Source organism: Vulpes lagopus, chromosome 7 (assembly GCF_018345385.1).
Source record: "Vulpes lagopus strain Blue_001 chromosome 7, ASM1834538v1, whole genome shotgun sequence".
Lineage (NCBI taxonomy): Eukaryota > Metazoa > Chordata > Mammalia > Carnivora > Canidae > Vulpes > Vulpes lagopus.
In genome coordinates, this window is record NC_054830.1 from 58,834,023 (window position 1) to 58,950,557 (window position 116,535).

Genomic DNA, 116,535 nt, shown 5'->3' on the forward strand with positions numbered 1-116,535 from the left:
GCGGCCAGACTCGGAGGCCTGCGGGACGCCAATCCCTGGGCCAGGAGGCCGGGCCTCGGTCCCAGACGGCTCCTCTGCCGACTGCCCGCGCCTTTCCCTCAGGCCCTTGAGCAAGCCTTACCTGCTTCCCAGCACCAGCATCCCCATCTAGTAATGAGGAGTGGGAGCCCTGCCCGGGGAGGTCTCCTCCACTTGTGGGCGTCCCGCCCCCGCCCCCCCCACGGCGGGTGTCTAACGCGTGCTGGCCACCTCGACCTCAGGTTTGCAGCCTGCAAAGCGGGAGAGTCCTAGTCCCCACCTCACTCCACGGGTACAGTGGCTTCGGGGATGGAGCACGCCACGTGGGCCTGGGGAAAGCTCGCGGCGCTCCCCACACCCACGCTGCCCTGAGGTCATCTCGGGCCGCATGGGCCCCCACGGGCCCCCAGCCGCGTGCACAGAGGACGCCGGGCGAGGGGTCAGGGCTCCAGAGCTGGACCTCCCGGGGTGGCGGCCGAGCTCTGCCAGGGGTGGTGCTGGCTCACGAGGGACGTGGAGCGACGACAGCTGGCGTGGAGGCCGGGCAGTGCCCGGCATGGGGCACTCGCTCTGCTGCGCCGGGGACCGCCTCGGACGCCCCAGCGTGAGGCAAGGGAGCAGGGTGGGGCCTGCGGGTCCCCGAGGCTTTGGGGGCGCAGACCCGGTGGGGTCCCGGTCCCTCCCCGCCGGGGAGGGGCACCACCTACCGCCCATGCTGCCCTCCGCAGATGCTTCCCTGAGTGGCCAGGTCTCATCTCCCTCCGATGCCCGGGAGGGGCCTGTCTCAGCGCCCAGCGACCGCGGGGACCCGGGGCTTGCTCTGTCCCAGCAAAGATGCCTGGAAGGTGCTGGACTCGCCGGCCTGCATGGCTCTGTGCAATCTCTCGTGTGGACAGCTTGAAGGACAGCTCACGGCGCCCCGGAAGCACCCCGCAAACCCGCACAGACGCACTGCACACCCGCAGCCCTCGGGCCGAGGCCGGGGCTCTGTCCGTCTGTCCTCCTGCTCGGGTACCGACTCCTACCATCACGCTACTCGGATCCTATCAAAGTTGTGACACGAGGTAGTGGCGAACCTGATTCTCATGAGAGACGGGACCAGGTCATCATCACCCGACGGGAGCGGGGTTCGCTGGTCACCTCCTCACACAGAGCCTGTGCACACACTGGAACCACGCGTTTGTCCTAAGTGTCACGTTTTGACCAGCGAGTGAATCCAAAGCCCAGATTAGGAAGTGACCCACTCCAGGCTCCCAGCCGGGGGAGCTCCCGGAAGGACAGGGAGGTCACGGGACCTTGCAGGGGGCCACCGCTGCCTTCCGGGGCCCCTCTCCCAGTGCACGTCAAGGTCACCTATTGATGGGTCTGGCCCACCTGCCAGCTCTGGACCAGGCCCTTCCTGAGGCCGGAGGCTGCGGGGCACATCTTCCTCTATGTCATGCCCTCCCCCTCAGGCGGCACCCGCTCCCCTAAAGGGTGCTCAGTGTTGAGATGTGGGGGGCGGTCGGGGAGCACATTTCAGAGGAGGGGCCCAGGGTCTGCAGCGCGCCTGCGGGGAGGCCGGGAGGCCGAGGATCGCCTGGGTCCCGTGCCGTCTCCTCCCGCTCTGGGCTCCAAGAGGGGCAGACACTTGCCTCCTCTCATTTCCCCAAGAAGCCACAGGTCAGGGTGTTTGTGGCCTGGCCGCTCACCAAGGCCACAGGCGCTTCCACGGCTCACAGTCCCACCCTGTCCAGTGTCCCTGTGGTGGTCGTTGACGATCCTGCCCTCTACTGTCATCTGAAAACTCCTCCGCGCCCCCAGACTCAGGCAACGAAACACAGACCCACCTAGCCGGTCACCTGGCCTCTTGGGCAAGGAACTTCACCATCGCGAGTCCGAAAAATCGTACCACAGGAATAACTAGTGAATCTGTGAAGAGCACTCCTTCTCGGGGAGCACCCGGAAAGTGCTTCCAGAACGAAAGCCTGTTCTGCCAAAGCACGCGGCGCTGCACTTTGAAAGCAGGTGGATTTCTCGAGCGGGAACGACCTGTGCCTCAGCAAAGTGGACCTAGAGGACTGTGGAAATCTCAGGTGACTTGCACCTCCTCCCTGTGGTTTTCCGGCTTTTCCGAGTCATCCTTAATCAGAAGGAAAAATGAGGACAGGGCAGCACGTGGAGAAGGATGAAGTACCGCAGGGCGGGTGACCTGAGGGGACCTGCCCGCTCCCATCGTGGGTGACCCCGCACACACCCGCAGCAGGTGGGGAGGCTCCTGCGCCGGCTCCCCGAGGTCTGGTGGCCCTTGGCCTCTCTGCGGGGCCTCTCCAGACCTCCCCCACTCACCAGTACTTTGGGGGTGGCCCTGCTGGCTCTGAGGGAGGAGTATGTGATGGTCTTGGGGTCGTGGGTCTGAGCCCCTCCTGGGCGTAGAGGTCACCAAGAACAAATAAGTGGAATTCCCAAATATTTTGAACACACAGAAAACAGAGGAAAGGGTTCAGGCCTGAGATGGAGGAGGATGGCAGGGAGCCACCACGGACGGCACCCAGCTCGGCCCAATCTTGGCGCGCTGCCGACTTTGCTTCAGATATTTTGAATTTCCTGGGAAACAGATCAGCACAGGCAGACTCCACGCCCCGCGTGACTCTTTCTGGCCTCATCCCTAACCGTCCTGCCTAGGGGGACCTGCTATCCTAAAGTAGGTGTCGGATTTCCTGCACATGCTCTAACACTTTTTGGTACCTGTGTCCCTAAGATATACTGATAGGACAGTGCCGAGAGCTCAAAACTTTTTTCACATCACACTGCACCTGTCCCGCAGCCTGAGGTTGGTTTTTGTTTTCCCAGGAAAGGTCTGCGGAGAGGCGGCTGCCTGGGTTTGCAGGCCTGGGCTGGCCGGCGGGGCTGCGCTTCCTGTCTGTCTTCGCCCTCTAGCTCTCCTCCTTGGCGCCCATCGACGTCTTTAACCTCTTTCCTTTTCTTTTGCAGCTGTTGGATTGTCTTCCTGTCGCTCGCTCGCCCCCGCTTTGAACCCACCCCTGCCGGCTCCCAAGCAAGCTCAGACGGGCGCACGCACAGCCCCGACCGCGGAGGCCCGGTGGCCTGGGGGCTGCGCACCTGCCGCCGCCCCCCGCCCCCCCTGCGCACCTGCCGCCGCCCCCCGCCCCCCCCCCCGCGCACCTGCCGCCGCCTCCCGCCCCCCCCCCGCGCACCTGCCGCCGCCCCCCGCCCCCCCGCGCACCTGCCGCCGCCCCCCGCCCCCCCCCGCGCACCTGCCGCCGCCCCCCGCCCCCCCCCCCGCGCACCTGCCGCCGCCCCCCCCCCGCGCACCTGCCGCCGCCTCCCGCCCCCCCCCCGCGCACCTGCCGCCGCCTCCCGCCCCCCCCCCCGCGCACCTGCCGCCGCCTCCCGCCCCCCCCCCCCCCGCGCACCTGCCGCCGCCCCCCGCCCCCCCCGCGCACCTGCCGCCGCCCCCCGCCCCGGCCTCCCCGGCCCCCGCCCACCCCGCTGCCTCCGCCCGGGGGCGCTCACCTCCGTGTCCAGGTGCCACCAGGTGCTGCCCCCCGCGCGGTCCGGCTCCCGGGCTGCCCCGTCCTGGCCGCTGCCCCTGCCCCTGCCCCTGCCCCTGCCCCTGCCGGTTCCGTCCTCACCCGCCGCCGGACTTTAGCCGCGTCTACGCAGCAGCCGGTGAGGCGGGCCGGCGCCGCGCGTCCCCGGGTCGGACGGAGATGCGCCCCCGAGGCCCGAGGCCCGAGGCCGGGGTCCTCCAGCTGCACAGCCCGTGGGCGCCCGGCTGGGGGCGGCGGCCGCGGGGCGGGGCGGGGCGGGGCGGGGGGCGGGCGCCGGCGGCGCGGGGGGCTGGGCCGGGCCGACCGCAGGCCTCGGGGTCCGCGGGGGGGGGGCGGTGACCGGGCCCCGCCCCGCGCCCCCAGGCTGCCCCCGCCGCCCGCTGCGCGCCGCCTCCCCGCGGCGCCCGGCTCTGCCCCCGTGTGCACCGCGCGGGGACCGGGGCGGGGGCGGGGCGGGGCGGGGCCTCCGCGTGCGTCCGCGGCGTGGGGGGCGGGGCGGGGCTGCGGGGCCGGGGCGCGGGGGGCGTGGGCGGGGCCGCGGGGCTGCGCGGGGGGCGGGGCGGGGCGGGGCCGCGGGGCTGCGCGGGGGGCGGGGCGGGGCGGGGGAGGGGGCGGGGCGGGGCGGGGCTGCGGGGCTGCGCGGGGGGCGGGGCGGGGCGCGGGGGGCGGGGCGGGGCTGCGGGGGAGGGGCCGCGGGGCTGCGCGGGGGGCGGGGCGGGGCGGGGGAGGGGGCGGGGCGGGGGAGGGGCCGCGGGGCTGCGCGGGGGGCGGGGCGGGGCGGGGCGGGGCTGCGGGGCCGGGGCGCGGGGGCGGCGCTGCGGGGCGGGCGGGCCGCGGGCTCCAATGGCTGGGCCGGCGCGGCCGCGGCCCCTTACATAAGCGGGACGTCAATAATTCGCGGGAAAACGCGAAAAAGATGGCGCCCCGCGCCCGGGGGGCCCCTTCCTGAGCGCCGGCCCCTCCCTCCCCGCCCGCCCCGCCCCGCGAGACCCCGACCCCGGCCCCGCGGGCGGACACTCGGCCGGGCCGCCTCCTGCGCCGGGGCGCCGGGTGGGCAGACTGCGGGAGGGACCGGCCGGCGCGCGGGCTCGCGGTAAGCGGGGCGCGCGGGGCCGTCGGCGGGGCCGGGGGGCCGGGGGGCCGGGGCCGGGGCCGGGGGGCGGCGGGGGCGGGCGGGGCGGCCGCAGGGCCGGTCGCTGCCCTGACCTCCCGCGGGCGCCCGGGGACGACCCAGGGCCGGGGCGTGGGGGCCGCGGGGGCCGGGGTCGGGGGTCCGGGGTCGCGGTCCCGCCCGCGCGGCCTCCCGCCCCGAGAGGCCCCGGCCTGAGTGAGCGCCGCGCCCCGCGGGCCGGGCCGGGCCGGGCCGAGCCGAGCCGAGCCGAGCCGACCGGACGCGGCGGCGAACCCGCAGGCAGGCGGCCCTCGCGGGCGGGTTTGAATCAGCCAATGAGCGCGGCGGCGGGCGGGGAGGGCGGGAGGGGGCGCCCGGAGGAAGTGTCGGGTCGGAGCCCGCGGCGGGCCGGGCGGAGGACGGGGGACCCGGCGGGGGGACCCGGCGGGGGACCCGGAGCCCCGCCCCCCGCCCCGCCCCGCCCCGCCCCGCCCCGCCCGCCGCGCACGTGCCCGGACCCGCGCCGTCCCCCGCGGGGCACACGGCAGCCTCCGGCGGGGGAGCCCGGGGCGGTGCAGGGAACAGCCGGGCCGCGCGGGCTCCTGCTCGGGCTCGGGCTCCGCGGAGCGCGCAGGGGCACCGAGCCAGGTGAGCCAGGTGAGCCAGGTGAGCCAGGTGAGCCAGGTGAGCCGGGAGGGGAGGCGGCCTTGGGGCGGCTCCCAAAGCCCGAGATGACACGGGAGCCTCCGAAGGTCTCCGGAGAAACGAGGGAACTGCTGGCGGGGGGAGCCTGCTGGGGAAGCGGGGAGGCGGGAGGCAGGGAGCGACCTGTCCCGGTGCGCTCTGTCCTTCCCCACCCAGGAGCCAGCCTGCGAGCACAAGCCCCCAACAGCGAGGGACTGAATGAAGGGCCCAAGCAAAAGGGAGGCCTCAGATCAGACCGGGCCGGGGACGCGGAAAAGAGGGGCCGGATGCCAGGGCCCACTGGGCTTGCAGGTGGCACACGGCGGCACCTGACTAGTGGGAGAAGTCCAGAGATGCTCGGGGGTCCTGGGACCACCAGTACCAGTGGTACCACTAGCAGGGAGAAGGGAGTGTCTCATAGGGTGGTGACAGAGACAGGTGCGGACGGACACCGTGGCTTGTGATGACTTACTGCCCGGAGCACACTCGCCCCTGAGTGGATTTAGATGTCCCAGAATTGGTTTCCAGGAAGTCACCGCGTAACTGAGAGCAGAAGGGGGGATCACAAAAGACACAAGCGGGCCGTCTGTACCTGGTCACTAGCCACCTGGGAGCTTTCCTTCCCAGATCTCGGGGCGGGGTGGGGGGAGCAAAGACTTCCCGCCGCTCCCCTCCCGGAGAAGGCCTAAGGGGTGAAACTTCAGGTTCCTGAGCCTGGGAGTTCAGGCCGCCTGCGCAGGAGGTGGGAAGAGGGGCAGGGGTGCGGACCAGCGCACCTCACTGAAGCCTTGCCTCTGCCTCCGCCCCACTGGCCACTTCCCTTGCCGGCCCTCAGTTCCTCTGCCTGTGGAATGGGAGTAATAACCTGCCCCCCGCAGGGTTGTCACTAGGATCCAGTGCAATAACAAGCGCCCAGCACACCGTCCCACAGGTTGCGTCCATGGTGGGCTCCTTCCTTCCCCGGATGGACTGTTGGGGCCAGGGAGTGAGGAGTAAAAACCCCGTTCTCTCTCTCTCTTCCAGTGTCAGGGGAAGCTGATGGAGAATCGCACTCTGGACCCAGGGACTCGGGACTCCTATGGTGCCACCAGCCACCTCCCCAACAAGGGGGCCCTGGCAAAAGCCAAGAACAACTTCAAAGACCTGATGTCCAAGCTGACGGAGGGCCAGTACGTGCTGTGCCGCTGGACAGATGGACTGTATTACCTCGGGAAGATCAAGAGGGTAAACTTTCCTCCCCGGCCCCAGTTCCCAGGCTCAGCATCTCTGCTCGTCCTCTGGCCTGGGCCTCCCTTCGTGCCCCTCATGCTCAAAAGATGAATGTGGAAGGAGCCGGAGCCTGCTTGGGCAGGTGCCATCCTCAGGGCTGACATCATGCAGCCAGGGCTTTAGAAAAGAGCTCTACGAGCCCAGAGAACAAAACAAAGTCAGGCTGGAGGGGACCGCAGGTGACCACCTGGCCTGCGCCGTCCTCGGCATTCCCACCAAGCCCTGGTCCCCTGGGCGGGACTGTGTGGCCCCAGGCACCGGGCACACTCTGCCTCTGGAACCACTGTCCTCCCCCTTCCAGCCTGGCTCTGCTTTCTGGAGCACAAGGAGTGGATGGGAGAGGACCTCCATGTCCCAGGGGCTTGTCCCCGGCCACTTTCTCACGTTGCCCCTCCCTCTCCGCGCCCAGGTCAGCAGTTCTAAGCAGAGCTGCCTTGTGACTTTTGAAGATAATTCCAAATACTGGGTCCTCTGGAAGGACATACAGCATGGTGAGTACCCCGAAGGGCCCGGGCTCCCCTGCCCCACCCTGGCCCACTCTCCTCCTCCACTCCCATCTGCCGCCTTCTCTCTGGTACTGCTTGCATCTGCCCTTGTCAGATGGGCCCCCCTGCCCCCCGGCCCACCTGAGGAGATCCGATGACGAGCCTGTTTACACAGAAAGGCACTCGGACGTCTGTCACGCCTGTGATCACTCCCACATCACGGGGGAGGCAGGCCGGTGGAGGAGATGGCTCCGGAAGGTGCTGGGAGAGCTGGGATGCCACTTCGTGCCCGGCTGCACAGGGCTCTGGGTCAGTCCGGGGCCAGGAACGGGGAGGGGCGCTCAGAACTGGCTCCTCTGCGTGTGAGCACAGTGCGCCCGATCCACGTGTGGGGGAAACGAGTGGAGGCAGCCCCAGCCGTGGCGGGAAGCCGAGAAGGCAGGGATGGACCAGGCAGGGCGACGATGGACATGTCTGGGTGGAGCTGGAGCAGCTCCGGGGCTGAGCGGGAGCTGGGTCGGGCACCATCCTGGCCCGCGGAGGGCTGACAGTCCCACCCGCGGCCCCATTCTCCCTTCCCACGGGCATCACAGACCCCACTCATCAGTCACAAGGCTCGTGTTTCCCGCTTGGAGCTCTAAGCTTGGGCTCCGTAGGCCTCGGGCCAAGTTTCAGCTCTGCCACTTGCTTGCTACATGTTCTTGAACAAGTGACACTTCTCTGAGCCTTGGTTTCTTCATCTGAAGAAAGGAGGTGATGACAGCTGTGGCCTCGCAGGGCAGTTGCATGAGACCCTTGGCCCAGGGCTCCTGAGTTGCTGGGAGGCCCTTCCTGAAGAATGTGTTACCGAAAGGAAGGATTTCAAGGCGCCTGCCAAGTGGAGGCCACAGAACCCAGCCAGTTCGCAGAGGCTCCATCCAAGATGTCGTGGCTGATGCGGAGGTGGAGACGCTTCTCCCAGCGCCCCTCGCCCTCAGTTTCTTCTCCCAAGATCCAAAGCACGGAGGAGCTCTTCTCTTGAGTTACCTTCTCACTGAAGGCAACGGAGCGGCCGGGGGAGACCCCCGCAGACATTGGGTGGAGGGCCCCCGGTGCGCCAGGACCCCCGCGGGTGCTGCAGCGTGTCTCCCCAGCCAGAGAACCGTGCGTCCCGGGCAGGACGGAGCCCCCGCTGGCATCGCCGGGAGGACAGCACGAGGCTGAGCAAGCCGCAGGCATGGAGCACTTGATTTCGCTTACTACTTTACTGGCTTACCTCCTTAGGAGTTGAGGGCTTGTCGTGACCCTCAGGGCCATATTGAGGAATAAGAGGCAAGAGACCGCGGAGTCAACAAACATGCCTTGAACACATGTTGTGTGCCACGCGCCGTATGAGGTCCTGGGCACATGGTGATGAGCAGATCACTCGCAGTCGGCTGGGGGAACAAGACAGAAATGCATCACAGCGTATGAATGTATCCGCCCAAGCCTTTCACAGATAGACACGCGTACTCTTCAACAGTAACCAAAAAAGAAATGAGAAAGAACTTGTAGATTAAAAGCAGTTGAACACACTTAAAACTGTTATGACATTTTTATTGAAGAGACAGTTGGAAATGTGAACACTAAGTTTGTTGGTGATATTAAGAAATTGTTTTTAATTTTTTAAGTGCAACAAAAGCACTGTCATTATGTTGTTTTTAAAGAAGAGCATCCTAATCTTTCAGAGTCACATACTGAAACATTTTCAGAAAATGATTAGGGATCTGGGAATTGGTTCAAAATAATATAAGACGGGGAAGTGGGTGGGAATACAGTCAGAAGATTGGCTACGAGTTCTTAATGATGGGAACATGGAGTTTCATTATGACATTGTTACTGGTAACATGAATAAGTGCTTAACAAACTAAATTAGGCAGAAGAGGCAGCGTGATAGGGTCAGAAAGAACAAGGGATTGGGTGTCAAGCAGCCATGGGTTCGAATCCCATTTCTTAGTTCTATTTAACTTTTGGGATTAACTGCTCCGAGCCTCAATTTCCTTGTCTTTAGAATGGGCTACTGATACTAGGCACCTCAGAGTGTTGGGGAGATGCAGCGAGCCGGCCCACAGGGCCTAGGGCCAGGCCCCACACTGAGGGGCGGCTCAGCACCTGGAAGGCGAATCCTGGAATTCCTGCGAGCCAGACCTGACCCTGGAGGGCCCCTGTCTCTCTCTCCCTTTCAGCTGGCGTTCCAGGGGAGGAGCCCAAGTGCAACATCTGTCTGGGGAAGACATCGGGGCCGCTGAATGAGATCCTCATCTGTGGGAAGTGTGGCCTGGGTGAGTGTGGTGAGCAGGGCACGGAGGAGCCCCCCGACGGGTTCCCCACCACTGACCCAGTGGGTGCGTCCCACTGGGGGCTCTCAGCTGGCTTCCCATTTCTGTTGGACCCCGGAGTGACAGGGGCCAGCCTCTGGAGCCCTGGGGAGAGCTGGGGTTCCTAAAAGTGATGTAACGTGCATGGGTCAGAGCTCCCCTCACCCCCTGGCAAGGATGAGTGGAGACGTGGGGCACAGAGGCCCAAGCCAGACTGTCGTGCCAACCCCACTGGGGCCCAGGCTGTCTCCATCGCCTGCCTGGATGCCAGCTCGGCTCGTTGCTGAGCATTGCAGCCAGCCCCTGGCTCCTCCGACTGGCGCTGCCCTCGCTAGCCCTGTGGCCTTAGGGCTGCCGGGCTGGGCCACTGCCTCCCCGCGGGCACTCAGCAGCGCCCCTCTGCCGCAGGTTACCACCAGCAGTGCCACATCCCCAGGGCGGGCAGTGCGGACCGTCCCCTGCTCACGCCGTGGTTCTGCCGCCGCTGCATCTTCGCGCTGGCTGTGCGGGTGAGCCCTCCGTCCTTGCAGCCCCTGCCTTCCCCCGCCTCAGGGGGAAGCCTGGACCCCCTGCACGCAGGCCGACGGCAGGTCCCAGAGCCTGGGCTTGGAGGCAGACGGCGCTGCTGCCACGATGGCAAGCGGGAAGTGGGTGGCCAGGTGCCTTAGCCTCCCCGAGCCTGCTTCCTCAGCAAATGATAAAGTGGATGTGGGTTTGGGGCCAGGGGTAGGGGCCCCCCAATAAATGGTGCTTTGCTATGGAAGGACGAAACCCACGTGAGCACCCACACTCAGTACATACTGGGCGTTGTGGTCACCTTCGTCGTTGGTGTTAGTGCTAATATGATTCCTAAGGGATCCTCCTGGGAGGCAGCGAGGATAGATGCGGGATCCCCGAGACAGGCTTCCTCCGGCCCCGACACTGGAACATCCACGGGGCCCCGCGTCAGCGTTTCCCTCGCCAGCGGCAGGGCGCTGACTCCTGTGGCCGCCCCGGCCCGCCCCGGGCACCCTCCCACCCCGACCCCCGCCACCGTCACCTCCCCCTCCCCGCAGAAGGGCGGCGCGCTGAAGAAGGGGGCCATCGCCAGGACGCTGCAGGCCGTGAAGATGGTGCTGTCCTACCAGCCCGAGGAGCTCGAGTGGGACTCGCCGCACCGCACCAACCAGCAGCAGTGCTACTGCTACTGCGGCGGGCCCGGAGAGTAAGGCCGCGGGGCGGGGCCTCTAGGGGGCGGGGCCTCGCGGGGCTGGGGGCGGGGCTACTGCGGCGGGCCCCGGAGTAAGGCCGCGGGGCGGGGCCTCGGCGGGGCGGGGCCTCGGCGGGGCTGGGGGCGGGGCTACTGCGGCGGGCCCGGGGAGTAAGGCCGCGGGGCGGGGCCTCGAGGGGGCGGGGCTACTGCGGCGGGCCCGGGGAGTAAGGCCGCGGGGCGGGGGGCGGGGCTACTGCGGCGGGCCCGGGGAGTAAGGCCGCGGGGCGGGGCTAGGGGCGGGGCCTCGGCGGGGCGGGGGGCGGGGCTACTGCGGCGGGCCCGGAGAGTAAGGCCGCGGGGCGGGGCTACTGCGGCGGGCCTGGAGAGTAAGGCCGCGGGGTGGGGTTATGGGCGGGGCCTCGGCGGGGGGCGGGGCTTGCTCGGGGCGGGTTAGGGGCGGGGCCTCGGCGGGGCGGGGCTACTGCTACTGCGGCAGGCCTAGAGAGTAAGGCCGCGGGGCGGGGCCTCGGCGGGGGGCGGGGCTTCTACGGGGCGGGGCGGGAGAGTAAGGCTCGGGGCGGGTTAGGGGCGGGGCCTAGGCGGGGCGGGGCTACTGCGGCGACCCGGGGAGTAAGGCCGCGGGGCGGGGCCTCGGCGGGGGCGGGACTACTGCCACTGCGGCGGGCCCGGAGAGTAAGGCCGCGGGGCGGGGCCGCGGCGGGGGCGGGGCTGGGGGCGGGGCTACTGCCACTGTGGCGGGCCCGGAGAGTAAGGCCGCGGGGCGGGGCTGGGGGCGGGGCCTCGGCGGGGCGGGGGGCGGGGCTACTGCGGCGGGCCCGGGGAGTAAGGCCGCGGGGCGGGGCCTCGAGGGGGCGGGGCTACTGCGGCGGGCCCGGAGAGTAAGGCCGCGGGGCGGGGCTGGGGGCGGGGCTACTGCGGCGGGCCCGGAGAGTAAGGCCGCGGGGCGGGGCTAGGGGCGGGGCCTCGGCGGGGCTGGGGGCGGGGCTACTGCGGCGGGCCCGGGGAGTACGGCCGCGGGGCGGGGCTGGGGGCGGGGCCTCGGCGGGGGCGGGGGGCGGGGCTACTGCGGCGGGCCCGGGGAGTAAGGCCGCGGGGCGGGGCCTCGAGGGGGCGGGGCTACTGCGGCGGGCCCGGAGAGTAAGGCCGCGGGGCGGGGCTACTGCGGCGGGCCTGGAGAGTAAGGCCGCGGGGTGGGGTTATGGGCGGGGCCTCGGCGGGGGGCGGGGCTTGCTCGGGGCGGGTTAGGGGCGGGGCCTCGGCGGGGCGGGGCTACTGCTACTGCGGCAGGCCTGGAGAGTAAGGCCGCGGGCGGGGTTATGGGCGGGGCCTAGGCGGGGGGCGGGGCTTCTACGGGGCGGGCCGTGAGAGTAAGGCTCGGGGCGGGTTAGGGGCGGGGCCTAGGCGGGGCGGGGCTACTGCGGCGGCCGGGGGAGTAAGGGCGCGGGCGGGGTTATGGGCGGGGCCTAGGCGGGGGGCGGGGCTTCTACGGGGCGGGCCGTGAGAGTAAGGCTCGGGGCGGGTTAGGGGCGGGGCCTAGGCGGGGCGGGGCTACTGCGGCGGCCCGGGGAGTAAGGCCGCGGGGCGGGGCCTCGGCGGGGGGCGGGGCTTCCACGGGGCGGTTGGCTGGCGGCCGGGATGCTGTGGAGGCGATTCCCGCCCCGACTGCAGGACGAGCCCGAGTGGCTCTTCCCGGGCTGGGTCTGCATGTAGCCTTGGGCGACTGAGCCTGCTCCGCTGGGCTGACCGCCCCAGGCACTGTGGCAGGGGCCACAGCAGTGACAGATGAGGTCTCTGCCCGCAGGACGCAGCCTGCAGGAGGCCCTGAGGCCGTGAGGTCCTGAACCTTAGCCCCACGCTCCTGACAAGTCCTCGGGTCTGGAGGCTGGGCTTACCTAGGCTAGCTGGGTAATTTGGGCAAATCCCGTGAAGTCCTTCGTCTCCTAGGTGGGATTGACAGTCCCGGCCTCCCCAACTTCCCTGAGCGTGCGAAGCTCTATGGGATGGCGGGGAGAAGTGCGTATAGCAGCGGGCCGGTGGCTGTCGGTGCCGGCTGGGCACAGTGGCCCCGGGGTGGTTGTTAGAAATGCCCCTCCCAGGGGCTCCCCCAGTGATTGAGCAGGTCTGGGGTGGACTAAGGAATCCATAGGTTAGCCTAGATCCCAGGTGATGGTGATGCACACAGTCCAGGGACCTCACCTGGCACGTTGTGAACAAAGCCTAGGTTGTCCTTAAGGAAGAACTACTTTGCCCTTCGTTCGTATTCAGTGAATAGTCGTTGACTGGCCCCGACGGGGTAGGCACAGCACTGGGTAAGGAAGACCAGGTGTGGTGCTGCCCATGGAGCATACGGGGCCATCGGTCTCCCACGAGGCCTCCCGGGCAAACCTGTCCACTTTGGTGGTGTTTGAGAAGCAGCGTGGGGGGCGCAGAGGTGGGGGCTTAGGCAGAGGTGAAGAGCGTAGGCTTTGAAGTGAGGAAGGCCGGGATTGAGCCACCACCCACCACTTGCCTCCTGAGTGACCTTGCACAAGCCGTTTAAGCTTAGGATCTCAGGCTCGTCTCTTGCCAGACGGGGAGATCAGACTAGCATGAGCCTGCTCCCTGGGCCTCCCCTGGCGCGGCCTCGGTGCTCGGTAACCGTGGGTTCTCTTCCTTTCCCCCGGTGGAGAGCAAGTTTGTGTTGGGAGAAGTGGCTGAGGCTGACGCCCGGCCTGGAGGGTGGGCCTGGCTGACCCTGGCTCCTCTGGCTCTCCAGGTGGTACCTGCGGATGCTGCAATGCTACCGGTGCAGACAGTGGTTCCACGAGGCCTGCACGCAGTGCCTCAATGAGCCCATGATGTTCGGGGACCGGTAGGTGCTCATCTGGCCCGGCACCCTCGGGAGTGGGAGGGCGGATGGGGGTGCATGCGCGGACGGCCGGGGGCAGCAGTGCTTCCCCACTGCCTGCCAGGCCCTCCGCAGGCGGGGTCTCTGAGCGTGGGCACCTGTGTAAGGGAGGCAGCTCGGGGTGAGGCCCTTCTCGGTAGAGGAACGTGCCAGGCCACGGCTCCAGCTGCCATGGCCTTGTGGGGGGACCTTTGGCAACGCCCCACCTTCCCTAAGCCCTTGGGAGGAGGATGACTGATCTGGCTGCTACTGGGCGGGGTGAAGCTGTCAAAGGCACACGAGTGTCGCACTGGATACCGTGTGTCCTGGTTGACGTGGTGCGTTTGTGACCGAGCGTAGCGCGTGTGAGCGGGCGTGGGGGGGAGGAGGGCGCCCAGCGCAGCCCAGTCCCCGCAGCCCCCGCAGCCCCCGCAGCCTCCGCCACTCGCCCCCAGCTCCTCGTGCTCCAGGATCCGGACATGGGGAGCAGCTTAGGTGGAGGGGAGGTGGGGTATGGGGCCTCCGTCCTGCCGCCACCCTGGGGACTGGGGTCGAGGACGGCCCAGGGGAAGGCAGGGGGGAGCACGGGTGGGCATCAGCCCTCCCAGCACAGCCCCGTCTCCACCCGCCCTTCCAGGTTCTACCTGTTTTTCTGCTCCGTGTGCAACCAGGGCCCCGAGTACATCGAGCGACTGCCCCTCCGATGGTGAGAGGCCGGGGCTTGGCCCGCCCGCCCCGTCCCCCCCCAGCCGCTCCGCTCCCACCTCCCTCCGGGAACCACTGCGTGTGCAGCCAGCAGGCCAGCCTCGCCCCTGCCCTTCAGCCCCGGGGCTGCCTCCTCACCCAGCCCCACCTACCTGCCCCCCTGCCCAGGGTGGATGTGGTGCACCTGGCCCTCTACAACCTGGGGGTGCAGAGCAAGAAGAAGTACTTCGACTTTGAGGAGATTCTGGCCTTTGTCAACCACCACTGGGAGCTCCTGCAGCTCGGCAAGGTACGCAGATCTGCGGGCTGAGAGTCGGGCGCCCGTCGGAGGCCCGCGGGCTGGGAGGACGACCCAGAGTCTCTCAGCTGCGCCCCCCCCCCCCAGTCCAGGCTCCGAGCCGCGCCCTGCAAGCAGCTTCCTGACCCGGCTCTGGCAGCGGGCAGGCTGGGGCCTCGCAGACCGGGCAGCAGGGGCTGGGGGTGGGTCTGAGCTGAGCAGGGCCCTGGGGGGGCGGGGAGCCAAGGGGCCTGCAGCCTGCTGGTGCCCCTCTCGGGCCTGGGAGACTGGGGGTGGCGGAGGTGGAGAGCCCCTGGCGGAGGCTGAGCCAGGACCCGACCTGCCTCTCCGGGCGGGGAGCCGCGCCCCGTTCCCCAACCACCACCTGAATCCTCTCCGCCAACCTGGGGCGAGGTGTCGGCTCTACTGACTGCCCCAAGTCCTTCCTTGATGAGACAGGAATTTACAAAAGAAAAACAGAAAAAGACTTTTAACGCTGTGCGTAAAGACCTATGACGAGAAAAACAGAAAAAGACCTATGACGCTTTTCGTGTAACGTCTTCCATTGTGGCGTTGATTATTTATAAGACATTTATGTTGTCGGGGCGCCTGGGCAGCCGACTCTTGGTTTTCGGCTCTGGTGGTGATCTCGGGGTCCTGGGACGGAGCCCCGTGTGTCGGGCTCTGTGCTCGGCGGGGAGTCGGCTTTAAATCTTTAAGAGAAAATCTTTAAAAGAAAAAGGCATATGTAGTGTAAAGCCTTAAAAGACAGGTAGAGCAGGTATTTTTACTAACATTTTTTTCTGATTTATAAAAAGAACATACTGTTCCTGGTAGGAAAATTGTTAAGTGCAACAAAGTACACTTTAAAAAAAAATCATCCAGGGGCGCCTCGGGGCTCAGTTGAGTGTCTGACTTGATCTCAGCTCAGGTCTCGATCTCGGGTCTTGAGTTCGGGCCCTGCGCTGGGCCCCATGCTGGGGGGGAGCCTACTAAGGACAAAATCATCCATACTCCCCGTCACACCGCGCAGAAACAGCTGCCAGGGATGTATTCCATCGTTTTTTCTATGTTTTTCCTGGGCTTCTGTTATACAGTATGTAAAATTTTAAATCACTTTTTTTCACTTTATATCATAAATACTTTTCCGTACTCTGAAAGAGCTTTCACCCGCATGTTTAAGGGCCCCACTGGTTTCCACCACGGTTGACTTACTGCTTTCCTTCCTTTGGGCAGGTTCCCTGCCTCTCACTGGGAACGACGCTGCACTTAAAGCTTTGCCTGTGTTGCGCGTTCCGTCCCCGTGATAGAGCCCATGCGGTGGCATTGCCGGGTCAAGGGCATGGGCCTTCTTCAACCTTTTTTTTTTTTAAGAGTTTATTAGAGAGCAAATGATGGCACAAGAGAGAGAACCAGTGGGGGTGGAGGAGTAGAGACAGGAGAAGCAAACTCCCCGCTGAGCAGGGACCCCCCCAAGCCCCCGACTCGGGGCCCATCCCAGGCCCCTGATCATGTCCTGAGCTGAAGGCAGACACTCCACTGACAGAGCCACCCCGGCGCCCCATCGAACCTCTTAATCCATTTAGGATGGGAGTTAACTCCCCCATTTCCCAGTGGAGACCTGAGCTCAGAGAGGAGGAAAGACCTAGGATCCCAGAAGTCTGGGTCCTCACTCGGAGATTGCAGGGAGGGAGGGGACGGGGCTCGTGGGCCTGGGTCTCACTCTCCTGCTGGCTGCTCCCCCTCAGCTCACCAGCACCCCCGTGACGGACCGAGGACCACATCTCCTCAATGCGCTGAACAGTTACAAAAGTCGGTGCGTGCAGGGAAGGGAGGGAGTGTGTGGGGCCCCACAGGTGGAACTGGGTACAAAGCACCTCCCTGCCTCGGGGCCTTTGCTCAAGCTGCGCTCCAGCCTGGGTCTCCCACCCCTGTCTCTGGCTCCATAAGTCCCACCCGTCCTTTCAGATTCGGGGAGCACCCCACCTCTTTTGTGATGTGCCCCCAACCGCTGCTGCAGCTTCATGCGTCAGTCCTGGGCTCTGCTTCCTGGGGGAGCACCCCTGCTCTCTGAGGGCCGCTCCTCTCTGACCGTCTGTGGTTCAGGGCCGGGCACTGGAAGGTCCATTCATCCCATCCCCGTGGTCATCCTCACCCGTCCCCAGCCCGTGTCTTCCCCCCCAGGCTCCTGAGTCCTCAGCACACGACAGCCACAGACCTGGCTGACACTGCCCACCTCCCATGACCCTGATCCTCTGCTTGATTTGTTCTGGGCATCGGCCGTCCTGAACCCGCTGCTCTCCGGCTCAGGGGGTCTGCTCAGCTCTCTGTGGACCGGAGCGCTCTTCCGTCCCCTTCAGTCCTTTGTCCCCCCGATGGCATTGCTTGAACTGCTGCCCCGTCAGCCCTTTGTAGGTCCTGAGCACGCAGCACTCGGACCACTGATCCGAGTAGGTCCCTGTGTAGGACCCTGAGTGGTCCCCCCTCGTGGGGTGGGGCCCGGACACAGTCCTGCTCTTGAGCAGTGGGGCTCCTGCCCTCGTGGTGGCTTCCCTGTGGACGGGTGCTGGGGGAGGACTGTCGGAGCCACCCCTCACCTGGCAGCTCACCTGGAAGGAGGAGGGACATGCCCGCAGGTGTTTGCAGTCTCCTGAGGAGACCAGAAAGCAGAATGGTGTGGAAGCGGTGTGTGGGCCCTGCAGTTCCCTGCGAACTAGAGGAGGCCTTCCTGTAGGAGGTGCCCTGGGGCTGCTTGAGCCGAGAAGAGGGGCAGGAGCTGCTAGAACCAAGGGGGGCAGGGAGGAGCCCCCAGCCGCATCCCCGCCCAGCCCGGGCCCCATTGCCTTGAGGAACCCGTGTCGTGTCTGCGGGACCCGGACCTCAGCTCTGGGCGCAGGGAGGCTGCACTCGCCTCCCGGGAGGAGGACCCACAGGCCCCAGAGCTTTCTCTCCCATCCCCCGCAGGTTCCTGTGTGGCAAGGAGATCAAGAAGAAGAAGTGCATCTTCCGTCTGCGCATCCGCGTGCCCCCCAACCCGCCTGGGAAGCTGCTGCCTGACAAGGGCCTGGTGCCCACAGACGGCGGCGCCGCCTCGGAGCTGCGCAAGAGAGGAAGGAGCAAGCCCGGGTCAGTGCCTGGGCGCCCAGCTCGGGGTCCCCACCCCCCAGCCGCAGCCCCAGGACGGCTGTGCCAGGCCGCAGAGTCCGGGAGGCCGTGGAGGCTGGGAGGCTGGGGGCCGGGGGCTGGAGGCCGTGGAGGCCGGGGGCTAGAGGCTGGAGGCCAGGAGGCCAGGGGCTAGAGGCTGGAGGCCGTGGAGGCCGGGGGCTAGGGGCTGGAGGCCGTGGAGGCCGGGGGCTGGAGGCCGCGGAGGCCACGGAGGCCGGGGGCTAGAGGCTGGAGGCCGGGGGCCAGAGGCCGCAGGGTCTGGAGGCTGGAGGCCGTGGAGGCCGGGGGCTAGGGGCTGGAGGCCATGGAGGCCGGGGGCTGGGGGCTGGAGGCCGCGGAGGCTGGGGGCTGGGGGCCGGAGGCCGCAGGGGCTAGAGGCCGGAGGCCGTGGAGGCCGGGGGCTAGAGGCTGGAGGCCAGGAGGCTGGGGGCTGGAGGCTGGAGGCCAGGGGCTAGAGGCTGGGGGCCAGGGGCTGGGGGCCCACGCGGCCTCGGCCACTGATCCGGCCTCTGTCCCGCGCCCGCCCTGTTGTGTGGCTTGGGGGGAAGCCAAGCCGTGGGGCGCAGTCGCTGGGCCAGGACGAGGCAGTGAGCGCCGGGGCTCAGCGCAGCCCCTCACCCTGGGCGTCGGTCGGAGCGTCCTGCGTCCTGCCCTGTCCGCGGCTCCGCCCGCCCGCCCCAGCGCCTGTGCCCCCCGCACCGCTGTGCCCCCGCCCCCTCCCTCCGGCCTTCAGGCTCTGACCCGTCCCCCCCTTCTGTCTCCACAGTCTGTTGCCTCACGAGTTCCAGCAGCAGAAAAGGCGAGTTTATAGAAGAAAAAGATCAAAGTTTTTGCTGGAAGATGCTATTCCCAGTGTTAGTTTCTTGTTTTCTTGCTCTCCACATCCACGCGCAGGGTCGGACCGTTGGGGGCTCCCGAGCAGGGCACGGCCCCCCAGGCCCTGGGGGCCTCCCGCACATCCCTTAAAGAGCAGACGCCGGCACGACCGCTGCCTTGGGTCCCCAAGCTGTCCAGGAGGCCGAGGGGCGGGGCGGCGGTGCCAGGGCCTCCTCGAGGGCGGGAGCATGCCGCGGCCGTGGGGGGCGCTAGCACCGGCCCAGCCGCCCCCTGTCCCCCGCCCGCGCCCCGGTCTGCGGGCTGTCCCCGGGCACCGTCAGCAGCTCAGGTGACAGGCCCTGGCGGGCCCGCTCCCGGGCGGCGGCGCTGCAGAGCCAGAGAGGAGGGTGCCCGGAGCCCCAGGCCTGGGACCGCGTGGCCCTCAGTGGGGGCGGGCGCCGAGCGGCCTGAGCTCACTGCCCCTGCTGTGTCCGCAGAGCGACTTTACCTCCGCCTGGAGCACCAACCACCACCTGGCCAGCATCTTTGACTTCTCGCTGGATGAAATTCAGAGCTTAAAAAGGTAACAGGAGGGCCCCTGGCGCTCGGGGGGCAGGCTCGCTCCAGCTCAAGGGGTCGCAGCGTCCCCAGCCTCGCCCGGACCCCCGGCCCCACCCCCCTGCAGCCCCTCCTGCTTCCCCCTTTGTGCCCCGTGCTCCTTCCTCCGGGGGCCTTCCCGACGCCCCCCGGTGTTCCCACCTCACCCCGCCCTTGGTACACGTCAGGGAGGGCCTTGCACCCTCCGCTGCTTCGTTCCCAAACGCCTGAAGGTCCTGCAGCGCTTCCCGGAGGAGGGGAGGGCTTGGGTCCCTCAGGCCCGGCTGCAGCGCCTCCGTAGCGGTCACTGACCGCGGCCTTAGCAGCGCCGTCGGGCACCCCGAGCCCCCTGGCCTGTGCGTGCCTGGCTGTGATGAGGCTGCAGCAGGTGCGGCGGAGGCAGGCCCTTCGGGTCTGTTTGGCAGCAGGTGTGGGGGGCCCGCTCGTCGGGGCGTCCCGGGGCTCCTGCTCGGGCGGCCGGCTGGGCACCGGGTGGGCCGGCCCAGGAGCAGCAGCGCCCGGAGGGGAGGCCCCGCGGCGGAGGCTCACCCTCTGCCCCCCGTCAGTGCCAGCTCAGGCCAGACCTTCTTCTCAGACGTGGACTCCACGGACGCCGCCAGCACCTCGGGCTCGGCTTCCACCAGCCTGTCCTATGACTCCAGGTGAGCCGGGGGCAGGAAGGCCTGTGGTCCCGGTCCCCCCACCGCCCCGCGGGCCTCGCCTGGGCCCTGGAGCCGCCGGCCTGTGCGCAATGGAACCGTCGGGCCCGAGCCACGGAGCCTGGTCTGTGCAGGGGACCCGCTCCCCGGCTGCCGCCCCGGGCTGTCCTGGGTCACCGAGGGAAGGAGCCATCGCTCTGGAGGCCTGGAGGGGGCAGGCACCGCGGGGTGCGCTGGGGCGGGCAGGGGCCCTGGGGACCAGCCGGTCCTCGGCGGCCCCGCATCCTGGCATCTGCCCGCATCCCTCCTCCCGCATCCTGGGCTCGCGAGCTCTGTGGGGCTCGGGTCCTGTTCCCAAGCGCCTCCTTCATGTGCGTCGTACCTGCACCACCCCTTTCCGTCCCCGTGTGTGCGTGGCACACGCGCCTCCCTGTCCGCAGCCCGGGCTCTGGCCATCAGGCTCCCGGCTCCTCGGGGCGGTGCAGGCAGGGCCCCTCGGGACGCTGGGGACCCCGATCGCTGCTCCGGGCTGGGCTCAGGGCCCCCTGCCTCGCCCCTGCAGGCGGACGGTGGGCAGCCGCAAGAGGAAGCTGGCGGCCAAGGCATACGTGCCGCTGCGGGCCAAGCGGCGGGCGGCCGAGCCGGGCGGACGCTGCCCCTCCGACAGCAGCGCAGAGGCGGCGTCGGGCCCCGAGCGGCCGGACGAGGGCATCGACAGCCACACGTTCGAGAGCATCAGCGAGGACGACTCGTCCCTGTCCCACCTCAAGTCCTCCATCACCAACTACTTCGGCGCGGCCGGGCGCCTGGCCTGCGGGGAGAAGTACCAGGTGCTGGCGCGGAGGGTCACGCCCGAGGGCAAGGTCCAGTACCTGGTGGAGTGGGAGGGCACCACCCCCTACTGAGCAGCCCCGGGGCGGCGGCTCCTCGGGCCCCCAGCCCCCAGACTGTTGACCCGTGACCCCGGCTCCACGACCCCCGCCCGAGGCCGTCCTCCTCCGTGTCCCGCCGTCCCCGCGCCTCTCTCCCGCGCGTGGGTGTGTTCACCACCTCCCCCGCAGGGCTGGCCTCCCCTGAGGTCCCCGGTGTCCCCGCACCTGACCCGGGGGTCACTCTGGGAGAGCAAGGACCTCTAAGCACGGCCTTCCTGCCTGGCCCAGCCCGGCCGTGAGGGCGCGTGATGCCCCTGTGACAGCCCACGCAGCAGGGACCCAGGGCCAGGGCCTCAGGCGTCAGGCTGGGTCTCTGCCTCAAAGGCGCCCACGCCGCAGCCCCATCAGAGGCCGTGAGGCCGGGCCCGCGGGTGCTCCTCTCCCCGGCCTCGCATCCGCCGTGGCACTGGGGGTGCCTTGGAGACCCGCGGGCCAGGGAGGGAAGCGGGAGGCAGGGAGGCCGGGCCCCGCAACCCCCCCCCAGCCCCCCGGCCCAGCCCCGCCACACACGGCCACACAGTACACACCCACAGACGCCGCCATCACACGTGTGCTCTCACCCTCCAGGACCACACCCCCCCACGCACACACAGACCATGCACATGCACCGTGCAGCATACGTGTACACACGCACACACCGCGCGGCATACGTGTACACACGGACCACACACCATGCAGCTTGCGTGTACACACACACACACACACACACACACACACCCCACACGAGCTCCCGCTCCCGCTCCCTCTGTGCCAGCCTGGTTCCTGCCCTCGGCTCTCCCTTGGCCTCTTCAGTGCTGCAACTAAATGTGAAAGTCCAGCCTCTGCCCCTTCTTTCAGCCCTGAACGGTGGAGGCCCCGCACAGAGTGGAGCTCAGAGGACTCGGGCCCCTTCCTATCCCCTGCTGTGCCCTGAGATTGACAATCACTTTTTGGGACAGGTTGGGATTTTTAACGGGCTTGCGTTACTCAGCGCTCTCCAAGGGAAGCCTCTGTCAGTGGGAGCATAAATAGAATTCTTAGAACTGACGTTACGACTCATCCCCATCTGGAGGAAAACCAAAAATGAGAAGAGGAGGGGACCCCTCATTTTTGCTGCTTCCAGAGCTATTAGAAGCTGACTCACATGACAGGAAAGTAGAAAGAAGTGCCTTCACGAGGGCAAGGGCGACCAGCCGGGGGCCAGCCCTGCCAGCCGCTGCTGTGGCCTCCTCGGCCGCGCGCCACAGGCTGCCAGCAGCAGGGCGAAGGTGGATGAACGAGGGGTGGCGGGCCCGGGGAGCTGGTTTTTCCTTTGCTGGGCTCAGCCCCTCCCGACCCGCGAGCACCCGGGGAGTCCGAGATTGTTCGGATGCCCCGGCCTCGGACCTCAGGCCTCCAGTGCCTTCCACACAGGACCTCACCTCCTGCACGTGGCCCGCCCCCTTCCCTCTGCTTCCCTGGCGCGACCCAGGCAGGGAACAGCTGGGGCGGGCCCCTTCCCTCCCTTCTCAGCCCCACAGCTGCCCCCAACTGTTCAGCTGCCCCCCCCAGCTGAAGCCCCCAACTGGGGCCGGATGGAAGGGGAGCTGAGAAGCCAGCCCCCAGCCCCGCAGGGGTGTGGGACCTCGGGATCCAATCTGTGGCTTCCTGCCTGGCTTCAGAGGGCACAGCCACCCCCCAGGCCGGCTTTCCAGGCTTCCGAGGAAGCGCAGGATGAGCGCGGCCCCGCGGCCACTGCACCTTCTCTCCTCAAGCCCCAGGGAGGCTCTGGGCTCGAAGGGGGGGCCGGGGCCTTCCTCACTTGGGATGTCAGCCTAAGGCCTAGCAGGGCCACCCTGACTCCACATCCCAGCATTTCATTCATACCAGTTAATAGCTGCATTACTGCCAACTGACCTTATAACCCTGTGCACCTTTGAAAAGATTTATGGTTTTGAATTGCTGCTTTTAATAACATTTGTTATATTAAAGTTATAATTAATGTGCCTGGTTTATAATTTAAAAGCTCCTTTTGATAAATTAACTACCTTCCCCCTGGTGAATCAACCATCAGCTCTGGTCTTGGTTTCCTGGAAACTGAGAAGGGATGACAGGACCCCACCTGGCCACGCGCCACTCCAATACCTGCCTCCCTCCTTCTCCCCAGTGCTCTCACCCTTACCACCGGCAGGACGTGGGACTTCTTTTCTGTGAATACCTGACCCACGAGGGCAAAAAGCATCAGCTGAGGGCCATGGAGAAGTAAAAGATGGGAAGCGACCTTAGGAACGGACCTCACTAAAACACTCCCGTGCAGCCACCGTACCTGCTCAAGGCGCACGGGCACCAGCCCTGGAAGCTGCAGTTAACTCCAGGCCGGTCTCTGCTAGTCCTAACTCCGAGCACCTGGGGCAGGTTCCCTTGTTTCCCGCACCCTTCCCCTGCCAGCAATAGTCCCTGAAGTCAGCTCCCAGGTGAGAGGAAACCCTTTCACATACGAATGTGATGGGTTATTACCTTAAACTTGTCTAAATTTGGGACAGTTTGAACAGAGAAATATCGACATGAAGGGACAGGGAAAAGCCCGTGATAGGGAGGGGCGGGTCACAGGTTCACGTAGATTCTGCCTCTCGGGTAAAGGGTGGCCTGTTCGTCCCCCTGAGTTTTAACGTCTGCACTCAGAATTCTTCACTAGCGGTGGCTCCCACTTTCTTCGCCCAAGCTTTCTGCTTTGGCCTTTTAACTGCCCGTAGAACAAAACCACAACTGGAGCCAGGGTGGGGTAAGGGGGTGGGATTATTCTTTGCGCTGAAATCACTGTAATGGCACGAAAAGTACATGGTCTGAGGTGTCAAGAGACCTGGGTTCTAGTCCAGGTTCCAAAGTGAACAGCTGTACAGACCTGAGATCAGTCGCCCTTCCCAGGCTGAAGAGTGCCTGGTCCTTTGGGGTCTAGATTAGTGATTACAGATTTACAACATTTACCTTTCAAGTTCAGGAGCAAGAAATCAGAATTCTCAGAAATTCCCTAAATCATTAAGTTTTTCTTAAAATACTTGAAACATTTTTCGTATTTTCCCCATTATCACAGTTAGCTGGAAAAACTGTAACAAATAGAAATATTAAGCTCAGGAGTATTTTCAAGGAACTGTAGCTTAGAGGGAATATTTAAACCCTGGAAATTGGGATCCCTGGGTGGTGCAGCGGTTTGGCGCCTGCCTTTGGCCCAGGGCGCGATCCTGGGGACTCGGGATCGAATCCCACGTCGGGCTCCCGGTGCATGGAGCCTGCTTCTCCCTCTGCCTGTGTCTCTGCCTCTCTCTCTCTCTCTCACTGTGTGCCTATCATAAAAATAAATAAAAAATAAATAAACCCTGGAAAAATCATGCAACGTTATTGGATAGTATTCAAGGAACGTAATGTTCAAATATCTTAGCAAGGTTAAGGATCCACAGAATCGTGTGTCAAAATTGCTAAATTAAAATTTATTTTGTTTCCAAAGCTTATCTCTTCAAACAAAGCTCACAGGACTTGTATAAAGTAAACTGTGTATATAAACTTATCTGCAAAAATAGCTCAGTTTGTAGCAGACGATGCTAGATGCACACCTGGGGCACGGCAGCAGCCGCAAGCAAGGCTGAGTCTACGGCAGTCCTCTCCCTCCTGCACGCTCCGGCCGGTTCCTTCACCCTCAACTCCGCGTGGTGGGGTTTCTCGCTCTTGTTTTCTCTCATAAAGATGGATTCCCTCAAACCAGTTAACATCTGTACCCTCCTAAGCTTTAGTATTCACAGAGAATTTATTATTTTTCTCATTTCCTCAAGCAATTTATCTGGGGATTATGGATTCAAAAGACAGACCTTTCCTGAGAAACGCTGGGAAGCCATGCCTGCGTGGAGCCGCTAGTCCAGGCCCTAGCCCAGCCCCACAGCACCACTCGTGGGGACAGGGCCTAGGGGAGGTAGGCTGGGAGTCATGCACACGTGCAAAATCTAGGCAACTCCTCTACATCTGTTCCCTCGTGTGCAGGAGGAGGATCCTGTCACCAGCCCCCAGAACTGCAGGGTAACTACAACCCTTCTCCTAGAGTTGGCTACAGCAGGCTCCCTGGGCATCTGGTCTGTGAAGGGACATGTCCCACTTCTCCGAAGGAGGCAGTAAGAGCATCAGCTCTAGAATCGGACACGGGAGTTCACAGCCTCCTGCCACCTAAGTGTCACGTGCTCTGATCTCAGGAGTTAGCTGCCAGTCGAGGAGAACATGGAGTTAGAAGGATAAAATACAGCCGCAGCCCGGGGGCTCAGCAGTTGAGCGACCCCCGGGTCCTGGGATCGAGTCCCGCATCAGGCCCCCTGCAAGGAGCCTGCTTCTCCCTCTGCCTGTGTCTCTGCCTCTCTCTCTCTCTGTGTCCCTCATGAATAAATAAATAGAATTAAAAAAAAAAAAAAGGATAAAATATCGTGGAGACCTGAGGAGAGCAGAGGCAGGGAGCCGGTGTCTGTCTTCTCCTGTCCATGTCCTGCAGCCAGCTGTGCCCAAGGCAGCCAGAGTCCCCCAGGAAACAGCCTTCCGTGCGCAGGCAGCACAGGTGCCCCGATGAAGGCCAGAGATGGGGAGAAGACCTCCTTTGGAACTAGTCCCACTTTAAGAAAGTTAAAAAAAAAAAAGAAAGTTCAAAGGAGGGGATCCCTGGGTGGCGCAGCAGTTTGGCGCCTGCCTTTGGCCCAGGGCGCGATCCTGGAGACCCGGGATCGAATCCCACGTCGGGCTCCCGGTGCATGGAGCCTGCTTCTCCCTCTGCCTGTGTCTCTGCCTCTCTCTCTCTCTCTGACTATCATAAATAAGTAAAAATTAAAAAAAAAAATTAAAAAAAGAAAGAAAGTTCAAAGGAAAAAGGCTGGATTTCGCCAATTCCATAAATTAGTAACCGTGGGCTACAGAAAAAGCTTTATTCAAATCCTTGAAACCTCAACTTGGGAAATAGTCGCCAACCCTATGCAAGAGATCAAACAGGTTCAGACACGGCCTTGACCTCAGGCAGCTCAAGGTCTAAAATAGGAGGCTGCCCGGGACACAGGGATAGCGGGGACCCCGAGGCCGGAGAGCTTCCTCCCTGCCGGGGGAGCCGGCCTCCGAAGGAGCGGCCAGACTTCAAGGGCTCGCGCAGCAGGGTGCTCTAGGCTGACGGGGCGCCCCGACAGCAACACTTCACCCCGCACCCTGGGGCCATCTCCCTGGCACGGTGGGCAAGGAGAGGCGGAAGGTGAAGATGGAAAAGTGAGGTCAGGCAAGGCTCTGAAGGGCCTTGAAGGCCAGGCCAAGGAACCGGGCTCTAACCTGAGAGCAACAGGGGCCGTCCCTCTCGGGTCCCCAAAGCATGGCTTTGGGATTCAGCAGGATGGCTTCATACACAATTTCCCGGTCTATCAGAAACTTGTAAAAAAAAAAAAAAGGGACATTGCCATTTCCATCCTCTGTCCCTCTGCTGAGGCAGCCCCCCAGAGTCCCCCTGGCTACTACAGAAGGCTCTCCTGGACCTCTGAAGCGCCTCGGCCTTAAGTCCCCAGCAGGGCTCACACCAGGGCCCGGGAGAGCCTCCCTCGTATCTCTGGAGGAACCAAGGGTTAAGGACAGTCCGTGTCGGATGGAACCAGAGCCTGGAAGCCCCCCCACGTACTATACCCTTCCCTCTAGGGAGACCCAGGAATCCAGAGGTCTGTGGGCCCCCACCCGAGCCGCCCACGGGTCTCCCCAGAGCGGGGTTACCTTGAGACGGTTCATGGAGGGGGCCCAGCTCCAGGCCTCTCACCCCCAAGGGCTCTGCTTCGCTGCCCTCCTCCGCCTGAGACCCGGGGAGCAGGTGCAGGAGCAGCACGCACGGGGCGAGCAGGCTTGGCTTTACCATCCCTGACACGCCACCCCTGGCTGGGCCTCACTGCAGCTGTCTCCTTCGGTCATCTAGAAAATGGACAGCAGCTTCGACTACTGGTTTACTAGCTTTTGTTATGACAAAGAAAACTTACGGAAAACAAAACCCCTCAAAACCCAAATCTTACAAGGAAGCTTAATAAATAATAATAAAAGGCAGTTATACTGGCTGAGGTACGGGTGGGGGCCTCACACCCTGAGCCCCACCCAGGAAGCACCCAGGGTGCCTTCTGTCAACCTCTAAGGCCCAGGAGAACAAGTGTGGAAATACTGGCCTGGCAGTTCCCTAGGGGCCTTTCTACTTAAGGATGCTCAGCGTCAAAGCTCAGGTGACAAGGTTAGAGCACGGGCTCAGGGCCTAGGTCTCCAATGAGCAGGGCCCCTGAGCCTCCCGATACCTGTCGCGGCCAGGCTAGGGGAGCGTCTGGACCTACTTCCCAGCCACGAGGCTGCGTCTACTACCTACTATGTCCCCGGACCTACCCACATTCACGAAGCCCACTCCCACCTCCTCAGACTCAGGAAAAACAAGTACCATCCTTAGTTTCAAGGAATAACCCTGCTCGTCCCTGAAACTCTATCATTAGCAATCCATCCTCTTGGACAGAGTGCTTGCCAGCCCCCTAGAAGGCGACCCTCGTCCTACGCCTCGGGTGGAGCTCACCATTCCATTCCTCCTCCCGAGAAGCAGGGGAGTAGATCCTGGGCCCTGCAGGTGCAGTGACTGAAGGAGCCGAGGACAAAGTCACCCTCACTGCCACCTCCCCGTGGCCTCCCCACATAACCGTCCTCGCCTTCCCACCCCCTGGCCACCCTGAGGCATGAAGAAGAGACAAGTTCCACCGGGTTCTTGCTCGGCGACCAACCCGCCTCCTCTTCCAGCCTCAGGGCTCAGACCTTCGGCCTCTCAAGTTCCTTAGCGCTTCCACGCTGACAAAGACACAGAATCCAGAGGTGCCTGGAAGCAGAGAGAGGCTCCCCGTCCCCAGAGTGCAGCGCTGCAGGCGGTGGCAGCCGTCAGGAGACACGAAAGCCCCCCCTCAGTCCTCCTCCATGCCCTCCTCCAGCCACTTGAAATAGCGGACATCTCCTTGGTCCACGGGAAGACTGAAGACCTCTGGGATTTCAAAGGGATGCACCAACCTTTGGAAAGAAAGCAGAGCCCGTGAGTGACTATGATTACAATCAGCCTATGCAACTAGGCCCGACTGGAAAGCCTCACGCGACGTGCCCTGCAGCCGCCATCCAGCGCCGACGCCCACCGCCCCGGAGCCTATTTGCCATCTGTCAACAAGGGATGAGTTGGGCCAGATGGCTTCAGAGTCTCACGGTCCTGGGTCCCAATTCTCAGCCTGCCCCTTACAGCTATGGAACTATGGACAGATCACCCAGATCACCTAATTTCTCCAAAGACTCTACAAAGAGAGGATAAAAATTGTCCCTCTGTGACTAGATCGCCAAGGATTAAGTTGAACGGGGCACAGGAAGCACTCTCCTGGTATACTGACCGGCGCTGGGCTCCGGTCTTGCGCCTTCCCCAAACAAGCCACCATCCCCAATACCTCCAGATTCTCTTCACCTAGAAAGTTCTCTGTGGATCACTTAAAAGCCTACCTATCCCTCAAGGCCCAACTCAACCACTGACCTTCTTCAACGGCTCTTCCTTGACCATCCAAACCCACAGGGATCTCTCCTTTCTCTCCGCTTCTTTCACCTGGCCCTCAGCACACAATGCAAGTTTTCTTTACTTCTCAGACCAAATATATACGAGGCCTTGGGCCTCAGTCTCCCATCTGTCAAATGGGGGTGATAATTCCGCTTCCTTTCCAGTTAAAAAGTCACTGTCAAGTTCTCATGAGACAGCATGCTTAGTGAATCACCACACACACACACGTGCTTAAACATTTGGAGTTGGAATAATTTTATCCAGTGACTGAGGATAATGAATTTTCTTATTTTAGGGACACACATTAGTGTACATGTTTGTTTATTCTGGGGTAGGTGTGCAGAGGAAGAGGGAGGGAGAGAATCTCCATGCCCAGTGCAGAGCCTGATGAGGGGCTCAATCCCAGGACCCTGAGATCATGGGTCATGTGCTGAAATCAAGAACTGGATGCTTAACCAAAGGGAGCTACCCAGGCACCCCTACTGTTGTTACTTTAAAAGAACTAAAAACTTTTAACTTCTCAGTTTTAATTTCTAATACAATAAACTTAAATATAACCCACATAAACAAAGCTCCTCTGGGTCCTTGATAATATTTAAACGTGTAAAAGGATCCTGAGTCCAAAATTTGGAGAACCACTATCTCCACTAACCCATGCCACCCTCTCATTGCACAAACGGAGAATCTGAGGGCCAGGTACATGCCTGGGGTCATGTGGGAGGCTGGTGACTAGGCTCCAGGTCTCTTGCCTTTGAAGCTCATTCACTTAGTTCCCAGTGCCTCCCCTGGCTGAGAAGAGAGGCCAGCATTACCTGATATAGCCGGACAGCATGTGGACCTTGGAAGTCTTTGTCTTTATTAGCTGTGAAAGAAAAAAAGTCCCGCTTTAAGAAAGACCTCAGCCCCAGTGCTGCAGCTACTCGTCCACCTGGCCACTCAGGAATAGCACTCCTCCAGGTGACAGGGCACCGGTGCATTCGCAAATTAGCCTAGGGCATCTGTTTTGGGGCAAGAACCTCAGTTGACTGATCTTTGCTCAATTTTAATTGGAACCTGGGAAAAGGCCTTGGTCTCACTCTTCCCATATCAAGGCCCCAACCCCCATTCTCACTCACCAACAGGATCTCAGTGGCTTCTTCGATTTCTCCATTCCAGAAGTATCTGGAAAAGGGAACAAAACCATATTATTATGCTTACAAGATGAGCTCGCTGAGATGACAAACCTGGCCCAATCAAGTGACTTACCAAGGTGGAAACTTTACAATCTTTCCAAGCCCACACAAACATGTCTACATTGGCCAGGTCCCCAAAGGTCATCTAGTCCAACCACTCTAATGCATGCTTCTAGCAGCTGCCCGAACGTTCCTGGGGGTGAGAGGCTCACCGTCTCTTAAAGAAGTCCATCAATCTACCTGCACAGCTAGTCCCGGGATGCTGACGTATTTTGATGAGGGAAATGGAATAGACCAGAATTAACTATAGTGAGGGTGTCAATGAAATGAAAGGGAGAAAACACAGAGACAGCTTGTCACATCAGCCAACGCCTCAAAGTTTTCCAGAGAATTCAAAAGCAGTGGGAATTATTTTCTTTGATATCCCTAGGAGGCTTACTCAGGGATGGAATGCCCAGTCGGACTTTTTTGCTAATAGCAAGCCGACTAATTTAAACAAAGACTGTGCAGACAAGATTCACTATTTCTAAACTACAGCTTTTTCCTCGCTTCTCCATACACAGCCTACTTTTGCTTTTGTTGGTTGATATAAATCCCCTAGTTGACTTCCTCTGAATATAAATTAACAGTGAACTGTTCATTAAGCAAATGCCTTTGAGTTGCTCTTTGACAATCTCCCATTAGTTCAGTGCTCTTCCTACCAGCCGGGGCCTGACCCAGCAGTCCACACACCCTTCCACAGGCGATAGCAAAACTCACAGCGAGGATGCCTTGGGCAGGATGTTCACAGAGGCAGCCAGCTTCTTATCCAAGACAGCCCTACAACAGAACGAGGGACCGTCACTGGGGTAAGTACCCAACATCTTAAGGAACAAGGGACGGGACTTCCTGGGAATTACCCAGGAAACCATAGTCTACGCAGATAACCATTTAGAGCGCCTCTCCCTCCTCAAACCAACTCATCGCATAACCACCATGCACAGACACCTAAAGACAGCGCTGCTCATTAGTCCTTCTGGGTGGGGAGAAAAGGAAGGAAGCGGCTACGGCAAGATGGTTTTAAGGACAGGCCCAGTCTGCTTGGAGAAGGGGAACTGATTAACACTGGACACAGGACACAGACCTGGATTCCACTCCCGACCCTGCAGTGCATGGCTGTGTGACCCTAACCATGTTCTTTCTTTCATCCCAAGAATAAGTATTTGAGCACATATCGGAGACAGGCCTGCCCCCTCACTCAAGCTGACTGTCCTGCTGCACAGTAACGGGCCGGTTCAGTCAGCGGTTTCCAACCTTTCACCATCATTCCTTCCTACCACCGTCTTCTGCTTTTGTCTCCCAGGTATGTATCAGGCTGACACCCCCTACTTCTGATCTACAGATAGCCACGTGACCACACAGAACAGCTAACGCCAAGGAGAGGCAAAAAACCCCACATCATATCTTGTGTTTGGCAAATATAGGCTCTTTTCATCTCTTTTCATGGAAAGGTTTCTACCATGGTCCTAAGAGCACAGTCACCACTCTGCAGACCTCTAGGATATCTCTGAACAGACCACAGGTTGGAATTCCTGGTGTGATGTTCCGATTCCTGTGCAGAGCCCCAGCAAAAACAGTCAAACGTGCCTGAATTAGTGCAGGTGTCACGGAAACAGGAGCACCACCAAATCACCCACACAAAGGACATTCCCAAGCATCAAAACTGGAAGCCCTCGGAAGCAGGCAGGCCCTGACAAACCTTTCTCAGGTCTCTGTTCTCTGAAATGCTTGGACTCAGCCAGATAAACCTCATCTGAGCCCTGCTCACCCATCCCGCCTGTCCTCAGCTGCTGCCAAGAGAACTGACCTACTTTCTCTTCCATGAGTTCCAGGCTCAACAGTGCTCTATTTAAGGCCCCACCTTAATGTGGCATTCCCCTGGAAAGTTCCAGAGCTAAAGAAATCCCTGACTGTAAGGAGAGGCACATGGCACAAATCTGTTTAAGCAACTGTGGCAAGTCTTACTCAATTGTCCACTGAGAAATTACACTTTATTGCTCCTGAAGGTGGTGAGGAAACACAAGGAGGGAGTTAAACCTTTAAAAAGAATAATCCCATTGTCTCAAAGACCCAGAATGTGGAGTCCCTGGTGCAATCACAGCAGCCTGTCCACAGGTCAAAGACTAGAAATATGGAGGACTGTGTTATTCAAAAAGACCCTATGACCAAAGAAACCAAACAAAAACAAAAACAAAAAACCAGAGAGCGTGAGGGCAGAAGAGAGCACATCAGCTGAGAGCACGCGCACGCGCACACAGACACAGATGGGAGCCGGAGCCCTCACGCTCAGCAGAGGAGAGCACAGGATGGAGACGTGCAGAGCTTCTAGGGCCTCGAGAAACCGCACGGTTCAGACTAGTAAATCACAGGCCACTTAACATGGTTATGCTCTCTACAACGTTTTTAAAAAGTCTTTATTTTGTTACTAATATTTATTATCAGGATATTTCACACTCAAAAAATACAGATTATCTAGCTTCTCACTAGAAAATGAGTCTTGTGACATGAGAACCACAGTCCTCCAAGGTCACATTTAACTAGAGCGGAGCAGTGGCCGCTCCCCTGAGGCGTGACACCCGCGTCTCAGGTCCACACAGTTCCCACTGCCCTCCTCCATTCCAACACACAGGAAGACCCAGGGCTGCTATCCACCATCACCCGCCCTCATGACACCCCAGCCCACCTGGCTCACTGAGGGGCCTGCCTGTAGGTTTACGTGTTTATACCCACTGTGATCCACTTCCCTCGACATACAGGAGATCGAAGCCCAGAGAAGGTCACGGGTGGAGTTGCCACCAGAGAGGACACTAGAATCCAGGTCTCCTGACTCCACATTCAGGATTTTCACCCTGGCCCCAATAAGAGATTATTTCTAGTTAATTCTTTAAGAATGCATCTGTCAACAAAGAGATGTAAGAACCTGCCAGGAACCAGAACTGAACTGACCCAGGACTCGGAGCCAGCAGACTAACTCTAGAGCACCCGGAGAAGACAGGCTGGTCCGGAGTGAAGAGCCCGGCCTCAGTGCTGGTTCTGTAGCTAGGCTGGGCTTCCCGCCCGCTCCTGTTGAGGGGGCCTCCCCACTACGTACCGCTTACTCTCCTTCTATAAATCCTGGAAACTAAACCTGTCTGCCTCTTTTCTATCAAAGCCATTAATAAAAAAAAAAATACTAGACAAAACAGGTTGAGTGAGAGCTCACCAGCCATATCCCTAACGGCTCCACTTCAGACTTGCAGCTCAGGCAGGTGGGCCACACAGACACTGCAGCCTCACCTAGAGACCACAGCAAATACTCTCGACTCAGCCGTGCCCACCCACACTAAGAACACACTATGCACTAGCGACGACAAGGAAGCCCCAAGGAAGAAAAGGGCACCCTGAGGCACAAAGGGCAGTGTGCAGGGGACCTGCCACAGGACCTGAGAGCAACAGACCCTGTCTGGAGACGGCGGGAGCCACAGCAGGCAGCAACCTGGAGGCAACCGTCAAGGTGAGTAGGGGCAATGCTGCAGCAGGAGGCGGGCCCCCGAAATCTCCCAGCGCCCAGGCAGCACTCACGGGGTGTCTGTCACCATGCAGGAGCGCTAAGTGTGCCAGGAGGGCAGTTTCTAGGGGTCCCCAGCCCTCACCCACACTGAAAACAGTGCTGCATGATGCCAGTTCCTGGTAGCAGCTGTGCACCTCCCAAGCATGACTACAAAGAGAGAGGTCACGATCACAAAGTAACTGGGGCAGGTCAATAACCAAGAGAGACAAAAAACGGAGCAAATAGTAGAATTTACACAAGAAAAGCAGTTCATGAAGCATTCAAAACCAAGACTTCAAAATAAGTATGAGTACTTAAAGTGGCTGGGAGCAAATCTTCCGAGTTTTCACCACACACACGCGCGCGCACGCACACACACACGGTAAGTACAGGAGGTCACGGACGGCTACCTAACTTTACTGTGGTCGCCATTAGGCAGCACCTAAGCCCCTTCACCATACCTGGCAATCTCTCTGGCAATCTGCTCGTTGGGACAGTTCACAAAGACGACGGAATAAGTGCCGGAGACATAGCTGCCGGTGACAGCTGAGTGGAGCTGCAGGCTAAGGGTCCTGAGCATGGGGTATGACACGAAAGAAGCTGTCAGGATCTACATGGCAGGGAAAGAAAAGCACAGGTAAGCAGCGACATGGCCAATTCACAATCTGCCCACTCAAGCAAATTGGAACCAGGGCTAAGCATCACTTTTTCAGCCCCATTCCCCATCCACAAAATAATTCCTGGTATCTCTATTGAGCTTTAGCACTTAAATAAAATTTTTGTGCCCAAATATTTTCCTCTACATTTTGCAGGTGATAAAAAAAAAATGGAGAAATCAAGATCACATAGCTTGTAATTGGCAAAGGCACGATTAGGAACCAAGTCTGGATGAGCAGAAATCCATTCTTATTGGACAAAACCGCTGTTGGAGGTAATGCCAACTGAAATCCACTGAACTGCTGTCATCCTATGGGGATTATTAGGAATGATAGGCTCTTACGTCTATTGACATTGTAGGGAGCTAATTTGCCCTCCACTCACGTGTGTCTGTGCAGGCCCCGTGGGTAGTCCAGGCGTAACGGGAGCCTAATTCGAGGTAACATAACCTGTGCTGCTATAACTGAGAGGTGGTGGGACCTACAGGAAGGCTGTACCTGAGGGAGCAGAAAAGGCTTCAGAGAAGAGGTACCATCTAAGTTGGATTTGAAATAATACGTAGGTTTACAAGAGGAGAGAGGGAGGTACTCCTAGTAAACGGTAACGTGTACTAGCTCAAGGTGCTTAAGGACGGATGAGCTATGGAGCCTAACCCGCAGGAATAATACCAGGGGTGAATGAGCCGGGCTAGCCTTATACAGAAAAGGGGCAGAGAGAGGAGCCAGAGGTTTGTATCATGAGACAGGCTGCTTTCAGAGGCTTTCTAAGGAGGGGACTATTAAACACGGTCAGGCTGAGCAGAGAGCAGAGTAACGGGACAGACAGAGGAGTGACCAGAAGGCAGCCGAGGGAGATTTGGGCAACAGACCTTAAGATCTCGAGCAAAGAAGATGGCAGCGATAACGTGAGAGCAAAAGACGCTCGAGATAACAATTGTTCTTACTATTTTAATGATAAACATTTAAAATAAGAGGAACTAGACACAACTGGAGAACAGCTTCCATTCCAGGGCTCTCTACTGGCGGGAGGCCGCGGAGCCAGTAGCAGGATAGAGACAACTTTCGAGGAGGCCCACGGTGACTCAGGCCAGGCTGAACAGAAGGGCGCTTCCCCGCGCCCCCCCCCCCCCCCCGGCTCCAGCCTCACTCAAATAAGCCTCTGTCCTCCCACTCCTCCCACGTTACTGCCTGGGGCCTGGCTCCTACTTCTTGGCAGGGCCTGAGCAGCGTTTTTATGTTTGGAGCCTCAGTCTGACTAGAGGCCTGTCTGGGCAGGGTTGCTCATTCCCTCCTACTACCTCCACCAACACCTCCAAGTCAAAATACCAGTCCTCGGAACTACACCGGTGACCGTGCAAGAACAAAAGAACCACACTTTTCAGGGAAGCTTTTATTGCACGTGTTTTTTAATGACTACTTAATTGACTGTAAGGAAAAAAATAAAAGCACTAGAGAGCAGGATTTAGATCCTAGTGCGGGCACTGCTAACTGCCTGTGGCCTCTGACAAGGTTAGGGGATTTCCTCTCCCTTCTGTAACTGCCATCTAGAGAATGCGGATTCTGATGCTTCTGCTGCCTACCTCAGAGTTGCCCTGGGTTCAAACCAGGTAGGAGAAAGACTCTGTAATCACTAATCCAATACAGAAAGGACCGTGCTGTGCTCATCACTGCATCCTCAGAGCAGTTCATGGCACACAGCAGGTTCACCATAAATACTTGTAGACCGGTGAATTAATCCACCAGCAAGGTGTGGTTATTAAGACTAAACAGTGAAGGAGTCACCCACTGCTGGCTTCGAGCAGAGAACTGAACGTGCTGGAACACTGTAAGTCTCCAACAACTCTAATGTGGCGTCTGGCACAGACTCCAGACAAAAGGGGCAGTGGCCTGTCCCCCAACCAAAAAGCCGTTCCTAAGGAGGACCTCGGACATTTCGGCCAGTAGGAATCAGTGGAAAACGGAGCTTACAGGACCAACTACCAACTCACCTAAGATGTACTGAAACTCTCAGAGTCAAAATGCTAAGAGGTGAATGGGCCCTCAGGTATCTAGATGACCCCGTACTTCACAAACAAGGTTAACTGAGACAGAACATACAGAAACTCTGGACAGAACCAAGACTTGATTGCAAGGCTCCTGCATCCCGTTCTGGATTCTCTGAACTGCAGTGAGCATGACCAGGAATGGGTTTAGGGGAATCACTCAGCTTCACATACTCCAGTGGTCGCCCCTGGGGGACATCTGACAACGCCTGGAGACAATTCTGACTGTCGCACTGGGAGGAGATACTCCTGGCATCTAGCAGGTAGAGGCCAGGGCTGCTGCTCACGCCCTTCCGTTGTGCCGCTGATCACGGTGAAGCAGAGAGAGCTGTTTACACGTTCCCCCATCAGGCATGAGCTCTTCAGCCTCAGTCATTTCCACGTACCCAGGACTTTCCCACCCTTGACAGGGAGTGTACAGGTTCCAGAGATGTTTGTGGACCTAGCAACAATGTACCAGAAGCACGAGAGGCCGGTCTGGAGCCAAGGGTGCACTACAATATATTCTAGGACATATTCTGTGACATTCTATGAGCACAAAATTGATGGAAAATATACACATCATGATATTCCCCAAAAGAAACATTATAACAGAAAAATATTTAGTATAATTTTTGAAGTTTTTATAACATTTTCATACTTACCTTTCACTATACACTTTTTCTAATTTTACATTCTTTTAAAATATTGAATGTATCCTTTTGGTTCATATCTCATTGTCTTTTCTTTGGTGCTGCAATATTTACATAGCTTTTAAGAGATTACGATGGACTTTATGATCTGTGTTAAGGTAGAAGGGGCCTCAGAGGGATCCCTGGGTGGCACAGCGGTTTAGCACCTGCCTTTGGCCCAGGGTGCGATCCTGGAGACCGGGGATCGAATCCCACGTCGGGCTCCGGGTGCATGGAGCCTGCTTCTCCCTCTGCCTGTGTCTCTGCCTCTCTCTCCGTGTGACTATCATAAATAAATAAAAATTTAAAAAAATCTTTTAAAAAAAAAGGGGGGGCCTCAGAAACCACCCAGTGGTTCTAACCTTGTAATTGACCTAATTTTAAGGAACCTGTGATACTCTGGAATTGAGTGCTACGCTGTGTTTATACATTTTCCTTGGGTACAAATCCAGAACTTTCACACACTCAGACACACACACAAATAGATTATACAGTTCCAAAAAGGTTAAGAGCCACTGATTTGTGCCAACTTTTCAGATGAGGAAGGTAAGGGCCACAGAGAAGAAATCACCCAAAAGTGGGCAGCAAGACTTCTGACCGTCTCCTCTGGTTCTTTCCACCTCCCGCTCGACCCCCACCACCGCTGCCTCCACCACCACTGGCGGGACTACTGTGGCCACTTCCAATTTTAACATTTTAAGATATTTCAGAGATGAGAAAACAAAAGTCTTCCCCAAATGCAGGAAACTGAGATGGTGACTGCAAGAGAAAGAGAAGACTCTACCCTGCGACCCTTAGATGAGAACTCGCCAGCAGGCACCCTTCAGCCCCCGGACCATCCAGGCAATGAGAGGCTGCCCCTCACTCCTCCTCACAGGCTGGGCAGGGAAGGGTTGCTGCTCATCCTCAGAAGCACACTATGCTCTCCAGGACACAGGTGTCTCCAGGGATGGCCCCTGCCACCGCCTCCCTGCCTGCTCCCAGCTCAAAATCCCAGAAGTAAAAAAAAGAAATGCACCTTCTTCCCTCAATATCCAGGTTAGAGGTTTAGGGGAGAGAGGGTTCCGAGTCAGCAGGGGCACTCACCAGGAGGCACGTAAGGACGGAGGGCCGCAGGCTGCCTGGCAGAGGGCACCGTGAGCCCAGCCTGTCCATGGCGTCGCCGGGACTTAGTAGCACAACCTAGCAAACTCGGGCTGGGCTGCAGGCTGATGGGCGGGCACCGGGGCCTCCACGGCCCTCTCCCCTCACCACCTGCTGCCTGCCCCACTGCCCAGCCAGGCCCCAGCCAGGCTGGCCCGGGAGGGTGGGGGGAGCGCAGGGAAGGAGGGAGTAATTCTCACTAGGCGGTTCTCTTCCTAGAAACAAAAACCCAAACACCACAGGCGGACCTACAACCCCTGCAAAAATACTAATTTTCCCTTCCCGTTGTAACAACAAAAAAAGGTAAGATCCCCACAAGTGCAGATAAAAAGATCTACGTTTCTTAGATACGTAAAACTTCCAGAAACCATGGCACACAAATGCTAATACACATACACAAAACTCTTCCACTTCATAGGGGCCCATCCTGCCAACAGAAACAAGTGAAGCACACATGCACACACGCATGCGCACCCCCACACCTACACACACAGCTGCCTTCCTATCCCCCCAGCACCTCCTCCTCCCAGGATCTCCCATCTAATTCTCCTTGGCTTAAAATACTCTTGTTCCCACCTGCTCTCCCGATGAACTCATTCATCTTTCTAGGCCAGCTGCTCTGAGCAGCTTTCTGCAGGGTTAATCCCACAGTCCTCTATTTCCCCTAAGGCACTTGGTACACACTTGTTGCCGCACTCAACATGAGCAACTATGGAGAGCTGCAAACAAACAAGAAAAGCAGCAAGCTAATGACTGGCTGTTGCCCTTCGGGAATGCAGAGACCACTGTTGCCAGGGTGTGCAATTTTTTAATCCAGCTTTTTTATGTAAAATATCTTAATTTTTAAATATTTCTGGGGCAGGGTAAGGGACTGAGTACACAAGGACACAAGTGAACTTTTTTAACTTAAGGAAAATGTTCTATATCTTGATGGTGGTAGTGGTTACACAAGTGTTTAAAAAAAACTGAACAAACTATACACTTAACATTGGTGAACTGTACGTACACAGAACCTTAACGAGCCGGGGAAATGTTGTGTGCTGGGGAGACGAAACAAAACACATCTGTTAGCCAAATCTGGCTTGCAGGCTGCCAGTTCACAGCCTTTGTGTTTATTTTAATTGTCTGTTTACTGTCTGTCTCATTCCTTGGGACTCTAAACTTCTTAAAGGCCCACCCTTCCAGCAGCGTCTGACAAAGCAGTAATCAGCTGCAGCCCTCGTCTTATCATTTACATGGTTAGCAGTGAAGACTCGGGCCAATTCCCTAACCTCTCTGAGCTCTGGCGGGCGAGGGCTGGTAAAGGAAGGGCTAGTATCACCTCCACGGGTCTAAAGTATCTAGTATCTAGTATCTAAAGTATCACCTCCACGGGTCTAAAAACAAAATTCACATAAGAGCGTCAGCTTTTCAAAAGCACGCAGTTTCAGGACTCCTGGCTGGCTAAGTGGCAGTGCATGCGATTCTTGATCTCAGGGTTTTGAGTTCAAGTCCCATGTTAGGTGTAGAGATTACTTGAAAACAAAGCCTTCTAAAAGACAAGCCAACAAAAAATAAATGCAAGTAATCTCAAACTACCATGGTCAACCCAGAAAAATCTCCATTTGTGATTGAAGAACTCGGTGTCTGTGGAAAAACTGGGTTAGAGAAAATGAGGCTGTGGTCCTAAGAAAACCTTTCTATCCAAAGTCCAGGAAAATCAAGACTGTAATCTTTTATACCTATTACATTAGTAAGACATGCAGCCACTGTTAATGACCATTTACCTTAGATCCTGAGATGATTTCCTGAGATGATGTCCCCAAGTTTAGCACAGGACCCCACACAGCATATGCTCAATAAATGTCTGTTGAATGACTAAATGATACGGATGTGTGGCTGGTGATGGTAAGGATGGTCATGATGAAGGTGGATGTTGGGGCAACAAGGGAAGAATGGCAAGACATGAGCTATCATTTGGAGGGAACTGCCTCTGGATTCTCTTCTTCCTTTAACTCAGGCACTTCTACTCTCTCCAGATTCAATTCCAGGGTTAGATTCCAAAAGTCCAACTCTGCATTTATGACTTTGGCAGATTCTTCAGATATAGTAAGAGTCTCCGTGCCACTGCCAGAGGGTCCAGGATCTTCTTCTGGAGGCTTCTTATCCCCCCTCTTTCCCTCTACCTTCTCCTCGTTATGGGATTCAGATTCAGAGTTAGGCTCAGATTCAGATTCAGACTCCCCTTCAGACTCTGATTCTGTATCCATCTCCTTCGTCCACATTTCCTCCTCTTTGCTCGGGTCATCATTTTCTTTCTTCAACCCCTTTGCTTTATTTTGTAGGTTCTTTTGCACCTCTTTATAAGTATATAACAATTTATTGAAGTCTTTTTTAAAGGCCAAACTTCTGTCCAGGAAAGGATCCATATCAATTGCAGCATCAATGAGGTCTGAGGCCTGGCGTAAGACAGCATTCAATTTCCTCAGATTCATCTTTACCTCCGGTTCCGGGGACTTGTCTTCTTCTGTGTTTACTGACGCAGACTCTCTCTCAGTTATGGCCAAAGCCTGAAACTTGAGCAGCTCGTTAATCTCACCCTCTTGGATGTCAAGGAATTTAAAGTCCATCCTTTTTGCAGACTCTATGATTTTTGCAACTTCTTCATTAGCTCTGGGGAAACACGCATAATCGTTCACAACATCATCCCAAAGTTTCCACCAGGCTTTATTAAGAGCAGCCGGTTTTATGTCATCCATTGCCTCTTTTATCACGACCAAAGCATCAGCAATGTTGTACTGTTGCCACGTTTCTTTCAAAGTAAGACAAGGGTTTTTTTCAATACAGTCGGCAAAGTGGTCGAACATATGCTTGGTGTAGTACCTCCTGAATGCTTCAATTATACCCTGATCCAGCGGCTGAAGGTAGCTAGTGCCTTCCAGAGGGAGAAACACAATATCAACATTAGGGTGAGCAAAGAATAAGGAGTCTGGGTGATTGGGACCCCTGTCCAAAATCAGCAACACCCTGAACTCGAGATTTTTTTCTATCAAATAACTCCGGGCCTGGTGGATGAAACAGTTATGAAACCAGTCCAAAAAGAGGGCCGCGGTTAACGACACTTTGGGGTGCGACCGCCAGAACACAGGAAGGCGCTTCTTGTCTTTTTCCAGAAGACAGGCGGGATTGGGGTCTTTATAAAGCAGCAAGGGCTTGATCATCTTGTCGCCGGCGGCATTGGCACAGAAAATGAGGGAGATCCTGTCCTTGGCCTCCTCCAAGCTCTCGGGGTTCTTGTCCTTTTCCCGGAAGGTACGCGAGGGCATGCACTTCCAGAACAGGCTCGTCTCCTCGGCGTTGAAGACCTGCTGCGGCACGAAGCCCCTGGCCCTGATCAGTCTCTGGACCTGCTTGGAGTACCTGGGCGCCGACTGGGCATCCAGCGGCTCTCCCTCCCCCATCAGCCTCGAGTTCCGCAGGCTGTAGCGGCGCCTGAACTTCTCAAACCACCCCTTGCTCGCATGGAACTTGTCGGGGTTGCCCTTGCCCGTGGTCTCCACCAGCTGCTTGTAAATGCGCCTGGCCTGGCTGCAGATGGCCTTGAGCGTCAGGGGCCGCCCCCCGATGGTCTGGTCCTCCACCCAGAAGGTCAGCGCGGTCTCCATCTTCTCGATGTTGGCGTCGCGGGGGACGCACAGCACCTTGGCGCAGACGGGCGACACGCTCTCCATGCTCGCCCTGATGGCCGCCTCGTTCCTCTTGATGGCGCGCACCGTGGACTCGTGGACGCCGAACAGGCGCCCCACGTCCGTGCTGCTCGCGCCCTCCTCCAGCTTCTCCAGGATCTTCATCTTGTCCTCCAGGGCCATGACCCGCCGCCGCCGCTTCACCCGCGTCTGGCCCGGGAGCAGGAGGCCCACGGCGTCGGCGCCGCCCGGCGAGGCCTCGGCCGCCGCCCAGGCCGCCGCCGCCTCCACCACCGCCGCCCTCGCGGCCGCCGACAGCCTGGCCTTGGGCGCCGGGGGCCGCCCGCGACGCCGCTTGGGCCCGCGGGGGTCCTCATCGTCCCCGCGGCGCTTGCCGGGCATCTGGCGCGCCTCGGCCCGCCGCGGGAGACGCGCACGCCGACCGCACAGCCGGCCCGCGCCCCCCGCCCCCGGTGACGCCCCCGATGACGCCCGGCCGCGACCCCGCTCGGCCCCGGTCTCGCGAGGCTTGGCGGCCCCCGAGCGCGCGCGGCCCGCCGGCCCCACATCGCTATTGGCGCGGCCGGGCGCGGCCGGCGGGCCCGGCCGGAACCCGGGGGGCGGGGCTGCGCCCTGGCGGATCTCGCGAGGCTTGGCGGCCGCGGGGGCAGCCGGCGGGCCCGGCCGGAACGCGGGGGGCGGGGCTGCGCCCTGGCGGGCCTCGCGAGGCTCGGCGGCCCCACGTCGCTATTGGCGCGGCCGGAACGCGGGGGGCGGGGCTGCGCCCTGGCGGATCTCGCGAGAGCGGGAGCGGGAGCCGCAGCCGGAGCCGGACCCCCGCGGGAGGGCGCCATGGCGGCCCAGGCGCTGGCGCTGCTGCGGGAGCTGTCGCGGCTGGAGGCGCCGCTGGAGGAGCTGCGCGCGCTGCACTCGGTGCTGCAGACCGTGCCGCTGGGCGAGCTGCGGGCGCCGGCGGCGGAGCTGCGCCTCGGCCCGCTCTTCTCCCTGCTCCACGAGGACCATCGGTGAGCCGCCCCCGGCGCGCGGCGGAGCGGCCCGGCTGTGCCCCGTGGGGGAGGCCGCGGGAGTCGGCGAGCCGGCGGGAGGGCCCCGGGCCGGAGCCCCGGAGGCGGGACGTGCAGCGGGGCGGGCTGCCCGCCTGGGGGGCGCCCGGGCTCGGCGGCGGAGCGGCTGCCCGCGGCCCGGCCGTGGCCCCGCGACCCCGCGACCCCGTGACCCCGTGACCCCGGCCGCGTCGGGCCCCGCAGGGCGCCGGTGCCCCTCCGCCTGGCTCTCGGGAACAGACAGACAGACAGACAGACGACGTCTCTTAAAAGCCGGGGGGGGGGGGCGATCTTCTTGCAACCTGGCAAGATCCCGTCCACGTTATGAATGTTCGTTCTCTCCGGCCTCTAGACCTCGAAGCAGCAGGTCGGCTCGCCCCCAAAATGTGCCGTTTAGGGAGGGAAACGCGCAACAGGGGCAGCGGGAAAACTGGAAACAACCGAGATACCCATTACCAGGGGCTGGAGGCCCACGATTTCCGGCCCTGTGCGGCTCTGAGAAAAATCGCGGTAGATCTCTATGCGCGGACACGGAAAAATCTCTTAGTGCGTGTTGTTGGAGAAGAAGGAACGTTGCAGCAGTTTATGATCCCGAAATGGGGCGTATTTTTTTTTTTTTTTTAATATTTCAGGCCCCCTCGCCCCATCCCCCTACACAGGCTGGAGTAACACTGACCATGTGGGAGGAGCCGCAGATATAGAGGTCGGGCTTGGCCTGGCGACTTTTCATTCTATGCACATCTGTACTGTTTGATTAAAAAGCTCCTTTTTTTTTTAATTTATTCATGAGAGAGAGGCAGAGACACAGGCAGAGGGAGAAGCAGGCTCCATGCAGGGACCTGATGCAGGACTTGATCCCAGGACCCCAGGGTCACGCCCTGAGCTAAAGGCTGATGCTCAATTACTGAGCCACCCAGGTGCCCCCTTTTCTGTGTCCTTTATTTCAGGCCCTCGTTTTCTCCCTCTTGCTAGGTCTCTTGCATTAGTCTGACTCATTACCTTGAAGCTTCCTTGTCCAGCATGTTTTTCCCACACAGCAACCACAGTTAACTTCTTAGGTCATTTGTCTCAAATATTTTCCATGGTTTCCCATTGTCTGCAGTGTAAAATCATGACTACTTTTCCTGGCATTTGGGCCCTTACAGTATATTTCCATCCTACTTTTCCAGCCTCTCTTTTCCCTCCATCCTCTACAAATATTTCATCTGCTTCAGCTACCGTGTGGCACCATTTACTTTCCCTTGTGCATGACTTGGCACTTTTCCTAACTTTGTGCATGCCAATCCTTCTAACTGAAACGCCCTCCCTCTCCAAATTCCTTCATTCTTTAAAGCTCAGGTAAAGTGCTGTCACCTCCAAAAAGTCTCATTTGGCCACTCTAGTTTCAAGTGACTGGTCCTCAGATCTCCTGAGAGACATTGTCACATTATCATTATTTCTGCTAATGATGCTTGACCCTGTTGCATTATGTTATGATTCTTTCCATGTTTGCTTCTAGTTGGATAATTCTTTGAAGGCAGGGGATATTTCTTTGTTCATCTCTGCATCCCTCCTATAGTGCTGCACATTTTCCATTTGGGAAGATGAAAATGTTCTAGAGGTGGTTGATGGTGATGCTTGCCCAACAATGTGAATAAACTTTGATACACAGAGCTGTATAATTAAAAAATGGTTTAAAAAAATGGTTAAAATAGTAAAGAAGCCCATATCCATGAACAGACGCTCCTCCCCCTTCCTCCTCTCTGCCCCTCCCCCAGCCCCTAACAACCAGGAATCTGTTCTCTGTCTCTGTGGATTTGTCTGTTCTGGACATTCATATAAGTGTAATCATCATCAAAAAGCTTTTTATGGGGGATCCCTGGGTGGCGCAGCGGTTTAGCGCCTGCCTTTGGCCCAGGGCGCGATCCTGGAGACCCGGGATCGAGTCCCACATCGGGCTCCCGGTGCATGGAGCCTGCTTCTCCCTCTGCCTGTGTCTCTGCCTCTCTCTCTCTCTCACTGTGTGCCTATCATAAATAAATAAAATAAAAATTAAAAAAAAAAAAAGCTTTTTATGTCCCGCTTCTTTTAGAGTAATATTTCCATACTTCATCCGTGTTGTATAATATCCCATTGTATGATTAAACTAGGTTATGTTCATCCACTCATTAATTGCTGGACATTTGGGTTCTTTCTATTGCTATGAATATCCACATACGAATTCTTGTGTAGATATATGGTTTCAGTTATCTTGGGTATAAACACTGTTAATTACTTCCTTAGGTTCCTTAGTTATACAAAGTGGAATCCCAAAGTTAAAAAAGTTATGTCCATTTTTAAGGTTTTTTACATCTATTGCTTAATCAACTTTTATATTTTTAAAGATTTTATTTATTCCTGAGAGACACACAGAGGCAGAGACACAAGGAGAGGGAGAAGCAGCCTCCCTGCGGGGAGCCCAATGTGGGGCTCGGTCCCAGGATCCCGGGTTCACACCCTGAGCCAAGGGCAGACACTCAACCGCTGAGTCATCCAGGTGCCCCTTAATCAACTTTTAGAAAAGTCAAATCACTTTAATTGTATATTCCTGTTAATAGTATATGAGTGCCTGAGCTATTTACATGTACTGCCCATTAGGAGAAAAGAAAGTGATTCTTGAAATACCTTCTATATCCACAACTGGTAGTCAGCAAGTTCTGATTAATTCATATCTTTAATTCCTCATGAATCTTTTCCCGCCTCTCCATCTCTTCTTACTACACTGTTTCACTCCCTCACCACCTGCCTTCTAACGGAAAAATTATTTCTCTAACTAATACAGAATAATTTCCTCAAGGCAGATCTCATCAGTTACTTTCTGTTTAAAACTACTTCGTGGCTTGCCATTGCTTTCTGGAAAAAGTCTGAATTCTGTAGATGATAAAAAAAGACCCCATCAGAGTCTGGCTTCTGTGCATCTTTCCTGTTTCATTTCTCCCTGTTCATACCTCCCCTTTTACCTTACCCCACTTCTCTCCCATTCTTTTTTTTTTTCTTCTCTCCCATTCTTACCCCAGTTATATGGAGCTCCCTGTACTTCTTGAATGTATAACACTACCTCATTCCTCTACCCCTTCATCTCCTTCTACCTGGAACACCTTTGTCTTTCTAGATAATTCCCACTTTTTCTTAAAATTTAGTTCAGCTATTACCCCTCTGGGAGGGCTCCTTGATCCCTGTGTTCTTTTTTGAGCTCCCAGAATTTCCAACCCTAACCTATAATATTTACCCACCTGAATTATAGTTGCCTTTCTGTTTTTCTGTATTTTCCATTAGACTGAGCTCGTTGAGGCTAGAGAATATATATTATCCTTCTTTGTAGTACCAGTACAGGTATGGCACATAATAGGTACTTAATAAATGTTTAATAAATTAGTAGAAGTTAGTATTTTAAAGGAAGTCTGGTGTGGAAGAGACCTTCATTGAGCCAGGCTTCAGGTTGTTACTTCGTACCTGGCAGGACACAAACTAATGAGACCTATGACATTTCCTTTAGGGAACAGACCACTTTGTGTGTATCCATTCTGGAGAGATTGCTCCAAGCTATGGAGCCGGTTCACATAGCCCGGAACCTCGGAGCTGACCTTCAGAAGGGACTGACTCACCCCGATGATTCCGTAAAAATTCTGACTCTATCCCAGGTATGAAATTTTACTAGCACATAATAAGGACACTAACATTTAGTGACCGCCTGCTCTGGACCAGGCTCTGTGTTGGGTGCCAAAGACAGAGAGACAAAACATGATCTCTCTGTATCCCTAGGAGGTGTCTCGTCTATTCTAGTGTGCATAGCTAACTATAAGCAGGAGCATCCAGGCTAAAGTAAGGGGTTCTAGTAAGTATTGTCTGAAATACTCAGTCATCAAATGCTGACTGAATTCCTTGTACATGCCAGGCATTGTATCATATACTGTTAGAGCTAGCAAGATAAATAGAGCCTCTTTCCTCCCCTCAGGGAGCTCCTAATCTAGAGGAAGTAATTGCCAAATTAGCTCTTATTATAGGGGCATAAAAAAGGTGCTATTGTAAAGGTCACCAAACCAAGAAATTGAGGCAGTAACTCTTATAACCCTAGTAACCAAAATACTATTTGGGTGAAGAGTTGCTGCTAAGGATTATATTGTTGAGATGTTAGGACCCAAGCAGTTAGTTATCTAGGAGGCATCAAGTACTATTTTTCTTTTTCTCACCTGAAGGCATTATTTCAACAAAAAAGGAGAAAGTGTTGATTGATTCTCTGACCATTTATGTGCTAGACGCCATACTAGGTACTTTTCCTATTTAGTTTCCTTCCATCGTCATAACTACCCTGCAGTTAAGTATTATGATCACATTTTACAGATAGAAACCTGTAAAGAATTAACTAAAGAAGTTAGTTAATTTGCTCAGGGTCTGTAGCTAAAAATTGATAGAACTAGAATTTGTGTTGTCTTCTTTCACTGGAGTGTCTCTATTTTTTACCTACTGTTAACTTTTGTCTTTCTTTTCAGTATTGTGCCTATATCATGTGTGTCTTCAGCTTTAATGAATTTGGGTCATTTGGAATTTTTTTTTTTCCATTTGGAATTTTTAATGGCTTGTCTTAGAGCTGAATCAGTGACTCCTAAGATAAATGCACACTAAGGGAATTTCTGATTGCATTTTTATTTCAGGTCGGAAGAATTGTTGAGAATTCTGATGCTGTTACTGAGATTCTAAATAATGGCGAATTACTAAAACAGATCGTTTATTGTATTGGTGGAGACAATCTGTCTGTAGCTAAAGCGGTGAGTCACCTAGAACCATCAGCCTAAGCACACAGAGTATCCTAAAAAACAAAGGAAGGCCTTCTGGATTGAGGGGTGGAAGTTTAGGATGGATGATTTGTATAGTTGAATTTGCAACCTCATATAGATGGTATCAGATAAGTAAATGGTGTCATATAAATACCAGTAAACCCCTTTTGTTTTCTAAAATATACATATCTAAATTATCCATCATGGAACTTATATTAGGTTGCTTGATAAGAAAATTTACGTCATCTGTTTTTGTTTTTGTTTTTTTAAGATTTTATTTATTCATGAGAGACATGGAGAGATAGGCAAAGACACAGGCAGAGGGAGAAGCAGGCTCCATGCAGGGAGCCTGACATGGGACTCAGTCCCAGGTCTCCAGGATCACGACCTGAGCTGAAGACCCCGCTAAACCACTGAGCCACCCAGGCTGCCCACATCATGCATTTTCTATAGGGAATACTATGTATCTTTTTCAGTTTAAAATAATGATAACTAAAACATAGTGCTCATTGAGCAAGATGCATTCCACACACTAATTTTACATCCATCTCATGAAGTAGGTATTAAGTATTCTGCATCTTTATGACTTAAGAGGTATTTTCTTTCCTTATAAGGCCATTAAATCCCTGTCAAAGATATCACTAACCCAAGCTGGACTGGAGGCTTTATTTGAAAGCAATCTGCTGGATGATCTGAAAAGGGTAATGAAAACAAACGACATCGTTCGATACAGAGTATATGAGGTAAGACTAAAGCAGGCAGTTTTGTTTTGTTTTGTTTTGTTTTGTTTTGTTTTGTTTTTGAGAGAGAGCGCGTGAGTGCAGGGGGAGGGGCAGAGAGATAGAGAATCGCAAGCAGCCTCCAAGCTCAGCATAGAGCCCAGCGCAGGGCTTGATCTCACGACCCTGAAATCATGACCTGAGCCAAAATCAAGAGTTGGACACTCCACCGACTGAGCCCCCCAGGCACCCCTTCTCATGCCTACTATTCAGAATGCAATAGAGCTACCACTGAAAGGCAAGATGTCTTGTTAACATCCCATCTATTGAGCATCTAGTCTTTGTAAGGCCCTATATTCAATAGCTGGGTACGTGGAGGTGAACCCTCAGCCTAATGTGTCAGGCAGTCATCTAAAAAATTATTATGGCAGACTACATAAAGTACTATATAATAGGAGATAATGTGAAAACTGGACTTTGAAATAGTACTAAGATGAAGAAATGACTCATTTGCACCCACTCTGTACTTAGCATTGTGCTGAATCTCCACTTATATTGTCCATTTTTATGGTAAACCCTACACATGATTATCACTAACTTCACTATTGATACAGTAGCTGACCCAAGCCATATAGTTAAGAGGCTGCATGTTCAAAATGGAACCCTTGACAGTCTAATTCCCTATTTAAAACACTTTCTTACTGGGCATATCTTAATACCATGCTATCCTGGTTTCCCTTCTGCCTCTCTAGCTGTTTCTTCTCTGTCTCCTGGTTCATTATCCTCTGTTGAACTTTTAATTTTGGAATTCATGAAGGTAAATTCCCAAACCCTCTTCTCATTATACATTCATTTCTAGGCAATTTTATTCATTCTATGATTTCAGTTCCCATCTACATGGGATGACTTCATAGACCTCCAACCCAGACCTCTCTTCTGAGCTCAGACCTTCATGTCCAACTGCCTACTGACTGTTCCCCCTTTGGACCTATGTATTCTAGGTCCCTCACACTCATACTCAAACCAAACTCCTCAGCTTCTTTTTTTTTTTTTTTTTAAAGATTTTATTTATTTATTCATGAGAGAGACAGAGAGAGAGGCAGAGACACAGGCAGAGGGAGAAACAGGCTCCCTGCGGGGGAGCCCGATGCAGGACTCAATCCCAGGACTCCAGGATCACACCCTGAGCCAAAGGCAGACACTCAACCACTGAGCCGCCCAGGCGTCCCTAAACTCCTAAGCTTCTTTACCCAGCCCATGCTCTAATAAAAAATAGCAACAGACTAGCTCTGTATGAGGCCTTGCTCTCCCTACCACATATCCATTAGGTCATCATACTGTCAGTTTTACTTATTAAACCATGCACTTAAAAAATAAAAATAAAAAATAAACCATGCATTTCTCTTCCTTGATATAGCTACCACCGCTTTAGTTTAAACTACCAGTTGCTGGGCAGCCCGGGTGGCCAGGGGTTTAGCGCCGCCTTCGGCCCAGGGCCTGATCCTGGAGACCTGGGATCGAGTCCATATCGGGCTCCCTGCAGGGAACCTGCTTCTCCCTCTGCCTGTTTCTCTGACTTACTCTCTGTGTGTCTCACGAATAAATAAAATCTTAAAAAAAAAAACAAACTACCAGTTTCTCTCACCTGGACTACTATATTTGCATCCAGACTGGTAGTCTCTTCTCATGTTGATACCACTTGTCTATTTTCAGATGCAGTCAGGATGATCTTTTAAAAACTCAAATCTAGGGATCCCTGGGTGGCGCAGTGGTTTGGCGCTTGCCTTTAGCCCAGGGCGCGATCCTGGAGACCCGGGATCGAATCCCACATCAGGCTCCCGGTGCATGGAGCCTGTTTCTCCCTCTGCCTATGTCTCTGCCTCTCTCTCTCTCTCTCTGTGACTATCATAAATAAATAAAAATAAAAACTCAAATCTGATTCTATCATTCCTCTGCTTAAAATCTTTCAGTGTCCTGTATCTCTCAGAAAGCCCTCAGTCTTGTGGAATGAGTGAATGACTAAGAGAATGTATGAATGAATGATTTTTAACAATCATTTTGCTAATTCAGGCTTTTGTATTCTGATTAATGAATTGGAGATTTCTTAAAAAAGAAAAAACACAGATACAATCAGATATAATAGAGTATTTCTGTGCCGAAGTAATTCTTATGGGTTCAATGAAGTTTTTCTACTTATGGAGACAAAAAATTGATTTTTTTAAAAACTCAATTATACAAAAGTGCCTAGTCCTGTGTTTAATTTAAAATGAACTCTAACAGATTTGCGGCTGTTAAGACCTTTTTGCTTTTTCTGTTTTTGTTCTTGTTTTTTTCTTCTTTCAGTTAATTGTAGAGATTTCTTCTGTGTCACCAGAATCTTTAACCTACTGTACCACCAGTGGGTTGGTAACCCAGCTCCTCAGAGAGTTGACTGGGGAGGATGTGCTGGTCAGGTATGTTGGCTGAGAGAGCTCTAAAACCAAATGTCTTTTTTTGGAGATCTGGAAAACAGCCTTAGGGCTTCAAGTGATCTTCCCTAGTAGGGCCTGGGCCTGGGTAGCACTCTCTTGACCACTGTCCTGAAGAAGGGGCCTTTAGGGCAGCCCTGGTGGCTCAGCGGTTTAGCACCGTCTTCGGCCTGGGGTGTAATCCTGGAGACCCGGGATTGAATCCTGCATTGGGCTCCCTGCATGGAGCCTGCTTCTCCCTCTGCCTGTGTCTGCCTCTGTGTCTCTTGTGTCTGTCATGAATAAATAAATAAAATCGGAAGAAGGGGCCTTTAGAAATTACTCAAGTTAAAAAAAAAAGAAAAGAAAAGAAAAAAGAAAAGAAATTATTCAAGTCACATTGTCACAGTATGCTGGAACTTAGCAGAGCCCCATGACAATTCAGCTACTTTAGATTAACCATATTCCTTGTCCTTAGGCAGGTGTGCTTTTGCGATCACCGGGTAACTGTTATTTTGTATTACTTAATAGGTTATTCTACACATTTTTTTGGCGTTGTTAAATAATAGCACTATGGCATGATGGAAGAAACAGTGGCCTTTGAAAATGGGCAAGACTTGAGCTTCCATGCTTCTCTGCTACTTATTAGCTATTTGACCTTGAACAATGTATTATAACCTTTTGCACTTTAGTTTCCTTATGTCTCAAATGGAACAGTAGCAACTCTGTAAAGAAGACATGAGGATTAAATGAATTGGCCATAGAGACCGATACATTGACTTGCATAGGTCCTCCAAGCTATGTTGATTCTTTCTCTTCACTCCCTGCCCTCTACTTCCTGAGTCACCTTTAATATCTTCCAAATGTTACCTTGTTGATATTCCACAGTTTACTAATATATCCTTACTGTTGAACACTTGACTTTGCTTCAAATAATTTGCTGTTAGATTAGCACTACAGTTAATCACCTTCATGCACACACCGATTTTTGTTTTCCTTAAGTGATTTTCTGATTGTCATGTTTTTTAAATGTGACTAAATTTCTTGAACTCATTTGCACATAAGTCAGTCACCAGTTACACTGTTTCAAAGCATTTGAGTTATTGTTTCAAAACATTGCTAATAACAAAATTAGTTTTTTAAACTAATTTTTTAGCCTTTAATTTTTTTAGCTTTATACAAATTATATAATATACAGGAGAAGAACCTGCAAATAGTCTGTTAAAATACCTTGGGGACAACTATAAAAATACTTTAAAAAAATTATTTGGGGAAATCTGACCATGGGTAGGCATTAGGTAATACTAAGAATGTTTTTTTTTTAAGATTTATTTATTTTAGAGAGAGAGCTAGAGCGGGGGTTGGGGCAGAGGGAAAGAATCCTGAAGCCGACTCCCCACTGAGTGCAGAGCCTGACTGTGGAGCCTGATCCCAGAACCCTGAGATCATGACCTGAGTTGGAATCAAGAGTTGGCTGCTTAACAGACTAGAACACCCAGTCGCCCTGATACCAAGAATTTTTGTCAATTTTTAAAATATGTGGAAGTGGCATTGTAATTGTCTGATGTTTTTTAGAGATGCATACTGAAGTATTCAGGGATAAATGGCTGGATACCTAGAATTTGCTTTAAAATAATTCAGCAAAAATGGAGGAAAAAAAGATGAAAAGCAAAATCTTGTCCAAAATCTCATACAAGGCAAAATCTTGATAACTATGTGGGTACAGGGAGGCTTACTGTACTGATCTCTTTACTTTTATATGTGTGAGACATTTCAAAATTAAAATTGTTTAGGAAGCAGCTCTAATCAGTTAAAATTTAAGTCTAAACTCTACCTTGTAATAACTTTGTGATTCAGAACAAATCACTGCAATCTTCTCATCCTTGTCTCTTCATCTGAAAAGTAGAGCCAGGTGATGCCTGGGTGGCTCAGCGATTGGGCATCTGCCTTCAGCTCAGGTCGAAATCTTGGGGTCCTAGGATCGAGTCCCACATTGGGCTCCCTGCACGGAGCCTGCTTCTCCCTCTGCCTGTGTGTCTGCCTCTCTCTGTTTCCCTCATGAATAAGTAAATCTGTAAAAAAAGAAAAGTAGAGCCAGGATCACTGACCTTTCTGATTAAAAGGATTAAGTAAGATAGCCTATGAAAGCATTTATAAATTCTGCTAATCACATGCAAAATCTTGACATTTCAGAGCCACCTGTATAGAAATGGTGACATCACTGGCATATACTCATCATGGACGACAGTACCTTGCTCAAGAAGGAGTAATTGATCAGATTTCTAATATAATTGTTGGGGCAGATTCAGACCCTTTTTCTAGCTTCTATTTGCCAGGTAAGAAATGTTGATTTCTTTGAAAATGATGGTGCATGTTTTTTCTGAGTTATCACTGATAAGAGAGGCCAGGGATAATTTCCTTTCCTTTAGAGCAGATTCCCTTTAGATGATACCCTTTGCCCCATAGGTGGAATCTATTGCCCTGGGAGCTATATATTATTGGTTCTGATTTTCTAGAAATACCATTGCTCTTCAGAGCATTAGGATAGTTTCCCTTGAACCTTAGTCAGAAGCAACATAAATTAAAAAAACTACTGATATTTATACTATGTTTCATAGATTGAGCAAATCTCTGTTGGAATATTTATCTAATATAGGATCCACTCCAGCCATGCTGTTCCAGGACATGGATAATTAGTTTGTCTTGAGCACTTGCAGAAATCGGAAATGTATTCCTTCCTTAGGTAGCCTAGTTTACTTCATCAATGAGCATCTCTGTTTAAAAATTTCTTTTTCTTGGGTTGCCTGGCTGACTCAATCGGTAGAGCATGCAACTCTTGATCTCGAGGTCTTGAGTTCAAGCCCCACATCAGGCATAGAGCTTACTTAAAAAAATTTCTTCCTAACAATCTCTCCAAACTTGGTTTCCTGTAATTCATATCCAGTGGTCCTTGTTCTTTGCTCTTCCTCTTGCATATTCAATATTTGAATCCAGCTCTGTTGACACCCTCACATCACAGGTCCTTCGGTGCCTCCTATGGGCTGTGTGATTGCCAGGCAGTGGAGTACAGTACTGTAACCCTTCTCCCCTTCCTGGCCTGTAGTTCATTACCATCTCTGTGAAGACATACAGCCCACAATTTGTGGGGTCTTCCTCTTCTATTAACATACGTTTTTGTAAATATCTTTAGGATTTGTGAAGTTTTTTGGAAACCTGGCTATCATGGATAGTCCTCAACAGATTTGTGAGCGTTATCCTGTCTTTGTGGAAAAAGTCTTTGAAATGACAGAAAGTCAGGACCCCACCATGATTGGTGTAGCAGTAGACACAGTTGGAATCCTGGGATCCAACGTTGAAGGAAAACAAGTTTTACAAAAAACAGGTTGGTATGACTTAGCGTTCCTTGGCCTTCTTTAGGGGTATCTTCATTTTTGACGAGGATTCAATATATAAGCTCACTTGCTGGTGCATTAACTACATTGTAGAAACTACTTTACAGATGCCAGTCTTTTTACTGTGATCTTGGACTCTTTCCTAGAAAGCCTCATAATTATTACTGAATTTTTTGTTTATTTTTTACTGGCTAGACCAAACACTGTGTCCCCTCTACACCTTCGTTGGTAGTATTCATGGTCCAGAGACTGTGGGCTGGAGTCAGAAAGACTGGATTCATGTCCTGGTTCCAACACTGACTTGGCTTTTTGATCATATCCTCACTTAATTACTTTAGGCTTGTTTTCTTTATTCATAAAAAGGGTAAACTATTGCTTCTCAGGATTGTGAATATTTATTTATTTTTTTAAAGATTTTGTTTATTTATTCATGACAGATATATAGAGAGAGGCAGAGACACAGGCAGAAGGAGAAGCAGGCTCCCTGTAGGGAGCCTGATGTGGGACTCAATCCCGGGACTCCAGGATCGCGCCCTGGGCTGAAGGCTGGCGCTAAACCGCTGAGCCACCCAGGGATCCCCAGGATTGTGAATATTTAATTGAAAATATACATTTGTTTTATATTTGTAATATCCTAGAAGAAAAAACCAAAAATTTGTTCCAAATTTTATGTTCAGAATGATGCTTCTATGGCACATCCATGAGTGTCTTAAAGGACTCTGAATTCTTTACAGAAAATAATATGGGCACCATTAAAACCCTTATGAAGTTAATCTTGAATTGAAAATTAGTATACTATTGTGTATCACAACTGGTATCCATGTTATATATACTTTTCCAAGTGCTTTTACCTATGATATAATCCTTTTCAGTCCTGCAAAGAAAATACTGCGGCATTCTCATTTTATAGATAAGGTAGCTGAAATTCAAAGAAGTCAAGAAGATTTTTTAAGATACAGACTGTGGGGCATCTCATACTCAAATCTAGGTCCTTTAATTTCAAATCCTCTGCAGCTTATCCTAAATACATGCTGTTTTGCATATGAACATGTTTTAGGCTTGTCACTTGGTCTCTGACTACATGTTTAATTTTTTTTGTGCAGGTTACTAGAGGTCAGTAATATAAAAGCGTACTTTTTTTTTTAATATTTTATTCATTTATTCATGAGAGACACAGAGAGAGAAGCAGACACAGGCAGAGGGAGAAACAGGTTCCCTGCAGGGAGCCCGATGTGGGACTCGATCCCCAGACCCGGGATCACTACCTGAGCCGAAGGCAGATGCTCACCCAGGCGTCCCTGAAAGCATACATTTAAAAAATCTCATTGTTCACTTCATACATTTGGATGGCTATTCTGACAAAAAAAGAGAGAGAACAAAAACAGAAAACAACAAGCACTAACAAAGGATGTAGAGAAACTAGGACCCTGGTACATATTTTGTGGGCCTGTAAAGCGGTATAGCCGCTGTGGAAGACATTATGGTGGTTCCTCAAAAAATTATACATTGAATTACCATGTGATCCAACAAGTAGACTTCTAGATATACACCCAAAAGAATTGACAGAAGGAACTCAAAAGATATTTGTGCACTTGTATTCACAACATTATTCATAATAGCCAAAAAGAGAAAAAAATCCAAATTTTGTTGATGGACAAGTGGATAAACAAAATGTGGCATATACATATGAGATATCCAGTCATACATTGGGATGAGGAGCGCCTGGCTGGCTCAGTTGGTTAAGTGTCCAACTCTTGATCTCAGTTCATGTCTTGATCTCAGGATCATGAGTTCAAGCCCCACATTAGGCTCCACACTGGACATGGACCAATGTGACCAAAAAAAAAAAAGGAATGAAAGTCTCTTACATGCTGTAACACGCAGGGACCTTGAAGACATTGTGCTAAGTGCAATAAGCCAGACTCAAAGGACAAATATCCATTTACATGAGGTACTTAGACTAGTTAAATACACAGAGACAGAAAGTAAAATACTGGTTATCAGGGGATGGGGATGGGGGAAATGGGGAGTTACTGCTTAAGGAATACAGAGTTTTGGTTTGAGATGATGAAAAAATTTCTGGAGACAGTGATGACAGTTGCACATCAAAAGGTACTTAATACCACTGAACAGTATGCTTAAAAGTGGTTAAAATGATAAATTTTATGTGTGTGTTACTCCAATAAAAATATTTTGTTATCCTTCAAAGGAACTCGCTTTGAACGCTTGCTCATGAAAATAGGCTATCAAGCAAAGAATGCCTCAACAGAGCTCAAAATTAGGTGTTTGGATGCAATTTCCTCTATTTTTTATATACCGGTGAGTAGATTGGGAAATTAAGGAAGGACGGTGGGATATGTTTGGGAGAATAAATATACATAAGTCTACGTAACACTGGTTAACTTAATGTAAATGTTACTCAACTTTTAGTAAAGAAGATCCTCACTATATTACTAGTGATATTTTTTAAGTTAACGTGGAGTCATCCAGGATTAGACCTGGAGAGAGAAGATCCTAGAGTTTGTCTAATCAACCCCATCAGGAAACAGCAGCCGGGGAGGTCTGAGCTGGGTTTGGGAATGGATGCCCCAGACTTAAAGATCACGTAGCTGACTAAGGACGGCGTGCCGTCAAACCCAGGCTTCCTGACTTCCTGACTTCTGAAGGCTTGAGATTTTTTCCTTTCTGTCCTGTAGCCTGAGCAGCAGACTGAGGACCTCCTGCGGATGACGGAATCCTGGTTTTCTGCTTTATCTCGGGATCCTCTGGAGCTCTTCCGTGGTATCAGTAACCAACCCTTCCCTGAACTGCACTGCGCTGCCTTAAAAGTGTTCACGGTAGGCATCCTCTTCTTTTTCACGGGTCCTTTTGGGACGAGGCTAGTTCAGCATGTGAATCCTGGGCATGTACAGTGTATGCAGTCTCTGCCCTGTGCTATTAGTGTAGGCCAGTGAGGGAGACCGATGTGCGGATTGTTTCAGTCAATGGTGTTAGGTATTGTGGCAGAGGTTTGGACAGGATTCTGTGGATCACAGAACTTATTCCAGATTCCTTACCTGTCATCAAGCAAGCTCCTTACTGCCCTAGTCTCCTTCCTGAGCCTTATTGCCTGCCAGTCCCCTTCTGGCCCTTAATGGACTAGCGATACCAAACTGCTTCATATCTCTGGACCTTTATGTGCCCTCTGCATACAACACTGTTCCCCAACTTTGCTTGGTAACCTCTTACTCACCTTGAGGGACTAACTCAGGTATCTCTCCAAACCCACGAGGTTGAGTTAAGCAGTGTCAGCTCTCATAAAAGTTGCTGATTATTTTAAACTTTGGAAAACATTGTGAAGTAAAAAAAAAAAATTTTTTTTTCTTAAGACGTTTTTTTGTATTCATGAGAGACCCAGAGAGGCAGAGACACAGGCAGAGGGAGAAGCAGGCTCCATGCAGGGAGCCCGATGAAGGACTCGATCCCAGGACCCCGGGGTCACGCCCTGAGCCAAAGGCAGATGCTCAACCACTGAGCCACCCGGGTTCCCCAAAGTTGAAATTTTTGAAATTACTTAAAGTCAGACCTGTTTTGTGTATTTCCTTTTAGTGTTAGTGTTTACTTAGTTTTTTGGGAAAATTTTTTTTTTAAGATTTTACTTATTTGAGAGAATGCATGCACACAAGCAGGGGGGAGGGGGAGGAGAAAGAAGAAGCAGACTCCCCACTGAGCAGGGAACCTGACTCTGGTCTGGGCTTTGTCAAACCCAGGACCCTGGGGCACCTGGGGGGCTCAGCAGTTTAGCATCTACTTTGGCTCAGGTCGTGACCCCGGGTCTTGGGATCCAGTCCCCCATCAGGCTCCGTGCAGGAGCCTGCTTCTCACTCTGCCTGTGTCTCTGAATAAATAAATAAAATTCTAAAAAAACAAAAAATTAGGCAGCTCAGGTAGCTCAGTGGTTTAGCACCGCCTTCAGCCCAGGGCGTGATCCTGGAGACCCAGGATCGAGTCCTGCATCAGGCTCCCTGCATGGAGCCTGCTTCTCCCTCTGCCTGCGTCTCTGCCTCTGTCTCTGTCTCTCATGAATAAATAAATAAATAAAATCTTTAAAAGTAATAAAGTCATTATTTCATTGTAGAGCTATAGTGAATCATTCTCCTATCAGTGCAGATTTCACTAGTTCTCTGTTACAAATGGTATTACATTGGACATTCTCAAAAATATCTTGTGTACATGTATAAGAGTTTTTTCAGGGTAGTGTTTTCTAGTTTTTGTTTTTATTTTTCCACTGTTATAATTAGCCATGTCTATAATCTGGATCCACTTTTTCATATCCATAGGTTTACATTCTTTATAAATACTATTCTTAATGTTTATTTAAATTTTTCTTACTATATACCATAATTTACTTACTGATCCCCCCCAGAATTAGACATTTATATTATAACTTTCACACTATGATGAACATCTTTGTATAGCTTTTTAATATCTAGATTTTTTTTTTTTTTTTGAGAGAGAGAAAGAGCACAAGCTGGGGGAGGAGCAGAGGGAGAGAGAGAAGCAGACTCTACACTGAGCACAGAGACCAACATGGGGCTCAATCCCATGACCCTGAGACCATGACCTGAACAGAAATCAAAAGTCGGACATTTAACTGACTGAGCCACCCAGGCGCCCCTAGATTATTTTTTCTTAAGTTAGCTTTTCAGGAGGAAATTGATTTAGACAAAAGTAACATTTTTTAAAAAGATATATTTTTATTTATTTTAGAAAGTGTGAGCTGGGGGAGGGGCAGAGGGAGAGGGAGAAGAGAGTCTCAAGCGGACGGCCTCCCTCCCTCTTGCAGCTCAGCTGAAATCAAGAGTCAGACTCTTAATGGACTGAGCCACCCACATGGCCCCAAAAGTAACATTTTTAAGGTTCATGTTTCTAAGGATTGTGCTATCCAAGTAACACATTGAACTTCTGAAGGCTCAGAGGAGTTTTATTCTTTCTGTTTTCCATTTCAGGCCATTGCAAATCAACCGTGGGCTCAGAAACTTATGTTTAATAGTCCAGGGTTTGTGGAATATGTGATGGATCGGTCTGTGGAGCATGACAAGGCTTCCAAGGATGCCAAGTATGAACTGGTGAAAGCACTTGCCAATTCAAAGACAGTTGCAGAAATCTTTGGGAATCCAAATTATTTGAGGCTCAGAACTTACCTGAGTGAGGGTCCATACTATGTGAAACCTATTTCCACAACAGCCGTGGAAGGAGCTGAATGATTTCTTCTAGAGTCTAGACCATTTTTGACCAAAACATCTCCCAAGGTCTCTGACTTCATCTGTAAGCTACAGAGGCTTTTCTTCCCCCATAATTATCATGGAGTGTAACGTAATTACATTACCTACGTTTGTGGTGTTTCTACGTTGAAATACAGTGTGGAACCAGGAAAGCAGGCACCTTGGTCATAATTGCACCAGGTGTTTTTCAGATTCCCTTGACTGCCTTAATCTTTCCAAGAAGATGGATGTTTTGTTCGCTTAGGAAATGTTCATGGACTTACTGTTTTATTTAAAATTCTGCTTCAAATAGAATGGAACCAAGTTGTTCAGAATTCTCTTTACCACCTATTTTTTTTCTTTTGGGTCCTTTTGCCTTTCTGATTCCACTCTCAAAGTCTTGGATATAAATATTCTTTCAAACAATGTGGAACCTTGAAATTATGTTCTCCACACTAAGAATAAATACTTTTAATGAGGTGTCTTTGGATTTTTTTTTGTTACTATTATTTATTTGGAAAATGGACAATAAATAAGTCTTTTAAAAATGTTCTGGCGTTCTTTACTTTTTTTGTTTTTTATCATTGAATTTTACTCTGTCGTGGTTTGGGAGAAGGAGGAGTGCCAACATGCTAAAGCAGAAAGATTCCCCAAACTCTTTACTTATCGGTGGATCATCATTGTTGAGGGTTTTGCTTTTAATTTTTCAGATCCATCAAGTCAATATTGAATTGATCAGAGACAGAGAGAGACAGTGACTCCTAATAACCAGAGTCAGATGGCAGGTCACTGTATGTAAAAACCAGGGTGCCATCACATCAAGTAACAAAGGATGCAGTTTCTTTTACTTGACCAAAAAAAAAAAAGCCTTTCCACGTGTTTCCAGTGCTCTGCTTTCTGACCGGAAAAGCACGCTGCACACCAATCACCCGTCAGAGGTTTCTGCAGGAGTGTGCCATCAGGGTAGGACGGTTCAGAATCCAGGGATAGGTTTCTTTTAAACCATGATGTTGATGTTGAAAAACCACCCCTGCTCTGTAACGTGGTGGTTCTCAGGCTCCTGGAGTTCCTGTCCCAGATGGATGACCTCGTTCCTACCATCCCTGAATCCTTCTGTGCGAGGTTTTGTTGGTTTCATGCTGATGATTTCTCTGCAACTAGTACCACTAACTAGGCCACAGCCAAGTCTTCCTTCCATTGTCCCAAGTGCTAAGTTCACCTCGTTTATGTTTTTACATCTGTATTTCACTGATGAAGAAACCCAGGCTCAGAGAAATTAGGTAACCTTCTCTCAAAATCAGGTAGCAAGTGACTAATAGTAGAGGGAAAGAGAAACACATTTCTATTAGAAATAGAACATTAGTGTATAGTCAGTACAACAGCAGGAAAAACAGGAAACACCTACCCTAGATCTGAAAGAAGGTTTCCAGAGAAGGAAACCCCTGAATCTTGGAGAACCAGTAGGAGAGTAATGGCAAGTAGCAGGGCAAGCAGAGCCACAGACATGAAAACAAGAAACATCCAGGGGAACTGCAAGGCAATAATGACCAAACCCTAGAACTTAAAAGGGGAAAGTCACAAAATTCTTCATCATTATTACTAATAGTAGCTACTACTTCTTAACAGATTGCATGCTCCAGAGCCAGAATGTTAACCTGGCTTCCTGGTGGCTGGTCACATGTGTTACTTGATTATTATATTTTGAAAATAATAGCAAACAAATGTTTGTTAAACATTGTTCTAAAAGCTTTTCAGGGGCACTTGGGTGGCTCGGTCGGGTAAGCATCCCACTCTTGATTTCGGCTACGTCATGATCTCAGGGTTGGGAGGTCAAGCTCTGGGGCAGGCTCCCTGCTCCATGCTCTGGGGAGTCGGCTTGTCTCTCTCCCTCTGCTCCTCACCTACCCCAATAAATAATGAATGAATGAATGAATAAATAAATAAATAAATACTTTTCATCTATTAATTCATGTTGCTATTTTCCCTCTCCCAGGAATAAAATACTGTTACTACCCTGATTACCCATGAGGCTGAGGCACAGCAAAATTAGGAACTTGCCCAAGATCGCACAGCAAATAAATGGAGCCCAGATTTGAACCTAAGCTGTTTAACTCAGAACATACTTTTTTAAATGCCGCCTCTTCCTCTTATTGGACATTTGCTGTGGGCCAAATCCAGTGCTACGTGTCTGACGTGTCTCGTTTAGTCCACAAGTCCTATAGGGTTTATTTTGTACATAAACTGAGGCTCAGTATATTTTAGTGATATCTCAAAAAATATGACCTGATAAGTGTCATGGCAGGGATTTTCATAGTGTATTACTTGGGGACACCTACAATCCCAAGAACCCCGGGATGGGATCTATTGGTCTAGCGCCTAGTCTTTATACGAGAGAAATCAGAACAGGGGGCATCTGGGGGGCTCGGCGGGTGAGCATCTGCCTTTAGCTCAGGGCGTGAGCACAGGGTCCTGGGATCCAGTCCCGCAGGAAGCCTGCTTCTCCTGCCTGTGTCTCTCACGAGTAAATAAATAAAATCACACACACACAAAAAAAATCAGAACATATGTCGTAAGTTGAATTGTGTCCCCCAAAAAGATAATGTTGAAATCCTAACCCCTGGCTCCTAATGCCACCTTATTTTGAAATAGTTTCTGCTGATGTAACCAAGTTAGGATGGGGTCATATGGGTGCTAATCTAATGACTGGTGTCCTTAGGGAAATTTGGACACAGCACAGAAGGAAGACTACGTGAAGTCACAGACACACAGGAGACGGCCGTGCGTGAAGTGGAGGCAGAGGTTAAAGAGGTCTGGCGGGAAGCCAAAGATGCTAAGGACGCCGGCCACCACCAGAAGCTGGAGGAGACAAGGACTGTCCTTCATAGGCTCTAGAGGGCAGGGTCCTGCCAACACCTGGATTTTTTGTTTTTTAAGATTTTATTTATTCATGAGACCCAGAGAGAGAGGTGGACACAGGCCGAGGGACAGGCAGGCTCCCTGCGGGGAGCCCGACGGGGGACTTGATCCCGGGACCCTGGGGTCACGACCCGGACCAAAGGCGGACGCTCCGCCGCTGAGCCCCCAGGGATCCCCGTGGCTAAGGGTTTTAAATGGAGGGTCCTTCTGCCCCCGAGTTGCTACCACGTTTCCCGCTTACGTCCAAGATGAAGCCTTCGCTCAAAGCTTCCTCGGCCCTCTCCTCCTTGGGCGCTGCGCGGTCCCCGAGGGCAGCCTGCGGGCTCCGGCTCAGGCCGTCCAGGCACGTCCAGGCACCGGGAGGCGCTTCTGGCCATAATGAAACTCGCCGTTCTCTCGCTTCTGGGCAAAGCGTCTGTTGCTTTTTAAAACTGATTATTTAATTCGGAGAGAGAGAGCCAGAGCGGGGGACGGCTCCTCCCGGCGCCCCGAGGCCCCGCCTGGCCCGACCCCCTGCGGCCCCATACACCAGGCTCCGCCACCGCCCGGAGAAAGCAGGCACACGCGGGGCGGAGGGGCGTGCGGACGAAGCCCGGTCACGTGGAAAGAGCAGCTTTAGAAGAAAAAGCAAAAACGGAAACCAACAACCAAACCGCAAGACGCAAGACACCGCTGTGCTCGTCCTCGGCCCCGAGGCGCGGCCGCGTGGGGCTCCGGCTCTGTCCGCAGCCCGCAGGGAACCAGCCGCAGCGGGCTTCGGGCCAGGCGCGGCCCTTCCACGCAGGGCGGCCCGGCACCTAGTCTCGGAGGACGTGAACACGGGCTCACGGCAACACCTGCTCCATGGATGTGCCTTTTCCCGGACAGCCTTGAAGTGTGGATGGGAGCGAGGCCAGTGGACCCGGCGCAAACCCCACAAGCGCGTCGGCAGGAGCCCGACGGCCACTTCTTCATGCCACGTCCTGGGACACGGCGAGGCCCGGCCGCCGCAGTAATCGGGAGGTACTTTTTGGGGTACTTGCTAAGAGGGCCAAGTGCCCGGCTATTAGGGTCTCTGCTGGGCCACCCTGGTGGCCGACCCTTCCCCCACGCTGGCCTCGGTGCTCCTTCAGACTGAGCAGACAGTCCACCGCGCGTGGCGGCTGACGCCGTCGCCTGTCGGCCCGAGGATGCCCGGGCCGCCGGGGCACAAGGTCACGGCCCCCAGCACCGCGCCCTGGCCTTCGGGTCTGGGTCCCACCCACCCCGTCCAAGGAGGTCCCCTCCAGCACGTCACTGTCCTCCCGGGGCTCTGGCCCTCTCGCGCGTGGTGGTCACCGGGCGGCGCTCCCAGAGCAGAGAGCGGGGGCACGTGCTGTCCTTGGCCGCGGTCTTGTGGCCCAGGCCCCCTGAGGGCCCGCCTCGGCCCGGGCCAGGCCCTGAGGTCACAGACACTAGGACACATTCTCCCCTTCCGCGCCCGCCACTGGCCCCGGGTGTACCGCTCAGAAGGATGAGGGGTCCCCGGGCCGCTTCCTTCCTTGTCCTTTACTCCCAGGGCGTCCCTGTGTGCATAAGGCAGAGCGCGGAACGTCTTGCTCCAGGGCCCGGGAGCAAGGCGCCAAGTGGCTGAGCTTTGAGAGCACGAAGCTGCCGGGGAGGTGGGGCTGCAGCCTGGGCCCGATCCAGGGGAAGCGCGGCCCGCACACTGCGCCCCGCCTGGCCTCACGCCGCAGAGGCCGTGAGCCCCGTGCAGCTCCGGGAGCCCTCGAGGCGCGTGCAGTGGCCCCGGGAGATGCAGGACGGCCCGCGGGGTCCGCACCGTCAGGGAGGACGCAGACCGCAGTCCGGAGGGCGTGCACCGTCCTGGGGCTGACGGGGCGGGGGCCCGTGGGGGAGGCCGGTTGCTACCGGTGCCCGGGTGCCCCGGCGGCGAAGCCCCCAGTCACCGTCACCCCTCACTGAGCACCTGCCGCGCGCCAGGCACCGTGCGGCCTCAGTCCATCTGGCCCTTGCAGGAGCCCTTTCCGTAGGTCAGCCCCGACGTGACGGCAGCACCCAGGCATTCCTAACCTGCCCGCCCAGGCGGTCAGTACACGCAGCACGGCCGTCATTTGGATTCAGGTCTGCGACATTCCTAAAGCTCACCCCTAAGCACGGGGGATCCTGACTCTCCTCTTCCCTCTCGAGGTCCACTGAGCTGGAAAAGAACATCAAAACGAACCCCTGCAATCATGCTCTGGTCCCCTTCCGTCGACTCAAGGCCAATGACCGGCACGTGGAAGAGACCTGAGCTCTCCCAACGCCTATTTTCCCAGATCTCAGATGCTTCCAAGATGCAAGAGACTTGCCTGCATGTCGCCTGTGAGCAACCTCGGGGCTCTGGGAATCCTGGAGTCCAGCTGCCAGGTGATGCCCGCAGGACGCTCAGCGTCATCCCAGTCTAACAGCAACTGAAGTGACGTACTTGGTGCCTGGGACGTTAAGGGTTCGGTGTCCTCCTCGTCAACCTGAGCCTTTGCCCGGGAATGCCTGCTGGCTCCACTGCAGGCCGAGTGCCCATCCGGTACAGCCACGGTGAGCCCGGAACAAGGTCGAGAACACGAGCCTGCCGAACCGCTTCCCAGCTTGGGCACCTTCTGCAACGGACCCCTGGCCTTTATGCTCAACTCCCGGTGAAGTACGTGGGGGGTGTGACGGGCAGTTCACCGACGTCACGGCTCCCCGCAGCGCCCGGGGGAAACGCGACACGGTCTGGAGTGTGCTCGAGAAACCGGACACCTGGGACCGTGCACGTGCAAGACGTGTGCTCAACATCAGGGAATACGTGTCACCCCCCGGCGGGTGCATTTCTTTCTCCCCAGAGAAACACCATACGGTGACGTTTGGCTTATGTCTCCCTGGGAAGGGTTTCGAATTCCTACCGTGGGCTATGCAAGAACCTTACAGAGTCAGCATATGTCACCCGAACTACCTCCCCACGCATTTTAATCTCAAAATGGCAAACACCACGTAGTCCATGTTAGCCGGAATTAAAGAAACTAAGCATTTGATGTTTGCCATTTCCCGAGGGCATGAGTGTGTGGGAATTATTCCGAACCCTGCTTCTACCAGCAAGTTTGAGAAAACAAACCACATTCAACACATTTCCATGTTCTTGTCACATAAGCACTTGTCACATAAGCACTTGTCCCGAGCTTTCCGTTTTCAGGCTGCGCTGTTTCATCTTTGTCTTTTCATATCTTGATCTTTCTGCTGCCACTCACAGCACTTTTTGGTGATCCTTTGCCTTGGGGAGTCTCATTGCACTTGGCGCCGTCTTCTCCACCACTGTCATGCAACCTGGGAAAGCTTTGCAGTGCGGGAAAATCTAGCCTACAAAAATTCAAGTGAAAGGAAAAATTTTAATGCATTCTCAGTTTAATAATTAAATAGGTCTTGTATTTAATTAAATACAAATCCTATTTTGCAATTTTCATTTCTCAGCACTATAAAGTTTGTTCCCAGATCTCCTCTTGGCTTCCACTTAGACGGTTTGGTTTCTTTGTCCAAGAGAAGGTCAAACAACATGTCTCCAGGCAGCTCCATCTGGGATTTTCAGTTTAATTCATCAAACTCCCACCACACCGGGGTTAAGACACACAGGGTGCTTGGTTTTCTTAATCACCTTCGTACTGCCTTCTCTTTCGCCGAGGTTATCTGGTCTGCGTGCTCACGGCTTCCTAAACTTTTTATAATGTCGTCAGTTGCTCTGGCTGCCGAGGCTGCCTATCGCCGACCAAACCAGATTTGCTCTCGAGACCCCACTTCCAAGGCATCATGCTTGGGTTCTCCGTCACATTGTCAGATTTTTATTTTCCATGTTTCAAGCATACTCGATACGGACTCAGGACGCCTGGAGGCCTGGCCATTCTCTACCGCCAGCCGTGCATGTGAACACATACGTGTCAGTTTGCTTATCCGACAGACACACAACGAGCAAGGGGAGCAGCAGGCTCTCGCTGAGCGGGGAGCCGGAGGTGCGGCTCGGTCCCAGGACCCCGGGGTCACCACCGGAGCCTGAGGCAGACGCTTAACCTGCTACGCCAGCCGGGCGCCCCGTGTGACGGTCTTGTCTGTATCATGAGCTGTACCTCTTGGACCCGTGTGCTCAATAGGGTAGCCAGCAGCCACATGTGGGTATTTAAATTTAAATTCATGAAAATTGTATTTCCTTGGTCATAGTAGGCATCTGCAAAGTGTTCAATAGTCACCAAGGCTGGTGGCTGCCTTCTTAGACAACACCAATGGACAAACTAGAGAAGGTCACTGCTCAAAGTCCTACTGGACGGTGCTGGTGGGAGATACGTGTATGTATGGGGTTCGTGAGCCTTTATAGAGACAAAGAGAATTTATGCTCTGAAGGGGCCTCCGTTGAAATGCTATGAGAGCCAGTGACTAGGACTTTAGGCAAGATGCTTAAACCGTTTTTTTTTTCTAAAGATTTTATTTGTTCATGAGATAGAGAGAGAGGCAGAGACACAGGCAGAGGGAAAGCAGGCTCCATGCAGGGAGCCTGATGTGGGACTCGATCCCAGGACCCCGGGGTCACACCCTGAGCCCAAGGCAGATGCTCAACCACTGAGCCCCCCAGGCGTCCCCTTAAACTTCTTTTGGCTTCAGTGTCCCCATCTCTACAAATGAAGATCATCATACTGACAACTGTGTAGGGCTGCTCTGGGAGCTCAGCACCGTGACGTAGAGAAAGTGATTAGGAGGCCACCGGGGCTCAGGGTGTGACCCCGGGGGCTTGGGATTGAGTCCCACGTCAGGCTCCCTGCATGGAGCCTGCTTCTCCCTCTGCCTGGGTCTCTGCCTCTCTCTGTGTCTGAAGGAAGGAAGGGAGGGAGGAAGGAGGGAGGGAGGGAGGAGGGAGGAAGGAGGGAGGGAGGGAGGAGGGAGGTGAGGAAGGAGGGAGGGAGGGAGGAGGGAGGTGAGGAAGGAGGGAGGTGAGGAGGGAGGGAGGGAGGAAGAAGGGAGGGAGGAGGGATGGAGGGAGGTGAGGAGGGAGGGAGGAGGGAGGGAGGTGAGGAGGGAGGGGAGGAGGGATGGAGGGAGGTGAGGAGGGAGGGAGGAGGGAGGGGAGGAGGGATGGAGGGAGGTGAGGAGGGAGGGAGGAGGAAGGACGGAGGGAGGGAGGAGGGATGGAGGAGAGGAAGGAGGGAGGGACTGAGGGACAGAGGGAGGGAGGAGGGAGGGGAGGAGGGAGGGAGGAGGGAGGAAGGACGGAGGGAGGGAGGAGGGAGGGGAGGAGGGAGGAGGGAGGGGAGGAGGGAGGGAGGAGGGAGGAGGGAGGGGAGGAGGGAGGGAGGAGGGAGGGGAGGAGGGAGGGGAGGAGGGAGGGAGGAGGGAGGGGAGGAGGAGGAGGGAGGGGAGGAGGGAGGAGGGAGGGGAGGAGGGAGGGGAGGAGGGAGGGAGGAGGGAGGGGAGGAGGGAGGAGGGAGGGGAGGAGGGAGGAGGGAGGGGAGGAGGGAGGGGAGGAGGGAGGGGAGGAGGGAGGGAGGAAGGAGGGAGGAAGGGAGGGGAGGAAGGAGGGAGGGGAGGAGGGACGGAGGAGGGAGGGAGCAGGGAGGGGAGGGCGGGCCGAGGCCGGTGCCCGCACACAGGCCCAGCAGGGTCACGGGGCAGGTACCGAGGCTCCCGCGCGCAGAGGGAAGCAGCCCAGGGCGGGAGAGGCCGCCCCTCCCCCCCGCCTTCCCCCCGTCCCCCCCGCGCGGAGGCGTGTGCGCGCCCGGCTGCCCCGCGAGGACCGACGCCCTGGCGCCCGGCCCCCCCGCGACCGCGGCCCCGAACGGCATCCGGGCGATGGCGGGGGCGCAGCGGGGGCACCCACGTCCCCGCGTCCCCTCCGCGGGCAGGTCGGGCGGAGCAGGCGGCCCGCGCCGCCGCCGCCGGTCCCCGCCGCACTGCGCATGCTCCATGCTCCCCCCCGCCCCCCCCGCCGGAAGTGCGGCCGCGTCCGCCGGGCGCCCGGGCGGAGGGACGCGCGGAGATGACGCAGGCGGCGCCGGAAGCCGCTCCCCCGTGAGGCTGCAGACCCGAGCGGCGGCCGCTGGTCCAGGTCCGTGTGCGAGGCGGGGCCGGGCCGGGCCGCGGAGGGCTGTCGGGCGCCCGCGCCGCCGCTGACCCGCCGCGCCGCCGGCCGTTGTCTGTCTCTCCCTGCAGGCGCCATGGCTGCGGAGCGGACCCGGCCGCTGCGAGGCTCCGGCGGCCCGAGCGCGCGTCGTCGCTGTGAGCCCGGCGCGAGGTCCCGGGCCCCGGGGCGCTCGCTCAGGTCAGTGCTGCGCGGCCCGCGACTGCGCGGGGCCCGGGGCGGGCGGGCGGGCGGCTCCTACCCGACGAGCTGCAGGCGCCGCGCGGGGGCTGCGGGCGGCCCGAGAACGAGCCGTGCGCTCCCGGGCCTCGGGCGCACCGGGGGCCGCCGCCGCCGCCGCCGCCTCGCGAACGCGCGGGAGACACGGGCGCCCGCGTGCCCCGACGCCGACCCGAGGGGCTCCCGCCCGGCGCCCCTGCGTACCCGGGCCGGGCCGCGGAGCCGAGGGACACGCGCGCGCCACCTTCCCCCGGGCGCCCGCGTCTGACGAGCGGGGGGGGGGGGTCCTGCTCGGGGCCGCGGCCGCGCCTGCGGGTCCCGGGGCGCTCGCTCCGCCTCCCGCCGCAGGCTCCCGCTCTGTTGACTCGGGCCCGGCCGCCGGTGAGGTCCTGTCTGTGCGGCGCTGCAGGCCCGGAGCCCCCGGCGGTGGGTGTCGGGACCGGGCCTCTCCCCGCCCCCTTCGGAGCCTCGCGGAGGCCGATCCCGGCGGAGGACGTTCGGGCCCCACGTCCGTCACTGCCCTCACTCGTGAAATCAAACCCCAGTGAGCGTGGGCCCTTCGGTTCTTCTTCCACGTGTTTTAAGCCGTTTTAAGGGAAGCTCCACGGTAAGGATCGTAGGGCTGGACGGGACGTCGGTGGTCCCGCCTGCCCCGGCCGTAGGGTGGCCCCAGCCCCCCAGGCAGGCCGCCTAGCGATGAAACGCAGAGATGCCGCTGGAGTTGCCGTAGACGAGGATGTCCTCGAATTGCCGATTTCCACGACTCTCAAAGTGAGGGGTCGCTTCCATTTCACACACGGAACTGAGGTTCACAAGCCGGTCCCGGGGACGCCCGCTCAGTGGCGAGCCCCGGGGCTCGGAGGTGGAGCGGCTGCCTCCGGGGCCCGTCCCGGGATGGAGTCCCACGTCGGGCTCCCTGCGTGGAGCCTGCTTCTCCCTGTGTCTCTCTGTCGCTCATGAATGAATAAATTAAAAGTCTTAACTAAAAAAAAAAAAAAAAGGAAATTGGTCAGAGATGCCCAGGATCCCACAGAAAGTGGCTGAATCTGTTAAAAGATTCGACTGACTCCGGAGCATGTTCATTTACCTCACTTCTGCCTGTGCCCTCGACTGTCCCAGCCCTGGGAATCTCACTCCATTCTGGGCGCAGCTCTTACACCACTGGAAAGCTCCGGTGGAATTGAAATCCCTGGGGCTGCCAGAACTCGACAAAGGGGTCACTTTAGACCTGTGACCTTAAGAAAGTTCCCTCCAAAGTCCCTTGATTTTTTTTTTTTTTTTAAGAAAAGTAAAAACTGGTGTTTTTTAATAGCACAGAGTGGGGGGAAAGTTACCAGGGGTTAAGAGAATATATGAACCTCAGACACGGCTGCGAGGTGCTCTGCCATTTTAAAGGTGCTCATTGGAAAGTGTGTCCCATCATCTTCCCGGTGTCACAAGTACATCAATTTGACAATCTGTAGGATATTTCTTAGTTTTTGTCAGTGGCGGGAACCTGATAATGTTTTCATGGATATTATAAATTTGCCCTGTAGTAATTCAAATAGTAATTTAGCCTACAGAGCATTCGGTGGTGGATGTGTGGGTACTTGTGTGTGTGTAGGTTGTGAGAGAGGAGGGCTCCCCTCCTCCATGGTTTTTCAATGCAAAAAGCATTGATTCTTGGGCAGATGTTTGGGTGTATGTTTTTAATTGGCCAGTATTAATTAGCCATTGAGACATTTTGTGAATGTCCACAGAAAAGGATTGCTTTGCCTTTTGCTGTGCATGATTTTTTTAAAGTAAAAAATTTCCAGAAATGTTACAGATAGAGTGTCACTTGGATTCAGAAGGAGGAGGCTTGTTAGCTCATGTTGTTGATAAAACTTTTGGTGAACTGATTATTTTTTGGCTGCCGTGTAAATCCTTAAGCTAATAAATGCTGCCTAGCCCAAGCCCTGAGGATTCCAGAGGATTATTTTAAAGTCCATTCGCTGTTCCAGAACCAAAACTATCAGATGATATAATTGGAAGATTTGGTTGCTTTTACTGTTTTATATCTGATGACATTCCTGCCAAATTTGATATTGGGAAATTAATGAAAATGATTTTAACTGATCTTACATGAACAAAGTTGGAAAATGAGATCTGGCTTTTGTTGTAGACCTGGTCTAGGTGACATATATGGGAAGGAATTTATTTTCCTCTTCCACATTAAGTTGGATTTTTTTTTTTTCAATTAGTATGAGAGTCTGTGGGAAATTAAGTGGTTAGAAGGAAAGTTTTTTTAATTATGGAAATGTTTAAACATATAATAAAGAGAATAAAAAAAATCCCCCGTGTACTGATCATCTAGCACTAACATCTATCAACATATAACCAACCTTGGGAAAGATGTTTTTTACTGATTTGGGGTTTTGTTTTGTTTTGTTTTGTTTTGTTTTCATTAGTCCCTCCTGTTAAAAGTGGGTTGACACCTTGACAACGTATGTAATGCTGTATATTTGTAAGGTTTTTTTGTTGTTGTTCCATTTGGTCCGGGAGCAATTTGTCATTCTCCTAAAGGAGAAGATGGTATAATCAGGTAGTCACAGTGCCTTCAGATTTTTATGCCCAGGCTGTGATTCTCCTGGTTATGGCTCTCATTAGAGAGACAGGTTGGTGCGGTTGGAAGAGTACTAAGGGTGAGAGCACTGACCTCCTGACCTCCAGGCCCTTCGGGTGCTACTTTAATCGCTCTGTTGACTAGAGGCAAATCACTTACCTGCTCTTTTAACATCCTCCTCTGCAAAAGTGCAGATGATGCTACCTGGTTTTTTTGGAAGCATCAGGATTACTAAATTGACTTATTTGCGCAGGCTTCCTTGGCCCTTACTGCTCTCTATGGCACATGGCTAAGAGTTGTCACCAGCTCACATGAAGCTTATAAAAACTATGTAAGGCCACGTAAGGCGTTTGGTGATTCATGTTCTAACAGGCAGTGCCATAAAAGAAGTAGAAGAACCAGAATACCTGAGCCATATAACTTATTACATCTGGTTATTTTTCTTCCCCAAACCGTTTTTGCCTGAACATCTATTGAAAAGCCTGTAGCCGGTTTTGTGATTTTGGTAACAGGTCAGGCTGTGCCTGGCATGATAACTAATGTTTCCAGTTAACTGCTCAGGAGACTTGCCTTCTGGTTGTTCCCTGCTGGTGCTTATTTTTGTGATTTTAGTACCCAAATAGAATGTATTAAGGAAATAGTGTTATGATGGTTTTGATGGGGTGGGGTGGGGAGAAGTATATTATGTGTAATAAAGTATTTTATAATGAATGGATATTTTGTGAATCTTTTACTGTGAAGATGCATGTTAGCATGTGCTAGACTTCAAAAGGAGCAAGTCACATACCCCTACATAAGTCTCACTGGCTTGTTTCAGAGGTCATGATTTATTAAAGTATGTTTTCTCAAATGTATATTCCTTTGTGTGCATGGAAGATTTTCAAATGCAGTGTATTAACTGTAAAGTTGTAATACCGAGTTTTTTACACTAATTTTCATTTGTTAGCAGTCTTGCTTGAACAGTCTTTTTGAGCAGAACTAATACAATATTTTGATGTGCCACAGGTAAATTTTTCCATAACCTTATGGAGAGAAAGGACTTTGAGACATGGCTTGATAACATTTCTGTTACATTTCTTTCTCTGACGGACTTGCAGAAAAATGAAACTCTGGATCACCTGATTAGTCTGAGTGGGGCAGTCCAGCTCAGGCATCTCTCCAATAACCTGGAGACTCTCCTCAAGCGGGACTTCCTCAAACTCCTTCCCCTGGAGCTCAGTTTTTATTTGTTAAAATGGCTCGATCCTCAGACTTTACTCACTTGCTGCCTCGTCTCTAAACAGTGGAATAAGGTGATAAGTGCCTGTACAGAGGTGTGGCAGACTGCGTGTAAAAATTTGGGCTGGCAGATAGATGATTCTGTTCAGGACGCTTTGCACTGGAAGAAGGTTTATTTGAAGGCTATTTTGAGAATGAAGCAACTGGAGGACCATGAAGCCTTTGAGACCTCATCATTAATTGGACACAGTGCCAGAGTGTATGCACTTTACTATAAAGATGGACTTCTCTGTACAGGTAAGAGACCCTGGAACTGTTCTGTTGTTTTGCATTTCATAGGGTATAACCTTAGAAATAGGACAAACCACTCCTTAGGCTTGAGGAGTATTAATTATATGAGATATCTATAGGGGCATTCCGCCCCCCCACACCCACCCCCCGCCCATTCCTGGGTGGTTTTACCTCTCTTTATTCTCTTTCCCTCTAGAAAATAAATCATTTTTATAAAACTTTATGAGAAGAAAGCTCCAGGTATTCTTCTAAATGTGATGTAAATCAGAAAGCTGTGACTATTTTTTTCAGTGTTTTTCCCCCTCAATGTACAGTTCTTCATGTTGGTTAAAATTTTTTTCTTCAGTAGTGTTTTTTGAGAAAAACCAGTGGAAAAATTGGTGTCTAGACCTAGCAAGTAGTTAGATCATCTTGGAAAAATTACTTAACCTTTCTGTGTTTGTTTCCTTGTCTATAAAATATGGGAAGAGAAGTATTTTTCTCTTGCTGTAAATTCCTGTGGTTCTAAGAGGAATTAGTAGACATTGGGGATAGAAACAAAGACATATCTTAACCCTAAGCAATTAAGTAGCTATATAACAAACATAATAATCGTATCTTCTAATTATAATAGGTATATGTTTCTGCATTTAATTAGTGCACATTTTGGGCAATACATTTTGAAAGGCATTGTAAGTACTTCTTAGGCAACATCTAGAATGGTTCCAGGCAGTTCTAATCAATGATCCCAATGCCTATTCACTTTCACTCTGTATAATATTTAGGGATACTTGGTGTTCTTTCTTCAAGATAATTTCTTTTTTTTTTTTTTTTTAATATTTATTTATGAGAGAGGAGAAGCACAAGCGAGAGGGGTTAAGGGAGAGGGAGAATCTGAAGCAGAGTCTATGCTGAGCGTGGAGCCTGACACAGGATTTGATCTCACAACCCTGAGACCACAACCTAAGCCGAAAACCAAGAGTCAGATGCTTAACCAGCCGTGCCATCAGATGCCCCCAAGAAAATTTCTTTTCTTTTTTTTTTTTTTTTAATTTTTATTTATTTATGTTAGTCACACAGAGAGAGAGAGAGGCAGAGACACAGGCGGAGGAAGAAGCAGGCTCCATGCACCGGGAGCCTGATGTGGGATTCGATCCTGGGTCTCCAGGATCGCGCCCTGGGCCAAAGGCAGGCGCCAAACTGCTGCGCTACCCAGGGATCCCCCAAGAAATTTCTAATAAACGTTTGAGTATTACCTAAAATACATAGTTGCCTTTTTTAATAGCGTATATTATTTCTTTGTATAAATATATCATTATTTACCCAATTCAATATTAATGCATATTCAGTTTTTTTGTTTTGATGAATATTTTGGTTCGCATTTTTTCTCCTAATTTATTTACTTAGAAGCCTCAAAGTAGAATCACAAATCCAGAAATATGAATGATTTTAAAGCACCTCTTACTGTCCTTTTCAGAGAGATTGATTTGGTGCCGTGGCCACAGCAAGTTTTAAATAACCTGCTTCTCCTTCAGAGCTCTGACAGACTCAATTTTAATATTTTTGAGAAGAATGATTTCTCAAGGATATGTATTTTTTCTCATGTGGTCATACAGTCTCTGAAATACCAGACACGTTGCCAATTTTATGAAATAAACATTAAATTTAAGCCATTTCATGGTTTTGTTTGTCATCCTAAAGTTACTCTATGCTTACATTAGTCCCTGTCCTATAGGCCAGATTATTAGAACAGCGTCATCATCCTTTTATAGTTTAATGTACTTTCCCAGTTGGGGCGATGGCTTTTCTGTGTCCTTTTTGTCTTAGGATCAATGGCAGGTAATTTTTAAAGACTAAGATAAAGTATTACCTTTGAGATTTGTGCTCATTTGCACTTAGGTAAATACTGGCAGTTGACTTATTTTCAGAACCACATTGAGCTTTTTTAAAAAAAAACTCTCATTAAACTTAGTTTTTTTTTTTTTTTTTTTAAGATTTTATTTATTTATTCATGAGACACAGAGAGAGAGAGGCAGAGATGTAGACAGAGGGAGAAGCAGGCTCCACTCAGGGAGCCCGATGCGGGACTCGACCCCGGGACCCCGGGGTCATGCCCTGGGCCGAAGGCAGGCTCTAAACCGCCGAGCCACCCAGGGATTCCCCCTAAACTTGACTTTTGAAATGCTGTACAACTTCAGTTACTTGGAGTAGAAGTGAATGGGACACATACACTGAATTCTTTAACTGCGTGGAAAGTTAATATCTGCAATAACTGCGAACCCAACTCTGCATTTTAAGGTTATTCTCTACGTGGGTCTATATTTTGTATGTTTTGTTCTGATTAAATTCATCAGGTTTGCATATTGAAAACTATGCTCTATCTACTGAAAATAATCCAAAGCATTAGTTTAATTTTCCTAGTAGCACATCCCTGTGACTGTAACCAATGAGAGAAGTATTTGCTACAAAAGTATTCATGTATTTGTTTCTTGCTCTTACTGAAGAGCTTGTGTTTTCTCTGTGGTTGAATTACGAAATTCTGAATTTGGCAATAAGCTTACAGTGACATCTTTAGGCCCTTGAACAAGCAATAAAATAATATTACCAAAAAGATTGATGCCTGATGCTAAAAATTAACATAGTATAGTGAATTAGGTAGTTATCCTTCTTAATTCTGACATGGTAAGAGAAGAACTTGTTCTGCTCTGTGCCATTCAGTAGGTGTTTATAAAATGACTTGTGTGAAAGACAATGTGAGTGCATACACGGATAAATTAGAACAGTTCTCTGCTCAGAGAACGTACACATTGGTATCAGGAAGGTAACCTGATTCAGTAAAAGTCTCCATGTAGTCAACACTTGCCCAGAACACCTGCCTTTCTGGAGAGTATAGCTGCTACTCCACTGTAGTGAATTATTGTCATGTGGGATTTAAGCTCAGAGTGGTCAGATCTTATGTTAAGAGAAGTCCCAAATCTAGATTTTTTTGCAATATTCTGATTTCTTATTTTTATTTTTTCAGTGTGCTGATTTTTAAGTATTATTTGCATTTTTAAAATATTGTGGTTGGGTCATATTCAGTCTGCAAGGTATCATATTGTGACCTTGGCTTATAGTTGAGTAAGAAAATAATATCTATAAAAGAGGTGCCTCCATTAGCAAAAATTGAGCAGTGTTTATGGTTGAATCTTGGAGAATGGGTAGATTTTCGAGAGATGAGAATAAGCGCTTTCCAGTAGGAAGGTCATCATTAGCAAAGGTGTGGAAAAAAGGGCTAAACGTGGAGCACATAGGAAAGTAAAGAAAATTCAATTTAGCTGAACTCAGGATATAAGTAGAGACCCTATTAGAAGAGAGTCTTAGAATCTTCTTTTTTTTTTTTTTTTTTTTTAAGATTTTATTTATTTATTCATGAGAGATACAGAGGGAGTCAGAGATACAGGCAGAGGGAGAAGCAGGCTCCCCATGGGGAGCCTGATGCAGGATCACACCCTGAGCCAAAGGCAGATGCTCAACCAGAGCCACCCAGGTGTCCCAAGAAATTCTTAGAATATAAGCTGAAGAATTGGCTTGAGGTGTATTATAAAAACCTTACATATTGGGAGTGTGAGTTTGGACAGTTTTCTGTAAGCAGTAAGAAAAAAACGATTAACTGAGCCTTAATAGAGAAAACTACCGTAAAACAAAACAAAACAAAACAAAACAAAACAAAACAAAACAAAAGAAAAAAACAATGGAAGGGCAGCAAAAGGGCTAGGATCAGGTTCCAAGTAGACCAGTGTTTCTTATTTCTGTCAAACTCAGGTCCTCTTTTTATTACATATTTTACAATATTCTCTTACTGTGAAGTAAAATCCATAGAAATAACTTACCTGCATATACAAATATTTCAGAAAATCAATATAATACCTAAACTCTGATCAGAGGAGAAATAAAAAGATAGTAACTTGGGGATCCCTGGGTGGCGCAGCGGTTTGGCGCCTGCCTTTGGCCCAGGGCGCGATCCTGGAGACCCGGGATCGAATCCCACGTCAGGCTCCTGGTGCATGGAGCCTGCTTCTCCCTCCGCCTGTGTCTCTGCCTCTCTCTCTCTCTCTCTCTCTGTGACTATCATAAATAAATAAAAAATTAAAAAAAAAAACATTAAAAAAAAATGTTTAGAACATTTAAAAAAAAAAAAGATAGTAACTTAAAATACTACACATTGAACATGTACTCAAGCACAGCGGAGCCAGAAGACAGAAGTGTAATCAGATGTTGGCACCTGTGTGTGTACTGTTGTCACGAACACATCACACACAAATGCCAGATGTTGTACCATCAGTGATGGAACCTCAAGTGGTGAAAAACTCTTAGCAGAGTCCCCAACAGAGCAAAGTACATTTTCCCTCAATCTACCTGGTACACTCAGGAAATTTAGAATAAACTCCATGCTTTGTAAAATAGGCCCGAGGCTCAGACAACTAAGCATAAGCTCTTCACTGGGGATATAGAGCAGACTCTTTAAGAGGCCGTGCAGGATACGAGACCGTTCTTTCTGTGCACTACCCCGAGCATTGCAGGATGTCTGGTGTTTCTAGCCTTGCCCAGTAGAGGCTAGTAATGCCCTCTTGTCCCCATATTATTGTGACAATTGAAATCACCCCTACAAATTTCTAAAGTGTTCCTTCAGGAGATGATACTAATTCTATTTGAGACCCTCTGACATACACAAATCCAGAGTTTCTAAAAGTATTAAGCTGTTACAGTTTAGGTAAAAGTAAATAGATCAAGATTTAGGACAGCAAGGGCAGAGATTTTTTTAAAGGAGCAGTTAAATGGAAGAGGAGCTATTGAAATGGAATTGACAGGATTCAGCAATGGATTGAGTATGTGGCAAGGAAAGGATCGATTTCAAAAATGACTGAGATTTCTAGCTATATATACACCTGAGAAGTTAGTCGTACTAGCAACAAGAATAGGAAATGAAGGAATGAATTTTATAGGGTAGAGGGAGTTCAATTTGGGATGAACTTAATGCAGTTGGATATGAGTGGAGGTTAGCACAGGTGTCTGGAAGTGTAACATCTGAGCTTTGGGGAGTAGCAGAGAGCTAGAGCAAAAGGTTAAGGGGTTAGTCACACCACAGCTATGGCTGGAACAGTGAAGTTTTACAAGGAGATGGAAAGGAAGAAGAATAGAGCTTAGGATGGGTACTTGAAGAGCGTACTTAGAGGGTAAGAGGTAAAGACGCAGAGTGATGAAGACTTTGAAGAAAGACATTGAAAATTGCCTGTATCAAAGAGGGAGCGGCAAATGTTCGTTTGGTCGTCAGAGTCAGATAGATGCCTGCGAGAGGCAGCTGAGACCTGAGATCTGATTCTACCAGTTAAATTATTTAAACTTCGCTTGATTCTATACTTTACTTCATTTAAGTTGTAACTCTATTTTCTGCTTACCTTTTTGTTATATACCCATCCTTGTCAATACTTATATCAAAGTATTGTTTTCATCCTCTTTCCTGAATTGAGAGGTCTTGTTTTTTCTTTCATAAAGTGAAAAATAGTCTCCATTTATTTAGTCCCCTTTCATCTCTGGGCTGCATCATTAATGACCTGCTGCTAGTCAGCGCAGCAAACGGGAGTCCACGGGGAAAGTTGAAATAAAGCTAAACAGGAGTGGAGACTAATGGCCCCTGGAGGCTGGCAGTGAAGAGTAGACTAGCACCACTATAGAATGGAACTGAAATCAACCTAATTGTTTTCTGATGTTTCTTTAGGGTGTAAACCTGAATCTTTTTTTTTTTTTTTTTTTTTTTTTTTTACTATTTTTAACAATATTTTCCTATATAAACCACTTTAATTAGGATCATTTCCCTTTATTTTGTTTTTATCAAATTGTGGTAAAGTACACACAAGATTGAAGAGCCAATTGTGTCACTTCCTAGAACACCTAAATAATTACTTTTAAGTGTGTAGTTCAGATTATCTAGACATACCATCCAGTATAGTAGCCATAGGCAACATAAGGCTTTTGAACTCTTTGAGATGTGACTAGTCCAAACTGAGATGTGAAATGGGAAATACTCAATGGATTTTAAAGACTTAGAATATAAAATAATTCATTAATATTTTTTTATATTAATGACATGTTGAAATTATAATATTTTTGATATATTGAGCTAATGAGATTAGAATAATTTTTTTTACTTTTTAAAGTAAATAGTAAATTATATTTTCGATTTTCAGTTATATATGTAATTACTTCTGTAGTTTGTATTATGTTTCTATTGGGCAGAGCTGTTTCCAAAGATTTAATTTTAAATAATCTCTACACCTAACATAGGGCTTGAACTCACAACCCCAAGATCAAGAGTCACATGCTTTACCAAGCCAGCCCAGTGCCATTCCCCAGATGATTCTGATGTCTCATATGACCATTGAGAATCACCAACCAAGTCCCGTCCCTTGTTTTATCAAGAAGAAACTGAGTCTCTAAATAGAGTGACAACAAACACAGTCTTCATTTGTGTGTTCTAGTGTTGGTCCAGGTTGAACTTAATCTTCTGCCCTTTTCGTAAGTGGTAGTTAATTTGTCTGAAACAATGGCTTTTCACCAGCTCTGAAAGGTAGAATTGTGGCCGGCTTCATATAGTCATTTCATCTTTTCCCAAACTGGTCATTTGGTGCTTTCCTGCATACTGTGTCTTTGTCATAGTGACTTATTTTTTGTATTCTCTATACATCTGTATCAATTCTTATTATACTTTATTATAAAGGTAAGTTGCATGACTGATTTAATCTTTAGATTTTTAAACATGATTAAAGCTAATCCTGAATTATCAGCACAATCAGTATAATATTTTTGTCAGACACAGAAATAAAACCCACGTTTTCTGCAGAATCTTTTTTTTTTTTTTTTTTTAAATTTATGATAGTCACAGAGAGAGAGAGAGCCAGAGACACAGGCAGAGGGAGAAGCAGGCTCCATGCACTGGGAGCCGGACGCGGGATACGATCCCGGGTCTCCAGGATCTTGCCCTGGGCCAAAGGCAGGCGCCAAACCGCTGCGCCACCCAGGGATCCCTTTCTGCAGAATCTTAAGCGGCTTCACAAACTCATTGTTGAGTGTTGTCAATATCTGGGAGTAATTTATCCATGGTTTTCTTAGAGGTTCACATTTTGGAACGGCTCAAGGAATTAGCAATTAGCCTTTGGAGAAGTTAATCCAAGACCTGAGGCTTATCTTTGACTTACCTTAGTGTAGAATACATTCCAGCAGACAGTTTTACTATTCAGCATTCTTTATTTGCTCAAGATTGGTGGGTCATGGATAGGCAGGTAAATGTACACGTGCAGTCAAAGGTAAATACCCATCATTTCAAGCTCAAATCAGAAAGCTCATGATAATCAAAGATTATGAAATTTTACAAGTGGAAGCACCAAGGGATGTTTTAGTCTAGTACTCTTCTATAGCCTGCAAAGTTCAGGGAAAGGGACTAAACCAGAAAGGTTGCATTCAGTCCCTGTGCTGTTAACACCATTTGGTGACCCTGAATAGGTTGTGTTAACCTGTCCATGCTTTGTTTTTCTCAGCTATGAAGTGGGAATGAGGGGACCATGAAGTTCTCCTTGAAGAATACCATGGTTCAGGGATTGACTTTCCTTCTTTAGTGTTTGTTTTCTTACTAACCTCCCTGTTTTTCTCTTGAAGGGTCAGATGACTTGTCTGCAAAACTGTGGGATGTGAGCACAGGGCAGTGCGTGTATGGCATCCAGACCCACACTTGTGCAGCAGTGAAATTTGATGAGCAGAAGCTTGTGACAGGCTCCTTTGACAACACTGTGGCCTGCTGGGAATGGAGTTCCGGAGCCAGGACCCAGCACTTCCGGGGGCACACAGGGGCGGGTGGGTTGCCCTTCTTCAAGGGTTTCTGCATTTATTTTAATCGCATTCTTTAAAACCAGGAGCCAAGAATGTGACTCCTTTTTTGTATTCTTGTTTTTTAACTTAACCTGCCTTTCCCTCTTTTTTCTTTTCTTTTTCTTTTTTAAATAAATATTTTACTTATTCTTGAGAGACACAGAGAGAGAGAGAGAGAGGCAGAGACACAGGCAGAGGGAGAGGCAGGCTCCATGCAGGGAGCCTGATGAGGGACTCCATCCCAGGTCCCCGGGATCACGCCCTGGGCCGAAGGCGGCACTAAACTGCTGAGCCACCTGGGCTGCCCTCCCTCTTTTTTCTTAGTCACAGCAGTTCATCCCTTTATTTAAGGTACTCCTATTTGGAATTTTTTCCTGAATTTCACTTTCCCTTGGAGCATTTCAAAACTCTTCTGTACACCCTTATGCTGGGAGGGGGCAGTTCTCCTTACCTGTTTCATTTATGCCCTGTTGAAGAGTCAGTCCATTTTGCTTTTGTCAGATTCCATACCTCCAAATTCAGCAAGTCCTTCACTTGTAAACGCAGTCTACTTTGTAGAATCAGGGCTGAAAATCCTTTGGAGTGACAGGAGTGCTCAGATTGTGTGATCTACACATATTACATTGAATTGGAGCTTGGTTGACAATTGATTAAACCAGTGCTTAGATAATTTTCTGCTATGCAGAATATTTGAATATAGCCTTGTGACCTGAGCTGCTACCTCTGCTGCATTATATTTTGGTGCCTTGTACAGAAATCACATTGAGCCTCTTGTGCAGCAGGTCCCTTCTTCCTTTTCCCTATTTACTCACTGCCTCAGCCCCAGAGGGTCACAGTCTGTGATCTTAAGCATCACGTTTTATGAGCCATCTTGGATTCCCCTCTACTATAGGTTTCCCGATAACCTGTATTTTGTCATAACACTCATTGTACAAATAAATGTGATAACCACACTGGCTGTATGCATGCCAGGAGGACAGGGATCCTGCCTGTCTTGTTCACCCTTAGGTCCTGAGTTCCTTGTATTGTGTCTGGTCCTCAGTAATACTGTGAAGTGAACCTAGATGTTTTACTGCTGAAAACCATTTTTCCCCCATTTTGTTTGTCATCTTACACATTTTTCCTCAGTATATTTGTTACCACTTATTTGTTATAGACATTAATATTGGAAAGTATATGATTTAGCATGGTACTTACATATCGAGTGTACTGTTCCATGTCAAGATGTACATGGACTTCTAGGTGATTTTATACCTGACCAACTTCAAGAGCTCTGCTCTAAAAAGTTTTCCTCCTGCTGTTCCCTGGACATTGCTATGGCTTTTCCTAATTCCGTGCCTTTGCTGTTCCCTCTACCTGCAATATGCTCTTTCTTTTCTTGATAAACTCTACTCATCCTTCAGGGCCCATCTCCAATATCGCATCTTCCCTGAAGTCCTCCCTGATACCCCTGGGCAGAGTTAGTCATTCTCCTTGGTGTTTCCCTAGCAAGAGGTAAACATTTAATTTTTTTGGACTCCTCCTTCTCCCTTCACTTAGACTGAGTTCCTTAAGGAAAAGCCCAGTGTCTTCATCCCTGGGTCCCCAGTGTTCCTTTAGAGTTTGGCAACATCTAAAAACAAATGTTTGAGCACTTGCTGTGCTCAGGTACTGTTAAGTGCCAGAGGTACACCCATGAAGACATTCAGATAGTTGGAGAGAATGGCTTAGTCTGACCTTTGAGATACTTGTGTGAGTTCTGTTTTTCTCTTACCCTGGCTTTTCTTGATTATGGGTAGTATTCTTGACATTTTGTCTCATTGTGATAAAACAGTGCAAATCTGAGTAGGGCCACCCATGTTATGTTTTCCCTGCATGAGCTGGATTAGTTTTGTGTAGTGTCAGGCAGGCAGGCCTGAGTGGAAATGCCATGATCTCCAGCACTAGTTTTACCTCTCACTCTGAAGCTAGCACAAGTACAAGAGATGATATTATTCTAGGGATGTTCCATACTTATAATAATAACAAGAATTTTGAAATGGATATATATTTTTTATCATAAAATTTTTAGCTGAGTAGCACCACTCTTACAGTATACCTTTGAGAAATTATACAGTTGGTCAGTTAGGGAGAATGCACGTGATTGAACTCTATTATACAAGACCCTCACAGGAGCGTGTTTTAACTTTGTGTATGTTGTATACACTAGTGTTTAGCGTTGACTACAATGATGAACTGGATATCTTGGTGAGTGGCTCTGCAGACTTCACTGTGAAAGTATGGGCTTTATCTGCTGGGACGTGCCTGAACACACTCACCGGGCACACGGAATGGGTCACCAAGGTAGGAAGACCTCCAGAAGAAATCTTGACATCAGGCTTTGTAGGGGTGAGGGAACTGGGGGTTGGGTGGACGATGCTAGGTGCTGCCTTGTAAGTAGTAGGGGAGCCGTAAGATGCAACAGGTGTACCCACAGTGCCTGATGGCCTAAAAGACACTTGGTAAAGAGTTAACAATGAATGACTTACGGATGTGGAAAGATGCCCACAATATATTCGGTGGGTAGAGGGAGCAAATAAAGCAAGTCATAGACAAAAAACTGCATTGTGGAGTATAATAGCAGTTTCTGAATAAATGTGTTTATGTACCAAAATGGTAAAGTTGGTTATTACTTATGAAATTGTAGGTGCATTTTCCCCTTTAGAATAAGCATATTTCTTTTTTTAATCAGGAAAGCAATTTTTATCTTGAAAAAATGATAATTGCAAGAAATGAGACAAAGGAAAACGTATGGGATCTGTAAAAGAATATTATGGTGTTTTGTCATTTTTCAACAAAAAGTGGCTCTGAGACCTGAATGTGATAGTACTTACGGGAGTGTCCGGCAGAAACCCTTTTCCTCTCTGTGCGTGCGGGGTGGAAGATACAGCCGTGAGCAGAACAGACCCAGGCTTGACCCAGATGTTAGCTCTGTGGGAGAAATAGATATTAAACAGTAATTTCACAAGTAAACGTACAAGTACAAATGGTGGTAGGTGCTCTGAAGGCAAAGTGCAGTGTTCTGTGAGAAAGTCTAGACGGTGTCTGATTCTTTCAGGGAGAGCTGCTTGAGAAGAGACAGAACAGGAAGAAGAAACTGGAGCTAGCTGGGTAAAGAGCAGTGGAGTGTTTCAGAGTGCGCAGTATGTGCCCAGGCCCTAGGGCGGGAGAGATCCTAGGACATTTGATGGCCTCGAGGCCAGTGGAGCTGCGCTGTGGTTGGCAGTGTGAGGCAGGTGGCCATATGTAGCCCTTCCTTGGCCGTGTTAAGGATTTTGGAGGTCGTATGTGTAGTGGGAAGCAGTTGAGTGTTCTGAGCAAGGAGCTGTGTGATTTATATTTTTAAAAAACGGCTGGAAAATGGATTGGAGCTGGGCACAAATGGACCTAGGGAGGCCAGGTAGGCTTTTGCAGTAATCTAAGCAAAAGATACCTGTGGCTTGGACCCAGGTGGCAGTGAGGAAAGAGCAGAGCATGCCTGAAGGATATCTCTTTAAGGGAAAGCCACCTGAAGTTACCGACTCCTGGGGAACAAAGGAGGAGGAATCAGGTTTTAGGTCAGGTAGGTGAATATGCTTTTCTGGAATAGGCAGACCTACAAGGACAGCAGTTTGTGAGAAGAACAAGAACACTGAACTGTACGCTTGAAAGGGTTGAATAGTGCATTTTATGTCAGGTATGTTTTACCACAGCTCTGTAGGGGTCACATTTGAATATTTAAATGGAAAAGTTACATAAGAAAATCTGACGTGTTAAAAACATTGGACTTGTGGCCAGGACACCGACTGTGATGTCTTAGACGAGTCCTCTCTTCAGGGCCTGAGTTGGATCTGTTAAATGTTCCTGTGAATTCTGAATGAGATGATGGGACAGGAGCCAGCGGCGTACCTACGTGTCGTAGGTCTGTCAGTTTCAGTTGAATCTGCAACCCAGACTAAGAAGAAGTGAGCCTGGCCTCCCTCTCACTTTGTGCAGACTTACTACAAAAATAACTAGTCCCTAAATGTTTATAGACTATCCCAAGTGCTTTTATTTATTACATCATCATCATCATAAGGTTGCAGAGTCAATATTTGGCAGATTCTTGTCCCAAGTCCAGTGTTTTTTCCTTTATAATGAACATGCTCAGGAAAGCAGATCGTTGTATCTGCGTCTGGGTCTACGGGCTGTTTTCTTTCCTGTCCCTCACATTTTCTATAAAGTCATGTTTTACAGTTTTTAAAATCATTCCTAATGTTTGCTTTGAAACAAAAGTGGAAATTAAATGCTACCAACATGAGACAGATCCTGCTGACAATATAGAGACTCTGGTTGTACTACCTAGAGGCTAATGTCATAGAGTTACAGCTTAAGTCTTCTAGCATACCATCTCACTTCAGGCTCTTCTTCATATTTTAATTTAAAAAAGCAATATAGAAATAGCTTTTTTTTTTTAAGGCTTTATTCATTTATTTATGAGAGACACAGAGAGGCAGAGACACAGGCAAAGGGAGAAGCAGACTTCCTGTAGGCAACCCAATGCAGGACTCGATCCCAGGACCCTGGGGTCATGACATGAGCCAAAGACAGATGCCCCACCACTGAGCTCCCCAGGTGCCCTAGAAATAGTTTCAAAAGGATCTTTCTATAACATGGATTTTAACATGGATTGCTTATATTTCTAGGTGGTTTTGCAAAAGTGTAAAGTCAAGTCCCTTTTGCACAGCCCTGGAGACTACATACTCTTAAGTGCAGACAAATATGAGATCAAGGTGAGGTTTTCTTCTCCATTACTTTGCCTCATCAAAGAAAAACTGGCAAATACAAGAAAATTAAAATGGTGTTACACAGGGGGAATATTTCAAGGGAAGCAAGAATGCCCATAGTATAAGCCATCTTAAACTCCTTGGGAAGAGAATTATTCGTTATTTCTACATACGAGTCAGTTTCTAGCCCTGATTTGTAAATGAAAGAAAGATCCACAAAAATGTATCTTAAGACCTGTGTCTCATACCCTATCTATCTATTTAGATTTTATTTATCTATTCATGAGAGATACAGAGAGAGAGAAAAACAGAGACACGGGCAGAGGGAGAAGCAGGCTTCACACCGGGAGCCCGATGTAGGACTTGATCCCGGGACCCCAGGATCACGCCCTGGGCCGAAGGCAGGTGCCAAACCGCTGAGCCACCCAGGGATCCCCTCATACCCTCTTTGGTTCTTAGATCTAAACTATGAAAACATATTTACTTGTATAATAAGCCAATTTGCAAAAACTTTACAGAGCACTCATATACTTTCCGATTGCATTTTTTAAACCATTCCATGTAGCCATCTTCATTGTGGGAACTGAGGTTCAGAGAGGTTACATATTTTACCCGAGATCATGTAGTGTTAGAGCTTGAACCCATGCCTGTCAACTATAAAACCTGTGGTCTTTCTGATTTACTTCACTTTATATTTGGCTCTGACAAACATAAGCCACATTGTTTAAGGACCAGCTTTTCTATGGTGATAAGATTTGTCATCATCTCTGATTTTCTTTTATCTGTAGATTTGGCCAATTGGGAGAGAAATCAACTGCAAGTGTTTAAAGACATTGTCAGTCTCTGAGGATAGGAGTATCTGCCTGCAGCCAAGGCTTCATTTTGATGGCAAGTACATCGTCTGTAGTTCGGCACTGGGTCTCTACCAGTGGGACTTTGCCAGTTATGATATTCTCAGGTAATGTTTCCTTGAGCCTTCGCCTTTCACAGTTTGTTCCCGTTTATTTCTTTATTGCAGTTTAGTAGTAAAAGCAAGACTAAATATTTGGATAAACGAGTCAGTAGGTTATATCTAGGAAATATTTACTACATCAGTTATAAACAGTTAAAAGCTGAAAATCACACACAAAAATATTTGAGAAGCAATTATTAGAGTTTTATACTACAGCCTAGAAGATCTGAGTTCTAATCCCTCCCCCTTACTGTGTCACTTCCTCTTTCAGAATTGAACATGCTGGGCAACCCCCTTTGGTCCCCTACCTCTTTGGGAGCTTTTTACTATCTCAATAAACTTTGCTGCCCCCTCCCCAAAAAAATTAAACATGCTTTTTAGGGAAATGAGGAGCTTGGATGAAGAGATCTTTCAGACTTACAAGTCTGTTTCTTAGTTTGTCTCTCTTTCTCTTGGTTTTTTTTCCCTCTTTGTTCATTTGTTTCTTAAATTCCACATGAGTGAAATCACATATCTCTGACTTATTTCACCTAGCATTATACTCCTAACTCCATCCGTGCTGTTATGAACGACAAGATTTTTTTTTTATGGCTGAGTAATATTCCATATATATTCCATATATATGCATATACACACACACTCCCCCCACATCTTTGTCCATTCATCTATTGATGAACACTCAGGCTGCTTTCATATGGTGACTATTGTTAATAATGCTGCAGTAGCATTGGTGTGCATATCCCTTTGAATTAGTGTTTTGTATTCTTTTGGTAAATACCTAGTAGTGCAGTTACTGGATTATAGGGTAGTTCTCTTTTTAACTTTTTGAGGAATCTCCATACTGTTTTCTACAGTGGCTGCACCAGTTTGCATTCCCACTGACGGTGCAAGAGGGTTCCTTTTTCTCCATGTCCATGCCAACACTTGTTATTTCTTACGTTTTGATTTTAGCCATTTTGACAGGTGTGAGGTGATATCTCATGGTGTGGTGTTTGTTTCAGATTTTATTTATTTATTTGAGAGAGAGAGCATGAGCAGAGAGAGGGACAAGGGAGAAGCAGACTCCCTGCTGAGTGGGGAGTCCTGTGCAGGGCTTGATTGCAGGACCCCAAGATATGACCTGAGCCCAAGGCAGATGCTTAACCAACTTAGCCACCCAGGGGCCTCTCATCAGTTTTGATTTGCATTTCCCTGACGATGAGTGATGATGTACATCTTTTCATATGTCCATTGGCCATCTATGTGTCTAGTTCTGATATTTTGACTTCTGCTTCCTGGTAGTAAAATTCTGCATTGAGAGATCAAGTGGCTTTCTATTGACTAGTAGAAAGAGGGGTTTAGAAAAAAAAACACAACGTGCAGGGTTTCTCTAAAGAAAATAAGAGGTCCATGGCCAAATAATTTTGTGATTCGTTGCATACCTTAGACCTTCTTGGAGACTGATGGTATCTGTAAGCATGTTGGAGGCTGATGGAAGCCAGGGCTATATGGTTGACTAAGAGAACTTACTTTGGTGGGGTACTTGGGTGGCTCAGTTGGTTCAGCATCCAACTCTTGATTTTGGCTCAAGTCATGATCTCAGGGTTGTGAGATTGAGTCCTGTGTTGGGTTCCGCCTTGTGCGTGGGGCCTGTTTGGGATTTCCTCTCTCCCTTTGCCTCTGTCTCTCCACACCACCCCTACACACTGCCCCAGGCATGCACACTCTCTTGCTCTCTTTCTGTCTTTAAAAAAAAAAAAAAAAAGATAGAACTGGGGATCCCTGGGTGGCTCAGTGGTTTAGCGCCTGCCTTTGGCCCAGGGCGTGATCCTGGAGTCCCGGGATGGAGTCCCACGTCGGGCTCCCAGCATGGAGCCTGCTTCTCCCTCCTGTGTCTCTGCCTCTCTCTCTCTCTCTCTCTCTCTCATAAGTAAATAAATCTTTAAAAAAAAAAAAAAAAGATAGAACTTACTTTGGTGATAATCCTTGGCTACCAAGGATAATCCAGCGCTACCTCCTATGAGTTGGATGATTTTATGTAAGTTTCTTAGCTTTTCTGTGCCTTAGTTTCCTGACCTGGAAAGTGAAGATCAAATGAAGTACCTGTAATGAGGTCCAAGCACAGGACCCGGCAGATCTTATTACTAACAGCTCTCAGAAGCCCTACATAAAGAAGCCTGTTTGAATTTGTTTAACTTTCTGTACCTCACACTCATTGTACAGAAAGCCTTCTTTTTTTCTTTTCTTTTTTTTTTTGGAGGAACACCTATTACCAGCTCACAGGATTAGTGTTCTGCGGCATGGTTCAGGACAGGAAATGCTGGCTTGGAGTAGTACAGAAAATTGAACGTTCTTGCCATTGTTTTTATGTATGACTATTAGAGGTCAGCTTGAAGAGCACCTGTCATACTAGCCAGCAGGACTTGGGTGGGCCCTGTCTCTCTGGTCATACAGTAATAACCCTTTTTATGTCTTCCTGTAATCGGACCTACAATTCTAACCAGTTAGGTTTCAAAATTGTCAGAATCATTTCTAGAAATGATTGATAATTATGCTTTGAGGAAAAAGGACTGGAATAGATCCCAGAAAACATTAGACTAAGCTTTTCATTTTATAGATGGAGAAACTGAAGCCAAGAGCAGGTATGGGCCTCACCCAGCATCCCGTAGCTCACCCTAGTCCGTCCATCCATCCATCCATCCATCCATCCTGGCATCATCCAGCAGGCCTATGCTTAAGGTACCAGCAAACCAGAGAGAAGGAACTTTTGAAAGAACTTGATACTTTGTAAAAATTCCAAGTAGTCACATGGGAAAATCAGACCTTTTACAATTCAGTATTGTGTCTGTTTTTAATTAAGACTTGGATGGGAGGGATGCAGAAGTAGGGTGGAATAGAGGTATCATCATCTTTTTAATACTTTGAGTTTCCAAAAGTTTTAATGTGATGCTGCATCTACCTGTCTCATGTATTTTTCTTACCCTGAGTGGTGTATAGGGAGTCCAGAAGTCCAGATGAAAGTTGTGTTAATTTTTGGGATTCAGATACACTAGCTTTGAGCAATAAACCTACATGATTGTTTTCTGCTAGGAAGTGTTAGGTTCAGATTTCTCTTGGAAAGGGGGCTGTTTTATCTTTCCTCCTCCCCATCTCCCGCAGCACAAAAGCCTCTTTTGAAATCTTAGTGCAACTCCTTTGGCCTCTGTTGCTAAGATCAGATAGGTCTACTTATGCTTTGAAGCTAACTAAAAAGAAGCAAAGCACAGATGGTAGCACGTTGCTCAATAAATCTAAGGTATGATGCAATCTCTTGAGCTGAGTTATCTTCGTACAGCAAGCAAGCAAGGTTATTTAGGTTCAAGGGCCCAGACTGCACAGCAGGGATGTCTGTTTACAGTTTTAAAGTAATCAAAGTTAAAGAGGCGGCCAGCCTGTCAAGACTTGTATTCTCCTCCAAAACATATTTGTGCTTCAGTCTTTGGAGTCGACTCATCTTCACCAGGCTTTAGTCCTATTTCCAGCCACCCAGTTACCTAAGTTTCTGGTTATTTCCTGCTTGCATTGGTGATATGGGACTTACCGGACTTTCTTGTTGTTTTCCCAGTTTCCTTTGGATGTGCTTTGTAGGAGTTCTTATTTTCCCATGTTCATTGCTCCACTGCTGCATTTGTGAGCAGATAGTTATGGGGCATACCTGTGTTTTAGGCACTGGGATCTATGCTGGTAACCTGCAGAAATACCACACTGGTGGAAGTTACTACACTGGTGGAAGTTACTAACCAGCAAGAGGCAAGACTGACGTTAAATAGCTAATTGCCTATAGTTGTTTTCATGGGTGGGTTAAAGGCCACACTGTGGAGCATTTGAAGACCCCACCTAGCAGTTGAGGAGTAAGGAAAAGCTTCCTTGAAGAAGAGGTGTGGGCTAAGCCCTGAAGGAGGAGTATCTGCATTTACTAAATGCCAGCAGTGGGTGTGCAGTAAGGAGCAGTGGAGGCTGAGAAACCAGTCCGTTCAAAGGCCCTAAGACTGAAGGGTCCCAGTGCTGGAGATGTGAAGTACAGTAGAGAGCCCTCAGAGGGTTTAAAGTTAAATGAGGTGGTAATAGGATTAGACATGGGGGTGAGATTAGCTGATTGAAAGGGGCCAGGAGTAGGTGGAGGGAGACCAGTGCAGGCTCAAGATACTATCTTGGGTCAGAGCCGTGGCAATTTGGATAATAGTAAAAAAAGTAGGAGAAAATTCAAGAGGTAAAATCAATAGATTGTGGTGATTGAATCTGCGGCTTGATTAAGGAGGAGAGTTGGATGGTTGCCATGTTTCCTAACGGTGAGCAGTTGGGTGAAAGAGCAAGCCAGGAAACAAGGAAGAGAAACAGGTTTGGCCAGCAAGTTCAGTTAAGGACGGGTTGAGTGTGGAACAGGTCTTCACGACTAAATCCTCTGCCTTCCAGTGTCAGGTGGAATCTGCCTTGCTGTAACTCTTTCCCTCGGATTCCCCGCCCCCAGCTGATCTCCTTTACCTGTTCCTTATTTGTCCTGGTTACCAGGCCCTGCCCTTCCTGGTTGACCCCTTGGACACACAGTAATTGGTAGTGTCCTTGTTGAAATGTGGGTTTATTGACCTCTCACGGGGCCCAGACATACTGTCACGGAGCAGAATTGGTTTATCCTTCTCTTGTAGCTCTTTTCCTAGTACCTCCAAAAAGGACATCAACTGTTCTTGCCTCATTAAGTGTGCAGACAACAGACTGTGTTTTTTTGTTTTTGTTTTTTATCTATGCTGTTTGGCTGGATCTCTCCCATTCTGTGCTTTTGTCATCAGCCTTTGGGGAAGGTGAAGGCTATCCTCCCACGCCCCCAGTTTTCTCTCACAACTTCTGACACATTTATTATTGTTTCTGGGTTATTTCTCATCCTTCAGCCTCTACTGTTTTTAGAGTTTGCTACCTGCTGAATAGAATAGCACGTAAGTCACTTGGTTTCTAGTCTTCATTCTGGGCTTTAGGAGGCTCCCCTAGACCAGCATTTTAGGATTTGATGATTTTTACCTAGTAGTAAAGTGATTGCATCCCAGTTCTTACAGGTAACTGACCAGTCGTGAATCCTTAGCCAAAGCACATATCCCAGCAAGGCTTCAGTTTTCATATTTTAGAAATGAGATATTACATGAGATAATCTGTAAGATCCTTTTCAGCCTGGGTGGGCATTTTGTGCTTTCATAAATGTCTATCATATGCTGCCTTTCTCCTTACGTGCCTGTGTTACTATGTCATTGTGAAGGGTTCCTTCCCCTCCCCTTAAGGAAGTACAGCTTTTTGTCTGTTTTCATTTTATTGAAAACTTTCATTTTCTTGGATTTTGTATTGGTTTTTATATGTCTCCAGAAAAGATTGCGGTGGCAGAATCAGAAGTAAGATGGCCTTCTGGTTCATGTTTCGAAACTCTCGTCTTTGTAGGGTCATCAAGACTCCCGAGATAGCAAACTTGGCCTTGCTTGGCTTTGGAGATATCTTTGCCCTGCTGTTTGACAACCGCTACCTGTACATCATGGACTTGCGGACCGAGAGCCTGATTAGCCGCTGGCCCCTGCCAGAGTACCGGAAATCAAAGAGAGGCTCGAGCTTCCTGGCGGGCGAAGCGTCCTGGCTCAATGGACTGGATGGGCACAATGACACGGGCCTGGTCTTCGCCACCAGCATGCCCGACCACAGTATTCATCTGGTGTTGTGGAAGGAGCACGGCTGACGCCACGCGCTGGCCACCGCCGACTGTGGGTGCCGGGGCTGCGGGGTTTCAGTGTGACCTCTGGCAGCCGACTGCATGAACCAAAGCTCTCACCTAATGGTATCGTCGCGCAGTGCACAATCATTTATCTGTGTTTGCCAGGGGGCCAGGGCTCGGGGCGGGGGAGGGCTTGTTTTCTTGACACACAGCACAGCATGCTAACGGGGTACACCATTGACTTCATTTGTACTTAGTTACGTTGGTCAGTATAAGAGGATGCATTGAGGGTTCATCTTTCTTGAATATTGGTTTTCAGTAAAGAAAGTTAAATGGTTCATTAACCTGCTAATTGGTTGCCTATATATAAAAACACATCAGTCTATTATTAAAGCTTTTACCATCGCCTTTTTTCTTTTGAAGTTGAAGCAAAGGTGCTACGATGTTCCAGCAACTTCTCTCACATGGGGCTTAGCTTTTATAACAGTCAGTGTTACAAAGACCACTGAGTCCCGTGACATTCATAAACTCTCCACCAAATACCAGTTCTAAAGAAGGTCTGTCTTCCAGGACAAAGCAAGTTCTACAAATTGATTGTTCACAACACAGTCTAAACCCTAGTACTTGGCAGAGTCAAGGTTGGCCATGTCTGAGATATAAGGGATTTCTGTGGTTTTTGTTTCTGCACGGAGCGAGCTGGGCCTCGGTCCCTGCCGCCTGGGTGAGTGCACGAGGGGGATGTGATGTAGTAGAAAGAGCACAGAGCCTGAAGATTGAGGACCAGCTATGTTACCCAGGGTCCCTGCAGCCTCGGTTTATCACTTCCCTGGGCCCCTTTTTCCCTGTCTGTGTAGTCAGGTGTTAAGCTAAGTGTTTTCTAAACTTTGGGTCCTGCGTCTGCTGACATGTGGGCAAAAGTTGATAATTCAATTTTGTCCCAATTCATTATTTCTTTTGAGTTGAAGAAAATATTGAAACGAAATCATTGGTACAAAGTTAGTATCCTTAAGCAAACCAGATATATGAAAAGGATAGATAAAGAGGGAATGTAGAAAATAGAACAGATTCCACCTAGAAAAATGTTAGCCGAGTGGATGAAATGCTAAGGGGAATCATGGTTCTTTAGGCAGAATGGGCGGTCTTACAAAGAGAGACACCTGAACTTGATTTTTCTTGCTCCTTTGCCTCTAGCCTGATGTGTGGCTTCAGGCAGATTAACTTTCTATCCCTGGACCCTCATTTTCTCCATATTAAAATGGAGGAATTGCCCTAGATTAGGGTTCACAAGCTCAGATGCCCAAGGCAGCCATGCACATGACATAAATGATTGAAGCGTGTTGGACAGGGTTGTGCTGAATCATGAAAGGCCTATCTAATGGGGCAGTTACTCAGCTCTGAGTGTTAGGTAGAGGTGAGCCCAGTGGTGGCAGGTCTTAGGATTTTTTCAGGAGGAAGTGGAAATCAGATTTTTGCTTGAAATCTCCTGATTTTTAAAATGTTGACAGCTACTTGAAGATAGTTTAAAATACAGTGAGCTAAACAAAGTTTGTCTATGAGCTGCCAGTTTGTATCCTCCACCCTCTCATTCTTGTGAAGTTATGTATTTCTGAGGTCGGCAATGGGAATATTTGAACATTAATTGTCACAAACATTAGGGAGAGACTAGAGGGAGCTAGCCCCAGGACACTTCAGCTATTTACAGGAAATGAGGGGGCATATTTCATCTGCACACAACAGAAAAGTAGTTGAAGATGAACACACAAACTGGAACCCAGTTGTAGCCTCTGCCTGGGAGTATGAGTGACTCATTCTCGCTGGTGTGAATATAAAGCATACCCACTTCGCAGGTGGGCAGAGGGCTTGCTGGCAGAGCTGAGGAGGAAGCCAACCCCGGTGGGGACTCAGCTGTCCAGAATCCACAGGAGCACCAAGCCTGACGGGGGACCTCTGAATGCCATGAAGTTAATACTCTAGGGGATCGGTGGTCAGTTTTCAGGACGGGTGTAGGGGACTCTTAGGGGATTAGGCAAGAGTACTGTCTTCTCCGTCTCCAGTCCATCTCATGCAAGTTGTGTGCGTGAGCTCCGCTCGGTCTTCCAAGAAATGGAACCAGAACTGCAGCTGGAGTCTGTTTTGCAGGAGCTTCAGGAGACATGGGCAGTGATGAAGGCGGATGCCTCCTCCTTTTCCTCCGACCTGAACAGATACCTGAGGTCACTGATCTGATGACCATCCCTACTCCCACCTCACTTCCAGATACATCCAGCAGTTTTCACAGGGAAAGTCATTATAGTTTGTGGAAACTTTGAAAATGACAAACCTGGAACTTGTATGGCACGTCCTATTTCAGTTTTCACTGGGTACCGAAGTTACCTCCGGGTGGTGGCTTCCTGCAGCCGATTTGACAGCAGTGAGGCAGTGGTTGCAGTGAGTCTTCCTCACAGAGGCCTTCGTTTCGCCCGGGCATTTTATTTAATTGCTTTATAGATGCTGAGTTTATTCATACAAGTGCCAGCTTTTTAAAAAATGAAATGCTAACACATCCTTAAAAAAATGAAGTGGAGGGTCAGTGAGAGAAGTGGTTAGGGGATAGCTAAGCTGAGTGATGTAGTCCCCTTCCATGCTCAGGGGCCATGCCCGCTGACTTCTGCTTCTTTAGCTCAGACAGGAGGAAATTGCCTTTCCTCCCCCCCCCCCTTTTTTTTTTGGTGAACATTCTCATTCCCAAAAAATTCATAAAGTCATGAGCAGATAACTCCTATCTTTTTTTTTTTTTCTTTTCTTTTCTTTTTTAATGGGCATTGGATTTCTTGAGTGAGGATATGTGGTGGAGGTGAAGCGCTGGCTCCTCTCTGCTTAGGCTCGTAAGGGGCACAGAAACAACTTCAGGCTCCAGGGTGAGGATGGGGGTCTGGGAAAGCTGAGTGGTGGGAGGTTGTAACATTCCAAAGGGAGCTAATTTCCTCCAGCCCCATTACTTGAAGTAGTAAGTCAAATTTGTCAAAACTGGTCCTAAACTGACCTTTAGACCAATCGGAGAGATAGGAAGAAAGACTTTAAGGGTTGAGGCTAGACTGAAAAGTTCCACAGGAAACATACCCAGGTTTGGATAGCTTCTCATTAGTGGAAAGTAGGGGAATATTGCTATTAAGTTTTAAGGATTGTACTTCATTTTTCATAGTTAAAAAAAAAAAAGATCATTCTGGCCATTGCAGACACATAGTAAAGCATGAGTGAGGATTATGTAATCATTCTAGTGTGTGTTCTCAGGAGAGTGATTACTGCTCTGCATTTATAAAACATCTTAGGGAGAAAAATATTTTTGGAAACAGTATTATTTTAGACAAGAAGAAGTTGTTTGTTAGGTTAGGCATTTTGACCGTAATAGAAGTAGCTAAGGATGGTGGAGCAGGGCTTTATTTACAACATTGCTTTGACCAAACCCAGCCAGCCCCCTGAAGCTGTGTGCCCTGGCTTCTTGGGAACCTAGAGGTGAATCTTCGCTATAACTACCAGTCTCTGGGCCTCCTCCTCTGGGCCTCTTGCAGGCCGAGGTGGCCTGCAAGTGCCTTTCTCAGCAGGAAGTGTGCAGAATCGGATCACTGCTCTAGGGTGCAGGCCGTGGCAGGGCACATGGTCACCCTTGCCTTTAGGGACACAGTCTTTCAGGGTGGGGAAGTTCCTTAGGTCTGGCCCCTTGACACAGACTTCCTACCTGGTTATGCTGGTGCTTGCTAAGGTATTTTTAAGACAGCCAAGACCGCCTTGAGAATTATGCAGTCCCCGGCTAGAGCATCTGATGGAAAGAGCAGTTAGCATTTTTTATAGAAATGCCCACTAGCCATCTTTGACATTGTTTCATCAGAGGTTCCCTTGTGACTACTCTAGGAAAGTGAGTGGTTTTTCCAGAATAAATCCTCCAGCAGAGCCCTGGATAGTCTTTGCACCACTCCCTAATCACGCTCAATGCTCACGCTCAGTGCCGATGAATGTTTGCTGTCAAGTTGTTTCAATGTTTTCCCGTCTTCCCTATCGGGGAGCTGTAGTTGCTTAGTATCAGAGTCCTGAGGAGTGTAACCCCACTGGATTATTGCAGTTGAAAGAACCCAGCTACTACTACTCTTCATGAATGTGCTCAGATAAAAATGTCTTTGCATATTTAAACCGGGAAAATTATTAATTCAGATGACTGATGCTCACATATTGTGTCCTTGTATTCACATTGTGAACAGACATTTTACTAATTTAGGTTTAGTACTCTTGATGGGAACGCTCAGGTTTGAAAAAGACTGGTCTCACCAACATCTGTGGCAGTGTGGTAAAAAAAAAATGTATAAACTCTTGTTTCACTAATTTGATGTATGTTGTGATCTAAGGAAAAGAGGTGAAGTCTCTATCTGAAGGGCCTGTGGGGTGGGGGGAGAAGGGATTGCTTAAGCAGATAGTGCAGCGAACGTGGGACAAGAAGTCTCTAAGACGAGAAGGTATTTTCATGCATCACGGAAGCATTCTTCTACCACGGGGGATTGTGCTAACTATAAATCATCGGTATCTATACATTAAGGCAGGTTCTCTCAATTAGGCAACATTTGGTTAGTCAAGTCCAAGTTATTGTTTGTACTTGAAAGTAATAAAGCTGCATTTCCTTAAAAATAACTTTTGTAGTAACTTCTCACCTTCTTTCCCCAACAAATTCGGATGGATCTTTGCGAGAGCAATTGCGTTTTAGAATGTGTTTTTAGAAATGAAACTGCCTCTCGTGTCATCTGAAGTGGCTTGTGCGTGTACTGTTTTTGCATGTTCTAGATTGTAACCCCAACGTTGCAGCGGTTTTTTGAATGAGATCCAAGAGGAAAACGGTACATTGAAAAGTCAAATGCAAGGAAGGAATTTGGGCGACCTTCATGAGTAGATTGGGCGGGGGCGGGGGGGGGAGTATTGTACCATTAATGCAGCTTCCAGATCTTGGGATTGTCTTCCTCCCTCCGCTACTCAGCCCATCCCCTAGTTGGTTCATTCTTTTTAACTTGAAAGTGTAGGACTCCTTGTTCACCAAACGTGGTCCTGTGCCTTTGATCCCCAGCAGCAGCACTGTCCTAGGGCAGAATGTCACTTCTGTTACACAGGAGTGAATCGAGGCTGGGTAAGTGGCTGATTGCTTGGAGCAGTAGTGAGTGGTGGGGAGGAAGTTGGGCCCAGAGTGTTAGCCTCCACAGACCCAGATCCTAGACTCCCCCCCTTTCCCTCCCCCTCTGCCCTCGTGTGGGCCTCCAAAGCCGTTGGCACTCTGCGTCCGGGGCATCTCGCCAACCACTCCTTTGAGCACATGGCTTCCCTGTTGAAACCACCTCGCTGACTTTCTATTACCAGCAGGGTGTGTCTAGCCCAGATTTATTAACCTATCCATAATTGAGTCCCAGTCATCCCTCCAAACGGTTCTTGCTCTTTTCCTGACTTTGCACTTTGGTCTTCTCCCATCCACCTGGAAAAGCCCCCGTGATCCTTTCTCCCGCTCCCAGAGCCAGCCTTTAGGATCCCACTGACCTCCCACTGTCTTCAGAGCCTCAGCTGGCCACCCTCCCTGACTCAGCCTGACTCCGCCTTTTTGCCCAGGGTAGTGAGTTGGGCAATCTTGTTGGCAGTTCATCACGTTGTACCTTTTGCAGTTGGCAAGCCATTAACTTTCACCCTTGATCCATAACATTTTTCAAAATTCTGCCCAGCAACACTGTTTATAAGGTTGAATTATTACATAAGACTCAGTGCTTGGGAAGATATTTTTTTAATAAGCTCCGCGGATCATCTTAGGGGCTACATTAACTGGAAGAAACATAACTTTTGAGAGTATCAGTGCATGGAAGCAAAATGAAAGGCCAGTGACACACAGCCCTTGCTCTTAGACTGCCCTGTTGTGCCAGAGCCTATAAACATCTAAGTTGTTCTGAGAACACTTGGGCGGAATGTTTGATGATCATTCCGTGATTAGACATGGGTAGTCCTTGCCAGCGGGATGTTCCTGTCCTTTGCATTTGAACCACATGTTCTGCTCTCATTGTGGTAAAGATAATCTAACAGTAAGACATTTATGGAGAAAATACCCCAGAGCTCCTATATCATAATTTTTAATAGTCTCTTCTAATCCTTAGGCACATAAGTATAGATTTATATGATTACAAATCATTGCATTTTATTGTCAAAAATGTGCTTTAAGTATTTTCAGTTACCTTAGTACTTTGTAGTATTCTTTTATTATTATAATTTGATAACCCATTCCTGTTTTGGTTTATAATTAGGTAGCTTCCAGTTTTGCTTCTAGACAATGCTACAGAGAACTTCTCTGTACATATTTTCTTAGAACAAACTCCCGGTAGAAGACGCATCGGTAAAAGCAAAGAATTCTTTCTGAACGTTTTTTGTCATGGGGAAGAGTGCATAAAGCACCCAGTTCATTGAACAGTTAGAGTGAACACCCGTCTAAGGACCGTCAAAATCAAGAAAGATCATTTCTGGCTCCCCAGAGACCTCCTCTGTGTCAAGGAAGGAACATTTCATGACTTTTGCATCATATTTCTCCTATGGCCTTCCAAATGAGTTAAAGGGATTTATGTTGTCACCTCGCTGGATTAAATAACAATGTTTCACATCATCAGCCTTGAGTGTTTTTTTTTTAATTAACTATGAGATACATTTATTATTATATATCCATCAGTGTGGCTTTTTAATACCACTTGAAAAATGCTTATCAGTTTTCCAGAGCTGCTTATTTGATACACATTACTGCAAAGCCATTAGAAATTACTGAGGTATTTGGTTAAAAAATAAACAATAAATCATACTGTCCATATGAATCAACTCTTGTTGGACAAAGAATTCAACAGTATTTATCTGCTAATTCCTACGTTAACTGGAAAGCATCACAGAGGTATTGCCATAATTATATTTTATATTGACATAGCCTACGTAGTTTGTAGGATTTTATAAAGTCATTTTTGTAGCAATTAGTTTAATGGGAAGGTTGGTTACTTTAATTATGTTTACCAATTTAGTAGGTATAAGGGCATCTTAAGGTTGCTTTAATTGACATTTTTTGTCTTTATATGAAGACAGGAAACAGATTTTTTTACATGTGATTGTATATGAATTCTGTCTGCATCTTTCACACTTTTATTATACTTTCAAATATTTACTTGGGAAACATTTGAGAGGAATTAAGGTCAGAAATAAAATTTCATTAATCTAGGCATAACTAACTTAGAAATAATAATTAAAGCCAAGGCATGTGTTGAAAGCAAACCTATCAACAGTTACTGTGAACATCCCAGTGGCTAATGTGATAGGCCACAGATAGACGTTCTCCCTTGAGGTAGGTCTGGTAAGACCGAGACCTGCTGAAGAGAGCTGATCGGCAGAGCTGGATATAAAGCAGAGCAGTGTTCTTAATTTAATGTTTTCCTAATGCAGGTGTATCACAAGTGATCGGTAGTATGTCGAGGAAAATATGGACAGTCCTGAACCAAGGTTTTCTTCCAGAATTAACCATGTTTAAACCCAAGAGGCAACCGAGTGCAGATACTAGTGTTTTATTTTTGCTCCTGCAGAGCCCGGGAGGAGGTGGTCTGGTGCGCTTCTGTGTCTCGAGCCTTGGGTCCCGAGACGATTTTTCCTCCGAGAGTTTGAGGAGAGCAGACGTTCCTGAGTTCGGTGGTTCAGCAGACTTAGCCGCGTAAGGCGACTCGAGCTGTTCGCTCGTCAGGCTTTAAGGGCCCGCGCTCGGACTCCGAGGCAGGATCAGAGAAACCAACGTGAAGGCCGCGGGTCAGGAAGAAGGAAATGGAGGCAGGAGCAGCAAACGGAGCCTTATTCTCATCCCTCCTTCCCGCCGCCCCTACGAGACTGTCTGGAGAGCAGGACGTCTGTTACTCGCTGTGCTCCTAAGACGGCTGCAGAGTAAGCTGCCGCGGTGCCCGGGCCCCGGGTGAGTGCTGCGGCTTCGGGCCGGTCTGCAGGGACCCTGTCGCCCAAAGCTCCCAACCTGCGTCAGGATCACCTGGCACTTGTCGGGAGTGCAGATGACCGGGCCCCTCCCCAGCTCAGGCCCCTGGCGGTGACGGTGCGGCCCCTGGAGCTGGAGAAGCGCCGCCAGCGGCCTGTTCCGCCACCTACTGGGACTTGTGGGGCTGGCGTCTGGCGACGAGTCCGGATGCTCGTTCTAGTAAGAAGGGTTTTGCCCTTACGCCGCTCGGAGCTCAGAGCGTGCCCCAGTCCCCTTGTGCTGCGTGTCCTGTCAGGAACCAGCAGGCAGTCTGCGGACACCTGTCTTCGTTGTCTCAGGGATGCCTTTAATTTTGCGCCGAAATTGCTTTTATCACACACTGAAATAATGAACAGCCATCAGGTAGCGCTAGAAGAAGAATACAGGGGGAAACGGCTAAAACGGTCTACAATGTTCTCCAAACTGTGTGGTTTAAACACGCCGAAAGGGTAAGAGTCGTTCTCTTTGGGGGATGAGATTATAGGTAAATATTTTCTATATGCTTTTTTGTTGTTGTTGTATTTTCTGAGTTTTCTACCATGAGTATGAATTGGTTTTAAGAATTATTTTTTGAATCCTTTTGGTTATGTGATACAGCTGCAAGCCTCATTTAGCTCAAATGCCTTCTCTCGGGAGACGTGTATGAGGTCCCCATCCCAGGCGTGGTGCTGGGGCCTGCGGATACAGAGCTGAAGTGTGTGTGTGGTCCCTGCTTCCTGGAGCTCACGGTTCCCGGGTGGCATCCACACAAAACCCCAGAGGTGTGACGAAGGGAACACACATCAGGGACAAGCTCTACTCAGGGTCATAACCCCGGTTTCCCAGGGGAAGGAACTCTCCCTACAGGTCACAAGAGAATTCTAGATCCAGGTTCCCCAGGAATTACCAGTTGTCAGCTGGTTCTGGGATACACGTACTGGACTGGATTGTGTTAGTTCTGGGGGTCTCTGTAGGACCATGTAAGACGGTGCTAGAATTTGAAGACAAAATCATTAAAAATTGAAATTCAACACAAAAAGAGCAGGTGGTTGTTGGCAGAGGCATAGTTTTTCAGTCTCTCCAAAACTACATGTAAAAACCACCCCTCGGTAGCAGAACCAAAAACCCAGAGGATACTTGAAACGGAAGCAGATCACAAATGAGCCCAGAATCCAAGCGGGTGGGGCAAACCAAACACTTCCGCGAGATTAGCATTTTCATAGGAGGAAAAGGAAGGAACAGGCTAGTATATGGTGAGCCCAAGACAGGCAGCGGGTGATGACTGAAGAAGGGCGGCTGATCTGAAAACGTCAGCTGAGGCCGGGAGAAGGAGCAGTTTTGTCCTCCCCCAGCAGCGGGTTCATGTGAGGGCCTGCAGGAAGAGCCCCTGAAAGGGCTGGAGCAGGGCAGCCCTGTGGGCTCGAGGCTGCCTGCTTTCTTCTAGGACAGGGCCCCACACTAAAAGCAGAATTGAGCAGCACAGGGACCAAAGAGACTGCGTTCCTCTGGGGTCTTTGTCGGCCATGTGGGAACGTGCAAGACGCTACCAGAATTTGGAGACCAGGAAAGAAAGAGATGGCCAGGACCCAAGAGAGAATAAGGGCAGAGGCAGGAAGCACCAGAAGGCAAGCTCCGCACAAAAGCAACAGAAGAGGGGGCTCGGTGAAGGCTGAAAATCTTTCCTGAGCGTACCTTAATCCAAAAAGCCGGGACGGATCGTTTCACAATCGAATAAACCATAGAAAAGGATCAAGGCCAAATTCCACCTGAAGTCATGAACAGAAAAGGGACCCGGAGGAAGCAGAGTAACGTCCCGATAGACAGTGGAAGGCAACCGGGAGACAGAGACCAAAATGAAAACAGATTTATTATTTATTTATTTATTTATTTTTAAATATTTCATTTATTAGAAACAGAGCGAGAGGCACAGACACAGGCAGAAGCAGGCTCCATGCAGGGAGCCCAATGTGGGACTTGATCCCAGGACTCTAGGATCATGTTGCCCTGGGCTGAAAGCGGCGCTAAACCACTGAGCCGTGAGGGCCACCCTGATAACAGATTTAAAAACGAAAATACATCAAGCACGTGAAATAAGACGAGAGAGGGACGCCGGGGGGCTCAGCGATCGAGCGTCTGCCTTTGGCTCAGGCCAGGACCCCGGGTCCCGGGATCGCGTCCCACGTTGGGCTCCCCGCAGGGAGCCTGCTGCTCCCTCTGCCTGGGTCTGGCCTCTCTCTGGGTCGCTCATGAATAAATAAATTTTAAAAAAATAAGATGAGAGAATTGCATGCATTGAAAACGAGAGGAAGATTTCAGAAAAGAATGAGAAATTCTTTGAGAAGTGGAGACTGGGGGCGCCCGGGGTGAGTGAAGTAGATGGAGCCTCTCGAGCTCCGCGCCCTGTGTCGCTGCGCCCGACCTTGGGCCTCGGCTGCAGAGTCCTTCACAGCAGGCCTCGCCCCAGCGTGGGACCCGGCAACTGCGCCCCAGCTCAGCGCCCCAAGGCCCCCCAAACGAGGCACGCCCGCTGGGGTGACGGCGGCCGGAGCCGCCTGCTCACCGTCGCCGGCCGTGGGGGCAGCCCGAACGGGCGCCGGCAGACGGACAGATGGCCAGACGGGACGGACAGTCAGCGGAGCGTAGGTCGCTGGAGCGTAGGTCGCCGTGGACGTGAGGTCCTCCCGCGTGCCGTGGCTCGTGTGAACCTGGGAAGCACGCGCTGGGTGGTCCCCCTCGTGCCACAGGCGCAGGAAGTGGGGTGGAGGTCCTCGGGGGCTTGGGGTGAGCAGAAAGGGGGGTTCCTGCGCCACGGGGGGCTTTCTGCTCGGGTGACGAAGGATGTGGGAAACAGGTCGTGACGGCTGCACCAGTCCGTGGGTGTGATTAAGGCCTCCCAGCGCCCTCGAGCGGTTAGAGCGGCAGGTTTCCCCTCTACGTAACCACAGGAGCCATAGTGCAAGACTGGGTCATTGCAAGTAAGGGCAAAACCGGCAGGAAAGGCATTTAATTCTTTTCTTAACTTTTTTTTTTTTGTGAAGACAAGCTGCGTCATCGGGGCACTTGGGAGCACGGGAAGAGTCGACGTGCAAAGGCACGGACGCCGGCCGTGGCGCTCTGAAAAGCGATCCAGGAGAATGGGCCCGGGTGGGCGAGAGTCTTGGGAGGACGCTGCCCGGGTGTGGTGGCCGTGGCAAGGGGGCCAGCGAGCGGAGACGCCCCCGTGGGTGGACGGTGGGGGGGGGGGCAGAGGAGCCAGGGAACGCAGCGGGAGGGGGGGGGGGGGATGCGGCATCCCGGGCTCACGGCCCTGCTGCTGGGCCTGTGGACGGGCTGGCGGGCCCGGAGGTGTCCGTTCCCCGCTGCGGCCGCCAACACATTCGCCCCCGTCACCAGGGGCGTGAAAACATCCCTGTTCGTGCTGTAGTTCTCCGTGCCCTGCTTGCTTTTTATTTAAATTTTATTCATCCCCAGTGCCTTGGCCGTCCCGCGTGTCAGCAGCAGCGCTGGGCCTTGGGCTCCAGGGCGGCTGTGGCCCGGGCCTTGCCTTGTGCTGCTGCTCCTCCTCCTCCTCCTCCTCCTCCTCCTCCTCCTCCTCCTCCGTGGCAGCTGCTCAGGTGGCTACTCAGTGTGGCCTGTGAGCCCCGCGGGGCCGCCCGGACCAGGGCCGAGGGCAGGCGCTGTTCTGGGGAGCGGGGTGCGCTGAGCCCGCGACTGTCCAGGAGCCCCTGATCTCCCGGCTTCAACCCCACCTTCCTGTGTGGGCTTCGTCCTGTCTGGGTTTGTCCTTAAAGTCACAGCAAGTGGCAGCGTGGGAGGAGCCGGTCTCTCTGGCTCCGTTTCCTTTTTCCTCTCTGGCTCCTGGCTCCCCGACCCCCGGCCCCGTGTGGCCTGCCCCCGCGGCTGCGTTCAGGACAACACGGCCGCAGTAGGCAGCCTCGCAGCCTGCGCCCCCTGCTCCTCCAGCAGCAGCCCCCCCCCTCCCCGCAGGTACGCCCTCCCCTCCCCTTCCCCCCTCCCCTCCCCTACCCCCTCCCTGGTGCAGACTTCAGGCCTCCGCTGGTGTGTCCTCTTGCAAGCTCAACTGTGTCCTTCCATTTCGTTAAAGGAGGAGACGTCCCCATCCTAATGTGTCTGCTTCAAAACCCTAATAGTCTTTGAAGAAGTCGTCTAGGTCTGAAAATCCGGTTCTGAATGGTTTGGGGTGTTTTGGGGGGATGCCTGGTGGCTCAGCAGGTGAGCGCCTGCCTTTGGCCCGGGGCGTGCCCCGGGGGTCCTGGGATCGAGTCTTGCATGGGGCTCCCCGCCTCTGAGAGGGAGGCCGAGATCCAGGCCGAGAGAGAAGCAGGCTCCCTCCGGGGAGCCGGATGTGGGACTCCATCCTGGGACCCCGGGGTCACGCCCTGGGCAGAGGGCAGATGCTCACCCGCTGAGCCACCAGGCGCTCAAATTCTTTGGAACTGTGTCCGCTGAGTCAGCCCTTCCTGAGCGTGAGCGCCTGGCGGCCCCCTGTTGAGTGGCGGGGTCGGCCCGGCCCGGCCCGCGTGGAGGGTGAGGGAAGGACCCCCAGGTACTATGACCTCGCTTTTCCGGCTGCCACACGGCTCCACGGCAGCTCCCCTAGTTTGTAGAGGGCGGGAGAGTCACCGGCGTCATCTGCATTGGTCATTGGGCCGCTGGCGGCCTGGCCCCTGCAGGCCCTCGGGTGGGTCCAGTGAATGAGCCAAGGTCGCGCTCCCAGCGGCACCCCCCCCAGGACGCCCGCCTCCGCGACACGCTGGCCTGTACTGCCCCCTGGTGGGAGCTGAGGCTCACGGCGGGGGCCAGGTGCCCAGTTCCTGCCCTGGAAGCTGGAACCACCGGAGTCCAGGCTCCAGGCTGGGGCGGTGGCTCCTAAAACCCAGCATCGTGCGGCTGGACAGAGATCTTATCAGGAACAGGAGGGTCGGGCGTCCCTGGGTGGCGCAGCGGTTAGCGCCTGCCTTTGGCCCAGGGCGCGATCCTGGAGACCCGGGATCGAATCCCACGTCGGGCTCCCTGCATGGAGCCTGCTTCTCCCTCTGCCTGTGTCTCTGCCTCTCTCTCTCTCTGTGTGTGTGTGTGTGTGTGACTATCATAAATAAATAAAAATTAAAGAAAAAAAGAACAGAAGGGTCGGAGCCAATTTCAGAATAAATCTGACAACCGATTTATTTTTAATTAATTTTTTTTTTAGATTTTCATCTGTTTATTCATGATAGACACACACAGAGGTGGGGGGCAGAGACACAGGCAGGGGGAGAAGCAGGCTCCATGCAGGGAGCCCGACGTGGGACTCGATCCCGGGTCTCCAGGGATGCCCAGACAACCAATTAAAAAAAAAAAAGAGGGCAGCCCGGGGGGCTCAGCAGTTTAGCGCCCACCTTTGGCCCAGGGCATGATCCTGGAGACCCGGGATCGAGTCCTGCGTCGGGCTCCCTGCATGGAGCCTGCTTCTCCCTCTGCCTGTCTCTGCCTCTCTCCCTCTCTCTCTCTCTGTGTGTCTCATGAACAGATAAATTCTTAAAAAAAAATAAAATAAAATAAGAACAGATTCGCGGGCGCCCTCCCCGTGAGTCGGGGAAGCCGGGGAAGGTGCAAACGCGCGGCGCCCTCCGCTTGCCTCTGGGCTTTGCGGCGAGTGGGTGTCGGGTGAGGCTGCCCCGGAGGAAGCAGCGCGGGGACGTGTCGGGAAGGGCAGCCGTGGCCCCGACTGTCCGCGTCGCCCGGGAGGTCGCCGGGCTCTCGGACTCTCAGTTCCCCAACCTGTAAGATGGGGCCACTGGCACCCGACTCGTGGCGCCAGCCCGAGGTCAGGTGGCGCTGGTTACGGTGCGTGACGCAGCCTCAGTCGCAGGTGGGTCGTGCTGCTGCCGGGACGCCACAGACCCAGGGCGCAAGGGCGTCCCCCGCCATCAGCCCAGTGGGACGCTGTGGCACCCCAGCGAGGGCGTCAGAAAGGTGTCACGGCAGGTGCCCAGCAAATGGTTCTCGACGAGGAGTGACGCCCTCCCGTCCGGTCCCGCGGGTGGGACTGTTGCTGGTTGTGCCGGTTCGGGGGCGCCCGTGTGCGCACAAGCGCGTCGTCCCGTGTCCTCTAAGGGCCCCAGACACGTTTCGCTCTGTGCCCAGCAGCCCTGACTCTGCTGCCGCGACCCCCGGGCTGGGAGCCCCGCCCTGGGGGGCCTCGGTTCGAACCCAGACCTGGCCGGGCCTGCTTCGGGAGGCCGCTCATCCCCTCGGAGCCTCGGTTTCCCCGTCTGGGACACGAGGGAGCTGTTCCCCAGCCCGGACCTGCGCGGATGTGTTAGGACCCTGCACGCCTGGGACCCAGCGAGCGCGCGACTCACTCGTCGTCACGCTGCCGTCGCGGCCGTGGTCGGTACTGACCGTGCGTTGTCACACAACAGAGTGACCTGAACATCTGCACGGTGACCTTGAGCCGTTCCAGTCGCAGGTCCCTGTGAAAACTGCTGCCATTAACACCTTGGTCGACATGACTCTTCGCTTCGTTGGAGAATTTCCTCAGGAAACAGGGTGGTTCCGACCGCGTCCTGTGGGCCACGGGAAGGAGCGGGCACGGCCCGCGTTGGCGTCCTGCGTGGGCCAGAGACGGGAAGGCCGGAACCGTCGGCCACGTGCCCCCCGCCCCGTAGAGGGCGATGCCACTGTTAAGCAGAGCAGGGACGGCGGAGCTAAGCTTACGGGCCCAGTGTTGGGGTCCCCGCCGTGACGCCGGGTCATGAGGTTGAGCCCCGTGCTGGGCCCCCGGCTGGAGCCTACTTGGAAAAACAGACACAAGGGCGATTCCTTGTGGCCAAAAAGCGGAAAGAAGCCAGACATCAGCTGGTGACCCAGCCAGGGGTGGCGTGACCGCCAAGGACGAGCCCCGTGAGCCGTGGCAAGCCCGGGGAGCACGCGTGAGCCGCGAGCGTCAGGCCGAGCGCGGGGTCGGACTCGGGGGGCGCACCGCACGGCTCCGTGCACGGGGAGGGTGGGATCAGGCAACTCCATGGAGGCGACACAGTTCGTGGCACCGGGTGGGGGGCGACAGGAACGAGGTGGCCGCGGGCCGATGGAATTGGAGCTAGACCGGGCTGGTGGGCGCGGCCTTGTGAACCCACAGAGCCCAGCGGATCGTACGCTTTATGGGACTTTTAGGAATATTTCATTTATTGATTTATTTGAGAGAGTGAAAGAGAGCGAGAGAGAGCATGAGCGGGGCGAGGGCCCGGGGGGCAGCAGGAGCCCCCGGAGCAGGGAGCCCACCGGACCCAGGGCTCCATCGCAGGCCCGGGGCCATGACCCGAGCCAGGCCGGATGCCTCAGCGACAGCCCCATACGCCCCCGAACCGTCCCGTTAGGGGGAGTGACCGTTACGGTCTGTGGGTCACATTTCCGTAGAAGAAGGAGGAGGAGCATCTGCACCCACGGGATCCCTTACTGCTTGGGACGCGCGGAGTGCCGGGCGACACGTAGCACGCGGCATCTCGGTGGCCGTGCTGCCTCCTGCCGTGGGGTTGCCGTGGGGTTGCCGTGGGGTTGCAGGCGCCGGGGCCCCCGGGAGGGTGGGCGTCTCGATGGGTGGAGCTGGGGGCTGATCGCGGTGCGTGGGGTGAGGGCTGGGGCCGGGGCCGGGGGTCGGAGGGCCGGTGCTCGCGAGGCGGCCGCGGGGCCGGGGCTCCCCCGGAGTCCACGCAGGCCCGCCGGGCATCACGGGTGTCGGGAGGCGGGCTCGTGCGTTCCCTGGGGCCGGGCCGGGCTGGGCCGCCTGGCCGCGGAGGACGCAGCCTGTGCACGCGCGGACAGGCCGCCCGTGGACGGGGTCTCCGAGGCCTGTCCGGCCCGGGCCGGTGCCTTGTAGCGGGCGGCAGTGTTGCAGCCGCTCCTCGCTGGGCCCCTGCCTGCCCTGCCGCCGTCCCCCTCGCAGCCCCTGCCCGGCGGCCGCTCCGCACCCAGCGCGCTGTCCCTGGTGGCTCCAGGCGCCCTCGCTGGTGTCCGCGCCGTGGTCCTGCCCACCCGGCGGGAGCTGCCCTGAAGAGCCCCGCGTGTGCTGGCCAGGTGACAGTCCACACGCTCGTCCCTTTTAATGCTCGCGGGACTCGTGCCATGAAGCGTGACTGTGTACGTCTCCTTCACGCGGAGGAACCGCCTGGCGAGGTTGGGAAATTCGCCCAGAGTCCCTCAACCCGGTGAGAAGAAACAGGCCTTGCCCACGGCGCGGCTCATGGCTTGCCCTCTCCCCACGCCTCCCCTCCGCCGGTCACCTCGGGTCACACATGCCGTTTACTACTGTCCTCAGCCTTGGCCTGTGGGCCCTAGACGGCAAGTAGTCGCCCAGACGTCAGGGCGGTGACCCTGCTGCCCGTGTGGGGTCTGCTCGCACACGGCCCCTCCTGGGACCCGACCAGGCCCGAGCGACCCCGGCTGCAGGGACCCGGCCTGGACCCGGGAACGCACACGCCGGCTGTGTCCTCGCCCTGTGGATGGGACACTGGCCATCTCTCCCGGGAGGGCGGCAAGGGGCAGGTCTCGCCTCCTCGGGGACCTGCGGTGTGTCCTGAGGCCACGAGAGCCCGGGCTGCTGCCTGCCAGCTCGCGAGGGCCGCTCGGAAGGCCGCCCCGTGGACCGCCTGCAGCCGGCGCTCTGGCAGTACCGAGGCCGCAGGGCCTGGGGGGGTGGAGGCACCATGGGGGGCATGGAGGCACCGTGGGGGGGGGTGGAGGCACTGCAGTGGGGGGTGGGAGGTGGAGGCATTGTGGGGGGGGTGGAGGCACCGCGGCGGGGGGTGGGAGGTGGAGGCATCGTGGTGGGGGGTGGGGGGCATGGAGGCACCGCGGGTGGGGGGGTGGGGGCATGGAGGCACCGTGGGGGGGTGGGAGGCACCGCGGCCGGGGGGTGGGGGGGTGGAGGCACCGCGGCGGGGGGTGGGGGCATGGAGGCACCGTGGCCAGCTGGCCGGATCCTGGTAAGGCCCAGAGGAGGCTTCGCTGTAGCGGCAGCAGGACCGGGAAGCCCGGGAGGCCGGCCTGCACCTACCGGCTCTGACCTCCGTCGCCGCCACTTATTGAGTCTGTGGCCTTGGGGCGACAGAGCTGTGAAGCTCAGCGCCGCCTCATTACAGGGACAGAAAGAGACGATGCACGTGAACCCCCGCCCCGCGCCTCGCACCCGGCCTGCGCCCCACGCGCGACGCCACCGCGCGGGCAGGAGCCGGGGCGGAGCAGCTCCGGGGCCTGCACCAGCTCCAGGGCCTGCACCAGCTCCAGGGCCTGCACCAGCTCCAGGGCCCTCACCAGCTCCGGGGCCCGCACCAGCTCCGGGGCCCGCACCAGCTCCGCGGCCCACACGAGCTCCAGGGCCTGCACCAGCTCCGGGGCCCGCACCAGCTCCGGAGCCCGCACCAGCTCCGCGGCCCACACGAGCTCCAGGGCCTGCACCAGCTCCGGGGCCTGCACCAGCTCCGGGGCCCTCACCAGCTCCGGAGCCCGCACCAGCTCCGGGGCCCTCACCAGCTCCGGGGCCTGCACCAGCTCCAGGGCCTGCACCAGCTCCAGGGCCCTCACCAGCTCCGGGGCCCTCACCACTCCGGGGCCCGCACCAGCTCCGGAGCCCGCACCAGCTCCGGGGCCTGCACCAGCTCCAGGGCCCTCACCAGCTCCAGGGCCTGCACCAGCTCCGGGGCCTCACCAGCTCCGGGGCCGCACCAGCTCCGCGGCCCACACGAGCTCCAGGGCCTGCACCAGCTCCGGGGCCCTCACCAGCTCCAGGGCCTGCACCAGCTCCAGGGCCCTCACCAGCTCCAGGGCCTGCACCAGCTCCAGGGCCCTCACCAGCTCCAGGGCCTGCACCAGCTCCGGGGCCTCACCAGCTCCGGGGCCTGCACCAGCTCCAGGGCCCTCACCAGCTCCGGAGCCCGCACCAGCTCCGGGGCCTCACCAGCTCCGGGGCCTCACCAGCTCCGGGGCCTGCACCAGCTCCGGGGCCCTCACCACTCCGGGGCCCTCACAGCTCCGGGGCCCGCACCAGCTCCGGGGCCTGCACCAGCTCCAGGGCCTGCACCAGCTCCGGGGCCGCACCAGCTCCGGGGCCCTCACCAGCTCCGGGGCCCTCACCAGCTCGGGGCCCTCACCAGCTCGGGGCCCTCACCAGCTCCAGGGCCTGCACCAGCTCCGGGGCCTGCACCAGCTCCAGGGCCTGCACCAGCTCCGCGGCCCACACGAGCTCCAGGGCCTGCACCAGCTCCGGGGCCCTCACAGCTCCGGGGCCCGCACCAGCTCCGCGGCCCACACGAGCTCCAGGGCCTGCACCAGCTCCGGGGCCGCACCAGCTCCGGGGCCTCACCAGCTCCGGAGCCCGCACCAGCTCCGGGGCCCTCACCAGCTCCAGGGCCTGCACCAGCTCCAGGGCCTGCACCAGCTCCGGGGCCTCACCAGCTCCGGGGCCTGCACCAGCTCCGGGGCCTCACCAGCTCCGGGGCCTCACCAGCTCCGGGGCCCGCAACCAGCTCCGGGGCCTCACCAGCTCCAGGGCCCGCACCAGCTCCGGGGCCCTCACCAGCTCCGGGGCCTGCACCAGCTCCGGGGCCCGCACCACTCCGGGGCCCGCACCAGCTCCGGGGCCCTCACCAGCTCGGGGCCCTCACCAGCTCCAGGGCCCTCACCAGCTCCGGGGCCTGCACCAGCTCCGGGGCCGCACCAGCTCCGGGGCCCGCACCAGCTCCGCGGCCCACACGAGCTCCAGGGCCTGCACCAGCTCCGCGGCCCACACGAGCTCCAGGGCCTGCACCAGCTCCGGGGCCTGCACCAGCTCCGGGGCCGCACCAGCTCCGGGGCCTGCACCAGCTCCAGGGCCTGCACCAGCTCCAGGGCCTGCACCAGCTCCGGGGCCTCACCAGCTCCGGGGCCCGCACCAGCTCCGGGGCCTCACCAGCTCCGGGGCCCGCACCAGCTCCGGGGCCGCACCAGCTCCGGGGCCGCACCAGCTCCGGGGCCTGCACCAGCTCCGGGGCCCTCACCAGCTCCGGGGCCCTCACCAGCTCCGGGGCCTCACCAGCTCCGGGGCCCGCACCAGCTCCGGGGCCCGCACCACTCCGGGGCCCTCACAGCTCCGGGGCCCTCACCAGCTCCAGGGCCTGCACCAGCTCCGGGGCCTGCACCAGCTCCGGGGCCCTCACCACTCCGGGGCCCTCACCAGCTCCGGGGCCCTCACCAGCTCCGGGGCCCTCACCGCTCACCAGCTCCGGGGCCCGCACCAGCTCCTGGGGCCCTCACCAGCTCCGGGGCCCTCACCAGCTCCGGGGCCTGCACCAGCTCCAGGGCCCTGCACCAGCTCCGGGGCCCGCACCAGCTCCGGGGCCCGCACCAGCTCCGGGGCCCTCACCAGCTCCGGGGCCCGCACCAGCTCCGGGGCCCGCACCAGCTCCGGGGCCCTCACCAGCTCCGGGGCCCTCGCCAGCTCCGGGGCCTGCACCAGCTCCAGGGCCCTCACCAGCTCCGGGGCCCTCACCAGCTCCGGGGCCCGCACCAGCTCCGGGGCCCGCACCAGCTCCGGGGCCCTCACCAGCTCCGGGGCCTGCACCAGCTCCAGGGCCCTCACCAGCTCCGGGGCCCTCACCAGCTCCTGGGCCCGCACCAGCTCCGGGCCCGCACCAGCTCCAGGGCCCGCACCAGCTCCGGGGCCCTCACCAGCTCCGGGGCCCGCACCAGCTCCGCGGCCCACAGGAGCTCCAGGGCCCGCACCAGCTCCGGGGCCCTCACCAGCTCCAGGGCCTGCACCAGCTCCGGGGCCCTCACCAGCTCCGGGGCCCGCACCAGCTCCGCGGCCCACACGAGCTCCAGGGCCCGCACCAGCTCCGGGGCCTGCACCAGCTCCGGGGCCTGCACCAGCTCCGCGGCCCACACGAGCTCCAGGGCCTGCACCAGCTCCGCGGCCCACACGAGCTCCAGGGCCCGCACCAGCTCCGGGGCCTGCACCGGCTCCAGGGCCTGCACAGTCGCACCAGCCTCCAGTCACCACGGTGCTACTCGGCCCGGCCGCCGTGCTTCCCGGTTCTCTCCAGTGTGCTCGGCGCCTCGGTGTCCTTTACATCGCCCCCCCTGACTTCGACGTCCCTCCACCATCTGCTGCCTGCGCGGCCACCTGGCCAACAGCGGGTCCCGGGCAGGCCGTGGGGGTGGCGGGGCGGCCCCGGGTGCAGGAGCCCGAGTGTGGCTGCGGAGTGTGGCCTTCCCGAGGCCCCAGTGGGAGCCTGACGGCGCCTCCGACTTCTGGGAGGACCCGGGAGCCTATTTCTGCTGGGAGCGTCCCCGGCGCCTCATCGGGGCTTCACAGACCAGAACCTTCCACCCCCGTGGTTAGGTTAGCAGGGCTGGCATTAGTTATTTCACAACGGTGACCTATGACCCCGAGCCCTCCTCCTCCCTGCGCTCACAGGTCCATCTCTAGAGGCCACAGGCCCCAGGGAGGGGGGGCAGGCGACTCTCCCGTCCTTGGTGTTCCCGGACGGCCAGGCCAGCCTCAGTGACCCCTTGATACCCGTTGTCACCACCGGGGAATCAGTCTTGTGTCTCCCTCCCCCTCGCCCCACACCCAAGCCCAGAGCAAGTCCTGACAGGCCGTGTGTAAGGTCCACCCTGGCCGTGCCCCTGGGCCAGTCCTCGGCCGCCGGCCGCGCAGCCTTCTCACGCCCCGTGCTCCTGCCCCCCGCCCAGGGCGCCCCCCCGCCGCCCCCCCCCCCCCCCCCGCGCTCTCCCCAGACCTCCTGTTGCTCGTAGAAGACCCCACGGCCGCCAGGCAGCTCTGCAGAGCTCTGTCCAGCTCCTACTCCCCCGCGGCGCTGCTCCGCTCTCCTTCCAGCTCCTTCCGGCCTCCGAGGCCGCCCTGCCCACCCCAGGGGCCGCATCCACGTATTCTGTGTCCCAGCACCTGTCGATCCCCTTTGTGCCGCTTGTTACTCGTCTGTGAATATCTTGCTTATTTTCCCATTTATTCGCTCTCTCACTTGCCATCTTGTTGGCTGAAGATCTTACATATCTGAGAGGGAGAGAGAGAGAGAGCGCGAGCGAGCGCAGGGGGAGAGGCAGGCTCCCCGCTGAGCAGGGAGCCCGCGTGGGGCTCGACCCCAGGACCCTGAGACCATGACCCGAGCCCAAGGCAGACGCTTCACCGTCGAGCCCCTGGCGCCCCCCCGGGCTGTAGTGTCAGCATCGTGAGCACCGGTTATGCCGGGCGTGTCTGCTCACTAGCGCGTCTCTGGATCCCCAGGGTGTTTACTACGTTGCTGGCGAGCGCAGGAAGGAACCGCGCTTTGCAAGGACAGACGCGTAGACACGTGGATTCTCACTGGGGGCCTGGGGGCGGGGAGGCCAAGCCCGGAGGACTTCTCCCGCTGCACCATTTCGCCGTGAGGGGGACAGACGCAGCCCCGGGAGCCGGCCGGGCCGACTCGTAGACCCTGACACGGGACTGGAAGGCAGAGGTTCCACGGGCCGTCTCTAAAGAGGCAGCGCGGCCCACGCGTGGCTACGGATTCCATCCAGTTCCAGACTCACCGGAGGCCTCGCACACACCCAGTACACACCCAGCTCACACCCAGCACACACCCGGCACACACCCGGCACACACCGGGCACACACCCAGCACACACCCAGTACACACCCAGTGCACACACCCAGCACACACCCAGTACACACCCAGTGCACACACCCGGCACACACCCGGCACACACCCGGCACACACCCAGTACACACCCGGCACACACCCGGCACACACCCGGCACACACCCAGTACACACCCGGCACACACCCGGCACACACCCAGTGCACACACCCAGCACACACCCAGTACACACCCAGTACACACCCGGCACACACCCGGCACACACCCAGCACACACCCAGTACACACCCAGTGCACACACCCAGCACACACCCAGTACACACCCAGTGCACACACCCGGCACACACCCAGTACACACCCAGTGCACACACCCTGCACACACCCGGCACACACCCAGTACACACCCAGTACACACCCGGCACACACCCGGCACACACCCAGCACACACCCAGTACACACCCAGTGCACACACCCAGCACACACCCAGTACACACCCAGTGCACACACCCGGCACACACCCAGTACACACCCAGTGCACACACCCGGCACACACCCGGCACACACCCGGCACACACCCAGTACACACCCGGCACACACCCGGCACACACCCGGCACACACCCAGTACACACCCGGCACACACCCGGCACACACCCAGTGCACACACCCAGCACACACCCAGTACACACCCAGTGCACACCCGGCACACACCCAGCACACACCCAGCACACACCCAGTACACACCCAGTGCACACACCCAGCACACACCCAGTACACACCCAGTGCACACACCCGGCACACACCCAGTACACACCCAGTGCACACACCCGGCACACACCCGGCACACACCCAGTACACACCCAGTACACACCCGGCACACACCCGGCACACACCCAGCACACACCCAGTACACACCCAGTGCACACACCCAGCACACACCCAGTACACACCCAGTGCACACACCCGGCACACACCCAGTACACACCCAGTGCACACACCCAGCACACACCCAGCACACACCCAGTACACACCCAGTGCACACACCCGGCACACACCCGGTACACACCCAGTACACACCCAGTGCACACACCCAGCACACACCCAGTACACACCCAGTGCACACACCCGGCACACACCCAGTACACACCCAGTGCACACACCCGGCACACACCCGGCACACACCCAGTACACACCCAGTGCACACACCCGGCACACACCCAGTACACACCCAGTACACACCCAGTGCACACACCCAGCACACACCCAGTACACACCCAGCACACACCCAGTGCACACACCCAGTACACACCCAGTACACACCCAGCACACACCCGGCACACACCCGGCACACACCCAGTACACACCCGGCACACACCCAGCACACACCCGGCACACACCCAGTACACACCCAGTGCACACACCCAGCACACACCCAGTACACACCCAGCGATTGTAAGGCAGGTGCAGTGACTGAGAAAGGGACTCAGACCCACCGGCCTGAGCGCAGGCTGGATCCCCCGGGACCCTCTCAGAGCCCGTCTACCTTAGGGGACGGGAAGGAGGGGAGACGTTGTTTCTAGCTCCCTTACAACGCGGCCTCCTTTGGAAGGCTTCGCCGTTCCTGAGGTCCTGGCTGCTGCGTGAGGGCAGACTCCGGTTATTGCCCGGAGCGTTGATAAAAGGCGGGCAGGAGGGCATCATTTCAGTGATTCTGGGAGGAAAGCGCCCGGCCAGAGACCCTCATGACATGAAGAGCCCTGGGCCGGGAGTCAGAGGGCAGTGCCGTGGATGGGAGGGCCCTGGGGTTCCGGCCAGGACACTCGGGGTGCCTGCTGCCTCTCAGCTGCCCTCTGGAATGACGTGGTCTGATGGTGGCCCGAGGGCCACAGGGTGTGGATCCGATCCGGCTCTGTAACGAAGGTGCAGGGAGGGCCCTGCCCGTCAAAGGCCTTTTCCTCCTCTAGATCTTGGCTTATTGTCTGTGGATGCCAGGGTTGCAGGCCTGATTCCTGAGCCCCTTCCCGTCTCATATTTGCTCTTGCTGCTCCTGTGAAACGTCTGCTCCTCCAGGACTGAGCTTCCTTACACCCAGGCCTCAGAAACCAGCATGAAATCGGCACAGCTGTTTCAGAAAAGTTCAACAAAGAGCATCTAAAAAATATATATATATAACATATATAATATATATTATATATAAATGATAATATATATTATATTTTTTAAAGATGCTTTGTTGAACTTTTCTGAAATATATATATATATATATATATTTTTTTTTTTTTTTTTTCCCCCAAAAGTAACCTCTCCACCCAACATGGGCTCAAGCACAGGACTCTGAGATCAAGAGTCTCATGCTCAAAAAAAAAAATAAATTAAAAATAAATTAAAAATAAATAAAAAATTAAAAAAAGAGTCTCATGCTCTCCCGATTGAGCCAGCCAGGGCCCTTCGGCAAAGAGCATCTTAGTTCTAAAGGCCTGGACTTTTCGGGGGGGCCCAAGGAGTCAAGTGGCCACTCCTGCCTCTCTGCCAGTGCTGGATGCAAGGTACCCACTCCAATGACAGGTATGCACTCTAATGAAGGGGTGGGGGGGTCCTCAAGAAGGGTGAGGTTGTGCAAGCGGGTCAAGGAGACTCCTCTGAGAGTCTAGAATCTGTGGATATTGAACCCCAAGGACACTGCGCTCTCCTGCACTCGACCCACTATGTAAGAAGAAAAGGTGCAGGAGAATCAGACGTGTTCCAGTGTTGTTTGCATGTTTTCTCTGGGCAGACTTTGGCTCAACTTCCTAGACAGGGTTTTATTTGACCTTGAGCCCTATAAGATAGATATTGTGGCCCTAATTCTACAGAGGAGGGAGTTGCGACACGAGCCGCCAAGCGACTCGTCCAAGGTTATAGAGCTAGAAGGGCCCGCGTTGTACACAGAACTCTATGCCACACCGATATCTTTCCTAATAATAGCAGTAAAAGATAATCAAAGTTGAGGAAGCTCAGTGAGCATTGGACTTGCGGATTAAACAAATGGCCATAAACCCTAGTTCTTCCATTTATTGGCTTGGTGACCTTGGGCAAGCCACCTGACTTCTGTAAGTGACGGTGTGCTGACCCATGTGGAGATGGTCACTCCTACTTTGCAGTATAAGGACTAAAAAAGGGCTAATGTACACGGAGTGGCCAGCACCGCCTGCGCTGGTAAGTGTTGGTCGGCAACATACTATCTAATATTATCACCACTGCTGTTGGTCCATCCTCCCTCCAGAGTGACTGCAAAGTTCAAGTGAGATAATGATAGTGAAAGCTTGTGTTCTGCACCTGTCAGCGATCCCCTTTATCACGATTCCAGCAATCTAAGGGCAAGAGTGACTTTCGAAGCTTTGGCCCCATTCGTCCCCCGGTGGCTCACATTCTTTGCTTTACGGCCAACACTGATGACGAGC

At 53.2% G+C, this 116,535-nt stretch overlaps 5 protein-coding genes across 11 annotated transcripts; 3 read left to right on the forward strand and 2 right to left on the reverse strand.

Moving 5' to 3' along the window:
• The first annotated feature begins 4,373 nt into the window (after positions 1 to 4,373).
• Positions 4,374 to 22,649, forward strand: PHF19 (PHD finger protein 19). Of its 6 annotated transcripts, none has more exons than XM_041761964.1 (15): positions 4,374 to 4,665; positions 6,391 to 6,591; positions 7,046 to 7,127; positions 9,326 to 9,421; positions 9,866 to 9,966; positions 10,513 to 10,661; positions 13,426 to 13,521; positions 14,174 to 14,242; positions 14,410 to 14,530; positions 16,267 to 16,334; positions 17,483 to 17,644; positions 18,450 to 18,537; positions 18,997 to 19,082; positions 19,663 to 19,758; positions 20,318 to 22,649. In XM_041761964.1, the coding sequence occupies exons 2-15, from the start codon at positions 6,406 to 6,408 to the stop codon at positions 20,658 to 20,660; spliced, it is 1,743 nt and encodes a 580-aa protein (XP_041617898.1). In that variant the 5' UTR covers positions 4,374 to 4,665; positions 6,391 to 6,405; the 3' UTR covers positions 20,661 to 22,649. The 6 variants fall into 6 exon arrangements, with proteins under 6 accessions (XP_041617898.1, XP_041617903.1, XP_041617902.1 ...); XM_041761969.1 differs by having other exon boundaries at positions 19,692 to 19,758; positions 20,318 to 20,450; XM_041761968.1 differs by lacking the exon at positions 4,374 to 4,665 and adding an exon at positions 5,112 to 5,349.
• A 2,764-nt stretch (positions 22,650 to 25,413) lies between these two features.
• Positions 25,414 to 42,010, reverse strand: LOC121495159 (tigger transposable element-derived protein 1-like). The gene is made up of 5 exons (XM_041762432.1): positions 41,957 to 42,010; positions 39,258 to 41,903; positions 30,171 to 30,230; positions 29,355 to 29,400; positions 25,414 to 27,716 (listed from the first exon to the last, which is right to left on the reverse strand). The coding sequence occupies exons 1-2, from the start codon at positions 42,008 to 42,010 to the stop codon at positions 39,444 to 39,446; spliced, it is 2,514 nt and encodes an 837-aa protein (XP_041618366.1). The 3' UTR covers positions 25,414 to 27,716; positions 29,355 to 29,400; positions 30,171 to 30,230; positions 39,258 to 39,443.
• LOC121495158 (protein CutA homolog) lies at positions 27,614 to 37,503 on the reverse strand. The gene is made up of 6 exons (XM_041762431.1): positions 37,435 to 37,503; positions 33,441 to 33,589; positions 30,171 to 30,230; positions 29,355 to 29,400; positions 29,052 to 29,101; positions 27,614 to 27,716 (listed from the first exon to the last, which is right to left on the reverse strand). The coding sequence occupies exons 1-6, from the start codon at positions 37,501 to 37,503 to the stop codon at positions 27,614 to 27,616; spliced, it is 477 nt and encodes a 158-aa protein (XP_041618365.1).
• PSMD5 (proteasome 26S subunit, non-ATPase 5) lies at positions 41,977 to 59,364 on the forward strand. Its single transcript, XM_041764147.1, has 10 exons — positions 41,977 to 42,181; positions 45,735 to 45,879; positions 46,891 to 47,004; positions 47,628 to 47,756; positions 50,076 to 50,185; positions 52,373 to 52,515; positions 53,370 to 53,561; positions 55,781 to 55,890; positions 56,268 to 56,408; positions 58,560 to 59,364. Exons 1-10 carry the CDS (start codon positions 42,009 to 42,011, stop codon positions 58,815 to 58,817), a joined length of 1,515 nt encoding a protein of 504 aa, XP_041620081.1. The 5' UTR covers positions 41,977 to 42,008; the 3' UTR covers positions 58,818 to 59,364.
• Positions 59,365 to 67,693: 8,329 nt separating this feature from the next.
• Positions 67,694 to 96,107, forward strand: FBXW2 (F-box and WD repeat domain containing 2). 2 transcript variants are annotated; one of them, XM_041763679.1, is made up of 8 exons: positions 67,694 to 67,809; positions 67,914 to 68,022; positions 71,651 to 72,160; positions 79,826 to 80,020; positions 82,224 to 82,357; positions 84,718 to 84,804; positions 85,587 to 85,756; positions 91,187 to 96,107. In XM_041763679.1, exons 3-8 carry the CDS (start codon positions 71,671 to 71,673, stop codon positions 91,473 to 91,475), a joined length of 1,365 nt encoding a protein of 454 aa, XP_041619613.1. In that variant the 5' UTR covers positions 67,694 to 67,809; positions 67,914 to 68,022; positions 71,651 to 71,670; the 3' UTR covers positions 91,476 to 96,107. The 2 variants fall into 2 exon arrangements, with proteins under 2 accessions (XP_041619613.1, XP_041619614.1); XM_041763680.1 differs by lacking the exon at positions 67,694 to 67,809 and having other exon boundaries at positions 67,820 to 68,022.
• The last annotated feature ends 20,428 nt before the right edge of the window (positions 96,108 to 116,535 follow it).

Bases quoted from the DNA above. Each gene is read 5' to 3' on its own strand.
- PHF19 (XM_041761964.1), top strand. From the start codon at position 6,406: ATGGAGAATCGCACTCTGGACCCAGGGACTCGGGACTCCTATGGTGCC. The intron at 16,335-17,482 runs GTGCGTGCAGGG...CATCCCCCGCAG, and splicing joins CTGAACAGTTACAAAAGTCG to GTTCCTGTGTGGCAAGGAGA. The intron at 17,645-18,449 runs GTCAGTGCCTGG...CTGTCTCCACAG, and splicing joins AGAGGAAGGAGCAAGCCCGG to TCTGTTGCCTCACGAGTTCC.
- LOC121495158 (XM_041762431.1), bottom strand. From the start codon at position 37,503: ATGGACAGGCTGGGCTCACGGTGCCCTCTGCCAGGCAGCCTGCGGCCC. The intron at 29,102-29,354 runs GTGAGTGAGAAT...TTTCTTTCACAG, and splicing joins AAGCCACTGAGATCCTGTTG to CTAATAAAGACAAAGACTTC. The intron at 27,717-29,051 runs GTAATGCTGGCC...TTCTTTCCAAAG, and splicing joins ATGCTGTCCGGCTATATCAG to GTTGGTGCATCCCTTTGAAA.
- PSMD5 (XM_041764147.1), top strand. From the start codon at position 42,009: ATGGCGGCCCAGGCGCTGGCGCTGCTGCGGGAGCTGTCGCGGCTGGAG. The intron at 42,182-45,734 runs GTGAGCCGCCCC...CATTTCCTTTAG, and splicing joins CTGCTCCACGAGGACCATCG to GGAACAGACCACTTTGTGTG. The intron at 55,891-56,267 runs GTGAGTAGATTG...TCTGTCCTGTAG, and splicing joins CCTCTATTTTTTATATACCG to CCTGAGCAGCAGACTGAGGA.
- LOC121495159 (XM_041762432.1), bottom strand. From the start codon at position 42,010: ATGGCGCCCTCCCGCGGGGGTCCGGCTCCGGCTGCGGCTCCCGCTCCC. The intron at 41,904-41,956 runs GCGAGATCCGCC...CCGCGCCAATAG, and splicing joins CGGCTCCCGCTCCCGCTCTC to CGACGTGGGGCCGCCGAGCC.
- FBXW2 (XM_041763679.1), top strand. From the start codon at position 71,671: ATGGAGAGAAAGGACTTTGAGACATGGCTTGATAACATTTCTGTTACA. The intron at 80,021-82,223 runs GTGGGTTGCCCT...TGTATACACTAG, and splicing joins CCGGGGGCACACAGGGGCGG to TGTTTAGCGTTGACTACAAT. The intron at 84,805-85,586 runs GTGAGGTTTTCT...TTTTATCTGTAG, and splicing joins CAGACAAATATGAGATCAAG to ATTTGGCCAATTGGGAGAGA.